Below are 121869 nucleotides of genomic sequence, written 5' to 3'. Positions count from 1 at the left end.
AAATATGAAGTGGTAATAATAATAGTAGTAGTAGTAGTAGTAGTAGTGGTTGAGAAATGGTATTAAGGCCCACTTTGTTATGGCCATGACGTTGTTCTGAGGGAGGACTTCAGTGTCTTGAATACTGAATTTTTAAAGGAGAATTTGAACAAACAGTCCACTTCAGTTAAACCTTGACTAAATAACCCTTGTGTTGTCTTCCCGTCAACCATGCAACTTTTTGTTTTTCTGGGTTGAAATTTTAAATTCAAACTTTTTTTCTTTCAACGTTTTGGTCAATTATTTTTTGACGTTTTTGTCACTTTTCTTTACAAGTTCTTTGTCACTTTTTCCAATGTTTTTGTTGATTTTTTTTTCAACATTCTTTTATCGGTTATACTTCAAATGCTATCAAATTGAATAAAACAGCCAAATTCAATGAAAGTAGTGAACTGATCATTTATTTTACTTGTGAAGAGCGTTGCACGGAACCATCCACGTTATTTTTTGGTTGAGAGAAACCCAAATTTCTGATATAGAAAGTTGTTGAAAATGGGTCAGACTTGACCCAAGGACAACAGGAGGGTTAAGCACTGCATGGCAGCAGCTGTTGGTGGCCGTGTTGGATGATGTTTGACCAACAGCTGGTACTAATAACATGGCCTAATTCCAGCTGTCTTTATATAGTAAAAGCTTTGGAATGTTACACTTGACACCAAGTTCCTTTCACCATTTAGATTGTGTGATAGGAGGACATAAACTGGGCCTTGTTTCTGTGTACTCTGCGGGTTACTTACCGCACATAGAGTCTCTTACAGACTACGTGGAAACAAACTTCAATCACGAGAGGAGTGAACATGTATTGCAGGAGTTTGTGTTGATTGACATTCTCTATATGTTCATTTGTTGCAGTTATTCCCTCGTTACATTTACCCACAGCCCTGAATCCCCTCAAGTTAATATCTATCAGTGTTGTTTGTATATCCTGCATATCTGAACCCAAAGTGCAATGGATTTACTTTAATGGAAATATCCTTATGCATAATTTATTAACATTTTCAAAAAAAATCTGCACCTTTGTCAGTTTTAGAAACTTTTAATAAAGTGTTAGAACCATGCTTGGCCATAGAGGATTGTAAAGATGGACCCATAGGAGGGTTGCAAAAGATTCAGATCTGGCCAGTTACAACAACCGTCACTACGTTTACATGCACATAATATTCCGTTTTTTGCCCTAATTCCGAAAAAGACGATATTCCGACTAAGCTGTTTACACGGCTAATGAAAGTGAGCATTCCACTAATATTCCTGTTTACATGTAGCCGTGCAAAACAGGATTTTTTCTGTTTTCCAGCAGCAGTGGACTTGTTTGACCGTGTGAACACAGCGTCCCCCTTTCTTTCCTTCAACCACCTTCTTGAAAAGGTTGTTGTAGCGATGTGTGAGCATACCCAAAAACCTGTTGATATCCAAGTCTTTGATAATGTTTAAAAGTAGCTGTGTTTCTCCTTCTTATCGGGTCTCCAGCCCTGCAAACTGTTGGCTGGTTGGTTTGTGTACAGTAACCATAGCAACACACAGAGCTGACCATAAGCCTGTGGTGAAAACTCCGATTGAGACGCATATTCCAAATGCGCTGTATACATGTCAAAAGAATGCCTCTAAAACCCAAATATATAAAATACCATACCGGAATATCCCACGTCTTAATCCGAAAATGCTATATTTGGAAAAAAGCCTTATTCGGAATATCCAACCAGAATATGCTGTTTACATGACCTGTATCAAATTTGTAATATTGTCATATTTGGAATAATAATGGAAAATTGGTGTAAACGTACTGATTGTTACCAGAGACGTAATCTCGCATTGCCAGACCTAGCTCCACAGCGTGCACATACATTCCTGGATAGGAGAAGAAAAAAAAAAAAAAAACACTCTGGGTTGTTTGCGTTTCTTTAAACCAATCACAATCGTCTTGGGCAGCGCTAAGTTCCAAACGCAGCGATGGTGGCTCCAGTGTTACCAACTTAGCAACTTTGTCGCTAGATTTAGCGACTTTTCAGACCCCCTTAGCGACTTTTTTTCAAAAAAAAAAAATCGACTAGAGACAAATCTGACAAATCTGACAAATCTTCTACCTGCCTGTGCCAGTGCACAGGCAGGTAGAAGGGGAGAAGGGACAGGGCGTGCGGGGGCCGGTGTAGGTTGGAGAGACAGCGGGACACGACGGGAGAAAGACTCCGCTGAGCTGGCCTGGCCCTCGGCAAGCCAGCCTTCTTTGAGAATTCTTTATCCCTCCCTTTGTAGAATTTCTTTTATTTACTTCAAAGATAGGCTACCTAAGTAATAATTATAAAGTAAAATAAATTCCTGCATTGAAATTGTGATTATTTGGCTAAAGATTTCTATTTACCTTGCTGACACAACCACTAAGCTTTATGCAAATGATTGCGTAATGACGTCACAAATATGCAAATGAGCGTATGAGCTATATAGCTACTTTCATTGGAAAAGAGTTGGCAACACTGGGTGGCTCTGCTAAATGGTTTCGTGATGGAACTTGTTTCGGTAGAACATTTGCACCACGCTGAAGAAAACGCCATATACAATAAAGTTAACTGTTGACACAATACAGTAACGTGAAATATTTCAATTAGCTGATACATGGTTAAACCTCATTTGCTCTTACCAGTGTATTGCTGTACTTCGTCCACAGCAATCAGTCTCAAAACGTCCCAGTTACAGACTAAAGGCTTTAAAACATATTCTTTGTAAATCTTTACAATCATTCCCTGAAAGATCCAAGCAGGCCTGCCTTGTTGCACCATCTAAATTTTCTTTAAAACTTGACATTTTCAGCGTGTAGCTTGCGAGCTAGTTTTTTGTTGTTTTAGGAAATGAAAACAGAGTTTTGCAAAGTGCCGGATACTCGGGCGATTATCCGTTAAATGAACTGTCGTTGAGCCAGACTACCAGATACCTGGATCATCCACCCCCCCCCCTCAACATGTTTTTGTGTCTCTGTCCATTTGTGTTAAATTAAAATTGTCCATTTCTACATTGTCTTTCAGAGAGAAGAGGCTCACAATTCTCCAACTCTGAGCACAGACAACTGAAGTGCTTAGTTACTTCTCACAGGATTCTGTTTGAATGTTTCCACATTTGATTAAAAAAATAATTATAGAAATAAACCATCACACCAGAATGGCAAAGCCTTTGATCTACACAAATCCTGTTCAGGTGCAAAAGCTGACGGAGCAAAGACACAGGCACAGCAGAGAGTTAGGCATCGTTTATTCCAAAATAGAACGCTCTAAGGCAAAACAGACCGCTTCATAAAAAGCAAGACAGACGCAAGTGAGGAACCAAGATGTCAGCGAGGACCCCCCCAGAGTCACTACACCCTCCGGCTGCATGAAATCAACCATTTCAAGCCTCAGCTTTACAAGAGGGATATGAACCGACAGACAATTGTTGTACAGTACAATATTACACATATTCAAACTAGAGGCACCCCAATTTGTGAAGTAATATCAACATATTGATAAAGAGATTTCAAATCTTTCACTACATGTGTGTGGTGGCAGGGGGACCGACAGGCTGCAGATCTTAGTCCCAGTCCTTCAGGCAGCCAATAAACAACAAGCACAACTTTTCAACTGCTCTTTTGTTTTCAACGCAGTAGCATGTACGTGTACATAAATAAAAAGTTGAACTCCTGCAGAAAGTCCACTGCTCAGTGTTGATGATGGGAGATCAGATCTCACTGTGGTTACTCAAGACCCCTGTGATTGTGTGATTAGCATAGTGTTCTGGATTGTGCATTTCATAAAGTACGCTACTACTGTGAACTGATTCAAAGACATAATGTATGGTATACACAATGAGGGTAAAACTGGAGCTGGCTTTAAAAAAAAACTAAAAATATCTGAGCACTGCACTGTGAGAGATAACTCTTCAGGTAACTGGGACGATGCAGTACACAAAGTCAAATTATTTACAGTGCTTTACAGAACCACACGGGTTCTGCACTTTAGTGTCCATTTGACCAATTTCGCTAAGGGTCAGACTTTCTTTTTGTGCTTCTTGGCAAGAATTATTTAGAAAAGTACTCAAGTAAGGCCTTGTTAGTATTGTGAGTTTAAAACCAATTTAAATAGCAATTTTTTTGCATTAGCATTCAATTCCTTTTTCTGTTTTTTAGAAAACTTCAAAGAACCCTGGAAAACAGAGTCGCTAGCTTTAATTATGAATCTGTACATAAATATTCCTTACAAAACAGGAGAACACAAAAATGAAACAAAAAAACACTAGTTTCATATGTTTGTATATAAAAATAAGCATCTCTCCTTTTTTTTTTTTCTCCTCTCTCTCTCCTCTTGGGCTCTGCTTGGCCGTGTGAGAGCTGCCGAGTCAGTCGCAAGAGTGCACACATCTACTCAAAACACAAGCATGCAAAAAGTGAAGACAAACTCTTACAGATACAACTTTAAACTGTTGGCATCCAAAATGAGAATTGAACTGGGGACGGGGGAGGGGAGGGGGGGGGGGGGACAGGGGCCCAAAAAAAGAAATCATAAGTCAGTCAACATTTATTAACGGTAGCATACAAACTTCGCTTTGAGTGTTTAACACTTCTTTTTTTTTTTTTTTTTCTTTCGGTTTGTTTGATTTCATCTTTTGGAGCTTAAATATACAAAAGTGCACTCGCATACATCAACTAAATAATTAAAAAAAAACGGTTTCTGAAATGAAACTCCTGATGTACACACACACAGCATAAACCGCCGTTCAGCAGGGTGGAGGGTTGGAAGAGTACAGGACCCATATGTCCTGGAGTTTTGTGCTCTATGTAAACCTAATGTGTCGGTCTGTTTGTACTGTGATTCATTGTGTATTTGAAAACACACTTTTTATATGTAGACCTATTTACGCATGTCTTGTGTGCACAGTGCCTTGCAAAAGTATTCAACCCCCTTGGCGTCCTCCTATATTGTTGCATCACAACCTGTAATTTAAATGGACTGTATGTAATGGACCGACACAAAACAAAAGCCAAAATTGGTTAAGTGAAATAATAAACCCCTAAATACGATCTGGTGCTACCAATTACCTTCAGACGTCACATAATTAGTTCAAGAGAGTCCACCTGTGTGCAATCCACGTGTCACATGATCTGTCACATGATCGGCATGTTCTGAAAGAGCCCGCAACAGCACCAAGCAAGGGGCACCATGAAGACAAGGGAGCTTTCCCAACAACAGGTCAGGAACTAAGCTCTGGAGCTGCACAGATCAGGTTTGGGTTTATCTAAAAAAAAAAAAAAAAAAAAAATATCCAAAACTTTCAACATCCCATGGAGCACCATTAAATCAATCATTACAACATAAAAAGAATATGGCAGCGCAACAAATCTGCCAAGAGAGGACAGCCCACCAAACTCACAGAGCAGGCTAGGATGGCATTAATCAGAGAAGCAACAGAGAGACCAAAGATGAGCCTGAAGGACTCTACACTCTATGGAGGAGTCCCCCTCCACTCAAACATCTGTTTTCTTATGTCCATGCCCTCTAAAATGTCTGACCTTGACTATCATGACTTGTATCCACGGATATATTATATTTATATATTATTTATGTATTATATTAAGTGGATACCAGATCCCCAAATGGCACCTATTCAGTTTAATGAAGCTGCTCAGTGGCGCATACACCAAAAAAAGTTCAAAGTTTCCAGGTTTACTTCCGTGATATGCGGCCCACTAAATATGCGCAGTAGTGTTTCTCCCTCTGACATCGCAGGTTTTTAAAAATCACCTTTTCCGGATCTCGGGAGGTTTTCAAATATAAAAAGTCCATGAATTAGCGGTGTAAGTCATTGCGATGCTGCTACTGGCCACTGGACAAAACGGGCTCCAAGGCAGAGCGCTCTTCCTGGAGGCCTGCTTGTATCTGTGCAAACTTTGTCACCAGAGAGGTGTTTTCACATTCCTCTCCTGAATGGGGAGATGCTTGTGCAATTCCCTGAAATCTGAGACTCAAACCTACCCCGTGCAAACTAGATTAGGTACGTCACTAATCCGTGAACCAATCTCTATCTAATACGCAAAAGCCAGCCAAGACAGTCACTACAGAGAGCAAAAACACAGTGTCATCGTAGCTGTCTGCCACTGACAGTTATAAGCTAACAGACATAAACAAACAAAAGATGCTAACTACACTTAACCATTCTGATACATCTTCTAGTCACCGATTTTAGTGCACAACAGACTCTTCATTGGAGTCTGACTGAGGTTGAGTTCAGACAGAACGCCGAAACTATTCGCCTCGGCCACGCAGCGTCCTGTCTGAACCGGAAGTTGTTCTGGCCCTAACCTAGCCCGTTCAGCTGACAAATTAACGTGACACTTCAGGGTTAAGGACGTCTCATCCCTCTAAAAACTGGTTTCCTCTCTCCTCCCGTGATTTCCTTGCGTCTCTCCTGTGCTTCCTCGGTGGGACGGACTAAGACACGAGGTAGGGAGGCAAGTGGAGGAGCCGGGGATCCAATTTAAGAGAAGTGAGCTGCACCTACATTCTGAAAGAGGTGATTCCAGCCCCTTTGACTTTTTATGTGAAAACCATGTTGAAGAAAATATTAATCATGGCAGATTGTTCTTACATACTTTAAACATGTCTGGAGGGGGGCCTTTGTCTCCAACAGGCCTTTTGGCAAGTTTTTTCTTCTTCTTTTCATTTTTACCAATTTTTACTACTTTCTGTAGGTCCGTTACATGTAATCCAAATTAAAAATGTTTAAATTACAGGCTGCAATGCAAACAAAATAGGGGAAAACGTCAAAAAAAGAAAAACGGGGGATGAATACTTTTGCAAGGCAGTGTATGTGTAGAACAGAGTGTGAGGGAGTGTGTCCTCTACTGCAATGAGTCGCTGTTGTCCAGGCCCAGCCCGGCCATGTCTGCATCATCGTCCTCATCTCCGCTATCCCCCGACTCGTCTTCACTGTGGCCTCCCATCATCACCTGCTGTACCGCCAGTGTGGCGCCGTCTGACGTCAGGCTCTGCAGACCCTCCATGTTCATCGTCACCATTGTGCCTGAGAACGAGAGGAAAGAATTACTGATAAAATAGCCTATAACTAGTGCACATTGTTGTGGCTGCTGTCTGGCTCAGTGTGCTCATCTGATTTACAGAGCAGATATACTATTCCATTTCAGTTGCACTTTAAAGCCACAAGAAGCTCAATCTTTCAATATTAATAAGGCCGGCTACACAATGGCTGCGTGGCGTGAGCGTGTCAGCTGCGTGGCGTGTCCATTTATATTTCGGCTCCCGTGTTAACAGGTTAGAGCTTACACACTGCCTGCGTGACACCCGAAAACGCGTGCATGCTAAAAATAGGACCGACGCCTATTTTTTTTTTTTCACGCGACACGCAAGCGTGTTGGAAGCGTTTCCAGGCAAAATAGAATAGGAAAAGATGTTTATATGTCATTTAGACTGACATGTTGATGTTTGAAAGTCTCTAGGTTTTGATATAAATGCAGATATAAATGTAACTTAAAAAATCGATTTTCTAATATTGCACCTGTCAATACAAACAAAATATTCTGTAGCCTATTTTGCCGTCAATACTGCCGATGTTGTCTTTGCTGTAATCAGATCAGTCTATATTTATGTTTAACATGGTATTTCATTTCATCAATGGGAAACACCCATGTGTACAGACAAGGCTAGCAGCAGCAGCGCCGCGTCAGACACGTTTCTGGTGTGCAAAGACATAGGAAAATCCACGCAGCCGCCACGCAACAGAAACGTCACACTCACGCCACGCAGCCAGTGTGCAGGAGGCCTAAGTCATTGAACCAGAGTTAGCCTGCAGCTAACTTGCATCTGTTGTTCCTGGGCAGGTATCAGAAAAAAAACAACCACCACAAAACAGCAAATACATAAAAATCCATTGGTGCGAGAGACAGGATCAGTATAATAAACACAATAAATATAGGGCAATCATTGGTGGTGACACGTTTGTACTTACTTTAGCTAAAGCTGGAGACTGGTTTTAAACACCGCCAAGCTTCTTGAGTCTCTAATGTTTGTAGGTATTGAATTCCAGCTCCCCACTACTGTAACAGTGAGGATCTCGTCTTCAACTCTAACAAAACTGTCATCAAAACAGTTCAGTACTTCCCTTCTGTTGCTTTCATTGCATCATCTTATTTCCTGCTGTAACACTCTGTTTTTCCTGTGTGACTGACAGGTTCAATCATTAGTGTAGTTATTGTTGGTACTTGTCAACCTTTGTGTAGACCTGAGTGTAGAATATGGGACTTATTAAAATGACAAAGAAGAAGGCTAATTCATCTGTATTTTTACACACATTTCACCAGGACTATATATGTAACAATTACTACAAAGTTTTTGCACACGGGTGTGTTGGATCATAAACTTTGACTTTCAATTTGACAAAGTCTAACACAACGACATACTATGTTTACAGCTGTAGTTTGAGGCAGACAGCTTGTTGGCATCTCTAAATTAATCCCTCTCTCTTTCTCAAATACACAAACACACTCAGGGCCCTATCCTGCACCCGACGCAGCGCAAAGCCTGACGCAAGTGACTTTGCTAGTTTAAGACCGACCCAGTTGTCAATTTCCCGTCCAGCGCCCGCGTCGTTTAAATAGCAAATGCACCTGCGCCCATCTGGCCCATGGCTGGTCTTACATGGAGGTGTGTTCAGGTGCATTCTGGGCATATTGCTATCTTGAGGCAGCGGGAAGTAATCCAAAAACCAAAAACCTGGTCTAAAGTCAATAACTCATTTCATCGTTATTTTAACAGCGCATTAGTAAAATGCTCCTAGGTTTATGCACAGCGTGCACACACTATGCTTGTTACACACACAGGGACGCACAGCAGCACACACACATGCAGAAGATTACAGATAAAAATGATGAGAGATGAGATGACAGGCGCTTCACGCCGTGCACTTAGATTGTTGAAATAGGGCCCTCAGTAAAATACATGTCTTGTTATACCTCTTATTGGGATTGTGTTTTGGTGTAGAAGACACACAGGATAAAGACTATTTCATTATTATTTAATTTAAGTTTCTATTGAACTTGTATACAAACTGTACGTAGAAAACACTGCTGCGTACCGTCTGGCATGGTAACTTGCTGCTGGGTGCCTCCCCCTGTGGCGATGGAGTCAGGCCAGAAGCGCTGCAGTGGCCGGTTCTGAGGTGTCTTCTTCTTGGATTTTGGCGTCTCAGAGGAGCTGGCGTCCAGCATGGGCTGCAGGATCCGCCTCCGTGCATTTATAAACCTGGAGACACACAAGACAACCCAGATCTGTGACGGCACTGGGCGAAACGTGTGCTTTTGTAGTTTCTTACAGGTGTAGCAGACCTTTTACACCTCTAGTCCTGACAGGCTGTGATGAAATCATTATCTACCATTAGGACTGGACGGGATGTCTGACGCCAATCTGTTAGCCGAAACAGCTCAATTTTAACTTTCAACTTACAGAAGGATTGGGCAAAATACGACTTGCATTTTCTTCAGAATCAAATGTAGCAAGTAGAAGCAGAAACTGTTCATCACAGCCTTTAAAAGACAGCAGGTGAACTTCCATCTCTCCAGAAGTGTGGGCAGACAATCAGCTGACTGACCAGTTAAAGGTTTCCCACAGTGGGTAGAAAAGGGAATGACATGATGAACGTCCCTGGCCGGACATTACGTTGAGATGGTGCATTTTAAGTGGCGCTGGATTGTGCCTTTGTGGGCCACACTCACCAGTTGTTGACCTGCAGAAGTGTCAGGTTTGTCTGAGTGGCAATCTGTTTCTTTTCATCTTCTGTTGGATACGGGTGCTACAGGAGAGAACAGGGGGGAAGAAATGCATTAGTGTTTTGTTAAGAATTGAAGAGTTACACGGGCAAAGATTTCATTCACACTACACCGCTCCTCTGCTCTCTTCACTGGTTACCAGTTGCTGCCCGCATCAAGACACTAGCACTTGCATACAGGGCCACCAACGGATCAGACCCAGCTTACATCCAGGACATGGTCAAACCATATACCCCAATCAGCCCACTCCGCTCTCCATCAGCCAACCTGCTTGCTGCCCCCTCACAACGAGGGACAACTAATCACTCAACAAAATCCTGACTGTTTGCTGTCCTGGCTCCTAAATGGTGGAATGAGCTCCCTATTAACATCAGGACGGCCGAAAGCCTACGCATCTTCAGCTGACGGCTAAACACATCTCTTCTGACTACACCTCGGACTTTTTTTTTTTAAATGTATTCTTAAAGCTGCGCTTTCATATGTCTCTCTGTAGTTTTTCTTATTTAAAGCTAATGTACTTGCACCTACTACTTGTTGTCTGGAGTTTGCACCTTCAGGGTTGAAAGCACTTAATTGGAAGTCACTTTGGATAAAAGCATCAGCTAAATGACATTAATTCACACCAGACTTACCCCGATGTGTTGGAAGAGCCACGAGCGCATGACATTGGTGGCGTGTTTGGGTAGAACGCCACGTTTGTTCTTGGTTGAGTTGTCGTCGTGATTAAAGAGGTTTAAGTCCTGGTGAAACTGCAGCTGGAGCTGAGCAGACAAGACATTCATTTAGCCACCTTTCTGTTTGTTTTGGTCACCAGTAACACATTGTTCTGCTCACATTTTAACCCTTTTCCACACAATTTCAAATTTTATAACTGTGAATGAATTGCCAACAATTCAATTTTGGGAACCACTGATTTAGAATAAACACCAGAATCAGAGTCAAAGAGAGATGTACAACCTGATTGTTTTGGACGCGTATTGTCCCGGGAGAAAGAGCCTGTGTTACCACCTGGCCCTGAGGAGTGACGACTGTAACAGGCTGGTACACCGTGCCACCTGGAATTAAAAAAAAATAAAAAACACACACACACCTTAATATAATCTGCTGGGCTGTCGAGTGCAGGCTGCAAAGAAAGCTCTAATGAAAGTGCCCCACTGGTACATGACATCATGTCAACGGCAGTCAGCCAGTATAGTACCTGAGGGAGGGGTTGTATGCCATGGTGACATACCTGCAACCATCTGGCTGGGGTTGACGGCTGTTACCGTAACGTTCCCTTGCTGCAGGGCCGATGCTGGCACCACAATTTGACCCTGGGGACTGATGGTCCCTGAGATAGAGCTGGGGGTCTGCAGAACATAGAGCATGCAACACAGAGTGGACCAAAGTCATTTGTTTTCCATGTTGATGGCTCTAATTTTAAAGCACATTGATTTTGAACTTGCTAATACTGTGTAGCAGGTTAGGGCAATAAAATATGTTGAAATACATAAATGCAAAGAATCAAAATTGTCATTGAAGACAATAACAAATCCAGCTGTGTGAGATAGTTGATTCTTGGACCCAAATGTGTTTAATGGTGATTAGGGATGCACCGAATCCAGATTTTTGGTTGGTTGAGATTCTGCCGAATCCAAAAACCGAATCCTACTCCCATCCTCAGTCCATTAACACAGTAAACACATTAATGAAGTAGACAACGTCCACAGCAATGTATTTTTCATTCGGTGTAGGGCTAGCAAAGCTGGTAATGGTCGTATGGTTAACACCAGTTTTTTAGCTGTGACTGTCCTTCCTTTGCCGTACCTGAAGTTGCTGCATTTTGGCTGCCGTCTGTAGATTCCTTCATGCACAACTCATATTCTTTCGGATGTTTCGTACCAGATGTTGTAACAGCGGTGATGTTGTGTATAGGTTAGGGTCCTCGCCATCACGAGACAAATCTAGTCTTGTAAACTGAACATGTAGCTGGACTTGAATGGCCTTCTTTTGACTGAAAGTACTGCCAAACTACACTTTTTCTGCTCGTCAGTTCCATTTCCACTTTCTCACACCCTACCGCATTGAATGCTCCACCTAAGTAAACACCTTCCCGTAATCAACGGCGGCGTCATCACGTCGACCAGCATAGCGCACGTAGTGCAAGCGTAGGGTTCGGTTCGGCAGAAACTGAACCCCGTCAAAAAGCCCAATATTCGGCCGAATCCGAAGCCGAATCCTGGATTCGGTGCATCCCTAGTGGTGATGTGTACTGTCCACCTACAGTCCATACCGGAGTCTTGGTAGGTGAAAAGCCCTGGACCTGTCCTTGTACGGGGGAGTACGGGCTCCCTGGGTCTCCACTCAGCAGAGTCTCGCTGTTCATCTTAGTCTTGAGGCAGGCGATGTAGCGGCTGCAGAAGTCCTTACACAGGTCACTCACCTTCTCCAGCTCCAGCAGGTGGATCCGCAGCACCTGGATGGCTTTCACCATCTAGGGGTCAGAAGGAAATTAAAAAAAAAAAAAAAGTTTGTTGCGGTCGACAGAGAAGCAGTCTTCTCAAGCTGAATGTTTGTCCATTTGTGTCTCCTCCAAAAGATCTGATGTTGAGGAGACTTAACCTAGAAAACCAGTCTTACTTTAGTTCCTGCCTACTTCTGTCTTACTTAATTTTATACTTTTCATTCCTCTTTGGTGTACTGTTGCTTGCATGTGTTTTCCATTTTATCCCCGTATTTTACTTGTCTTGTTTTCATACCTCCCGGTAAAGCGCATTATTACAGGGTTTCTGCAGGGTTCACCAGGGTACATTTAAGACATTTTAATACCACATAGGATCAAATGTAATGCCAACTTCACAGCCACGTAATGCAAAAAACGTGTGGATTTTAAGCCTGAGAAAAGAAGTAACGTTACCTGAATTTAAAAACATTTTATTATAATACTCACATTTAAGCAATATTTGCGATTTAACATTAGTATTTGCACGACGTGATGCGGCAGTAAGCGTCACTCAAGTGCTGAACTGAATTATTAGGTAAGAGGCGACAGCAGTGGACGGGACTGCATCTCGCTGTGCTGCTGAGGTTAAAAGTCTCTGAATAGTGACTGAGTGAGTCGGGGGGTTGCATTTTGTATTTCTTTGTGAAATACCTCATGTCCCTCTGTTTTGGTTGTGTCAAATACCTAAAGACCTAAAACTGTTTTTCAGTCATGTGCTTGTGTTATCAGTCTAAACTATAAACCTTCACTTGATGTAAATGGGAGCTGAGGGTCCAACAGGTCCTCAAACTACAGCGGGAAATTACCACCAGTCAAATCGGATTATTTTATAACTCCCCAGCAAATTTAATGTTGTCGGTGTCAGGCCAAAACTGTGCGCATTTTAAAAAAAAATAATAATTTTACAGTATTGTGACTTCTCTTGCATTCAACACACGTTTTAAGAAGTCGTTTTATTCTGTTTCTTTTTTGGAACCGTTTATGCTGCCAACTACATCCAAATGCACTCTTAAGTATGGAGTTCTCCGTTGAAATACTTAGGGCAAATTATGGGCCAGAGTAGTGTGTAACGGTGAAAAAAAAACCTCCTTCACCAAAATGAAAATCAGCAACCAGAAATCTAATCATTTCTACCCCTGACATGCAGAGGTATCTCACCAAGTTGTCGAGTTCAGGGTCCTCGCTGAAGAAGGGTTTGCCCTCCTTCTCCTGACAGCGGACAAAGTTCTCAATGTCCACGTCGAAGCTCGCCGAGGTGATACAATCAGAGCTCAGCGTGGACTGTTCACACTTCTCAAACAGCAGGGCCAGGAGGGGGAACAGGGGATGCCTGTCTCACACGCACACACGAAAAGTTGCTAAATTCCATTTCAAAGAACACATTATACTTCTTCCCAATAAGAGAACATGGCTTCCAACATGCAAAAACAAACACAAACAAAAGGCATTAAGTGTATATGAAGTGAAGGTAACCTGCTGTATTAACTGACTGTTAGATTACTCACACTTAATAATAGTCGTGTGTGGCGTGTTTGATTAGACTGTAAGTGGGCAGTGTGAACATAAACATAAATGCATCAGAATTTTTTTTTTTTTTAACAACTTTCACATTTCAAATGCCAGAGAGAACTATTTCAGTCACATGAACAAAAGGGAAGGACTTGTCAAGAAAAACCATGTGATCTTTCTAGTGATAGTTTAGTACTAAGTTAAGAAAGGGAACGAGAAGAAGACAGATGTAGGAATAGACGGGTGTTCTGGTTTTTCCACAGTAACAAAAACACACGCAGAATTCGCTCTACCGATATATGGATGCTTTGTCCGCGTCCATGGGTGTCTGTGGCTCTGTGGGTGCCGGGCTGGGCGCCTCTGCCAACGTCCCCTCTAAAAACTTCTGCTCGGAATCGTCGCCTACCTTTATCACATTCACACCTTGCATCTGTGGGAAAAGAGAAAACAAAAGGACGTGACAAGAAGACAGCAACAGAGTGACAGAAGCTGAAAAGGGGACCGAAACTGACAGAAGAGGTGAAGAGAAAGGCGGAGAATGAGAGACATAAAGACATCATGTGAAGACCAAGAGGAGCTGGAGGGCAAAGCTTAACACAGAGCCTTGCTTCAATATGAACTCTTTACAAAGTCATGAGGACGTGGTCTAAAAAAACACTTTCAAAAACTATGCATTTTTACTACAAGACCATTGTTTTTATTATCTATTTTAAGAATGAAGACTTCTTTACTGTGACCAACACCAAAAAAGAAAGAAGGAAGTATTGATCGTGTCATGAGTTGTTAGTCCAGTATCAGCCACTGCCAATCACCTGCACTCTGTGATTAGAGTTTATTTTGATGCACTTGAGTACTTCTGACCTAAAATTGACTCATGCATCTCCTGTGGACAGATGCAATTACAGTGTCTGCATTCGTTCATGCCCTCAAGTCTCTTTGACATTGCTCTGTGAGCACACTATTGCTAGACTACATCCAGTCAGTGCTGTGTTCAAATTGCAATGCAGACCTTAACAAAACGTATCCGGTGAAACTAGGAATATAATCCGGAACCTGTGTGTTCACCCACACATAGCCTAATATAAATGCAAGAACAGATTAAAATGTGACTGTAGCCTCTGCAACACTCCACTCGAGGCACATTCATTGATTAGGAGCCAAGTTCTCTTCCTTTACTTTCACACCGTGCCTGCCTACCCAGGATCCCTTCCAGGAGCATAAATCCCATCCCCTAACCATGTGACTGAAACCAACAATGAATGAGATTGAGCACAAAAGTAGCTAAAAATAATCACTTGCTTGGGGTGGAACATTTCTCATTAGTCATAGATCGTTCTCAGCTCTCGACACCCCCAAATTTGGCACTTGAATAATGATGTTTTGTAAGCAATTTCCATAAACTCAAGCATACGAACACTAGACAGAAAAGGAGCTCTATACTGCATCAGTGTCTCTAATACAGTGATGTAGCCTATTAAGCATGCCGCCAACAGATTACTAAAACTGATGTAATAGCATTAACATTGCTTGTGTTCTAGTGTTACATGCATAAAGTGTTTCCCTTTGTTTGGCGATCCAGGCTGATTTATCACCACTAAAAATAACTGGAGGATCCATGGGCAGAATACTGAAGGTTGTAGCCTGAAAGATTTAGGTGTGTAAGTGCAGTTCAGCCAGTTGGAGCGTGTTATGTAGGCCTACAAGTCCAGACCAAATTTCACCATCTCACCCACCTGCTGCTCTCCCTTTGGGTACTTGTCTATGGAAACCGACTGGGCTGCCATCACGTTCACTGCAGTTGCTGCAAACACTGGGGCATTATAGAGAGCAGGGACAGGTGGCCAACCTACACAATACACAAAGTTCCAGTTAGACTACCTGTAAGAGATGCCTGAAGTGTAGGCAGGAAGACTTAATAATGTAGCCAAACCGTCATATTGTCAGAATGAAAGAGTATCGTTAGCTTTGTAAACCGGTGGGTGTGACAAGAAGCTTATTTTTATACTACAAATAATTGATATTGAACGTGAATGCTTATTAATGTTACCTTACGTTGGGTAAGCATTACACACTGACTTATGATAAAATATTTCCTCTAAAATAAGACAAACATGACAATAAAAATGCAGCCTTTGAAGGACATGTAATGAAAACAAAAATATCATGTAAAACTCAAATGTTTAATGTTCTGCGCTGATATATGCACACACGTCTGGGCAAAACAAGAAAAAGTGGGGCCATCCGCAGGAAAAATACACCGAGTAACGTTAACGTTGTATGAAGGGACTGCGTTGTGTAATTTATTTCAACAACGTTAACGTTATATCTCGTCAACGTCCATAAACACTTCTGTTCATACCGAGCTTAAAGAACAAAGAGGAGATTGATATACCGACCCTGAGGTGCGTTGTTATAGCCTAATAGTGAGCTTATGACCCTATTATGTTACCCTGCAACTGCTAACACACCCACCACGATAAACTTAACGTTAGCTTTTAGCCCTGTGTTAGCTGCCCACCGTTCGTGGCGGCAAGGGGAGATAAAAGTTTACGAAATCCTTTGGACTAACATAAGCTAACTATCCTTGAACTAACATAACGTTAGTGTTATTCCCAGACAAAGCAGCTCGGTGGGAGAAAGCATTGTATTTTTTCTCACAATATTTATTAGCTAGCCTGTAACGTTAAAGCTACATTGGAGTTAGCTCGCGAACCCAATCTAAGGTTAACCCAAAAGAGCAACTGTCTGGCCGAGCTACTGCTAACGTTAGTAAGGTAACGTTAGCAAGGTAACGTTAGCTAACTGTTAACTTAAAAAAATGTTTCTCATGCTGGTACGATGAGGCCAAATGTGTAGCGCCATATTTAGCAAGGGGGGATCACTGCCAAAAAAACAAGCTAACCTAGCTAGCCAGGTACAAAAAAAGACTCCGCTGCGGATTAATACGAAGCGAGTCCTTTGCCCATATAACAAAACAGCTCCAAGAGCGTTAGCATTTTTGAATTAACATTTTAAATGAATATGCATTTCTTGCCAGCTCTATATAGTAATTCGTCTGCAATGATATTAAGAAGTAGTTGCTGCACACCAGGCAAGCCCCGGTTGATCCTCAAATCCTTCCCACATCAGTCAATCAATCAAGCGGGGACAGCTGCCCTCTCCTTCCCCTCCCCTCAGCGCTAACATTACAACTGTCGGGCCTCGTTTCTAGCTCTCGCCTTTTGCTTTTCCACAATCCTCCTCTGCCCCAAAAACGCCGACATATTTTTTACCCCCCCTCCCGTGTATACAGATTTTTTTTTATTCCCGGAGCTCTGCCGCTTCTGCTTCCCTTCAAAAAACACCCTCCGCTGCTCTGACTAGGTCCGCGCTCCTCGCCCCGGGGCATTTTTGCGTGCGGCCCAGATTGTTTGATTGATAGGGAACGGAAAAAGAGGGATTTTGAGTGACAGCTTACCTGAGTGCCAATCTTCGTCACACTGACAAGCGGCTGCAGCAATCGGGACCCGCAGTTGTCGCGTTGCGTCATCGCGTAAGGGCACGCAGGGGCGCTCGGCTCATGAATATTTACGAGGTGGGCGGAGACATGACGTCCTGCTGCCTGTCCCTCGCCCTCCTGGGTTTTTGCCTGGCAAACGCTATTCACTGCCCCATTTACATGACACATTTCCTATGTACTGTATATCTCCACCTTTACACTCCGTTATGCCTATTATCTTATTAAATACACATTAATACACAAACAGAACAATATATGTGGATTGTTTACCTCTTAAAGAATGCATATAGCTATGATAATTAGGACATTATGTGCAAGCAGGCAGGCTAAGGGAGTGTGGAAAATTGTATAATTAAAATAGAAACGCCGATAAACCACTTGCACACTCAGCTCTATTCAAATGACCCGCCTAAGGCAGAAAAGCAGCATAAAAGAAGCTTTTGATCTGTGCCTTTCCCTTATGATTATTCCTTTATATAAGACAAAACACAATCATGCCAGACAGAAACAGACTTCATTTCTCATTTGTTTACTTTAATAATATAACATTTAACAGCAGAATGTCATGCTGATCTGACAGGTGAGGGGGATAATCATCATAAAAAGGTACAACACCATCTCCATTATCTTTCAGCAACATTAACAGTTTGCAGCCAGGCCAACTCTTCTAGTGTCTGATGGAGGAGGGCTGCGGGAGACGGAACTTGGCCATCTCTACATCCAGGTCTGCAAATGTGAAAGGGGTGTAGTTGTGGTGCTGGTAGTTTTTATAAGTGCTGTTGTCAAAAGGCTCATCGGGCTCTGGAGGTACCGCTGCTGGAGCCTCTGCACAAGGAGGGAAAGAAACAAAAAAGGCATGTAAGTAAGCTGCGTAAAAAAATCTTCCAGCATTTCATGCATTACAACAAACGTAGCACAAGGTTAGCCAAAGGCAAAACTGGGTCCTTGCTCACTGTTACTGATTTTCAGGCAACAAAAGCTGTAATTACGACTTGGTCTAGGAATTTCTAATAAGCCATAAAAGGAGAATAAAAATGTGGCTTACTTTGTAAATATCTTAAAAGATTTTTAAGCAACAGCCCATTTACATATTCACACATGCTGACAAAGGTGGTTTATTGTGGGGCATTTCCTATGGCGGTAGGCCTCATTACCCCCAACAGTGTGGAGACACACTGGTGTGAAAAGCCTCAAGGATCGTGTTTGTGAGGGGAAAGTATGTGAAGGTTAACATGCTCGCAGACAATAGAGACAGCTCCTGCTAGAAACAAAGATACTGGCAGAGGCATGCATGAAATGGATTTTTAAAAAGGGCACAAAGTCAAAATCAAAGTGTGTGTTGCTTTTGATTAAACAGGTGCATAATGTTCTTTAATGTACTTATACATCTAAAATCAATCTGGAAAACCCCTGAGCATGCTGTGACAATAAGGTTATAAACATGTGAGGCAGTGAAAAAACATTCACAATCACAGAGACATCAATTGAGGACACATTTTCATATTTTCATTAATCAAAACCATGCTTATCCCACAGGCTTCCAGGTATAGAACAGATGCACAAAGTTTAAAAAAAAGAAGAGGAATTTAACAAGTGGTAAAATGATTGACCAGTGAGGACGATGTTGACCAGGAAGCAGAATTACCCAGTTGGTCAGAGAAGTGTTGGGGCAAAAAAGTGTAACAAAGGGCTGTAGTTACAGGAATGTATTTGTAATTCGGATCTTAATCATTGGTAAGCACTGGTTGGTAGCTGCTAATCACTTGGACATATAATACTCATATGACTATGATCGAAGGATTTTTTTCAAAACACCTCAGTAACTGTGTAATCCTGCTTCCTGAAATACTTCCTCTGACTCCAACCACTCCCAGCTTCTACTCGTCCAGCTGCTGTCAGGGACAGGAGGCCTTTGAACACATCTTCACTGTAACCCTAACACAGTACGACCATGTGCACTCTAACATTACTGTTAGCAATAGCATTACCCGGCACAATGAATCCAAACAATGGCATTATTTATCACCTGTAACCTTAACATTAAAACCTGTAACCCATATTTCATACAAACGGAGACATTATGAACGACAACAAATGAGTCAAAGTATGCAAAATATCAAAAGGAGTAAAATAGGAGAGAAATATTCTTGGCATAAAGATGGATTTAGTAACTGCGTGGAAGCGTGTGTGTGTGTGTGGGGGGTTAAAATAAAGACAGGTGGTAGATTCTTGAGTCACTAAAAGTGGGGAAGAAGGCAGAAACATGAGCAGAATTAGTGTCACAGTATGCAACAAGCAACATCTCCTTGATTATACGTTGACAGCAACAGCGTAGTTGTAAGGCAGGGTCAAAGACAAACTTAAGTTAGCAGAATGCAAGCAAAGGAAATGTTGAAGAAATAAAAAAATGCAGAAAATGCTTAGGGAAATTAAATACATCACAAAGCCCTGGTTAAAGTACATGTACACTACATCTACCACATGCAAAACAAACTCAAAATCAAGGCAATGGGATGTTAGATGTCGTAGTGATGGAACAGAAGCTAAACATAAGGATATTTAAAAATAATCCAGGGATGATATTAAAAAGCTGTGAAAGCAACAGCAACTACTGTATGTGAGGGAGTTGACACCTGGTTAACTAACAGTACACAGACTGTGTTATGAAAAAGATAGAGAGAAAAGTATGGTCATCTGTATGGGCTCAAAGATCCACAAATAGGAGAGGGAGAGGTAGAGATTTGAGTAATATTGTGGTGAAGTGTGTACCCTCAGATGGTTCAACTGGGGACTCTGCCTGCAGCTCCTCTCCTGCAGCTTCAGCTACGACTGGAGCAGGGTCCACCAGCTCCTCGGTGCTCTCCACAGGGGCCGACACTTCAGCTGCAGCCTCAGCAGCCACGGCAGTGGGGGCAGCTTCAGCTTCTACAGGCTCTGCAGCAGCTTCTACAGGGGCAGCTTCAGCTTCTACAGGCTCTGCAGCAGCTTCTACAGGGGCAGCTTCAGCTTCTACAGGCTCTGCAGCAGCTTCTACAGGGGCAGCTTCAGCCTCAGCAGCCACTTCAGTGGGGGCAGCTTCAGCTACGACTGGAGCAGGGTCCACCAGCTCCTCGGTGCTCTCCAGAGGGGCCGAAACTTCAGCTGCAGCCTCAGCAGCCACTTCAGTGGGGGCAGCTTCAGCTATGACTGGAGCAGGGTCCACCAGCTCCTCGGTGCTCTCCACAGGGGCCAAAACTTCAGCTGCAGCCTCAGCAGCCACGTCAGTGGGGGCAGCTTTTACAGGCTCTGCAGCAGCTTCTACAGGGGCAGCTTCAGTAGTTTCTGAGGGGGCTTCGGCAGCTTGGGCAGAGGCAGGCTCTGTGGTTTCTACGGGAGCATCAGCTGGGGCTTTTTCTTGAGTTGCAGCCTCGATCACAACTTCAGCTGGAGTTTCTACTTGCGCGTCGGGGATGGCAGGAGGTGCAACGTCTTCTATTACTTCGGGAGCAGGTTCCACCGCAGCTTCAGCCGGAACCTCTGGGCTGGTCACGGTGTCTTTGGTGGCAGTGGCGATCTCAGGGGCAGGGTCTACTAACTCCTCAGAGCTAACACTGGGAGCCTCGGCGATGGCTTGAACTGCTTCTGTGGGCGCTGCTGCTGCTGCTGGAGAGGCCTCCTCTACTGGAACTTCCTTCTTAGCTTCATTGGTGTCTTGTTTCACTTCTGATGCAACCTCTTGGACTTCTTTCACAGTGGAGTCTGACACCTCTGGTGGCGAGGTCTTGGTTTCAGTCTTCACTTGTGACTTCTCGTCCTCAGAGTCAGAGTCCGAGTCCGAGTCCGAATCCGAATCGCTGGACGATGAGGAGGATGATCCGTCAGCTGCTGGATCACCAGGCTCAGAGGAGGCTGCGGCGGCTGGGACTGCGTCCTCTGTGGCGGAGGCTGCGACTGGAGTGTCGTCTGGTGCGGAGGTTTTACCGCTTGCATCAACCAGGGGCTCAGCAGGTAGGGGGGCTGCGTCAACCACAAGCGGAGCGGTGTCAGGCATAACCTGAGCGACATCTGGGTCAGCAACAGCTGGTTCACTGGCGGCAGTGACAGATGCTGCAGCTACAATTGTTTCTGCGGTGGCAGCGGGGCTGGCCACTGGTTCAGTTACACCTAGAGACTGTACTGGGAAAGCTCCAGGCTCAGAAAGTTTAACTGGGAAGGCAACTGCTGTCTTGTAGGCTAGCAAGGTTGCTCTGTCATCTGGAGCCTCTGCTGCTGAGGAAAATGGTAAATGGGACAAGAGTAGTTAAATAATAACCAACACGTGGCCGGGTTGGCTCAGTGGGTAGAGCAGGCGCACATATACTGAGAGGTTTATGCCTTGACGCAGAGGTCCAGGGTTTGAATCCGACCTGTGAAGATTTCCTGCATGTTTTCCCCTCTCTCTCCCCCCTTTCTCACCTAGCTGTCCTGTCCATTAAAAGGCGGAAAAGCCCAAAAACAATCTCATAAATAATAACAAACACTTACAGTAAATTTGCACGACTTCCAAAGGGAATCAAAGTTCCCTAAAACCCATGAAATTGCAATGATGTTAATTGATGTATTATCCTTGAAATGTCTTAGACTGTATTCATCTCAACTAACCCTAGACTAATACAGTTTAAAGGACAATTCCAGCACAAAATGAACCTAGGTGTTAATAACCATTGACATATATAGAATGGACCAACAGATCCCGTGTCTCTGGACGGAGACCAGTGAAGGATATTAGAAGCACTTTTCCGGTGAGCGCTGAGCGTTACTGAGCAGCCTCCAACTGAGAGAGACGACGTAAATGTGACGTGAGCAACGTGTCTGAAAGTTGGAAGTCTTCTGGTAGCTGTGCCAAGAGAAATCTCAATCATTCCCAATCTAGCAGAGACGGAGAGCGTAGGTATATGTAAGGAGATAGCATAGGCACAGGCTAATTATTGATCACTAAAATGATAGTTAACATTAGTAATTAAACTTAAACAACTAATGGAAGTCCAAACTTCCTGAGAGCTTCTCCTGTACTATACGGTAATTCCTTTACTATGTGACAGTAAGTCTCTTGGTTATGACACAAACGTTAGCCTATTTTTATAAAAACGTCTGCTACGGAGCCATAACGTGAGGTACAAGGTAATGGAGCATTTTATACATTGTCGTGTTTCTTTAGAAATAAACAATGGACAAATAGAGTCTTTAAACTCTTCAGATGTAAAGTTATTCGCTGTCAAAATGACGTCAAAATGAATGGCAGTCAATGGAATGCTAACGGGAGGTGATGGCTTGTTAGCATCAAAAGGGCGCCATAGGAGCTACGCGTTCCGAGGAGAAGCTTACCCCCTTGGTAATAACATATGTGTACCGAGTCGACCGTTCTCTGGGATATGTTTTCATGCTAATCGAATGTGTCTCTAGCTTGAAACAAGCTACCGCAAACCGCTGATTAGCTTACAACACTAGTAGTCGGGGTAACCGCTATTTCTATACCACTCACAAAGCTCAAAATAGCACCACACTTCCACGGTAGCATAATGAGGGTCCCTACATGTAAACCGAAGCATTGAGAACTTTTTAGTTAGACAGTTTATTAAAAAGATAGTTTAGAAAGATAGTACCGTTCATGTATACATACAGGCGTCATCTTGGAAAACAGTCACGATCAGTCGAATCACGAACGCCATGCTTGAGCTATGTTACTGGTTACTGGTTGCACGGCGTTCGATGTGGTCCTGACTGTTTTCCCAAGATGGTGTCCGTATGTAAACATGAACACGATTTACCCTCTGCCCCGAAGGCTAGCGTTAGAAGCTAATCACCGGTTTGCGGTAGCTTGTTTCAAGCTAGAGACACATTCGATTAGCATGAAAACATGTCCCAGAGAACGGTTGACTCGGTACACATACCGTACGTTATTAACCCCTAGGTTCATTTTGCGACGGAATTGTCCTTTAATAACTAATAGAACATTGTGCTGCCAGGTCTTGGTGAGGACCCTGGCAGCAGAGTTTTGGACATGCTGGAGCCTGTCTAGGGTTTTGCTGGGGACCCCAGACAGGACTCCATTGCAGTAGTCCAAATGGGATACCTTATATTACTTGCGGACCCAGCAGGGAAACGTGTATTCTACAAAACTGGAAATCATCCATCACAAAGGCAATGGTTAAATGAATGAATATCCTATAGTACACCCGGAAAGATCTTGTGTAGTGTGAGGATGAAACCAGCTTCCCTGCTTCTCTTTCTCGTGGTTAACTGTTATTGAAAAAAAGGCTATTTTGAGGGGGAAAAAAAAGATCGATTTGCTGTAATTTTCCAATTAGAAAAAATAGTTTACAGCGTCACAATATTCATTTATCAAAATACATAAACTACAGGGTTTCCCCAGTGTATTGTAAGCCTGGTGGCCCACTGGGCCTAAGTTACCCCCACCAGGCCTAAGCCAGTGGGAATTATTGTTTTAAGTTGTTTTTTAAACTAAAGTTACAGTGGGGCGGCTCGGTTGGAAACTTAGAGATCATATATTTTAAAATCTCCAGTTAACTTTTAGCACTGACTTTATGTAGTGCCCTGTGGAATCTGGTCAAATAGCGTTTTAAATTCTCAATTTCGCCCATTATTACAGAAACTATTGGGTTCTACATCACCGCTGCCATCAGTCTGGGACTGGCCCCAGCCGGGCCCTCGTCGGAAAAAAAAAGACACTTGCCACCGGGCTTAGCAACTTTACTTGGGGACCCTGAACTACTGTTTATACTGTACACTATTTATATTCACAATAAACACAAGCAATAACAAACTTAATTGTAACATTGAATTATTCTGGATGGAATGGATGACTGGCAGAGAAAGCACATTTTAGAACTTATATTAAGGCACATTTGATGTACTGTAAGAAAACATTAGTTACAATTGCAATCAGCCTAACTAAATCATAAACCATACTAGAGATGTTCCTAGGCTCCGATACTGCCTAAAACGCTGGTATCGGTAAGTACTGGAGTTAATGCACCAATCCGATACCACGTAATACCTAAAGAAAATCTACGTTAAAGTAGTTTATTTATGTTCTTTTTCCGTTATAACTGACTGTCAAACTGGAGAATAAAAGAAAGTTCTGTGGCGTTCATGTTTAACCTGAGCCAGACCGACAAAGATAGAAATCATATCACATCCATACAGGGATAGTAGTATACAGTTGTTAAAACATAAGAAAATATATGACACACTGGTATCGGATCGGTACTTGGTATCGGCCGATACGCAAGTTCAGGTATCAGAATCGGGAAGCAAAAAATGGTATCGGGCCATCTCTAAACCATACACACACCTATAGTACGTAAAAGAAAAAAATGGGTAAAACATTAACACAATAGCAACCATACAGCAAAACGTTAAACCCTAAATTTCAAACTTTATAAAGTGAAAATAATCAAATGGCCTTACTCTTGCCTGCAGCCTTTGTCTTTTTCGCTGGCTTTGCGGGCTCTTTAGCCTGAGTGCAGAGGGAAGCGGCCGAGGGACTCCTCAGGACGCCCCAGCTCTCCAACTGGAGACACTGCAGAAGAGCACAGACAACTTTCGGGATGAGTGCCAAACATGCAATCGCATTCAACATGGAAAAATGCCGCAAAAACAGAACAAGGACTGTGGATGTTGCCCCCTTTCACTAACGTTGAAGTCAGCTCATATAATGTTGCCCTGAGATCATCCTACATTATCATACGGAGGTTTTTATTTAATAGGTGTAGGAGTCACGTAATGTGCTGGATCCAGGTGTTAGCTGTGTTGGTTTCACCAACAGTCACAGCATTTTACTGCAATTTACTGGGGCTCTTCTTTTGTATTTTGTTGTACAATTCCAGTTAAATTTAAGGTAATATTGAATGCTTTTGCGACACCGACGTTTGAATGATAGCCTATTGTATACAGTTGTCAACATTACATGTTTACTTCTTTATATCCAGGGTGCTATCATGTTAATATATCTTCCTTTATTGGATGACAACAAGGTATTGTTCCAAAAGGAGTAAGAATGTACTTAAGTTATTATATGTCAGTTGGGTAAGAATATCCGGCTAAATGAATGCAACGTCTTGATGTATTGATCAGTGAGGGGCAATGTTGTAAATAAATGCTTGTGGCTATATTGTGTTGTAAATGATTTTGAATGGACCTTTTTCACAGCAGACATGCTGACTTGTCATAGTAGGAAAAGCACAGCTGAAATTGATAACCTTAACGATGGCTCAATTCCATCAAGTGTCCCAGTAAGATATTTCAGTGAGTCAGCATGCACAATACCAGGACCTCTCCTAAGTGGAATGCAGCCATCATTAATGGTTAGAATACACCTGTGCTGTTCCTACTTTGACATGTCAACATGTCTGCCGGGGGAAAAAATGTCTTTAAATGTCATTAAGTAACCATATTTGTTAGGTATTTAATTTGCAAGGTTAGCCAAAAACAGACATCCCTGACTGGCTATTTGAACCATAAACTTACTAAAACATGGCTAAATCGCGATGTATTAGCTATATCACCAGCTAGAAGTATCGCACACTGCTATAAAATAGTCACAACTACTTCAAGTTACAAATTCAATGATATAAACAAAACTAAATGAAATGAAAAGAAAATGCGTATATGCTAATTGTAGTGCTCGGTGTTCTGACATTTGTTATCGTCATGCAGTGCTCAGTTAGTTAGCCACATCACTCTGTACACAGTGAAGCAGCTAACGTGAACTCCATTTTCGCAGACTTCACCATGGTCGTGTGAAGCTCTGAGATTGGCCATTCCCAACCCGAAGGTTTTGGTTTGCGCATTAAATTGATAATGTGTTATGTTGTAAATGGTTATAAAATAGTTATGGTTAAATGTAGTAGCCCAGAGGTAACGTTACGACAGATATAGCCTAAGGTAAAGAACTCCCGTCTATGCCCCCTTTATCAGTGGTGGAATCCATAGAACACGTCTCGGGGTCAGTTCGAAGGAGACAGCCGCATAGAGTCGAGTATTTCACCGCCACTGTCTCGGATAAAACTGTCACTGAGCTCTACTACGGTGGGGTATGCAAATAGAGTATATGTTTAACGTTTGGAAGGCAATTCAATTACTATTACCTTGAGGGAACCCAGTCGCCCTAACCGCAGCAAGGAGGTCGCCATTTCGTGTTCCCAGTGTTATGCTCCGGCTGGAAACTGTGAGGTAAACACAACGGTTCCACAAAGTATAAATACTGGTATGAACAAAAACCAAAGGTCCCTGTCAGTTTAAGGACTGTATTATGAGAATAGGTGTCCCTTATATTAATGATCTGACAATGTCATCACTGAAGAGAAATCATATTTCAAAGATTAAATAAACAAATCCAACAATGTACTTTTGAACTTCTTATAGTTCTTTTGGTGGTTCTGTTTACCGTAGGGGTTTAGCTCAGTGGTTACTTCGACTCCTCAGAGACGCTTAGCTCGACCGGTCTCCGGGCCGAGGGTTCAAACCACGGGCGCTGTCCTTTGCTTTTCTCACTTTTCAATCATTGATTTATTATAGCCCATGTGTCCATTGGTCTGATCCCGGGTTTTAGGTGACTAATTTAAGCGACAGAGCTGACATTATGCTGACCTGTAGAAATCTTTTTTTTTAACAGAAGGGATGGGACTTTATAGCCTATCAGAGATCTTTAACAGGGGGTCCGGGATTTATAAAATCATGTCAACGATTATTAGTATTCTATGGCCAAAAAAAATATGTATAAAGGCTTTAGGCCGCCCTTTACGTTATTGCAGGCCAGGTTTAATGCAACTTAATTGTATAGCCTACAATAAAGGGGGTCCCTGATCCGTCTCTCCAGGGGTCCTATATAATCAAGTAAATCGACAAGTCTCACTTGTTTTTTTAAAAACTGAAAACATTTAAAGTATTTTTTAAAAGCAACACATTTGCGAGTAACCTTAAAAAACGACATTTGTGAATATCATATTCAGGCTACTTATATTAAAAATATAATTGCACAAATATTCAACGTCATTGTTGTGCATTAAAGTACCAAACACTCAAAAACAAGTATTATGTGCTTTAACAAACCACTCCTGGATTCTGTCCCAGAAAAGCTCCATACAATTACAATTATAGAAAGATGTTCTAGAGTTTTAGCTATGACAAAATGTTACTACATTAAAAATCACTCTCAATAACACATTACATGGATCATTCTCGTTAATTGTTTTGTAATGAACTCACTTTTCCCTTCAGATTTAGATTTAGGTTTATGTTTATCTCAGTGTCTCTCATTTTAACAACTTCTTTTGCCAACGTATCCACCTTTTCATAAAGAAGGGTGTTATTGCATATTACATTCTAATATACAATAGGTTTAGAGGAAACCTACTGTGCTCAGGAGTCCCCTGAAGAGTCTCTGACACAATCTTGACTGTACTTCCTCATTCTCAGCTTTATTAGGTCTACATGTTTCCTGTTATGACGGCAACGGTTTAGCTCAGTGGTTACTTCTTCTCAAATGTTGACTTCTAACTCCACGACCTCCGGGTCAGGTGTTCGAACCACGGGCGCTGTCCGCTGCTTTTTTTTTTTTTCTCTTCACCATAGGTATATTTTATGCTCACGTCTTGAAACCGTATGTCATGGCCTTTGAAAGCCTACTTTCTTTTTTATTTAATGTAAGTGTAATATAGGTTTAATGAACTAGTGTATCAATTTGTGGAAATAAAATGCCAACTGCTGGTAGAGTGATATTCAACATAAAAATGTTCCATTGTAATGTAGATGTCCCACTTTCCTTAGTCTTTATCAACGACTTCATTTACGGGATTGGTGCCGCCGGAAGGTTCCGCCGGATGTCACTCATTTTCGTCCAGATGTCAAGTGGTTTTGATTATTAAAGTCAACCCAGGTTTTTCCCAAACTAGTGAACGCGTTCAAATAAAAGTGGCGGTGTTCGGCACTTGTTTTTGTTCACCTTTTTTTAAAAGCAACACAATTGAGAGTAACCTTAAAAAAAACGACATTTGTGAAAAACATGGAGGCTAATTAAATGGATCATTCTCGTTAATTGTTTTGTAATGAACTTCCTTCATTTTTTGGCAACCTCTTCCCTCCTATTTCCTCTCTTGTTTAAAGTACTGCCCACTAGTAAAGAATAAAGATGTCTCCCTGTATTTTCTGCTCCCTGACATCACTTTTCCCTTCAGATTTAGGTTTATGTTTATCTCAATGTCTCTCATTTGAACAACTTATTTTGCCAACGTATCCACCTTTTCATAAAGAAGGGTGTTATTGCATATTACATTCTAATATACAATAGGTTTAGAGGAAACCTACTGTGCTCAGGAGTCCCCTGACATTACACTTGTACTCCCTGTTGTATGCTACAAATCGTTAAATTCACTAGATGGCGCACTTAATTCACTTGGATCATCCACAATGAACGCAGCATTACCCGACACATATCATCTTTAATAACACATTTCCTACTTTTATTGCAAGTAGTCTATTATATTGAAAGTAATCCAGAAGACAGTATAACAGAGAAACATTGTATATACATCTTAAAGTATATCAACTCGCGGGTTTTATTTGGATTGTTGTAGCCTACACTTCAGTCTTGACTGTACTTCCTCATTCTCAGCTTTATTAGGTCTACATGGTTCCCTTATGGACGGCAGCGGTTTAGCTCAGTGGTTACTTCTATCGAATGGCTGATAACTAGCTCTACCGACCTCCGGGTCAGGGGTTCGAACTACGGGCGCCGTCCGCTGTTTTTTTCCTTTTCACTCTTCACCCGGTACACCCTCCCCCCCCACCCCTAGGTATACCCCCCATACGTCCTGGAACCACATATTATGGCCCTTGAAAACCTGATAAATTAAGCACTAAACTCACTTTTAAAGTGTGATTTATTTGGCCTACTTTATTTTTTATTTAATTTTAAGTGTAATGCAAGTTTAATGTAAGTTTATCAGTTTGTGGAAATAAAATGCCAACTGCTGATAGAGTGATATTCAACATAAAAATGTTCTATTGTAATGTAGATGTCCCACTTTCCCTAGTCTTTATCGAGGACGTTTCATTTACAGAATTGTTCCGGTGCCGCTGGAGGTTCCGTCAGATGTCCCTCATCTTCGTCCGGATGTCCCTCATCTTCGTCCGGATGTCCCTCATCTTCGTCCGGATGTCCCTCACCTTCCGCTTTCTTCATGTTGGCATTGTAAACTCCGGTCGATCTGGAGAACGTCCTCCGAGCTAGAACCGACAATCAATTTCTATTTATCTTTCAGTCCTTCCAGAAAAATGCGGAGTTGTTTTGTGATTGTTGCGGGCAAAAATCCTTGATTATGCAGCATGTTTTCTTAAAAAATGCGATGGAATATGCGGGATATTTATGCAATTTTATGCTAATTTTATGATGAAATTGCAGGAACTTGCAAAAACTGCGGTTTCTTCATGGCTTCATCGCGGGGTTTGCAGCTTTTCGATGATGTTCACGTCGCGTAATTACGTCACTTCGTAACTTCACTTCATAATGTTCCCATGGCAACAGGGGAAAATGGCTGCTTGTGTGAAGTAAACGCAACATTTTTCAACTTTCTGCTAAGATATATGTGACTTGTTTGCAACTAAAATGCGGGGATTATGAAATCATGCAAGCCCCGCATATTTTGCGCGGAAATCGGCAATTTATGCGGCGAAAGTGCGGCGTATTTGAAAAAATGCGGCCCCCGCATAAATATGCGGACTTTGGCTGATTATGCATTGAATTATGCAATCACATAATCACGTTTTTCTGGAGGGACTGATCTTTTTTCGAGTAAAATTCTCATCACACACTCAATAGCAATTTTAATTCCAGAGCTCGCCTCCCTACTTACACATGTTCCACAAAAACAAATTCCTGAGGCTATTTTACAGAGACACCGTACGTGCGTCCGGCACATTTTCCTCGTATCCCAGAATGCTGTGTAGACTAGCCAGACCATCCTCTGCGACGCTGCGGAGATAGGTCTGGCAATGCGGGACTATACTTTCCCTGACAGTGACAGAAAGAGGCATGCATATGACATATGAACTGGAATTTATTGTTTTTATTCACATTCAGCTCAGCCATGGATCAATCTGCACAAAGCTTATTTCACAGCTCTAAGTTCACTTTGTCTGCCAAAATGTACATCTAATGCGTTAGCTTCCATTCCCTTAAAATATCCAGCTACTGAAACAGCTCTACTCTCACATACAAACGCTAGAGACAACGGTTTGTTGTAACTTTGACATTAAGCAGACACAGATGTACGGGGAAAAGGCGACGTTAGAAAAAAGGTTAACTGAAAAGTGCTGAGGTTCACTTCTGGGAAACTTCATCCAACTTGGGCTCTGAAAACACAAAGTACAGATATTAACTCAGTGCATGTTTGATTATGTACTCACAATTACATTTCCTTGTCTATTAGGCTACCTTTGCTGGTCTTGATGTCAGAATATTCAGATTTAACATTTTCTGAAACCTGATTAAAGCATCCAGGCAACAAGACCTCACACAGTTATCAGTGAAACACCACAAAAGGATTCCAATCAAAAGGGGGGAGCATAAAGTACATTTCCTGGAAGTCTACCTATTAGATATAAAAGTGCTCATATTATACTTTTTGGCTTTTTCCCTTTCCTTTATTGTGTTATATATCTTTTTTGTGCATGTTATAGGTTTACAAAGTGAAAAAGCCCAAAGTCCCCCCCAAAGGGACTTACCATCTCCAACAGAAAACACTGTTCACAAACTGCTCCAAACAGCTCTATTGTAGTCCAGCCTTTACTTCAGAGACAAACGTGGTCACTTTGGAACACACGTTATAATGCTCACCTAGCTGCTAGCAGGGCACGCCCTCATACTCTGCTTCTGACTGGCTAGTAGTCCTTACCTAGGTACTGCTCATGTGCGACTCCCAACAAAGATGGAACAGAAGTGAGAGGTCTCACTCTGTAGCTAAAACAGAGAGCTCAACACACAGGGTGAAAAGAGGAGCTGCAGCAATGAGCAGTACAACAAAAATATGGTGTTTCTGAAAATTAAACAATGTAAACCTATTCTGGTACAACTTCTAAATACAATTATGAACCAAAAATGAGCATAATATGAGCACTTTAATATTTCTTGTGAACCAAATGGTGGTGATGGTGGTGTTACAAGACACTAACCTTTGGGGGCCATGAATACAATAAATTGCAGTAGCTGTGAGCTACGTCCACACACACACACTTGTTTTAACTCCAGTAGCAGAGCTAATCTCCGTTCATATTAACACGTCTGACAACACATATCACATGACCATTCACACACACTGGGCATGTGCGTGCCGGTGTAAAACAAAGTTCTCCGTTTTAGGGGCTCGGAAACCCCGCAGTAGAGTGGACGTGAGGTGTAAACATAGAAAAGATATTCGTTTTTAAACCAAAATGCAGTAGTGTCAATGTAGCTTCAGACAGTACAGTATCCATTTGAGGCAAGCAGATTGTCCAATGAAAGTGAAGTGAAAAGAAAAGAATAAAGCTGTGGCCATAGTGCTGAAACATGGCGGCAAATAAAGATTTAGCAGATCACTGTAGGTAAACATTGATCAAGAAAATATATTTTGTTGTTGCCGTTTGGTTCACAATCCTTTAGTATAAAAAGAGCTGTTAACAGCAGGCTCTTCACAGCCTAGTTGTAATGGTTAACCAGTAGCTGATTAACTTAACTCACCTGTGAATTTGAACTCTGGAAAAGATGCGAGGTCTCCACCACCATAGAGTCTCTGAAGCTTTGCTACCTCCTCTGCCAAGGCCTTTTCGTACTCTGAACCTGCATCCACTAGCCGCCCAGAAGCCCTGTAGGAGGAGGACAACAAGCTGTTATCAGCCAAGCTCCATTTCATCTGCTCCCAGATTAAATGCATTTTAGCGATATGACATTCTCAGTCGAATCATCCGTGCAAATCAGCACAATCAGACTTTTCAGTACTTTTGTTTTTTTAATGGAACCCCCACAAGGCAAACGTATCGAAATAGAATCATGTTTCAGTTATTTTAGTTTATTTTTTAGTAAAATAGTTGTTTACAAGTCTTAGCAAAGGGGAAACTTGCATCCGTCATTTCTCTCGTACACTGGGTGGAGTTGCCAGCCATATACAGTAGGTGAGCTTTCCAGCACAGGTGGAGGTGATTGAGACTGAATAGGCATACCGTTTTGGAACCGTGTCGTGTAGACACGTTGCTTGTTTGGAAAAATAAATGATAAATCGCAAGCAAAAGAGCGTGGTAATTATTGTCTAGTCTAGCAATCCCTTGGCGACGTTGAGTGGCAAAAGTCACAGTAACAATCCTGTTGCAAATAAATTGCATCTAACCTTTAAAAAGACTCCATTTATATTATTTGGGCTTTGGAAGGTCTGCATCTAAAGCCCGATATATCTTATTCCTGAGTTATGCGACACCCGTGATTCTCTTTCAGTGATTTCTCTCATAGTTCCGCTTATAGTCGAGTAGGCGTTCCTTAAGGTGGCCCGGCCAGGACACATAAGTAGGCCTCCAGAGTGCGACCAAAAATCTGTCAAGTGCGACGTAACAATTTTAATGGTCGCAGCTGTGTGGGGTGAACCATAAGGTAACTTCCATTGCACACTTTAGCTGCTGTCCAGCTAATCCTGTGCTTGTTTGAACACACAGCCAAAGCCCATCTACGGAGAGCCTGTTCAGCCCCATTGTACCGAATTTGGATGCAGTTCCACCAGAGTTCCACTGGGGGTGATCGCAGGCAAGTGCAAAATGAATGGGACCCTATGGAGCTAGATGGCGAAATTTGTCTCTTTCGCCTGATTGTCGTTGAGAAATCTCAGATTTGATTGTAGTTTTTGCAAGTTCAACATGGATTATAGGTCGAAAGTTGAATGAACGAGTACTTATGTCCTTTTGATTTGTTACAGGTTGAGTCGTTGTTGCCCATAACACGCTAGCATTCTGCTAATGAATGCTGATTGGTCAGTGAAGGACCGATTACGATCGGAGATCCCGCTTGACGGCATCCGAAGAGAAGCCAGAATGTCAGAGTGAATATTTCGGCGTGGTCTTTAAAACATTAGCAAACCTCTTTCCAGCACGTTCTGTATTGACAGGGAGAGTCTAACCTGTCAGCTGTGTTGTCGTGTATTGACAGGGAGAGCCTTACCTGTCAGCTGTGTTGTCGATGCTTCGAAAGAACAAAGGAAGTGACTCAGAGCTTGCCGTAAAGCAGTATCTCTGGCCGTATATGTGTATGATGTCATTGACATTTTAAAAAGGCTCTTTAGAACAAAAAAGCCACTTTAAAAAAAAAATCTAACACTCAGCAGTGTGTATTTTCTTAGCCTCCCCTTTCGAATGCAACATTAAAATTACTAGACAAAAAATGATATCCAGAGGAAAGTGGATTTTGAGGGGTATAGCTCCATAGAGTCCCATTCATTCTGCACTGGCCTGTGAGCGCCCCCTAATGGACACAGAGTGGAACTCCAACCAGTTCAGAGGCCGGAAGTAACAAGAGAGCGGAACTTCTTCCCTTACTAGAAATTCTTTGACACAGCTAAGCCAATGACAGAGTAACAGTAACACACAAACTGGGATGGAATTCTAACGTGCTTGGTGGAGGTAGTGAGACTTACTGGCTTTTTGTGGAGTACTCGCGTATGGAGTCCAAGAAGAGCTTCTGAATTGGGTCCATTTGAGCTGAGAGTCACAGGGGGGAAAAAATAAAACTCAAATAAATTTCTCTTTAAAAAGACATAAACTCCTAAACCAGGATCATGCATTTGGATAGCATCTGCCCATTTGGTTAAAACAAATAAAGAAGAACCAATCCAATTTTAACCGTAACCCTCGTGCACAGAACAGCACCTGGGGATGGTAGACGGACAGGAAAGAACGTGTGAGAGGTCAGGTCAGTTGACAGGTTAAAAGGCTGCTGTGACAGGTCATGCTAGGCAACACATGTATAGCACTGCTGGGAGGTATGGGTTGCCAACAGTCTAGTAGTCAAGCAGAAATTCCGTGCAACCTCATCAAGTGCTTTTACCGTGAAAGAAAGTTTACATTTACACATTATCCATTAACAAAATACACCTAACAATAGGATCCCACATGAAGAGATTGATTACATTTTACTTTTAACATGAGACTCCCAAATAAGTGTGAAAAGTGTAAGGAACGCAAGAAAAGGAGGAGAGAAGGTTATAAATAAATAAGGTGACAGATGCAATCTTCTCCTTCACCAGTGGAAACAGTACCTTTAACATTATCTTTAGTTTTTTTATCCAACACCCAATACAAAATCAAGCAGAACAGCTCCATAAAACCACAACATAAAACACATGATAGAAAAAAAGACTTTCTATCATGTTGGAACATGTTAGGAAAGAAGAGTGGGATCTTAAAACCAAAGAAAGCATCGGTTGTTTGGACAGGAATAAAGAGAAAAATCAGTTAAAAAAAAAAGGTGTCAAGAACATATCACAGTGACTTATGAAGGAAGGTGGAAAGAAATTCTAGAAAAACTAAAGAAATGAGTGCAATGAGCAGGCAGACATTAGTAAATGAAAGACAAAAACTTGGAAAGTAATAAACCATGCCAAAATGCTGTGCAGTTAAGGACATGCATCATATGCAAGATGGATGCAAGAAGGAGCACAAACACGTTAGCAATGAGTTGAACTACAGCTACGTGAAAGATGACTCTGGCCACGTGAGGCAGGGTGTAATATGACATGAAGAAGGGGAAACTATTGTTGTAGGGTTATGGGCTAAACATGGATCATTTAGGGACTATCAGGAACAACCTGCGCAAGGCTAGAACAAAAAGAAGTGTCTTTGTGATTTCAAGTATCTTTACGGTTTATCCTTACGCTCATCACAAACAACTACTGTAAATTCAAAGAAAAATGGTGATGAAAATGACTGCTGGTAGACTGCAGGGTCCACAGAGGAAAAAGAGAAGGATTGTGGGGGAGGAGGTTGTGGTGTGTACCCTCAATTGGTTCAACTGGTTCAGCTGGGATGTCAGCCTGCAGCTCCTCTCCCGCAGCTTCAGCTACGACTGGAGCAGGGTCCACCAGCTCCTCGGTGCTCTCCACAGGGGCCGACACTTCAGCTGCAGCCTCAGCAGCTACGGCAGTGGGGGCAGCTTCAGCTTCTACAGGCTCTGCAGCAGCTTCTACAGGGGCAGCTTCAGCTTCTACAGGCTCTGCAGCAGCTTCTACAGGGGCAGCTTCAGCTTCTACAGGCTCTGCAGCAGCTTCTACAGGGGCAGCTTCAGGGGCAGCTTCCAAAACTGGTGCAGCTTCTGCAGCAGGGGCTTCTTGAGGAGCTTCTACAGGAACTTCGGCAGCAGGTTCGACAAGAGGTTCTGCTGGAGCAGCTTCGGGGGTTGCTGCAGCTTCAACAGGAGCTTCACCGACTGCGGCGGCAGCTTCAGCTGCAGGGGCAGCGGCTTCAGCGGGAGCTTCCGCAGCAGCAGCTTCAGCTATAGACGCTGCTGCGTCGGCAACTGCTTCTGCGACAGCCTCGACAACAGGTGCAGCCTCAACGACTGCTTCTGCGACAGCCTCGACCACAGGTGCAGCTTCAGGGACAGCCTCAACGACTGCTTCTGCGACAGCCTCGACCACAGGTGCAGCTTCTGCGACAGCCTCGACCACAGGTGCAGCTTCTGGGACTGCTTCAGCAACAGCCCCAACAACGGGGACAGCTTCAGGCACAGCCTCAACCACAGCTTCAGGCACAGCCTCAACCACAGGTGCAGCTTCTGGGACTGCTTCAGCAACAGCCTCAACAACGGGGACAGCTTCAGGCACAGCCTCAACCACAGGTGCAGCTTCTGCGATAGCCTCAACCACAGGTGCAGCTTCTGGGACTGCTTCAGCAACAGCCTCAACAACGGGGGCGGCTTCTGCGACAGCTTCAACCACAGCTTCAGGCACAGCTTCAGGCACAGCCTCCACCACAGCTTCAGGCACAGCCTCCACCACAGGTGTGGCTTCAACTACTGAGGCAGATTCAGAGACTGCTTCGACCGCAGGTGTAGCAGCTTCTACCACAGGGCTGGTTGCAACAGCCTCAGGTGCAGCAGCAGAGGGCGCAGGCTCTGCGGCCGGTTTAGCTGCAGCTTCTGCTGCTGCAGCGGCTACTGCTGGAGACACGTCTTTCTTTGGAACCTCATATGACTTGTGCTGGACAAGTTTCTCTATATCGAAATATGTTTTGGCCTGGTCTTTGTCTAGAACAAAAGGTGGAGGGCAAGCAGATAAGATGCATTATTTTCTTCAAACATATGTCTATGGTTAAAGAACAAGATTTCACTATAAACCCACATTTAACAAAATGCCAACATGTTATCCTTTTTTTGTACAAAGATATACTGGAAGGTTTTATATGTACCAGTTTACAGGAAAACTAAGAAACAGAAGCATATCACCAGCCTGCGAGTTAGCCAAAGGAATACAGCAAAAAGTTTCAAGAAAACTATTAAAACAGAAAAGAACAATTGTAACCTCGACCACAACAGCTTTATATTGAGAGAATTCAAAATGTCCTACACACATAAGTGATGATCTTCTAAACCTGTGGAAGGAAATCCAGAAGTGGACATAGGATTCTAGATAGCGAAGAAGACCCATGCCCTTTTTGACCGTGTGTTCTTGGGTATAATTAAACTGTTTGATTGGTTTGTTAAAGGGACAATATGCTGTATTTCGCATGTGTATCATCACTTCCTGGCACTACTAATTAAATACTGAACTGAAAAGGACAATTTGTTTCAGATTATCTAATACCAATGGTTTCCACCACCTGAGCACACAACAAGCAAACCCCATCCTCACAAATCTGCCACTATTATATTCAAAAGTTTGCAAAAGCAGCTGGTAGCTGCAGGTTAAATAGACGTTTATTTACACAACTGCTCTCTTCCGCTGCAGCCATGGCTAAGCAGCTGCTGCATGTTTTTACCGTGACATGAGCCATGTAGGCTGGAATCTCCCTTCTGACCTTTCCGGTTACATTTGCCCCAGCAGTGCGCCAACCTACAGTATATAATGTCAAAGACAAAAAGGTGAAAACCACCTTTATACTGAACAATGTTGTTCTGATCTGTTATATAACTACCACTTACTTAGAAATACTTAATGTAATAATACAATATATCTGGGTCTAACCTTGAAAACTATTGCGTAATGACATCATACAGTCAAATATAGGGCTGAAACGGTTTTCGTATTTGGGCCGAACCGTCACGGTACAGGGGTCAAGGTCCGGTGCACGCTGCTGCACGCAGAAAACACGGTAAGTAGATTGATACTGATGGCCTGACGTCATTAAATCAGAAACGGAGGACCAAATGATTGTAGCCGTCTGTGGGCACACAGAGCTCTGTAGTAGCTCATTATTTGTACAGAGACCGGAAGTTGTGTCGGTTGTTGTGTCGACGGAGCAGCTACAATGTTAGCATAGCCCTGATCAAAGCAAACTCCATTTCAGAAAACAAGCATTTTAAAAGTGGTTTGCTTGTCCTCTTGCTGAATGAATGATCCTACTACAGTGTCATCTGCAGACAACACCATGCCTATTAATTGCCAGTAGGGGGCAGGTAAGAATAGGCAAAAAGATACCATGAAAAGATTGATGGCACTAGATTCATCTTTTCAGAGGTTTATGGCTTTGGGAATCAGTTCTTTCAAACAAACAAAATGGGGTAAAAGCATTAGTAATTGGCAGTAATGTGCAGTCGCCTAAGGTTTTTGTACTGTTGCGGTAAATAACTTCAAACTACAGGTTTGACCTACATCAAAAGTGAACGGAGCGAGCTTTATTCAAGAGCCGATAAAGGCTGCGCCACATGTGACAGTAAGCCGTTACTCTCTGAAACCTACCTGGCTTGTTCTTTTTTGACGACTTCTTGGAACCGCCAGATTTTGAGCTAAAGGCTACAGCTGCAGGTGCTCTACTCAGAGTACTCCAGCTCTCAGCCTGCAAACACTGACACACACACACACACACACACACACACACGACATTACATTCAGTTATTTCTTTACCTTCAGAAACTAAGTGTGACTAAGCATTTTAAAAAAAGCGCAATTTAAGCAAGTTCAACATGCCCAGGATATCTTTTTGTTTCTAGCTTCACTAAGCCTAATAATGGCAACCACACTAAGAGGTCACAAGACAGTAGTCATGACTATTAATCAACCCAGGTTTTCCCAAACTGGCCATGAACGCGTTCAAATAAAAAAACAGCGGTGTAGCATATGACCAATCGCAAACATGGACTACTGCCAGCAGAGCGAAGAGCAAACTGTAATATAATATTAGACAAATACAAAAGACGTTTAACACCTAATCCAGGCCAAAAGCAAGACAGTTGCAGCTGCCAAATGCAGGGGAAAATTGTTGACTGTGTGAATGTGTAAATCAACAAGTGGGAAGAGGTTCACAATGGAAATACGTTGATAACAACGTAAATATTGATAATAACATGATTATGTATACAACCTTAAAGCAGGTTTAACTTATCCCTCAGATATGAGGACCTCTAGCGGCATTAAGATGATGTCTACAGGACACCTCAGCTGGGTTTAAGACAGTATTAGATTTTGTTCCAGACGACACAAACCGGTCTTAAACTGCTGCTAAGCTAATAACAGAGCAGCAGCACCTGGTATCTCTGTTGGATCTCTGTTTAAATATAGTCTGTAATCCATTCTCATTGGTCCAAGAGGGACTGTGCACTTTTGACTATGCTTTCGGGTGGAAATAATGTACACATTTTTGCAAAGTCTTGAGGCTTCTCATTGATTCCCACCATCATATCATCACATGAAAAGTCCAAGATCTTTGTCCGTCTTTGGCAGTCCACTTGGCTGATGTTACACATACATACATCAGGAATAATGGAGGGCATGCTGAGAAAGCAAGCCAGGCTCTGTTCATGTAGCTAGAATAGTTCCCGATAGATCCATACAAGCATTACACTTCTATTCTAGCTACATGTCTTACTCTTAATATTAACTATAAGGTTACACTAGAACACACTTCTCCCTTTTTTGGGGGCTGTGATCTGGATGTCGCTGACTCCGTACGGTATCGGTGATGTTTTATGAACCATAACATTTGGTTTTAAGTAGTTTTACAGTTTTTTTTTTACGATCGCTATGACAATTTTTTCAAAACTTGTAACAACTTTCCTAAACTCTTAACACAGTTAGCACAACATCTGTCTGTGAAGGCTATACAATTAACACATTTCTTGTTGCTTTGACACAAAATGCATACAGTTAACACAAATTTAAAATGCTTGAACTTCTTTTACACACAAGCTCAACCAAGCAATGGATTTTTACTGACCAATTTACAAATGCTTTCACTCTGTATGTCAGAACAGATAACATCATGTTCTAAACCTAACTTATAGGCTAAAGTGAAAGTGAACAGCTGTTCATATTGTAAATTGAAACACAAATATATCCCCTGCATTTTGTTCCATTGCTACTGAGAAACAGCTGATTGAAGTTATGCAAATAGATCAATCACAGCTGATTGACACCTAGGAAACACACTCAGGTGTTGAGGTTCTTTCAATCGCATGATCATATGGTAGTACAGTAAAAGGACATATTTGAACAATATAGATGAACACAAAGAAAGGAAGAAAATGCCTGCACGAGGGAGAGGAAGACGAGTACTAGGACAATTCTGTCTCTGTCTTCTTTTTTTCATAGACCGTACATTCTATAAAGCTACTCTGAGATGGGTCATTCATTTTCGGTATTGAATTTCTGCAGCAAATGAACCAAATGCATGCATTTACTAAACTCAACAAAACAAAAATGTAGAGAGGCTTCAAGAGAAACTGCAGTGTCAATCTATGATCAATACAATATACTATTGTCTATTATTAGTGTATAAGGGCAGACCTGACACATATCAAATAATGTAGTTTCTGTAATTCCATCTGATGTTAGTGTTTTTATGACATTGTGCAGTGATTGACTAAATGTTCCTGTTGGACATGTCTTAGTGTTTTGGAAGAATTATTTGATTTTGCATGATTGCATATTGACATAGTACATTGTGTTAGTGAATTATTGTATTTTGAAAATCAGTGTTGGGGTTTAGTTTACAATGTGTGATTTTGAGAATGAAATTAACTGTTTTGCCAATTGTGTGTTGTAGGTGTGTGGTGTGTTAAGAGTTTAGTAAAGCTGTTGAAAGAATTGAAAAAAAAAAAATTGTCATAGCGATCGTATAAAACTGTAAGAAGGGGCTTATTCCACACTGTCAGTGTGAACGGAATCTTAAGCTCTTAAAAAGTCCCTATTTTTCTTTATTGGATTTTTTCCCTTTTTGAGTATAATAGGGACTCTTTAATGGACTAGACAGTATATGATATTTACATTTAGCAAATCATCAATTATACAGCTGCGCCATTCCAGCAAATGACAGACATTGTGAATTATTTATTCTTTTAAAGTATCTGTTGAAACTTTGGGTTGTTGCTTACAATTTTATAGGGCTGCAACTAACGATTATTTTCATAGTTGATTAATCTGTCGATTATTTTCTCGATTAATCGATTAGTTGTTTGATCTATAAAAATGTCAAAACATGGTGAAAAATGTGGATCAGTGTTTCCCAAAGCCTAAGATGACGTCCTCAAATGTCTTGTTTTGTCCAAAACTCAAAAGATATTCAGTTTACTGTCACAAAGGAGAGAAGAAACTAGAAGATATTCACATTTAACAAGATGGAATCAGAGAAATCTTTTTTTTTTAATAAAAAAATGACTCAAACGATTAATCGATTATCAAAATAGTTGGCGATTAATTTAATAGTTGACAACTAATCGATTCATCGTTGCACCTCTACAATTTTAAATAAAGTTCTGTGGGATTAAACGGTCTGACTGAACAGCGGGAGTTGTGTCATTGGTATGTCAGTGGGGTGTAAAAACGTATGTCCAGTAGCCTACCATTTTTATGCAAGGTCACTTTCCAGTGGAAATCACTGACCCTATACTAGTGAATGCTCACTATAACCTTGCACAAAGATGTCTATGCTCATACAACCAATCTTCGAATGACAATTAACCACAACTCCCATGCCAAGACAGTGTCACCGTCAGAGTTGAGTAGAGCTTCAGCTGCCAGGCCTGTGTGTCTGGTTTAAGCCTGCTCCATTGAGGCGTGCAGTCAGCTAACTAACAGTGTGCAATTACTGGTTGAACTTTGTGCTTGAAGGTTTCATAAATCACAGGTTTAAAAAAAAATGCATAGCCTACTTTTATTTTGAAAACCACACATTTAAAAGCAGCACGGGGCATACCAAAACATCAAAGTCTACTGACCGACTTTGTCCGAGAATGGCACGAAAAATGAAATACAACGTTCATGTTGTTAACGCTAGAAATGATGTTACCTTGACACAGCCCAGTCGTCCTATCCTCAGCAAAGAAGCCGCCATCATTCCGTACAGCCTGCCTGTGAGGAGCATAATATTAAACAAGGCTAATAAAGACGTCAACATATCTTCATCGTGTAACCTGAGTTTGTTGCATTAGCAAGAAAACAACCACAATAAAAAAAATAGCGTCGATAAACTCTTCAACCTTGTCTCAGTGAGATAAAAAGCAGCCTGGGGTGCAATTAACGTTAACTGTTAACAAATAATGGTATTGGCTGTTACCTTTTGATAAAAAATATTTTATGCTTCTTTTCTGGTGGTCAGTGCTCCAGAAGTAGCTCACAGCAGCAGCATGGACATGGACCAGTCTTTCACCTTTTATGTAACACATGAATGTGAGAGACGCCCCCTTCCTGACAAAAGCCCTGTATGTGTTGACCGTTGTGAATTTGTCTGTTTATTTTTACAGTCTGTGATTATCTTATATGTGGTTACATTTCTGCCATTGCCCATTTTGTTTTGTTATATCTGTGTGGACGTTGTTGCACTGCTGCTCACTTGTATACTTTTCATCCTAAATCTGATATTTTCAAGTGATTTAGCGTCATGAATGGCAGTTATAGTAATATGCTAGTTTCTTTTTATATAATATATGGAATTCTGTATGTATGTATTTTCTATAGGAAACCCTTTCTCCACCAACAGGCACATCAGCGGCTCTCCTGTGTACATTCTGTACTTTTTTGAGGGGGGGGGCGTGTGTTGTGTGTGGCTGGTGTCGTAATTTGTACGCGACAAAATACGAATTGCCCGCCCTGCTCTCCCTCTGATTGGCTAGTACTCGTTGCCTTCGTTGGATGGTTGGTTGCATAGATATACGTATACGGTTGGTTTGTTAGGTTTAGCCATGAGGAGTGATTGGTTAGAGTTAGGTAAGAATTGCAGGAATAGCCAATCAAAGCCAGAGTGGGGCGGGTTATGCCTTTGCCATCCAAGGAAATCGCCACCGCGTGGGCCACCGTCGCATGTACACACAACAGCCATGACTGCTGTCGGTTTCTGTGGAGAGTGGTTTATTTTCACCTGCGACAAGAAACTCGTAGCAATTCACACCAAACAGGCCAGGTTTGAATGACTTTCCACGTTTTCTTAATCATTTATTTTATATGATTTGCCTGTGCCTCAGGTTATCTTTGCTGGCTAGCACATGTTAGCTAGCTGGCAGACGTTGGTCATCCTAAATACACATGTTTGGAAAGACTGGGGAAGCATGGGGAATGTCTAGGTTAATTTCCAGGTTTTATAAGTTATGAAATTGCACATACGTTTGGAAACGTGTGTGAAGGTTTGGCACTTACCTTATCTTATCATCATTATCATCTCATGCTTGATGCCGTGTTTAATAAAGTAATATTATCATTGTAAGTTGCACAGGGTAGAAAGAGTAGGGTATTTCTAATATCATCCTCCTGCAAAAGTACGGTCTTTAGATTTCAGTATAAGTTGATAAAGATTACTTGTATTGACAGCCAGTATGAAGGGCTGTATACTTTTTCAGACCTTTTCAGCACAATACTTCAGTCAATACCTTACCTAGAGAAATATAAACATTAGGTTTTACAAACCCTTTTTTTTAATTTACAAAAGAAGCCAGTTCTTAAATGTGAAATGTTGTCTAAACACAAGTAGCTGTGCAAGAACTTTGTCTAAATGAAATACAGCTTCAAATTGGCAAAGTTATGATTGAAATCACGGATCTGAATTAGTGCTATTGATTGATTTGTTGATGGCAGGAAAGTAAACTGTAACTATTTTGATAACTGATTAGGCATTTAAGTCCTTTTTCAATCGCAGTCACCAAACGTTCTCTTGAAGTTTTTCCTTAATAATCTACTAAATGAAAATAGAATGATCTGTTTCAAGTTATACAAGCCAGGAACTAAATCTACACCAACAGGGGAGAAGCAGTGGAAGCCTGTTAGTAGTGTCCTGAGGAGTGTCCCACTGTCTGACTGACTGGGACAGTCATGGGAGTCACAGGAGGACAGTGGCTGGGAGTCACAGGACAGTGTCTGACTGTCCCGGGAGAGTCAGACACTGTCCTGTACACTGTCCTGTGACTCCCATGACTGTCCTGGGACAGTCAGACACTGTCCTGTACACTGTCCTGTGACTCCCATGACTGTCCCGGGACAGTCAGACACTGTCCTGTATACTGTCCTGTGACTCCCAGACACTGTCCTGTGACTCCCATGACTTTACCGGGACAGCCAGACACTGTCCTGTACACTGTTCTGTGACTCCCAGTGTCTGACTGTCCCGGGACCCTCCTCAGGACACTACTAACAGGACAGGACAGTTTTTGCTGCAACAGGGACCTCAATTGGAATAAGTGATTACTTTTCATGTCATTGAAAGATACAGGTAAACTGTACAGAGCTCATATCAAACTAAATGACATTATGAAACTGGCATTGTGCAGGAACTAATCCAAACTGAAAACATTAGCTCTTGTGTGCTTTGTTGCAGAGAATCGTTTGTGTTTGACTGCGGCACTGCTGAGAAGAAGCCAAAGAATGCGAAGGAGGATAACAACAGGTAAGAACCATAGACTGTATAATATTAATGGACAAAGCATCCGGTTCGGCGAAGTGCTGTAAATGCGGAAGTGCCTTAAACCTGCATTCTATCTGAATTCCTGCAGGGGGAGACTCCTTAAACCTGCATTCTATCTGAATTCCAGCAGGGGGAGACTCCTTAAACCTGCTTTCTATCTGAATTCCAGCAGGGGGAGACTCCTTAAACCTGCTTTCTATCTGAATTCCTGCAGGGGGAGACACGTGCGGTAGCAAAAGGAGGTCGGTTTCTGTAGAAGTCTATGAGAAAGTGACCCACTTCACACTTGATTTATTACCTCAGTAAACATTTTAATAATGAGTTTTAAGTCTTCTGCAATACAGAATGATGTTCATTTTTTGAATTATGATCTTGTTGATTTTAAAATCGGCGATAAAGCAGGGGGTGTTTTAGGGCGTGGCTATGATGTGATTGCCAGTGAAAGTGTGTAATGTAACAGAGTGTAAGGGCTCTTCCCTCACTCCTCCCTCTCGTCTAAAATCGTCACATCCTCCACCAGGATGGTTGCGCCCAGCACTCATAGCAGATCTCCACAAACCAATGGGTGACGTCACACATGCTCTGTCCATTAATATTATACAGTCTATGGTAAGAACAAGCACGTGACTCATGGTTGTCAAGTAATAGGTGACCTAATGGATTGTTGGTGAGAAGCTATGTGAGGTTACCTCTGATAAATTAAGTCTTCATTTTAACATTCATTTTTGGAGCATTTACGCATCTAAAAACATGCCTCACTGTTGCGCATCAATAAACAAAAAGAAAGGCACGTGCTTAAAAATTGGAAAGCTTAATAGAGTAGACTTGTCGTTTTGTAATTTAAACAGCTGTTTTAACAGCTGTAGCTTGTCTCCTCTGTCATCAGTGATGGCGGTGCCTCAGAGGAAACAGGAAGTGACAAAGTCCTTGCCTTCACCGTGTCGCCATCTGGAAAGCTGGTGGCACTGACTGATGACAGCAAGAGACTGGTCCTGTTTCGCTGTGAGCCCTCATGGCAGTGTATCAGCATCAGGTACAACTCCAACTCTCTGTGTGTGTGTGTGTGTGTGTGTGTGTGTGTGTGTGTGTGTGTGTGTGTGTGTTGTGTGTGGTTTTGGATGAACAGGTAAACAGGCATTTTCCACTAACCTCGCGATCGACGAGAACTACAGCTGTAACCCGGACAACTGAATGTAATGTGTCGTGTGTGTTTGTGTCCCAGGTGGGTAGTGAGGAGGTGCACCTCCCTGATGTTCAGCCAGGCAGAGGACAAGCTGCTGGCGACTGACAAATCAGGAGATGTGTACTCCTTCTCAGTGGTGGAGCCGCAGAGGGACGGAGAGCTGAAGATGGGCCACCTGTCCATGTTGCTAGCTTTAGTAAGTGTTAAAAGATTCACATTCACATTTTATATTGCTGCAGCTCCTCTTTTCACCCTGTGTGTTGAGCTCTCTGTTTTAGCTACAGAGTGAGACCTCTCACTTCTGTTCAATCTTTGTTGGGAGTCGCACATGCTCAGTACCTAGGTAAGGACTACTAGCCAGTCAGAAGCAGAGTATGAGGGCGTGCCCTGACAGTACCTAGGTAAGGACTACTAGCCAGTCAGAAGCAGAGTATGAGGGCGTGCCCTGACAGTAGCTAGGTAAGGACTACTAGCCAGTCAGAAGCAGAGTATGAGGGCGTGCCCTGACAGTAGCTAGGTAAGGACTATTAGCCAGTCAGAAGCAGAGTATGAGGGCGTGCCCTGCTAGCAGCTAGGTGATCATTATAACGTGTGTTCCAAAGTGACCACGTTTGTCTCTGAAGTAAAGGCTGGACTACAATAGAGCTGTTTGGAGCAGTTTGTGAACAGTGTTTTCTGTTGGAGATGGTAACTCCCTTTGGGGTGGACTTTGGGCTTTTTCACTTTGTAAACCTATAACATGCACAAGAAAGATACAAAACACGAGAAAGGAAAGGGAAAAGCCAAAAAGCATAATATGAGCACTTTCAAAACAAACGTCTGTACGCCGTGTTGTCCGACCACGTCTGAAGTCCAGAGTGAGTATAGCTGTTCTGATCAGCCACACTTGAAGGCAGGGTAAAAAGCCTGCCGTCATAGGCCTCTTTCAGACACGGAACACGTCACATTGCTGCCTTCATGAAGCTGTTAAATATAATGGCTTTTTGTTATTCAGATATATGGCTGCACGCTTACGCAATACGTGGCACCCAGTGAGAAAAAGAGAGTGCAGAGATGTTATAAGGAGGAAGATGGTTCTGTGTGTTTCTGTTACAACAGTGCACAGGAATTTAATGACAGGACGTTAAGTTAGGACTCTGGTTTAATTCTTATTTCCTCCCATGCTTTATGTAAAGCATTTTGAGGGATATTATTTTTTTATCCATGCAGTTGTAATGCTTTTCTTTGTGTGCATAAGTTACAATAAAGTGGTTTGAGAAGGCGGACACATTTTTCACATTTTTCTGTCTTGTGCATGTCAAACCTAGTGATGCTCTAGTCTTTACGTTTATCTGACTGCTTTCAGTTCAGTCTTCTGCTCTGTTGAAGGGGATAAGGAAACGTAACACTTCTTGTAAGATTGACATCGTGGCTTTTCTGTAAAATCCATTTTGGTTCAGAATGACCTGCTAATGGTATCTTCCGTTTTAAAAATCTGCTTTATGTGAAGTCAAATACCAAAAAAACAACACAAAGGGTTGAATGCTCAGGTATTACATGGCCAACATGGAGTACGATCCAACCTAATATCATTAAACAGTACTCGGCGAATGTGCTGTTAAAGAGTTGTATTTGGTGATTTAGTGTTTGTTAATGTAGTAACTGTACTGTTTTATCCTGACCCACTTAGGCTACGTTCACACCGCAAGTCTAAGGGCGTTTTCACACATTCATTTGGTCCGGACTTACGGACTTTTCAGTTTGATCCGAACCAAAATTCCAGGTGTGAAACCTTCCCCGGACCACGGTCCGGATCAAAAGACCAAATTTTGGTCCGATAAAAAGAGGTGGTCTCGGTCCGGACCAAACTGGTCCGGTTCGTTTATAGTGTGAAAGCAGGCTCTCCTTGTTACAAGACCGGGGAATAGCTCGGTGCTTAGCCTGTAGCCTAGGTGAGAGAGAGTTACGGTGAATGTGCTCAGAGCAGACAGTTGTCGGCTATCAGAGCTGAGAATACATCAGCAGTTTATTTGTTAAGTGGTAGTAAATGTACAGTGTAGGTTTCCGTTTGTCTCTGAATAAATGCTCCAGAAAGAAAGTTCCTGTGTCTTGCTTCTCAACATCACAACAAAACAAAAAGAGCCACGGCAGTAGAGGAGAGCAGCAGTCAGTAGGAGAGAGCAGCGGTCAGTAGGAGAGAGCAGCGGTCAGTAGGAGAGAGCAGCAGGCAGTAGGAGAGAGCAGCAGTCAGTAGGAGAGAGCAGCAGTCAATAGGAGAGATCAGCAGTCAGTAGGGGAGAGCAGCAGTCAGTAGGAGAGAGCAGCGGTCAGTAGGGGAGAGCAGCAGTCAGTAGGAGAGAGCAGCAGTCAGTAGGAGAGATCAGCAGTCAGTAGGGGAGAGCAGCAGTCAGTAGGAGAGAGCAGCAGTAGAGGAGAGCAGCAGTCAGTAGGAGAGAGCAGCAGTCAGTAGGAGAGCAGCAGTCAGTAGGAGAGAGAGCAGTCAGTAGGAGAGAGCAGCAGTCAGTAGGAGAGAGCAGCGGTCAGTAGGAGAGAGCAGCAGTCAGTAGGAGAGAGCAGCAGTCAGTAGGGGAGAGCAGCAGTCAGTAGGAGAGATCAGCAGAGCAGTCAGTAGGAGAGAGCAGCAGTCAGTAGGGGAGAGCAGCAGTCAGTAGGGGAGAGCAGCAGTCAGTAGGAGAGATCAGCAGAGCAGCAGTCAGTAGGAGAGAGCAGCAGTCAGTAGGAGAGAGCAGCGGTCAGTAGGAGAGAGCAGCGGTCAGTAGGAGAGAGCAGCGGTCAGTAGGAGAGAGCAGCAGTCAGTAGGAGAGAGCAGCAGTCAGTAGGAGAGAGCAGCAGAGCAGTCAGTAGGAGAGAGCAGCAGTCAGTAGGGGAGAGCAGCAGTCAGTAGGAGAGATCAGCAGTCGGTAGGAGAGAGCAGCAGTCAGTAGGGGAGAGCAGCAGTCAGTAGGAGAGAGTAGCAGTCGGTAGGAGAGAGCAGCAGTCAGTAGGGGAGAGCAGCAGTCAGTAGGAGAGAGCAGCAGTCGGTAGGAGAGAGCAGCAGTCAGTAGGAGAGAGTAGCAGTCGGTAGGAGAGAGCAGCAGTCAGTAGGGGAGAGCAGCAGTCAGTAGGAGAGATCAGCAGTCGGTAGGAGAGAGCAGCAGTCAGTAGGAGAGAGCAGCAGTCAGTAGGAGAGAGCAGCAGTCAGTAGGAGAGAGCAGCAGTCAGTTGAAAAAACTCCGACACAGAGAGAGGATACGAGAGAAGCCCGTCTACACAGAGACACAGCTCACGTATGTGATGACGGCAGGACGTAGTTTTGTCACGTAGAGATCTTTAGTGTGCTTGCATAACTGCAGTGTGAAACCAAAACTTACCGGATCAAATGTATACAATGTAACAAAAACAGGAACCTTGGTCTGGACCTTGGTTCGGACTTTCAGATGTGAAAACGCCCTTAATGCTTAATTCAGATTTTTTGCTCAGATCCAATTTTATTGTTTGGCTGTTCACATGACCTTTTTAAAACGTGGCCTATATCAGATTCCAATGTGGTTTCGAACTGACCCGCATGCGCAAAAGAACAATAACAATGACATCAGAGTGAGAACAGAGAACTTTAGTGCAGCACGCTGCTGCACTAAAGTTAGGGAGGTTATGGAGGAAGGAAGCATTTTGGCTTTTATTTCAAAATGTTTGTGTAATGGCAGCCGTAACATTAATGAGCATACACTAATTAGGTCTAACACCTCACTCTCCCTACATTGACTTTCTCCATCACTGTTCTCCATTGTGTAGGCCTGGTCAAGTTTTTAATGTTACTGTCTGTGTCTAGGGCTAACTCCCGCCGGCGCATAATTGTGACACATATCGATGTAGATTGACGTAAAAGTCGCATCAAATCCGCCTTGGTTGTTCACACTGCGGCCGCGTTGAAAAATATCAGACCTGGGTCTGATTCAGGACCACATATATGGAAGTGGTCTAAATCGGATTTGAAAAAATCAGATCTGGGCAAGATTTGAGTGTTCACACTACTTCTGAAGAAGTCTGACCTGGTCACTTGACCCCAAAAAAAAAAATCAGATTTGGGCCACTTTTGCCTGCAGTCTGAACGTAGCCTTATTGATGTACCATTGTCTCAGAGTGAGTTGTTGACTGAATGATTGCCCCCTACTGCTGTCTTTCAGAGCATGTCGCCGGACGACAAGTACATCATCACAGCCGACCGCGACGAGAAGATTAGAGTAAGCCACCTGAGGTCTCCGTACAACATCCAGTCCTTCTGCCTGGGACATCAACAGTGAGTAACTCAACCTAAAGGGGACAAATCCCTCTGTGTGTGTGTGTGTGTGTGTGTGTGTGTGTGTGTGTGTGTGTGTGTGTGTGTGAGATTTAGTAAAGTGTGATTTGATCAAAACTGTTCCTGTTATTTTTTTTTTGGTCCTGCTTTCTCTCAGGTTTGTCAGTGCTCTGCTGGTCCCATCAGGTCATCCAGACTGGCTGCTGTCTGGATCAGGGGTACGTGCGCATTTCACAAAGTTACTGATGCATGCACACAGGCCCCTTGTCACTATTATGTGGGTCATATTCTCCATTTTAGTCTATAGTCCGTTAAGATTCAGGTGGAGATGTCTCTTGGATTTCCACCTGCTGGATGATTTCAAGCTACAACTGTTGTGGTTCTTAAGTCCACCACCTAGGATTTTCCAATCAGCTGTGAAAGAGCATGTAGCTGTTACTTTGTCACTAAATCTAATCCAAAAAATGCAACAAAGAATCAACAGACTTTGGAAAAGCTCTGCATATTATTCAGTGTTGGCAAACTTTTGTGCTTAGCGCCGTTTGTGCCTCTGAATGCATGTTTTTCTTTTCTTTTCAAGAGCCTTAAAAGCTCTTCAAATCTTCAAACAATTACATTTTGGAGTATAGCTGGGATCGCTAGGTAGGAAGATAGAGTCCCCATGCAACCCATCGATATATTGTTCTAACTGGCTTTTTCATTATCCTGCAAGGTGTGTCTATTGAACGCATTTTGAAGTTCCCAACTCAAAATATTGTCTCATTGTCCATTTGGTGGCCATCTTTACGCCATTCTGAAAATTGAAAATCAACAGACACTTTTTAACGAGAGATCCTATGGAGACAATTTAACCAGTTTTTTAACCAGGGTTATTGTCTTGATTTTAACATGTTTTGGTATATTAAAACTTGAAAAAAAGTCTGTATAATTTACAATCAACATCTTGCAGAATATCTGTCTACATAATTTATATACCAAACTACACCATCCAGGCAAACTCTCCAATCAACTAAAATTGACAGTGATGGGGGAGAAATAACAAAATATCAACTAAATAAGTCAGAATAATAAGGAAAATGTTCCTCTACCAGTTTAATGTTGCGTGACAGAACAAGATACAGTGGTAAGCACTGTTATTTTTTTTCATGGTGCTACTGTATATTTAGTCATCATCTTTAGGAAGCTCTTCATAGGCAATCCAGTGTTTCCTACACATCTATGGCGACCCACCACAATATCAACATTTGCTGCCACATATTGATTATCCATTTTTGGAGCTGCACACCCCTCTCTCTCTCTCTCTCTCTCTCTCTCTCTCTCTCTCTCACTCACTCTCTCTTGCTCTCTCTCTCTCTCTCTCTCTCTCTCTCTCTCTCTCTCTCTCTCTCTCTCTCTCTCTCTCTCTCTCTCACAAACACATTGGATGCGTTCGTAAATAGTCACTTCGAGCAGCAAAGCGCACTCTTGCAAAAGCTGGACCATTCGTTAATTCGGAGTGCTGTTGGCATTAAAATTTGTATTTTCATATAGCAAAGATCTACTGTACATTGAAACTTTTGACAGCATAATATCAAAGCTGACCCAGAGGCTCCATCAGGGAAAATTAAGTGAAACCAATGTGCAGTTGAGTTTCAGTGTAATGTGTGTGTGTGTGTGTGTGTGTGTGTGTGTGTGTGTGTGTGTGTTGTGTTTGTCAGGACGGGACCATGAAGCTGTGGGAGTATGAGTCCGGCCGTAAGCTGCAGAGCTGGGACCTTAAAGAGCTTGCAGAGACACCGAGCTCTGAAGGTGACAAACAGAAGGTAACCACGGCAACCACGGCATGTTTTACCCTACAACAATAAGGCTGTAGCATGCCCTCATGACTTTGGTGATCCCTTGACTTTCCATCTAGTTCCACAGTGAGGTTGACATTTGAGTGAAATGTCTCGACGGTTATTGTTGGATTGCCACGAAATGTGATACACAAATGGATGTTCCCTTCAGGAGAAATTCAATACATATTTGGTGATCCCCTGACACTGGTTTAGGACCAAAGCTGTATTTTGTGTTTCATGCTAATTAGCAAAGGTTAGCATGTTAAACTAAGATGCGTTAGCATTTAGCTCAATAAATGCCTAAGTGCCTAATCTGACAGAGCTGCTAACATGGCTGTAGACTCTCTGTTGTTAGTATGAAACTCCTGTTTGTGTTATTATGTGACAGTGTTTCCTTGCTGAGCCGTTGCAGAGGGATAGTAAAATGGGACGGACACACACACACACACACACACACACACACACACACACACACACACACACACACACACACACACACATATTGTAACTCTAAGCTTGTTTGTCTGTGTATGTATGGCCATGTGGACAGATACAACATTAGCTTCAGCTGGACTTCTAGTGGAGAAGATGAGCTCATACCTCTATATGGAAGAAAGTGTCCTTTTTATAACTAGAGCATGACTTATTTAGCATATCATCTACAGACTCCAAGGTTTTATTTCAGACATGGAGGCAATTTATATCTGACCTTATATATTTTTCCAGTTTTTGCCCAGCGCTCCATTATAATCAAGTATATCTTAGCCAAAATTGCATTTTTGTTGTAAAAAAGATGCAATTTGCTGCCAGCTTCCTCAGCCTCAACTCACGGTTCCCCCTGAAATCCTCGAAAGTTTGTGAATTTGAGGGGAAAAGACATGCCTTAATTTCTTTTGAAAATAGACATACATGTAAATAGACTTTTAAAATGAATAGATTTTGTGAAAGAATAAGCCTTCTCTTTTCTTTTGATATTTTGTTTGCTTAAAGGGTAACTTCGATTTGTCTTCAACCTGGACCCTATTTCCTATGTTTTTGTGTGTAAGTGACTGACGGGAACAAGAATCTTTGAAATTGGTCCAATATTAAGCAAGAATGCTGTCACCAGCAGCCGCACACAGGGCTGCAATGTAGTTCTATAGGACAAATCTGCATCGTCAATTTCGTCCACAAAATGTTCAGTTTTTGCCGCTGACGGACTCAGATTATTATTCTAAGTGTCTGACATTTTGGAAAGGATCCCTACAGAGATAGACCTTTTTTTAAAGAGTAACATTTTTCTTTATTTAACCAAAAACAGCTCCAAAATAGCTATCGCTTAATTCACCAGACTCCATTTAAAAAAACAACAACATACTTTTAGCGTGTATAGAGCCAACATATTTTCACATGTAAATCAGTAAACTGTGTTTATTTCAACCAAAACCAGACTGAGTGGCGATGGTTGGAAAAGTGAAAAGACGACCCAAAACGGCTTTTCATAGTTTTATTTTGTGTCTGTCGACTTTGAATGAAGTGTATTTTACGATAATAAAATGATTGTTTAATTACATGGAGTCTGTTGGGTTTAGTGATAGCAATTTTGCGGATGTTTTTATGTTAAAAAAAAAAAAAAAGGCTCTTTAACAGAAAGGTCGACCTCCTTATATTTTTATGTAATCTGAGTCTGTCAGTGGCAAAACAAGCACTTTTGTGGACGTAAATTGAAGGTGCGCAATTGCCCTTTAACTTACATTGTAGCTTGTTTCGCTGACTGCCGACTGCAGCGATCTCGCTGGATACTGGACCTGTGAAAACACACACACACCCAGAACTGTCCACTGGCGATTGAATCGCTCAGATCGGATTTTAATACCAAGTCAGAACAGGCCCTGAGTCCCTCTCAGTCTGCTTCACTTCCACTTTGTAAACTCTGACCCAGGTAAGCCACACCCACCCCAGCCTGGCGGAAAATAGAAACCAACATTAGTAAACAGTCAGGCTTATGCTGTGAAGAATTATATATATTTATTGAGATAAGGTCTACTGGAAGCCCTGCAATGAAGGTGCTAAGGTTGTACTGTGGTTAGTGAGTTGTCTTCTTTAGTTGGGAAGTTTACAAAAATGCTAGCTTGTGTTAAAGATAAAAGCATCATGAGTTGAGGCAGGCCACTTTGCTATCAAATGGCTTCTCATCATATTCTGGTCCCCTATGGCTTGGCTGTTGAACCTAACCCTTCAAAACGGCAGTCCTCAAACCAATGGGTGACTTCACCTCTGCTCCACTATATTTACAGTCAATGATCCAGTGCCAACATGGAGGCCTGTGTGAGAAGAAAATAACTAAAAGAAGGAAAAGTATGAATGTGTGTTTTGGTAGAAGTCCATTCAAGCCTTCAGACCCCAAAGGTTTGGTCTTTTCACATTGCTTTGTTTTGTCAACTTGGGACACTGCTGCTTTTCATCACTGCAGTATAGCATTTACACGATCAAACTGCTTTATTGTTATAATGTCCTTTTTTGGACAGTTTGTGTCCAGCTATACTGCCACAATATTGCTTTTTGTCCTTAAAAGGATCATTCATACTGTTATTTGTTACTACGAGCGATACTTTTCACATTAAACATAGTTATTTGAGGGCGCCTGGTTAGCTCACCTGGTAGAGCAGGCGCCCATATATAGAGGTTCACTCCTCGAAGCAACGGCCGCAGGTTCGACTCTGACCTGTGGCCCTTTGCTGCATGTCATTCCCCCCTCTCTCTCCCCTTTCATGTCTTCAGCTGTCCTATATAGGTGAAGGCCTAAAATGCCCAAAAAGTAATCTTAAGTTTCAGTCAGTAAAATCTAAGTCAGTGCTTTAACTTAGTAATTTCCAGTACAAGGACACGTCCCCTATTTTGTAAGAAGATCAATGAGAAACCTGTCATGACTCCACCACTCTCTGTCTTTGTTTTATTTTCCCAGAAGCCAACTGTGTGCCGCATCGCCAGCTCTCCTGATGCTCGCCATGTAGCCGTGCAGTGTGAGAGGTGAGTGTGGGAATCAATCAAGTGACTCTGCAGGTAGAGGGAACAGACGGGACACAAGTCTCAGCTGTTGTCGCAGGACTCTGTTGTTTCCTGTTGACATGATTAGCTTTGTATGAAGTGCAAAGGAGAGTTTAAATGAGATGGAACAGCATGGAACTGGTGGCTGGATGTTATATTGTGAATGTGTGACCTGATCCAAGTGCAAACAAATCATTCTTCATAAAAACATTCCTCCAAAGCCAATCTACTGTATATAACCAATGTTATTTTGTGTCCAATAAACGGAGGTTTTATACGGATCCCTTAAATTAGTTCTAATAAATACATGAATAAACAACTCTGTGAAATGCCACACTCATATAAACACAAGCACAATAGCCGTCACTAACCTACCTTTCAGTCTTTCAGCCCGAATCGGCTCCCCGGCCCGCTGGCAGTCACTGCTCACTGCTGTGGTGTGGGCTTTGGGCTCTCTGTCGCCGTGAAGCGGCATTCTTCTACTTTTTGAGTTTATTTTTTCACGATTTTAAAAACCTACTTTTATATACTTGGCCTTTTTTCTAATCATTCAGATGTGGGCAGGTGGTTAATAACACATTTTCCTGTGGTGTGACTGGCTCGGAACACATATTTATTAGGGATCGACCGATACTGGTTTTCAAGGCCAATACCAATACTGATTATTAGTAGTTTGTGAAACCGATAACCAATATTTGGAATTTTACATTTTTTTTGTAATTTTGGAATGTTACAAACTCCTAGTCTGGAAATCTAGACGCACCCTAGGCTAGCGGCAGCAAATGTAATTTGCAGCCAGGGTCAGTCTAGCAACTCTCCGTTGGCTTGCGAGCTGGAAAAACCAAACTCTAGTCAGGCCAATCACATTGTGTATAGAGTCGGTGGGCGGGCTTATGGCTGCTGCTGCTGGGAGCAGCGGTCTTTGGAATCGGCTTTGGCTGCGACTCTGAAAGACTTGGAGTTAAGCTTTTCTTTGAGAAAAGAAGAAAGAACGGCACTGAAGTGAAACCGAAGCAGGGAAAGACACAGAACTGTAGCCGAGCCAAAGTAGACCACTTTTTAGTTCATTAACTTAATCGATTGTCAGGAAAAAACACGGCCCTATTATCGGCCCTGGTCCCTAATATTTATTGCTGCTTCACCAGGACTTTGACATGACAGTGACACACCTTGGCTGGCTAAAGCTATTTTTGCTTCTGATCTTTAAATGTATTTTTGGACCTATGGAGGCACAAGGTCACTGTGGAGCTGCATAGTATATACTGCACATGTAGGTGACACCTAAAGTAGGTCAGAGGAGAAGAGGAGCACCGAGTGAAGCCATCCCTTTTTAAATGTTCCACATTCAGAATTGGTCTCTTAAAAGGGACGGATCAAGCCCGGGATCAGCTGACTGATTCAACAGTTTGATGTTTCCTGTGTGTCCTCTAGAGTGTCCACAGTTCAGTTCTTTACTCTGGACCAGGAGGGTGACGACAAGCTGGTGCCACACAGCAGGCTCTCCCTCCCCCACTGTCCCCTCGACGTGACCTTTGACCCGGAGGGCCGCCTCTGGGTGCTGATGGACTCCAGCGATGCACCGCTCCAAGTTTACACACACAAACAAGACTCCTGGGAGGTACAGTGTGATACATTCAGACACATTTAGGTCCTGATCGTAGCTTTTAGGTTTTCATACACAAACACATACACCTGAGAAGACTTGTTGAAAAGTGATTAGACTCTATATATTAGCTACTTTTGCACTGAAATCGTGGATTTATCATGCAAACAGTAGTTTTCTCACACCTCTTTGACAAACATTAAGGCCTGAGCACGGGATCAAGCCATTTTCACTGTGACCACTTCCATGTTCACTCCTTCATGCAGTTTTGTGTCAGACTGCACATTACACTGCATCATAACCATAGAAATAAAATGGATTTTATACATTTATTAAAATGATGATTGCATTATATTGAATGAATTACACTTGTGCGTAACTTGTGCATAACAAAAAAGACCAAAGAAAATCCTTGAATCAGAGCAGAGCAGCAACTGTGCTCTGATTGGTCGGCTCAGGACCTCTGACCTCACACAACTCCCCCACCTGTTTGGCACATCTGGCCAATAAAGGGTATTGCCAGCATTAGCGTACCTGCAGAGCCCCGACAGATGTCAGCAGTCCCACCATTTTGAACTAGAGTAGCATACAGCACTCAGAACCCTGTAACTAACTCATCACTGGCTGTTGGGCTACTGCACTTAAGCTGTTCTCTAAGTAAGAGATACACTAGAACCACGCAGACACCAGTGCACATGTATAAACCCTGAGGAACTTAGATGACACGTGGTTTACAGCAGGACACCATACACTTGTGGTTGCCATGGTATCCATTATCTGCTATGTTTTTTTTATGTAACTGTCCACTCTCCTGCTGCATCTAGTGTGATGCTGAGAGCCCGGAACTGAACCGAGTGACTGAAGCCTTCAAGCCCCACTGGGAGACACTTGAGGGTGAGTCATCACACACACACACACGCACACACGCACAGACACCCCAGAAACATCGTCACATACAACTGCAATACAATGTAGGGAAATTCAATCCCTGCATTTAACCCATCCTAAGCATTAGGAGCAGCGGACACGTACACACACAGCCTTTGTGACCTTTAAGAAATTGACAACACCAAAGGCCAAGTGTCATTGCCCCCTGAAGTGGTGAAATTCCCGGCCTGGATCGTACACAGATGTCATAGCACGTCGTTACTGCAGCTGCACAGTAGTTAAAGGGGCTGCATCAAATACCTTTTGTCACGGCCCTCAGCGTCTAAAACAGATGCACCAGGCCCTCCCATGTACACTAGTAGTAGGAGTAAAAAGTATGCTGCATTCAAACTACTGCCAAAAGTCCCATTTAATTCATCACTACCCCTCTCTGGGTATGTATAACAATTGTCACGGTGCACACATAGACTGTAAAAACCGTGGACGTAGCATCCGTGACGTCACCCGTTGGTTTGTGGACTGCTGTTTTAAAGCCTCGAGTTTGGTTATAGGGGGCGTCGGCCATCTTGTTTTTTTGCAACCAAATGTGACGATTTTTGACGACCGAGTGGAGCTGAGGAAGAGCCAGTAGAAATGGCGCTGCGCTAAACGCTAAAGAGGCGAGTCATCCAGTGGAGATTTACCGCAGGTTAACACGGACCTTCGTTTACTGCCGCCATCTATCTGCATGGACAGAAAATCGGCGATTGAGACCATAAACTCATTATGAAAATGTTTATTGGGGTAATAAATCAAGGCAGAAGTAGAGAGGTCATTTCCCCATCACTTCTATAGAAGTGGACTTGTTTTTGCAACCAGTGGAGTCGCCCCCTGCTGGAAATGAGATAGAATGCAGCCTTAAGGAGCTTCTGCATTGGCTTCACTTTTCAGACCTCGTAGGCTTCGTCCATTATTTTTACAGTCTTTGGATGCACGGCATGATAACACAGTGTTTCCTGCTTCCATCTTCCAAAGTCGATTCAGATGAGGTCAACATATGAGCCGAGGAATCAAAGAGATATGCTTATGTCCCCACCTCTCCTATTTCTCACATGCATGGGATTCTCTTCTCATAGACAATTAAAAGAGTTTAGCTGTGCTTCCCGTCAACAACCTTTTGCTTTCACTACAGCCTCCACAAGGACTGACAACCGCTTTGAACATCTGTACAAGGTGAGCTTTGACAACGTGACGGCGTACCTGCAGAAGAAGCAGCAGAGAGTGGAGGAGCAGCAGCTGAAGAGAGGAATGGCACAGAAAGCAAACGGCAACAAGAAGGCCAAGAAGGAGACGTCAGGAGCTGTCCCTCGCTCCTCTACCTGAATGGACACTTTGAAAAGAGAGCTATTATTTCCTTTATGTTTGATGCATCTGACTTGAATGTGTTTATTTGATGAAGCCCGTGAAAGGGGTGTGCTTTACTGCATGACCGGTTTGGATGGATTTTTATGTTTGGCTCAAATTTCTGGCAGATTTTTCAAAATAAACGTTGCAGCTAACATTGAACTGTGCCTTCTGTTTCCGCCGCCATCGCTGACTGAAACATCCATCCATCCGTCTTCGTCCGCTTATCCGGTATCGGGTCGCGGGGGTAGCAGCTCCAGCAGGGGACCCCAAACTTCCCTTTCCCGAGCCACATGACTGAAACATTCCTTTTGTTAAACCACACGCCTCTCCTCACATTGCCCACTGCTATTCACTCTGTACTTGTTACTCCCTGTGCATTGCACCACCTTTTTTAACCTATTTCTGTCTCGCATTGCCAGACCTGAGAGTTTAAAATTCCAAAGAAAGCTGAAGGTAACGGACATCTGGCGGAATTTCCAGCGGCACCGGAGCAATCCCTGAAGTGGAACGTCGTGGATATAGACTAACCCTATTTATGTCTCATGCACAGAATTGCTAGCCTGGAAATCCAGACCCAAATCTGAAAGATTAAGGGTCTGGCATTGAGTAATGAAACTGGCCCATCTCTGTGAACAATACACAGGGTGACGTATCCAGAGCCCCATACGCTTAGCTACCAGCGGAGCTAACTGGTAGATTAAACTCTTAGCTACCAGAGGAGCTAACTGGTAGATTAAACTCTTAGCTACCAGCGGAGCTAACTGGTAGATTAAACTGTCGTCATCTGTTTAGCTCGCCTCTGGCCCGCCTATATCAGATACACCGATGTGATTGGTGCAGCTCAGCTACAAGGGCATAGTTAATGAGCATCATTACTGAATGCCAGAGTGACTCGCTGAGCAAATTCAAATTGTGCTCTCGCGAGAACTCTGGATTTCCAGGGTGCAGAATTGATGCAGCATGCCTGGATTTGAAGAATGTCTTTGATTTGCATGAGAGCCACAGAACGCGTGAGCAGCGACCTGTTTGTGAGAGGCAGCACGTGGTGAAGTAGCTGCGTTGGAAAAGGCAGACAAAAAGTAGAGTGGAAACCATGTTTTTTCACAGCAGGAAGCACAGGTGGCGCTAACAACATCACCGATGGTTTCGTCACATCGATGTCATTAATCCTTGCCAGTATGTCAACATGCACAATGCAAGTGCTCTGAAACTGAATCAACTAAATGGAATGCAAACATAAATAATATTTGTTGCAGCTGTGTTTGACCAGAGCCATGTCCCAAATCCTATTCCAACTACACACGTTAGTATGTTGTTAGTTCAGCTAGCCACACCGTAGCTTCTACCACACATACAGAAACACAGATACACAGGAATAAAAACCCAGAGCAGTGAATGATAGTCAGATTTGTAACTCAGCAAAATGAGTGGAAATGTTCCAATGAAACGTGCATAACTATGTGTACCAATATCTTTTATGTTGTTGACCAAACGTCCAACTCTAGATCAATTTAGTAGCTGTTCTGGCAGATGGAGTTTGCTTCTTGTCCATGTTCACAATCTGGACGAGAAGTGCCGGATAAAACATTCACACTAGCCTTTTCATACTGAAGTAGCTACAGTAGATTACCAAGGATACCTTAGCAAACACAGTATGTGGACACCTGAAGATTACACCTACATGTAACGCCCACATAGGCGCCGATACCGTGGGTGCTCCGGAGCTCGAGCAGCCACGGAAAATACTGAGCACCCACGTGTGCCAGACTGCCAGTAGGCTACATTCATTTAAAATTAAACATTGCAGTTGGTGCTAAGTGGAGCGTCTGTCATACTGTGATTGGTTATGTCGGTGACATTGATTCTTATTTTCCCACGAAGCTGATCGCGGTTACGTGTCAGTTAAACTTTTCATCTCCAATCCTATCTGTTTTTGTGAGAAGTGGCGCTGTCCTGAGATGAAGCCTACTTTACAGCTTAATTATCGAGTTAATAGGCGTGTGTGTTTGTGTCGGCCGCTGTCCATTTCCTAAGGTTCTGAAATGCAAACATGTTTTGACTACTTTTTTTTTTTTAAAGGGCGCGCGCCCTTGAGCACCCACTGAGGAAAACATAAATCCTATGAACACCCATATGTACTGTATGTACTGGTATCTACCCATAAAGTGTTAGCGAAGAGTTTCCTATTCTCACATCCAGCAGACACAGAGCATAATTAGCATTCATTTGGAGTTGTGTTTGTGTCCACCTGATGAAAGTGAGTCCAATAGTCTCTCTCTTTTAGCTCTGTTTTTCCGAGGGAAATATCTGTCTCTTTAGCTCCTGAATGCTCCGCTATGTTCACCAACGAGTCTCTCACTGTGTCTGTCTGCAGCAGGTAGAGTACAGTGGGTTGTACAGAGATTTTTTTTACAAAAAAAGTGAGGTTAAGAGCCAAAACATTACACTTGTGTGTCGTAAAACCAAAACAATGAGCTGAAAGATGCTGACGAGTGGAGCTGCAGGCGGAGATAACTCTCTATAAGTTCATCACTATGACTGATCCATGGCACACTACACATATTCCTTTGAACCATTGTCAACTTAAAAGTATGAGTGCAGCTATAAAGCACTTTAATTCCAGTGAATAGTGTGCTTATTCCTGAACAAATCTGCAATAAATCAAATTACCACAAACTAAGAATCAAAAATGGATTTATTGCCAGGTAAGTAGCACTTACTAGGAATTTGCTTTGGTTGATGGTGCAAACATTAAAAACAATAATATAAAAAAAAACTAAGTGAGTGTATAGGGCTCTAGGGCAGTTGCCGAATTTGTTGATTTGGTAATTAAGCCTTGTGATTCGGTCATAATTAAGGAGTATAGAAAATGTTTGGATGCCTGAACCTATTTCCAAGAGGCTTAGTATTAGAACGTATTTGGTTCAAAAATGAATAATAAGCAGAGACATCAGTTCACACAGGATTTTGTAATTAAAGTAATCCTTTTATTTTTTTTTGTAGGAAAGAACACGGGTCACTAAAAATCTGTACAATTTGTAAAAAACAACACATTTCAAATAAAAAAAAAACAATGTAGATATGTATCTAATCTGTGCTGTACAAATGTTGACATTTCCTGAAAGGCTTTGGATTGTCCATCAGTAGTTTGTAACGCTGTCTCAGAGCTGCTTCTCATGTCCACTCCATCACATTTCTGTGACAGACTGGAAATCCACTTTATTTCCCCCCCCCAGATCACACATCCCGCCGGTCCTCCGTTTACTTTACGTCACACTACTCCACTCTCGTGCTCTACGCTCACTGGTGCTGAAACAGACAGATTTATAAAGAAAAAACTGTCCAAGTTGATAAACCTGGCCATACACTTACACAAACATTTCAACAAGTTCTGTTGCAAGTTCCTACCTTCATAAAACCTCTTACTTCTTCTTCCCTCCCATGGTTAAGCTCTCACTTTTGTTTTTCTGCACCTGGAGGGAACATTACTAGTTATTGGTCACAATCTGCACCAAGGACAAAGTCAATGCATCCACACACTTCTAGAAATCCTCCAACCTCATTCATGGCGTCATCAATCTGTTTGAGTTCTTCGTATCGGTCTCTTGACTCTCTGAGTGGCTGCACCATCGCCTCCTCAATCTGTGGGAACAGCTAGTACACACAAACACACACACACACACACACTAAGGGTGAGTATCATCACAGCAAACACCTCATTACTTTGTGTTTATATAACCAACTGTCTCTAAGCAGCGGCGTGTGTGTTTAAAGCTATAGTGCGTAGATTCTGAGTCATGACAACAACACTGTCGGAACACCCACACGACGCAAGCCTTCGGTGATCACGCACCACCCCCACCCCTCCTCCACGCAGTTGCTAACACGGACAATTAAAAAAACACGATGGACTCTTCAGAAGAGGTCATTATCTTGTGATTTTTATGTCCATCGTCTCCAAAGCTGAACGCTGCTGTTGTCCTTTCTCAGCGGTGACGTAAAACGCATCACTGGATCTTCTGCACGCAAAAGTCGCTGCACTACGCCATTTTGTAAACACAGCCATACTGAGAAATACAGAGGGAGTTTTGAGTAGCTTGATTAGCTTTGTATCAACTCATTTGGCAATGGCTTAAATGTAATAGATGTTCATTCATGTAAAATAGTCGTGCACAATAGCTTCAAAGTAACATGAAGACTGGTTCCATGTGATGGTTTCCTGTCTAAAATGATCAACAGTGAGCAGTAAGTTGATATTTGTCACATGTATGTATCTGCATCACTTGCAGCTGTAGAATCGAACACATTTCCATTTTACATGTAAAATGCACTTTTACACTTTGTTCCATTATGGAAATTTTTGAGGGCAGTTTATACATTTCACGCTCAGAACTCAGAGACGCCAATAAATGGTGGACAGTAAATATACTTAATTGACAGAAAAAAAAACCCAAGATTCTCAGCAACAAAGTTGAAATAATGAATTGCCGGTTCAAACCAGATCATAAGAGTGTTAAATTATCCGGAACACTCACATGCTGGGGAACCGATTAACACCGAAGATATCATCAAAAGAACGTATTCAAATGCTGCTTCACGTTGGGGATATATACCTCCAGAACCAGTGGCACCTCCCTCTTTGCAGCTCTGTTACTTTGCCCTTTCATTACCACTGTGCTGCATATTCACCTTCATCACAGTCTCAAACATGGGGATGAGGACGAACTTGATGAAGCCAATCTGAGCCGTCGGCTTGGTGACCTTTTCTCTGTCCATGAACGGAGCCACAGGAAGCCCTTCAGCCTTCTCCCTGTCGCTCTGAGCAGCGCACAACAAACACACACACACACACACACACACAAAAAAGGACCATTTTAAACAACAGGAGGGACAAATGGCTTTTGCTGACTCACTTTGCCCATTCATGACGCTACACGTGACTTATGCAGCTTTTATCTCCTGTAACAGATTACAGCAGATAGTTAGTCTCATTATGGCTAACATGATGGAGTCTGACCATAACCAGAAAAATAGAAAATAAGGTTACACTTTACTTGAAGGTATCTACATAAGAGTGACATGACACTGTCATGAACACATGACACTGTTATGACACATGAACCCTAACCCTAACTCTAACCCTAACTAAAAACCGAATGACACTTAATGACAGAAGCGTTATGTCAAACACATTTATGACTTGTTTATAATGTGTATGACACGTTCACGACAGTGTCATGTCACTCTTATGTAGATACCTTCAAGTAAAGTGTAACCGAAAATAATGACCCTGCCTAAAAGAACTACAAACTAGGGCTGCACAATATATTGGTTTTTTTTTTATCGTCATCGCAGTATCAACTGGCACAAAAGCCACATCGCAAAAGGCTGCGACATATCGTGAAAAACACTCCAAGATTTTTAGTTGAAAGAAAATATCAGTAGAAATTCAATCCAATGTCCAATTTGTTCAATAAAAGATGATGTTTTTTTTTTTATTGGTGTTAAATTCAGCAAGCAATTTGTTGTATTTTAGCAGAATACTGAAAGCAGCAGAAAGGCAGAAATGAGTAATATCTGTTTATTTATTGCATGAAATATCAGGTAATTATCGCGATATTCAGCAACGTTATCGCAAATCGCATATTTTCCTCATATTGTGCAGCCCTACTACAAACACAAAAACGATTTTACTCTGTTGGGAGTTTTGGTCTTCATAATATTTGTATCATGGCTCAGTATTTTCTCCACATTGATAGCCCCACCTGCATGAAGTACTCCTCCAGCAGGCAGTCGACCCAGGGCTCAGCCACCTCCATGGGCCGCACCTCGTTGGAGATGTCGCAGCACTTGATGAGCACCATCTTCAGCTGCACAGAGCACAGGGTCAGAGGTTAGTATATTACCATGCAAAGGAACATTTCAACGTTTTGAATACATTCATCTTGGAGTCATACTATTACAAAGGAAAAGAAGCAATATTTATATGAACAAATTATTTATTTAGTAGTGATAAGTAGCCTAATGTTTTATTTGTTATGTGTCTTTGCATCTTATTATTACTTAAAAGGTAACTACCATTTTTTCCAACCTGGACCCTATTTTCCTATGTTTTGTGTCTAAGTGACTGATGGGAACAACAATCTGTGACATTGGTCCAGTATTAAGTGAGATGGCTGCAGTCGGCACAAGCTACAATGTAAGTTAATAGGACAATTGTCCAGCTTGTATTTACCTTCACAAAAGGCTCAGATTAATATTCTAAGTGTCTGACAACATTATGGAAAGGATTTCTTCAGAGACAGACCTTTAAAACCTCATTGAGGCCTTTATGTTTAACCAGAAACAGCTCTGAAGTTGCAAACGCTGACTCCACCAGACTCCATTTAAAAAAGCAACATTTTTAGCGTGTATAGAGCCAACATATTTTCCCATGTAAATCAGTAAACTATGTGTTTATTTCAACCAGAAATAGAGTTGTGATGGTTGGGAAAGTGGAAAGACGACCCAGAATCGCTTTTCATAGTTTTATTTTGTTTCTGTCGACTTTGAATGAAGTGTATTTTACGATGCTAAAATTACTGTTGTCTGGTGGTCTGGTGGGTTTAGCGAACGCAATTTCGCAGAAGTTTTTTTTATGTTTAAAAAAAGGATCTTACTCTTTAACAGAAAGGTCGACCTCCTTAGAAATCTTTTCCATAATGTTGTCAGACACTTAGAATATTAATCTGAGCCTTTTGTAAAGGTAAATACAAGCTGCACAATTGCATAAATAATTTATGTTTAGGCTACTAATCATTTTTAGTAATGACTACTAATGTAAACTTGATTTGTCTACTGCATCTACTTACCGCTCTGTGTTAATACAACTTGACCTGTTAAGTTTAACCTTGTGTAAAAACACAAATTTCAAGTCAAGTCATTTGAGATAACAGTGTATAACCTCATGAAATGAAACAGAACTAAAAGGCCACAATGTCTTTTTTTTTTGGTCAAGACTAGGGCTGGGCAATATATCGATATTATATCGACATCAATATATAAGGCTAGATATCGTCTTCAATTTTGGATTTTGCAATATTGTAATATGGTAAGTGTTGTCTTTTCATATTTTTAAAGGCTGCATTACAGTAAAGTGATGTCATTTTCTGAACTTACCATACTTACTATCTGTTTTATTATTTGCCTTCACCCACTTAGTCATTATATCCACATTACTGATGATTATATATCAAAACTCTCATTGTGTAAATATTTTCTGAAAGCAACAATAGTCAACACTACAATATTGATGCAATATTGACCTTGAGGTATTCAGTCAAAAATATTGTGATATTTGATTTTTTCCATATCACCCAGCTGTAGTCCAGACTAACTGAACTGAACTGCAGGGGTCTACTCCAGAAAGCAGGTTTAACAAACTCTGAGCCTTAAGGCTCAAATATACTCCCGAACGGGCGCGTACATGGCACGCACAGCTGCAGACACCACGGACACACAGTAGCTTTGTGTATACCATACTACTGTATATATACTATTTACACTATAAAACGTGTAAACAGCGTTGGAGGCAGAGACCCGTTCATTCCTATAAAAGTTGCTCAGTGGCAGATGAAGCCATCATGAAATAATGACCTGGATGATCACAGAGCAGCGCACTCAAGACCTCCGCTGGCCGAGCCGGCTCCTTCCATAAGTGAAGTAGTCAAAGTAAAAAAGTCACAGCCATCCACCCTGACTTCCTACCACACACACATACTTCATGTACAATTCATCACAATGTACATCCTTACATTCATATACCCTCATACACATTCTCATGTTTTCTCAAGTCAATTTTGGCCTAGGCAGCTTCTCATTAATTGTAAATCTTAGACATCTATTTAGATCTCGGCTCAGCAGCATTCAGTGGATTTATTTCGGCTACGTCAACACATGTAATCAATTTAAACACACTCACTGACATTCTGTTAAAACACGTTGTGACTACGCAGATTTTTAAAAACTACATTCTGCAGCTGCACCACGATCCTGCGTGCTCAGAAATATAAACATATAATCTCCAATGTTATAGGGGTTATGTTCCATCAGTGCGACCAATCACATAATGACTGATACAGATAATTATTTATTGATCCTACGTGTCTAAAGCTTTGTACTGATTTTTACTGTTTAAACTGATTGTGTGCAATGGAACTGCTCTAACCAACTGACAGCTGTCTGTGCACAGAGTCCCAGTGGTTTATAAAAAGGACATGCAGAGGTGTAATTCTGAGCTGAGGGTGACTGGATGCTGTGTCATATTTGGATGTGTGGGCAAAAACTGCTGTTCAAAGAAACTGACTGACAGCGCATAAAAGCATAACTCTAGAAAGTCCTGAGTAACAAACTAATATCCAATTAGGATTTTGATTGTGATAAACAATAAACCTCCACTTATTAATGCACTTTGATACGGACTGAACCAATTAGGAAATAAAACAGCATCTGGCTCCGACAGAGAGAAACTCAAGGTTTGTTGAAGCGAGCAGGTTAGGTCTTACAGAGTAACAGACCCCGAGTTTAAGTTACCTCTCCTTCTGGAACTGAAAACCCAGAGTTTCCCTCTTAACAAACTCTGAGTTTTCACTAGGGATGCACCGAATCCAGATTTTTGGGGTTCGGCCAACTACTGAATCCACTGGTTAAGATTCTGCCGAATCCGAAACCGAATACCGAATCCTACTCACATCCTCAGTCTATTAACACAGTAAACACATTAATGAAGTAAACAACGTCCACAGCCTCTACCATAGTTAAATGTAACAACTTAATGTTGAATTCACACGCCCTTTTCACATCGTAGGAAAGCACATCGCTATCGCCAGATTAAAATTTTCCCTAACCAGTGTATGATGAAGGCATGTTGGGTGGGTGAAATTAGAAAGCTAACGTTAGCTAACGAGCAGCAGCCAGCCGTTCCCTCTGTAGGGAGACTCATTTGCCGAGAGAACCGCTGACAGCCCGGGAGAGGTTAACGCCAGTTTTTTAGCTGTGACTGTCCTTCCTTTGCCGTACTTGAAGTTGCTGCATTTTGGCTGCTGTCTGTAGATTCCTTCATGCACAACTTGTATTCTTTCAGATGTTTCATACCAAATGTTGTAACAGCTGTGATGTTGTGTAGTGTTTAGGGTCCTCGCCACCACGAGACAAATCAGCATTGTAAATTGAACATGTAGCTGGACTTGAATGGCCTTCTTTTGACTGAAAGTTCTGCCAAACAACATTTTCTCTGCTCACAAGTTCCATTTTCTCTTTCTCACAGCCTACTGCATTGAACGCTCCACCTACGTAAACACCTTCCCGTAATCAACGGTGCCGTCATTACGTCGGCCAGCGTAGCGCACGTAGTGCAAGCGTAGGGTTCGGTTCGGTGGAAAAGAATTTTACGGTTCGGCAGAAACAGAACCCCGTCAAAAAGCCCAATATTTGGCTGAAGCCGAATCCTGGATTCGGTGCATCCCTAGTTTTCACTAAAGCCAACTCTGGAATACAGCCCCTGTGTGAGAGGCTTCCTAAGACTTGTTTATAAATCAAAGTGTTCTTACACAGGTGGCATGTTCCTCATCTGCGTAGTCAAAGCTGTCGACTTTCTGCTTGAAGGAGTCCAGGATCTCACCGTGTCGTGCCATGTCTGTAGCCAGGATCAGTGTGATGGTTCCCTAAAACACAGCAAAAGGGAAACTCATCAATACACACACATACACCACATACACAGACACAGACACAGACACAGACACAGACACACACACACACACACACACACACACACGTTTTCCCCTGAGCAGCGTGGACAGTGCTGGATTTTCTGTTGATGTAGTTTGAGTTATATAGTTGGCACTCACAGAAATAAAAATGAATCCATTTTATTACTATGGTGGCACTCTTTACTTGTCCTTTCAGATTCCCCTTCCCACTTTAGTTTTTCCCTAAATCAGCTTTACACTTTCTACTACTAAATCATCTTAGTGTACACTGTCTGAAAGTATCAAGTCTTTGTCTTTTTCATGGCACCATTCCACAACACGCTGTGTCCATACACCCTTACTACACTTGATATAACATTAATCAGTATAGCCCAGTCCATACTGGACTTTTGAGGCCAATACTGATATTGATATTTGGGAATTTAGGAATACTGATAACAATAATCAATATTACTTTTAGTTTTTTTTAAGTAGCATTTTAGGCCTTAATTAGATAGGACAGTTTTAGACATGAAAGGGGAGAGAGAGGGGGAATGACATGCAGCAAAGGGCCGCAGGTCGGAATCAAACTCTCGACAGCTGCGTCGAGGACTAAGCCTCTGTATATGGGCGCACGCTCTACCAGGTGAGCTACCCAGGCGCCCAAACAAACAATGTTTAAAACAGATCCCCTACCTGTCGTATCTGTTTGAAGGCCTCAGGGTCAAAGTTGGAGAAGATGTTGCAGTCGGGCTGAGATAAGATCTGGAAGGCCACAGCACAGTGGTGGTTCTCCAGAGGGGAGATGTCGTTGTAGCGAACTGACAGCTCTGTTCTGGCATTGATCTGGTACCTGGAAGAGAGAGAGAGAGAGAGAGAGCGAGAGAGAGAGAGAATGGGTAGATCGAAAAAGATGCAAGCTATAAGATGTACTTTGAAAGTATTTCTCATGTCACAGAAACCACTGAGTCTGTGGTTTGGATGTTATTATCATACAATCTGTGACGTGTTGGTGTTTTTGTTCCAGTGCTCTCATCCCTGGCTTTCTGCAGCTTTGTGCGCCGCTGTTGCCTGGAAAAGGCAGCAGTGTCTGTGTCGCCAGGGACCACCGGTAATAACCTTTTTGGTTCATTAAATGGACCTGAATTCACGATTATGTAGGATATCACTACAGACATTCCTGTAATCTTATGCTGCATTGTCTGCAGTATTAGTGTATTATGTATCATTATCAGCTGGAGCGTGTAGAGCGTGCTTGATTGATTGCTTGTGACTGTTTACAGAACGTTACTGTTCAGCGGTGTGGATGCTCACATCGTTATAATTATGGTTATACAGTAGTTATAGTTATGGTTATAGTTATTGTTCTTGGTGTGGACCGCCATTAAGTCTGGTCTTAATCCATATTTTTCCTAAATGCCAGCTAATCCCATTAAAAGACCAAAACCGTGTGTGTTTGTCCTTCTCTCAATACTTTCTACCTTATGTCTCTGGTTACTATGCTGAAGACATACAGCTTTGGGTGTGTGTGTGCGTGTGTGCGTGCGTGCGTGTGTTTGTGTCTTACGTGTTGTTGAATCCGGGGTGATCAAGATCGTGACACACAGCAGCTGTCATGAGAATCAAAACGTCGACCTGAGTGAACTTCTCCTAAAAAATGAACACAGAAATCCAGACGTCTGTATATTTATCATCCATATGTGCAATAATATCTTCCCCCCTCAAATTGCCACATAGACTCTATGTGTGTGTGTGTGCGTGTGTGTGTGTGTGTGTGTGTGTGTGTGTCTGTCATCCCTAACAACAGAGGGAGACTCTGAGAAGAATAAGCTCCTCTTTTCCTTTTTTCTTTTCTTTCTTATTTCTTTTTTTTTCAGACAGGCGTCTCCCCTTCACTACACCCCCGCCCTCCTCCTCATCCTCTCATTCTTTCTCGCCTGAGCTTTCCCAATCCCCTGATGTCTTCTCTCCACAGCTCAGCTTGTTCCCTCCAGCTGTCCCATCACAACTGCAGCATGACTGCATGTATCGCTTTTAAATACATGCATTCAAATCTGACTTGACTTGAACTCTTTAAAGGAAAAGTCCACCCTAAACAAATAAGGAGCTTCAGATGATAATAAAGTGACGATGATGCAACAAAGCAATACAGCGGTGCATCTCATAACACAACCATTCTGCAGGCAGCCATGGCACTGAAGCTGCTTATGGAATATCTTTAAGTACAAACAGAGGATTCAGAAGTTTGGGGCTTGACTTAAAACACAAGGTGATCAGAGAGCAGGCTCTTTTAAAAGCATTAGCGCTGCAGTGAGAATCAAACCCCAAATCACACTTTATCCAGTCTATGAGCCTTCATACACATTCTGCTCAGCAGAAATAAGACTAGTGTGAAAATATAAAGTATTACCCCAGCAGGGAATACCATTACTTAACTGTATTTCCACAGTACATAAGCAGAAGTCAAATTAAGAACAACATATCTATTTATAGGACAGTGTTGGTTGTGGATGGAGAGATTGGAATCTTACAGGAGAATTGACTGAGTTCATCAAATCTACAAATAAATCTTACCAAAAGGTAATATAATTACTTAAAAAGGACTGCTAAAAAAATACTAAACTTTTGGGAAATATGCTTATTCACACTGTTGTTTTTTTCCCATTTCCACTCTTTACACTAACCTAAGCAGGTGGATCTTTTTATCTAACGCTTGGCCAGAAATCGACTAAATAATAATAATAATACATTTTATTCATATAGTGCTTTTCAAAGTACTCAAATACACTTTACAGTAAAACCATGGTAAGTACCATACAAGCAGGTGAAGCAATAAAACAACACAACACATAAAACAAGCCCTTTAAACAAGTTAAATGATCAAACCAGCAGCTAGGACACCAAGCGTATTTTCCTAAATGTCTAACTATTCCTTACGAGGGCTACTCCAATGGTTTAGTATTACATTTCCGTGAAGTTAGAGGACATTACACACTTTATACAACTGTTTTCACAGGCTGGGTGGGACTCCTCGTGATGAGTAAGTTCAACTTTGCCATAGAAACTTGGTGGTGAATGCCCCTTTAAGTCCCAGGTCTTTATGAGCAATGTACAAAGTCCAGATGCTGACTATTAAAACGTCATAACATTAAATACAACATCTGGATCTTTCAATGCTGTGTTACAGTGTGTTTTACTAACTGGGACCAACGTATAGGGGCGCAGGGTAGCTCACCTGGTAGAGCGTCAGCCCCATGTACAGAGGCTCAGTCCTTGTAGCAGCGGCCGCAAGTTCAATTCCAACCTGTGAACCTTTGCTGCATGTCACTCCCCCTCTCTATCCCCCTTAGCTGTCCTATGTAACAAACGCCTAAAATGCCAAAATATATATATATATATATATATATATATATATATATATATATATATATATATATATAAAGGGTGTATGGTCATGCAAGGCCTTCATCAGTAGTTTCTATTAATGCCTGATTTTACCAGGTCAAAACCTGAAACTTTGCTTTCAAGTCTCAAGTCAAGTCCTTATTGACGCGAGCCTCGAGTCTCACAGCAGTCAAGTCTCTAAGAAGCAGATTACCTGTAGGTTGCAGAGGCAGATCATGCTGTACATCATCTGGGTGACGCAGAAACAGTGGCGGAAGTTGTGGAAGGGGTTATTCTTGTAGTTGTCATGAATACAAAGCTACATAGAGAGAGATACAGACAAACAGACAGGAGGTTTGAGATCTTTGAGCTTAAGGGCATCAAACGGAAGAATAAGAATAAATTTCATTTGTATAGCCCTTTTATAGGTACTCAAAGGCACTTTACATGGTAATAAAACAAAAAAAAACAGAAACAGTGAAAAGCAATAACAGTATATGTTATTTTATATATAAAAACAACTACAACAATAAAAATGACGACGTGGGAGATCAGCAAAGAGCAGAAAGTATTTCGAGACATTGTTCTGTTCGGGAAAAGGCCCATTCAATGGGGATGTTGTTGGTTGGTGTCTATGTGAATATGCACATGTACTGGGTCCAAGTCTCACCAGCCATCTCTTGAGTGTGATAGGGTTGATGCTGAAGTCTTTGACCAAGCCCAGGTCATGGTACATATGTTCCAGACAGCTGAGCATCTGGAAGAACAAAGGGACGTATCAGTGATATCAGTCTGTATACAGTGAGAAATGGAGATATGATGAGATAAGTTGTTTTGTCTTATTTAATCCTTTGACCTTTACAGTAAATAAAACATTATTTATGAACTCTGAACCTTATACCATAAGGGCCAAACCCTGTTTGATACTGTAGTTTAGTTTCTTTAGTTGATAATATAATACAGTGCCTGACAAAAGTCTTGTCGCTTATCTAAGTTGTAGGAACAACAAATAATAACTTGACTTGTAGTTGATCAATTGGAATCAGAAATGGCTTATATGAAAGGCAAAGGCTTCTGGATTATGCTTATTATACCAAAATAAAGTTTTGTATCATTCATTGAGTTTTATCATTGAATTAGGACAGAAAGGTCAGATTTGGCTTGGACAAAAGTCTTGTCGCATACAAAAATACCATAATGTACGGTAGAAATTATACTTTATTGTGAATACACAAACATGCTACAATAACATCAGAGCATACGTAAAGTCATGGTGCCTTGGGAAAAAGAAAATGAGCTTGGAGGACTACATCCATACGTCTCGGCAATGACTCAAATAACGTATTGATGAAGTCATCTGGAATAGCAAAGAAAGCAGTCTTGCAGGACTCCCAGAGTTCTTCAAGATTCGTTGGTTTCATCTTCCAAGTCTCCTCCTTCATCTTACCCCAGACATGCTCAATAATGTTCATGTCTGGTGACTGGGCTGGCCAATCCTGGAGCACCTTGACCTTCTTCGCTTTCAGGAACTTTGATGTGGAGGCTGAAGTATGACAAGGAGCGCCATCCTGCTGAAGAATTTGCCCTCTCTTGTGGTTTGGAATGTAATGGGCAGCAATAATTTGTTGATACTTCAGGCTGTTGATGTTGCCATCCACTCTGCAGATCTCTCGCACACCCCCATACTGCATGTAACCCCAAACCATGATTTTTCCTCCACCAAACTTGACTGTTTCCTGGGTGAATCTTGGGTCCATGCGGGTTCCAACAGGTCTTCTGTAGTATTTGCAGCAATTGGGATGCAGTTCAATGGATGATTCATCAGAAAAATCAACCTTCTGCCACTTTTCCATTGTCCATCCTTTCACCAAGCTGTGGGCCTTTGCAAATGCAACACACTTTATTAGTTGTCTTCTGTTTAATGCTGGTTTGTGAGCACTAATTCGGTCATGGAGACCACTGCGTGAGAGAATTCGACAAACTGTTGTTATAGATACAGGGGTTTCTGGTGGCCAGCCCAGAAAAAGGGCTGGCCCTGGACTGTCGAAGCAACGGTCCTCTCGAACAGTTGTCTTACGGGGTCTGCCTGACCTGGACTTGTCATGAACTTCACCAGTTTCTTCAAATCTTTTTCTTATCCTTTCCACTTGACGTTTGGATACATTGAAGATGTCTGCCACCTCAGCAGCAGACTTGGTCTTCAGGCTCTTGATGATCAGCACTTTGGTCTGTGGTTGAATCTTTGGCATGTTGTGAGAGGTCAGGTTGCACTTCACATGAAGGTCTGGTGTGCTGGAGTTCTTTTTATACACACCCAGGAATGTGTTAATTACAGTATTTGTCACAGGTGAAACTCTAATCTGTGATTGGTGGAATCATATAAAGACACGACAAGACTTTTGTCCAAGCCAAATCTGACCTTTCTGTCCTAATTCAATGATAAAACTCAATGAATGATACAAAACTTTATTTTGGTATAATAAGCATAATCCAGAAGCCTTTGTCTTTCATATAAACCATTTCTGATTCCAATTGATCAACTATAAGTCAAGTTATTATTTGTTGTTCCTACAACTTAGATAAGCGACAAGACTTTTGTCAGGCACTGTAGATCCAAGTCAGATTTAGGTTTGGGATAGTCTGCATCAACAAATCGGTGCCACCGGATGTTCAGCTGGATGTCCCTCACCTTCAGCTTCCTTCAGAACCTCTGAGCTAGCAAGCTACATGCTAAAAATGGCACATTTTGAAGAAAATTAAGATTGTACAACAAGGCAGCCCTGCTTGGCTCTTTCGGGGAATGATTGTAAAGATTTAAAAAGAATATGTTTAAGCCATTTCCTCTCTAACTGGGATGTTTTGGGAGCGATTGGCAGGGGTTTGTGTGGACAAAGTACACACGGCGATACACTGGTATCTGGTATCACTGGTATGGTTTAACCATGTATCAGCTAATTTAAATAGCTCACGTTACTGTATTGTGTGAACAGTTAACTTCATTTAATGTAGCGTTTTCTTTTGCGGGGTGCAAATGTTCCACCAAAGAGCCACCGTCGCCCAAGACGATTGTGATTGGTTTAAAGAAATGCAAACAACCCAGAGCGGTTCCTATCCCATAATGTATGGGTGGTGTGGCCAGACCTTATCCCATAGCGATGGTAATGCGAGACTAGGTTTAGGATAAGCAAAAATATTAAGGCCATAATCTTAAATCCGGATGTCCTCTTGACCTAATTCAATTGGCCTAATGCTTTCCTTTGGAGGTTTCCCAACCACATTCAACTGGTGGAGTGTATCCTCTAGCAATGTCACTGTCACTAGCATAATGCATCTGGATTTCCGACCCAACTGTCGGTGGCGGTGTTGCATTGTGGGCGCTATTTTATGAGGTGCACCTGTGTTACACAAGTCAAAATGTCAGCCATTAGAAAAGTTGGTCTCTATCTCCAACTTTTGTTCTGTCAGTTTAGGCAAGGTAATGTCAGGCAGCTAACACTTTAAAAACCTTTTTTACCTCCTACTTTAAGCAAAGGCTTTTGGCCCTTAATGACATTATAATATGGAACAATTAGGAAATTATAAAAAAGAATATTCACTGATTGATAATTTATAACTTCCTCATCAGTTGATTCATCAGTAACAGTTATTAAACTGCCTTTGATTGAAAAACATAAACAGTGGATTAATCAGGGGATGAGTCTCACCTCATTAGGTTCCCACTGCCAAGCATCGAAAGTAGGCAATCTAAGAGCTTCTACTGTCTCCTTAGAGAGATGGTACTACACACACACACACACACACACACACACACACACACACACACACACACACACACACACACACACACCACACACACACACACAAAGGGCAGCGGGACAGGAAGGGAGACAGGAGGCACATGGAGAGAAGAGTAGAGAGGGGAATTGTAGGTGAGACGGGTTCAGCAAGCTGGTCAGTCTTACCTCGTTGTCCTCCCATAGCCAGACGTCGAAGGCAGGTTTTTTGAGGGCGTCTATGGTCTGTTGTGACAGCATGTACTGCAGGCAACAGAGCTGGCATTTAACCCTGTCTGCCTTCACCTGGCTCAGGGTCACACCTTTACACACCACTATACACACCTACTGTAATGTTCAGGCATATAACCTAATATCATCCCCACTATTTAACTTTATTTGCTAAATTCTTGCTGGACTGTTTAGTTATTGAATATGCAACAAATATGACTAGCAGCCATACTGAAGGAAGCTCTAGCTGTCAACAGGTGAATGTTTCTAAAATACAACTTCTGCCAATGTGCAAACATTTTATGGATTCACTGGTGTCCGGAGTGGAGATGAGATGATGATTATCTCACAGTGACCTATCGTACTGCACTGACTGTTTTCTGGGAACAGACCTAGACTAAACCTGATAAACATCGATAAAACTGGCCAATAACATTTTCACAAGTGTCACATGGACCCACTTGTTTGAGACTAAACATTTGTTCTATCTGGTTCCTGGAACCACAATAGAGGCGTGGTATTTCTTAGAACACCTGCCATCAGCAGACTCACCTGGCTAACAAAAACATAGTGGACTGAACAGTGTTGGGTAGAGACTTTCTAGGAAGAGCTTACCTTTGGGTAGGAGGGCACGTCTCTGCGAGGAGTCAGCTTCTTATTGTCTTCCAGGAAGTTACTGAAAACAATTAAAAAAAAAATTAGGCATTAACTATTGATTATTTTCATTATGGAGTAATCTGTAGATTTATTTTTTGATTAATCGATTTGCATTTTGATGGAACTAGAGAATGTTTGGTATGGAACCCCAAAGTGTTCAACATTAAATAAATAAAACATATATTTATATAAATAAATAATGATATGATTGAATTGTGTAAAATACATACATGAAACAATCATTTGAGAAATATTTAAGAAATTATCAAAACTCAACTCATTTTCATAATAACAGTACACAGACACAGAAGCTAACTCATTTGATTTATTTAGCTTATTAAAGCTAACTGTGGGTAACTTTTTTTTTAATCACAGAAGGCTTGTATCACGTAAATGTGCCAACAGTTTTGTTGTCATTACTTAGAATTCCTTATGGGGAAGACAGAAACTACGCACTATAGCTTTAAGTCTGCACATGCTAACTAACTAGAGTGGGTTGTGAGCTTCATATATTGTTCAGTATTAACATGAAGAGACAGCAGCACCTAATATTTAGATTCACCTTTGAATATATATATATATATGAGATATACATCCCTGTCAAGAGCAAAAAGAAAAACAGTCTTTCTCTATGGTTGCTCAAGCCAACAGCTAGCACTGCTAATAGTGCGTTCCATTTACCTCGGAACTCGGAAGCCGAAGCTGGGAATGACATCACACCCATGTTGAATGCGTTCCATTTACCAGTCAGATTTTCATTGTTTTCATTAGCTCTAGCCAGGTTAGCCATTGTTAGCAATGCCAGTTATCAACGCATTACGCTGTTTTTTGTGCATTCAAACAGTGTAACGACATTGTTCAGAGATGCGTGTACGAATGATTTAGTGAGACACAAATAACACAGACGTGTTTATAACTGTATGTTACTACAGCTTTCACAACTGTTGATGCATGGAGCAGCCATGTTGGATTTTGAGCTCGGGGTACTCATGGTTGCCCGAGTTCCGAGCTCGGAAATCCGAGGTCAGGGGGCGTGTTTCCAGCTTTGACCTCGGAAAATCTGAGTTCAGAGTACAAATGGAACGCACTATAACACTGGCTCTTCACTTTGATGCTGAGTAATAATCCAAGCTCACAAACTGGCCTATCTAGTTAGCATGCCTTGTTGGCTTAAAAGCTAAAGCGGTTTTGTTACTGTGCCTTTGTACTGGATTTATTCAGTAAGCAGCCTCTAGAATTACTTTGGCATTGTTGTTGCTCTAGCTAACAGGAGCTAACTGGCTAACTTTGGTAGCAGTTGTTAAGCTTGCTAGCTCTAGCTTAAGAGCGAGGGGGACTGTGATTGGCAAAAGGTTGAGAGGGTGGTACTGTTGACAGTGACAGTATAAAATAAAATGTGTTACCTTGAAAAGTCCCATTATCAAAAAAAAGTGTCATTGGGAAAACAAATACAAATGTCTCTCCTGAAGGAAAAATGACGTCCAATAAAATTCAGTTATTGTGAAAATGAATGAGCAAATAACATTTCACAATAATGAGTTCAGTTGTTAGTTTATTTATATATTTTACACAATTTTTGATTATGATTATTATTATTATTTACTTATTTAATATTGAACATTTTGGGGGTACATAGTTTAGAAGAACTCTTGCTAATAATTTACTTAAATTGCTGCAACTGCTCTTGGGGGAATTGTTGGGTCTCTGTAAATTATAGAGCGTGGTCTAAACCTACTCTATCTGTAAAGTGTCCGGAGATTATGAGTGTTATGATTTGAGACTATAAATAAAATTGAATTTAAGTTAATTTTAATTTGATTATGAATATCAAAATAGCGGTTGATACATTTTCTGCACTTTTCAGCACTAATAACAATAACAACTACTATTCTTCCTATTACTGCACTAATGCTGACATAAAGCAATACCAGCTGGTCTGCATATTAGCATTTACAGTGAGCTAAGGTTAATAGTAAAGCACATCTCCAGACAGGACTCTGCTATTCAACAGAAGGATGGGCTGTCCCATGACCCCCTCTGTGTTGGTTAGATTGAAAAGACCAGGGAGATTCAGTGATTATTGAGCAGATAATTGCTTCTGTTGTTGCCATCACCTGTTGTTTCTGGATGCCATCTCTTGGCGGAGCTTCTTGATGTCGTTGCGACATTTCTCAATCTCCACCACCTTCATCCCCTCCACTGTAGACAGACAGAGTCATTTAGAGTTATGTTTTTAAACCCCACTAGTCCTATTAAAGTTCATATTTTTTAAACCCTTAACCTCTTGATACCGTTTGTAGCTGCAAACATATAACATTACCCAGAGCATCTTTGGGTCATAAAGCTAAATTAACAATTACATTATTTTATTTGTTTAACCCTTGTGTTGTCTTCCCGTCTACCTGCAGCTTTGTTTTTTTCTGGGTCGAAATTTCAACATTTTGTTGTTCTTTTTCTACACTTTTCTCGACGTTTTTGTTGATTTTATTCCAATTTGTTTTGTCACTTTTTATAATTTTTTTTGTCACTTTTTTGCCATTTTTAATTATATTTTTTTCAATTTTTTAACAATTTTTTTTGTTGCTTTTTCCAATGTTTTTTCACTTTTTTTTCCAATTCTTGGTCACTTTTTTTCCCCAATTTTTTGTCACCTTTGCCGATATTTTTGATGTTTTTTTTGGTCAGTTTTTCAGATTTTTTTGGTCACTTTTTTCAGCGTTTAAAAAAAGAAATGTTTGTGTAGCTTTTTCCAACATTTGTCAACATTCTTTTGTCATAGTTCTGATATAGAAAGTTTTTGTAAACGGACAACAGGAGGCTTAATTGGCCTCTTTTGGGGTTTGGAGCAACATGGTCAGGTCTCTACTGTGGCTTCTTTTTTGGCATTCAATGTTTTGTATATTTAAAAAAGGTTTTAACTAACCCAAGTCCCAGGTGATGATTGGGATTATGTGAGGCCTAAACTGTCCCCCAATCTATCAGAGCAGAGAAGATTAGCTAATTAGAGATCTAACAAAAACATTTTGCCATACAGGTATGCTGTCAGTCACGTGTTGCTTTACTGCACTTTAAGGGCTTGAAAATGGCAGTAACCCCAAAATCTACAGTAGGTCGGGCTGGAGCATTAGTTCTGCAGGCTGGATGTTTAAGTCTATCAGTGCCCCAGCAGATATATGATGGCAAGTTTATGCTAAAACCATACTGATAGGCCCATGTACTTCATTTAAATGAGTTGACAGACTAAGAGAAAGCAGAATGAGGTTGGAGAGAGACGGGGGTTGGTGTAGGAGGTGGATCCTGAGAGAGGGAAACAGATCCTGCAGCTGTACATTGTGAAAGCAGCAAAGCCCACTCACTGAGCCTGCAGCAGTCTCTATGAAGTCCACCAGCATTAATATTAACAGCTGTCTGTCATCTGGTTGTATGTACCTCAGCAGACTGCAGCTGATATCACAACTCTTTGGACTCTCACATATCTTTATCTGACTCTGCGTCCTCCTCTGTCTGCCTCCTTCATTAATCCACCTCTGTTTTGCTGAATCAGAAAAGGGCGCCTCCAACAACACTCCAGCTGTCATTAGCATAGGTGACCATGGCGACCAAAGTCATCAGAGGATGGAGATCTGTGTGGGCACCATGCTGTTTCCATAGCGACCAGGTATCCAGGCAATTGGCATGCTTGTGTGAAGTGGCTGTGCGTCAGATCTGAAACTACTACTACACAAAACCAGTCAGGGAGAGTGGGCACTGAAAGTGGGTTCACGAAACTCGCAAACATATGCTGGAAGTTTGTCCTGCAGGGTTCTCAAGTCAGAATTTTGGAAGATCCAAGTTTAAGCCAAAAGTGGGAATTTGAATTGAATTAAATTGGCTACAACCCCAGGAAGTAGAATTTGATGTGAATTTAATTTGCTGGAAATATATCTTCTAATAATAATATATTCTAATAATATTCTTTTTTTCTAATCAGACTTATGTGATAAGACGTTACACATCTAAGTTGATTAAATATGGATTTTGGATCAATCCAATGTTGCCATAAATTAGAGCAGTCCTTTTAGTGTTTTGCAACACTGCTCACAATGGCTGTAAACACTCACAGACAAATATTAAAGGATAGCTTCAGATTTATGTCTCTCTAATTTAAGAAAAGTCAAGAGACTCAGTTGTCTATGACAAAATTATGAACTGCTCCATGACGCCGTGTAAATCTAACTAAATCAGTATTTCTAGGAAGTGAGAACGCCTGTGACAAGGACAATCTCCTGTTGTGTGCTACATGTGTGAAAGGAAAACTCTGGACAATGTCGGGACCTAGTTCCTCCAGAATGAGTCCAGAGTTTGTATGTGAAAACAGCTATAAAAAAAACCTGTTAAACATTGAACCCATCCTAAGTATTTTGAGCAGTGGACAGCTATACATACAGCATCCGGGGAGCAACATGGGGGGTTCAGTGTCTTGCTCAGGGACACTTTGACATTTGGCTGGAGGAGCCTGGGATTGAGCCACTAATCTTGTGGTTGAGAGGTGACCACTCTACCTCTGATACACAGCCATCTCCATGTAGCCCCCATAGTGTTATGTCTCTTTAATTTGCAATGAACACAATGAATACCCACATGATAAACCACATCAGTCCTCATTAGGGATGTCCCAATACCAGATATTTAGTAGCCAATACCAATATCAGTGTAATTCCACAATTCTCGATACCCAATTCAATACCACGGTCAAAAACAAAGCAAGAAATCCCATGTATACTCTTTTATACAATGCATTTCAGGATAAGGATAACAAGGATAACACTTAGTGGGGGTTAATTTTTGAATTTCAAAATGTTAAATTTCAACTTTTTGGTGTGGAGTGGAGGGGTTTCAATTAATCAATTTTATTTGAGGGGAGGGGGGGGAGGAAGAGAGCGTGATTTACATGTAATCTGGAGAGAACGTCAGTTTTCTGGACCCAAAGTCCATTACAACAAAGCCTGGCATTACCACACAGCTAGCATACGGTAATGTCTTCCATGAGTTCCCTTGGAACTCCCAAATATTAAGTGAAGTCTGTTTCTCTCTGCCCTCGTTTTTTTCACATAGAACTGGGCTGGTTAAAGTTAACTTACGTTATGCAGAGGTCTGCTGGAACAAACTAACGTTAGCTAATGTCAGCTATCATAGCTAACAATGGGCTCTATGTGAAAAACAACTGCAGAGAGAAACAGATTTATTTGCGGTTTGGGACTTCCAGGTGAACTCGTAAAAGCAGTTGCCGTAGATGCACGGTAAAGCTAACGTTACTGCGGTCAAAGATGCTGTTTGCCGCGGTCAAGCCTTCAGTGTGCACCATGGTGTGTTCGGAGATGAGGCTCTATTCACTGTTCTTCTGTGTTGGTAGCCGATCATCTTCAGCATTTAACGGCAGACTAGCAGTGTGTCTCAATTCAGATACTTTTGTGAGTACACTTTGACTAGTCCGGATTGTGATGTGACAAGACATAACACCATTGATGTTTCCTGTGTGACCTCATTGTGTGTAGGTGTGTAGTATGGTGTGCAAGAAGCACCTACACACTTGTGCGTTGGTGTTTCTACATGTGTGTGGCTGTGTGTACTGTAGTGCATAATGCATCGCCCATGACCCTTATTTCCCAAGCATTCACAAACACAAGATGACGTGCCACCACACACACCTTATTGTGTTACAGCCACACCATAGCTGGCAGCCTTTTTGGCAGACATCTCCTTCTGTTCCTGACTACATGTGTTTCGCAACGTGCTGTGACCGCAATTCCATAATAGCCCCCTAGGCGCTGACCCTTTCAGTCACCATGACAACATGACCTGAGTTTGCTTTGGTCACCATGGTGATTTCCCCAAATCTATTGTAGGCAGCTTTCTTCTAAAGTAATGGTGAACTGATCAACAGGTGTAGGCTTAGCACAGAACTGAGTTGACTAAAATGGTGTTCAATTTGTACCTTTGAACTGAATTTGTATTAAGTAGAATACAGGAAAAAGGGGGCATTTTACTTAATTATTAATTATTAGGTTGATGAAAAGCATTTGAAATGTCTGAAAGCCCTTACAGTTTTAAAAATGCTGAAAAAGACATACATGTGTTCATTCTAATCATGAGACAGACAGAATACTGAAAGGAGGAGCAGCCAAAGGATCTATTTGCTCAGTGGACGTTAGTAGTATATAAATGGAGGACAGTGGACAATGAGTTTGATAACAAGTGTCTACTCACAAAATCTCTGTAATAGAAAGAGGTCAGATGGTCATTTGTACCCAGTTGGTCTGAATCAGTTTGAATCTGGCACCCATCTCACCGAACCAGCCTGTTCTACAGAAGAACAGGAGTCAGGTTGAACAGAGCGTGTTTCCCATGTACTTTATGTTAACAGAGCTCCACCACATTAATATAGCAGCAAACAAATATTTGCTATGTAAAGATAGGAGGAGTGATGGTGTACCTCATCTGTGTACACACCATGGTGCCCGCTGACGGTTTGACGCAGCATAGAGCATCTTTGACCACAGTAACTTTACCCTACATCTAAGGCAACTGCTTTCACAAGTTCACCTGGAACTTCCAAACCACTAGTAAGTCTGTTTCTCTCTGCAGTTGTTTTTCACATAGAGCCTAACGTTAGCTATGATAGCTATGATAGCTATCATAGCTAACGTTAGCGTTTGTTCCCGCAGACCTCTGCATAGCGTAAGTTAAAAGTTAACTTCAACCCAGTTCTATCTAAAAAAAAAAAAAAAAACAAGGACAGAGAGAAACAGACTTCACTTAACATTTGGGAGTTTCAGGTGAAGTCATGGAAGACATTACCGTATTTGTTGTAGTGGGCTGTGGGTCCAGAAGAGGAGAGAAGATGTTCTCCCCAGATGACATAAAGGAGTGTATGTTAAGGTATATGGGATTCATGCTAGGTATCGAGGATCATGGAATTACACTGGTATTGACTACTAAATTTCTGGTATTGTGACATCACTAATCCGGACTGATGTGGTTTATCATGTGGGTATTCATTGTGTTTATTGCGAATTAAAGAGAGACAACACTATAGCCGTTTTAACATACAAACTTCGGACTTTGCCCGAGGAACTAGGTCCCGACATTGTCAGGTGTTTCCCTTTCACACATGCAGCACGACAGGAGATTGTCCGTGTCAGAGGCGTTCTCACTTCCTGAAAAAACTGATTTAGACAAAGGATGGCGCTGGGTAGAGCGTGCAGCAGACAGGACATCATGGAGTCGTTTATAATTTGGTCATAAACAACCAAATCTCTTGTCGTTCCTTGAATGTGTCTGATGATTTCAGCATCGGCCCTTACCGACAGAAGTTCCCAAGTCTGAGTGTGTAAATGTATCCACAAATAGTGTCCTCAAAAACTCCACAACGGAATGCAAAAAAGTAGTGTCCATGGAATGTGCACTACTTTCTGATATCAATCCCACAAAGCATGTGCTGCATTTTATAGATGTGAACATGTAAACTTGTAATAAGTCCAAAGTGTGTATACAGGTGTGTACAAAGTTATTATGCTCTGCGGTACAAAACACAAATTTGCAGCAGAAGAGCAAATGCGTCAAAGCAGTTTTCCAGTTCAGCAGTGGTGCAAACATGGAACAATTACACAAATCTTAGAGTCTGGCTGCTGATTTTGTTGCTTGTGAAAAACACTGACTCGATGCACAACTTGCATTTCAACTTGACCTTTATCTTTAATTACAGCCTTTCTAGGAAGGATGTAATGATTGCAAGACAAATGTTCCTGTAAGTAATTGCTATAGCAGCTTGCCTGTTCTGAGACCTATATTATAAAAAACATGAAGGTAGGACAGCGCAGCAAGCCTGGCTATCACCAAACCTTTATTGATTGTATTTTATAGCTGGCTTTCATCTTGATACAATTGACACAGCTATACCCAGTGCCAAGATGCCAGCAGACACACTTCCTCCTCCTAGTTAATGAAATGCAAAAATCCTAGAAACTGATTATGTTCAGCTGAAGATGAAAGGACATCGGTGCATGACCCCGGGGTGAATGTTGTATAAGACGGCACATTCCTTTCTGCTTTAAACAGGTTCAAATGTGGTCAATGTTCAGTACATACTAATAACAGCACAAGATCAATACAAGATCAAAAGCCTTTAGAGGTGGGTTAGCAGACCACATAATGCATGTGGCTTCAACTTATCTAATCACAGCCTCATAAACTGTGGAGGAACACAAGTTAACACAGTTATCTCTATATGAATGTACATTAATCAGTCTAAACACGAGTGTACAGTGCTTATGTATAATGTTAAGTAATGTTATGGTTCGTGCATGCACTTGTTTGAGACTATTTCATTCAGTGCGTTTACATGCACAGCATTAATGTATGGTCTTACTCTGGTTAAGTGAATAAAACTGAGAACTGAGCCCTCTAGCGAGCAAGCTAGTTAACAGCCAGCCGGCTGGCCACTCAATTAGTAAAATTTAACAACTTGTCACAGCGTAGGAAAGCACAGTGATCTCGCCAGATGAGTGACAACTTTAAAAGGCACATTTTCTGTCTAAAGGCATGTTGGGTGGAATTAGCAAGCTAGCTAACTAACGTTAACATTATCTAACGGTCGCAGTGGGCTGTTCGGTCCCTCCACTTCTTTGCCATGGCACAGCGTTGACAGCCCCAGAGATGGACAATCTGTTTAGCCATCTCAGCGGGGAGTGCAGCAGGCTCTGTGCTGCCAGTGCTGATCGGGCAAAGCTGTCTTGTATCATCAATGGTTTGTAGGCCTACATATTTGAGCCTTATTGGGGCGACAGCACGTCTTGCAGACGGACTAAGCCCAGGCAGCCCGTTCACAAAGCTCTACGGACAGGCAGAGAGCTTGCGATCTGCAACTATAGGTTCGGTGTCCTAAAACTGCCGTCAGTCAGACCCAAACTCAGATGAGGAGTCTGTGGTGCACTAAAATCGGTGACTAGCAGACGTATCAGAGTAGTTAAGTGTAGTTAGCATCTTCTATTTGTTTATGTTTGTTAGCTTGTAACTAGTCTCGCTTTGCCAGACCATCCACACGCTGCGAAGCAGAGGAGGGTCTGGCTACTCCACACAGCATTTCGGGATGGGAGAAAAACGCTCTGGTTTATTGGCATTTCTTTAAACCAATCACAATCGTCATGGGCGGCGCTAAGCTCCGCACAGAGCCGCTGCAAAATATGTGAGAGAAAAATCAGATTGGACAGATAGTCTAGCTAGCTGTCTGGATTTACCCTGCAGAGCTCTGAGGAGCAGTTAACAATAGTCCTCACAAATCCACCGAATTTAAAATTCCAACACAAAGAAAGCGGAAGGAAATGGAAAATGTGACTCTACCAAGCCACGGCCAAGCTGACTAATAGTGCGTTCCATTTACCTCGGAACTCGGAATGACCTCACACCCGTGTTGAATGCGTTCCATTTACCAGTCAGATTTTTATTGTTTTCATTAGCACTAGCCAGGTTAGCCATTGTTAGCAATGCCAGTTTATAACAACGCATAACATATCCACAGATAGAATATGTACAGTACTGCGTGTACGAATGATTTAATGGGACACAAATAACACAGAAGTGCTTATAACTGTAAATTACAACAGCTTTCACAACTGTTGGATTGCATGGAGCAGCCATGTTGGATTTGTTTTGATCAAGGTACTCGGTGGTTGCCCAAGTTCCGAGCTCGGAAATCCGAGGTCAGGGGGGCGTGTTTCCGACTTTGACCTCGGAAAATCAGACTTCCGAGTACAAATGGAACGCACTATAATCACAGTTGTGATTCGCCGCAACATGAAGTTATATTTCTGGGGAGGTGCATGTCAGGCTACGGCGTGGGGTACAGCGTAGCATACCTACGGCCTAGTTTCAACACAGAATCATTTGATGCTGATGCATTTTGCCTTCATCCAGAACATGTAAATGTTTAATCAGTAAGCCCTTATGTCATGTCTCAAAAACTGCCATGCTGTTCTATACAAAGAATAAATATGACTATCACTATAGTATAGTGTTTTAGTTATTGTTTTAGTTTAGTGTAACTGTTTTAGTTATTTAAATAATGTTCGCAATTCAAAATGAAACTACAGTTTATATGCAAATTATATCATACCGTCGCTAAAACGAAGAAGTATCTCCGTACCTTATTTGGCAAAATGTGCAATATATTTATTTTTAGGCAAAACATGTGGAACATGTACGGAAATTATGATGAGTTTCCATTCATAACATAGCACTTGTTCATCACTTCAGCCAGCCAGGTTATTTGTAACTGACTAAGCAACGGGACTACTGGAATATTTTATAGGTTCTACCTTGGACATAACAATTATCAATTTATTTTTTTACAATTTATTACAATTTATTTATTTTATTATTATCAATCAGAGAACTTTTGAAAGACTCGACTGAAAAAGAAAAAGTTAAAAATGTAATTTTCTTCCTCGGAAAGTGATAATTCAAACCCATCCATTAATCTTTAAAAGCCCCTTTAAAAAATGATATGTAAGGTCAATGGCAACCCTGAGATGAGAACTATTAGTATGTTAAAATTCAAAAAAACTCCTACTGTGATAAGTGTTCACTTTTGTCTGGAGAATGTGTCCCTTGTTTGTTAGCATGGCAGTGGATGACAGAGGTGTGTAAATATGACAGTGGGGTGGTGGGAACAGACTTACACTCTACTCTCTTCTCCAACATGGCAAGACGGTTGGTGACCTCGGTCTTCAGCTCGTTGATCTTGAACGCCCTGCAGACACAGATGGGAGAGACAGAGAAGAATAAATGAGTTGAGAAAGAGTAGGGATCTGTAACAGAGACTTTGCCTCCATGGCAACAATAAACCTGTGTGTATATTTACACTTTTCTGCTGCAGGTGGATAATTACAGCTGCATTTAATAAAGTATTAACTGCTTAATATAATACTTCCATCCATCTCTGCACTGCTCTACGGTAGCGTTTGCATTTTAACCTGTATATTGAACATATCTGCAAAACCTACAAACCAAACATACTGTAATATACAACAGAACTGCAGTGGTTGGTAGATGAATTCATTATAGTCTATCAGCTGAAAGTCAACAACTAACTGTTTTAGGTAATTTATGAATTAGAAGTTAAAAGTATTTGTAGGTTTCAGGATATCCAATCTATATCTCAAACTGAATTCATTCTGTTGTTGTTTTTATTGTTGTTCACGTGCAATAAGAAATTGGAAAAAAAAGAAAGAATCACTTGATTAGTCAATAATAGGGATGTAACAATGCATAGTGAATCGTTTAAAAATCAATATAAATGTGTGAAGATTACAACTGGTTGAGATAAAAAAAAAAAAAAATAGTTATGTAATCTACCTTTGATTTCACTTGTTTGACTTCAGATGTCAATACGTCTTCTTAGTTTATGTATTTGAAGAGTTTTTTTTCTATGTATTTATGTGGGATTTGCTTTTAAAATCTTTTACTATTAATTCTGTATTTCATTTTTTGTTATTTAGGATAAAATACAATCTCAGTGTCACTTTTGATAAGAGGAAACATCTGTTGTTTCGCACAGTTTATAGAAATTAAGGAATATTTTTTTTTTTCAACACGGCAGTCAATCTGTGGCTGCACTGTATTTGACACACGATTAGCAACAGCAGTCTAATGGCCCACTGCATTGTTCCCTTTGCACCAGTGGACTCCTGTGTCCTGTCCTGTGCACATCTGCCCCTACAGTATGCACAGTCTCACTCTGAGATACACCCAGTAAAACTCCCCGTACATGATGCGTGATTGGAGAAAAGCAAACATGACACGAGAGCTGAAGCAGAGAAGGAGCAGTGAAATGATGTCTGGAGTCAGTGGGGAAGAACAGTGAGAAGTGAAACGACAAAGCCAGAGGCAGATCAGAATGAATTGATTAAAAAAGGACAGCAGCACCACAAAAAAAAGTTGCATAAATGAAACGGTACATTATCATCAAGCTACAAAACATGGTTGTTTTAGGTCTGTCTTAAGTTTTGGAGATGCGGGGTTTTCACTCATAATAATTCATTAGCAACCTGATTAAAAGACTAATAAATCCAAAAGAGAGTAATAGAAGCTAGACATTTACAGTAATGAATATATTCATATATATCTACAAAACTGAGAAAATATGCACATGTAATATCTTCACAATAGTTGCTGCAGTATAACGAGTTAACAGAGACAATCTGATACCGTGTGAACATATTCAGCCAGCTGCTTACCTTGAAAACTGCTCTGCTACTTGCGTCAGTACATTCTGAAAGAGTTCCTCTTTATCTGAGGAGAGAGCAAGCGTAGAGCTGTGTTACATATACACACACCCACCCACCCGCACACACACGCACACGCACACACACACACACACACACACACACACACACACACACACACACATACAGAGTCTAGGGTAAACAGCTTGAATCCACTGAGGCAGAATATGTAATTATAAATACAACAACAGCTAGAAGAATTGTGCATCAACAGTCCTGTTAAATACACACACACACACACACACACACACACACACACAAACACACACACACACACTCACACACACAAATTCCTACTGAGATTATGTAAGTCAATCAGAGAGCTTCAGATTGCCAAAGCAACAGATGGCAGAGCCAGAAGAGTGAGAAGAGAAAAGATGCCCCTTCCCTCTGGTCTCACCATCAGTGACCAACAGGACTGGCTGACAGCTTGATGTGTTAACAAGCCACTTCTGATTCCTCTTCCCATACACTGGCCCTGTTCACACTTGGCATTCCCATGCGTCGGGGGTTCTTCGATCACAAGTGGACAGCTCTAAGTACGTCAGTTCACACCTACCATTAGAAATCGTCTCGACAGAACACTTGCGATCGGATCTCACATCCCCGCTCTTTGTGATAACAGAATGTACAGACAAACAAAGCCCTGCTATTGGCTTAAAGTTGTACTGTTGCGGGCAAAGTTCAACACCACAGGCCAATAAACTAACAGCTATGAGAAATTGTAAAAAAAATAAAAAAAATATTGACAGCCAGAAGTTTGTACATCGTGTCACTCACATTCCATGTTTCACGCGAGGGTCACAGGTCAGTGCTGACTATTGACAAAAATTCCTCTCTGTGATTAATTACGTCGGTTCAGCTAGAGTGACTAAGCAGACTGGATCACCACTCTCAGACAACACATATAACATGCTAAATTATTTCAGTTAACAAGCTTGTTTGAAATTGTCCCAAAAATAACATGTTTAATGAGTCAATATTAGGATGTTCTAACGTTATCTGAGGTGGGTTTGAGCCTAGTAGGTAGATGCTGACTTAGTCTCGCATTGTCAGACCTATCTCCACAGCACCATGGAGCAAGGTCTTGCTTCACCACAGATATTTTCTGGGATAGGAGAAATAAACACTCGGGGTTGTTCGCATTTCTTTAAACCAATCACAGTCACGGGAGAAACACTACTGCGCATAATCAGTGGGCCGCATTCCACGGAAGTAAGCCCGGAAGCTTAAAGGTGCCCTGCCACACAAAACCGTTTTTCCTTGTATTTTTTTAAATATGTTAGGTCCATATGTGTTTGTGTTATGTGGTGAATGTGAAAATGAACTGCTACCTCTTCTGTCAGCTCTAGCCACTGAACAGAAATAAGTGGAGAAATCAGGCCAATTACAAAAGCTGGTCAGTCTGACGTGGTGTTGCCTGAGCTCATTACTATTCATGAGCTCGCCCAGTTGCGCTGGGTAAAGGATGCCGACAGCCAGGCTCTCATTGGCTAGCTGTTAGCCAATCAAATTCAAACAGCTTAGCTCGTTGAATATTAATGAGAACTGGCACAAATCGAGCTGAGTTTTCCTGCAGGCTTTCTATACCAAACTAGAATGGCTTGAAACAAGGTAACCAAGGCATTTTTTTCCCCACAAAAACTGTTACAGAGTCCATGGTAGAACTTCAGACATTACCACAAAGTAATGAAATACGTGTGGCAGGGCACCTTTAAAAACTTTTTTGGCGGATGCGCCACTGAGCAACTCTAACAAATGAACGGGGCTCTGCCGTGAATGCTGTATCCAGGTCTTATAATACATCCATGGTGTGTAGTCCCTGAAACTCACCAGCAAGCTGTCCTCCAGTCGTAGGCACCACTCGGTACAGTGACCTGCAACACAACAGGACACGCACGGGTTAGTTTGAGAGCAGAGGGGAGGTGTGAAGCTGAAATCAATTTTACAAGGAGGTTTACGCTCAGATGGTGTTTGTCAAATACAATTTTTTTTCAGATTTTACCCTGAGATAAGATAGCAAACATGCACACAACTGTACACACACACAGAGACCTATTAAAGTGTTGTCCCTTATCAGTGTGTGCCTGTGTATGTGTGTAAGTGCACGTGTCTTTAACCTTGAGACTGGAGCGTATCAAGTGTTTTGTCTAACGAGACCAGGGCAATTCTCATCATTTACGCTAAAGGGCCATCCTGTTACATTCCATTGATTTGGTTTCAGATTGCATGTTTTGAGTTAACACTGGGAGAAATTGCTGGACAGTCCACCTTTTCTGCTCTGGTTGAACATTTGGATAACACTTGACTGCTGTAGCTTCTGTTTCTGCAGGTCATTGTGACAAACCAAACAGCAGCTTTGGAAAATTCCATTCCAAAAATGAAACTGTCATCTTTGGACACGATACATGAATCAAAGGTGCAGTTACTGCATTAAAACCTAAAGATTTCAATAGACAAAAACACACCTGTTTTACAATGAAGGACTAAACGTGCTGATGTTGTCCTCCTGTGGTAAACATGATCATGTCATGTGCTGTTTATTGAAGTAGCTTCTAGAGATGATTCATGATCTCTAGGTGCTAAACACTGCACTTTAAAAAAAATGTATGTAGCCAACACTATAAACACTTTATATTTGAAAATGAATGCTACGGTATGTTTGACGCACAGACGTCTGTCGTTAACCTCTCCAGTTCTGGTATCTTATTCCGGCATGCAAGTTGTTTTTGAACGTGAGAAATTGATCAGCATAACATGCGTCAGCCACCTGGTGCAACAACTGTTCTTCGTCTAACAGATTAGCTGAGCAGCTAAAGGCTTACAATGAAAACAGGTTATGTTATTTTATGTTACTGTTACTTTATGTGATGTTACTGTACGTTAAGTCATGTTAGTGTATGTTATATTATGTTACTGTATTTCATTACATGGCTTGGTTGAATACTTGATTCTGATTGGTCAATCACAGCATTTCACGGTCTGTTATTTGCTGAACAGTTGCTTAGTATAACCGACTGTTGCCATGGTAGGAGTCTGATCATAGACTCTGGCCGCCTATTTTTAAATCAATATTTGTGCTCATATGAAGCTTACAGCGCTGATCAGCGAGAAAGGGAGAGAGAGTGGAGGAAATGGGGTTCTCTAACAGCGCTAATGGCAACAGTGTTAGTTAGAGGGTTGGGTACCGAAACCCAGTTCCGCTATGGAACCGGTTCCTACGCAACCAGTAGAAATCGGACCGTATTAGAACGCAAATTTCGGTTCCTCATTTCGGTTCCACTTAATGTATCGACTGAAATATTTTCCCTCTGTCACTCCGAAACGGACGTAAAAATATCACACTTTCTCTGTAGTCTACCGTTAGCTAGCTACCGTAAATGTAGGCTACTTTTAAAATGCCATATTTTCCCTCTGGGCTCACCAAAACGGATGTAAAATACTATACTTATTATATATTTAAGTACTTTAAAACGTTAATATATTGTTAAATTTAAATAATTTTAAATAATAAAAGAGTCTTTCTTTGATGTAATTTTTCAGTTTTTTAAGTACCGGTTCGGCATCGGAATGGTAAAAATCCAAACGATACCCAACTCTAGTTAGTTAACTCCATAGTAAGCTCCCTCACCGGGGCGACCTGGCTTCCCCCGGAGAGCCGTGCTCAAGGGTAAAGTTAACAGTCCCAACCGGGAAGCAGGCCTTATCAGCAGGTAACCTCTGTATGAGTAGCCGGGTAATAATGTAGAGCGAGCTGGTCATTATTGTGAATTAAACCTGCATCACCCTGTCTGGGTTCTGTTTCGCATTATGAAGGGCTCGCTCTACATTATCCCTTACTTATGTTATGTTACCGTATGTTATATTAAGTTACTGTATGGTATGTTATGTTATATTATGTTACTGTTATGTTAGGATGGCAAGAACGGAGTGTAGAAAGGAGAGCTCAGCACCACACGTCTTGTATTACACTCTGTAACTTTTAATAATCCTTTAACCCTATTACAAAATACTATCCATATCTGTTCACTAGGCGGCAGTGACGTAACACAACACAAGTCTAATAACACTATTTCCCCCTTTCTGTGTACTCTACTGTACTGTACAGTCAAATAACTATCTTTTGTTTTACTTCACATTCTTACATTTCCTCTCAATTCCTTTTGTTAGATTATCAAATCTTATCAGATCTATCAAATCTCAAGTCATTTTTACTATTAGCTTCTTTCATTAAGCAAACAATCGATATAACATTTTCAACAGAAGAGACTTTCTCCTAATGTTTTTCCTGTTCAGCTGATTATTACTGTAACTCAACTTTTTATGAATTCTATTCAGCTAAACTAGTATCTAATATCTTTCAGGTATCTCGGAGGGTTTCTCTCTCCAGCTGGTTTACATCTTTCAGCCTGACGACTCTGTGGCTGAGAATGAAAAAAAAAAAAGATGTAGCAGCTGATATCGCGTCACCACAGCTCACAAGCAAGCTGGCGATGATGCGTTCACGGGCCTCACCACCAGGTCAGCTCTTACCATCGCGGCCTCCCACGGGCCATTCCTCCTTTCATGGGGGGGTCTGGCGACGGAGAGGGCCAAAATAGGATGTCACTGCTTTCTAGCTGACGCCCTCCGTCTGCCAGCTCGTCTCCTAACAGTTTTACGGCGAGTGGCGGAGCAACTGTGGTGGATCAGTGTGGTTGCGTCAGTGTTATGTCGGGACAGGGCGTTTATACATCAGGCTCCACCCACTGTACCTATGGAGACTCCTATGCCGTCGCTAAAGAGGGTGTAGGATGTGAGACAGCCTTTTATGTTGTGCTGCTACACGGTTCGCAAAATGCCGAATCCCACTATGGCCACGCCAAGATCCGCCCTATGAAGCAGCTCGATTGATTGGGGTTAGGCATTTGACCTCGAGTAGTTAAGGTTAGGATAGCCAATTGGCTGTCAGGGGATAGGACCTGTACAAATGGGGTTACATTACCTTGCGTAAGCATGGACACCTGGCCAATAAATGCTATTTAAGGGCAGGTCTTGGCCATAGTGGGATTCGTAATATCGCGCACGGTTTTAGGTAGGCCCATCCTGATTGGCCGGCTACATTTATGCAAAGTTCAGTGGGCGAACGCATGCTCGGGATTGGAGAGGAGTATTACCCATAGAGTCCAGTAGAGGGCTCCGCCTGTGCTTATAGAACTAAGGTTATAACAGCATAACCTTTGTTTCCAGATGTGTCAACTGCAGCATCTGAGCAAGAATGAAACGAGATGAATGAGGACAGAAACATTAACATAAATATTCCCAAGGAAGTCCTGTTCACATTTTTTCACTTCACCATCAACGGAAATGTTCAGTTTAATGTGAAATGGTACAGAGTTTGCGTTGCTATGGACGCAGTGTTCCAACTGTAGAGACAAAACGGACAATTTTCTTGAGTGGTAGCAATAAAATCGTTTTTAAATCAATACAATCATTTTTAAATCAATATTTTGAGTCAAATTATTTATGTATTTGGTATGTAGCCGTGTAATAAGCTGAAAAATGTAGAGAGAGACAGTCATTATAATAAATACAATGAATACAACCCCTTACAAGCCTCTTGCATCACCCTGTCGGGGTTGTAATCGCTATAATGACCGGCTCGCTCTACATTATCCCCTATGTTATGTCACGTTACTGTAAGTTATATTAAGTAGCTGTGTGCCATGTTATGTTATATGATGTTACTGTATGTTATGTTATAATATATTTATGTTCCTGTATGTTATGTTACTGTAGGCTATGTAATACTATGTTACTGTATGACATGTTATGTTTTTGTAGGTTACTGTATGTTATGGTATGTTATGCTATGTTATGTTATGTCACAGTATGGAATGTTATGTTGCTTGTTTTATATATATATATATATATATATATATATATATATATATATATATATATATATATATATATATTCTAAATATGTATCCATTCTGTACTGCTAAATCTTACGAATTTCATTTCAATCTGATATCAAATTGAATTGGCATGACAAGCAGAACAACTATACTTTTGAAATGTATATCACATTTTAAGTGACACAATTCATGTTCTGATTACTCAAGGTGTATCCAAAGCTCTTTCATGACATAACTTAGTTGCAAGATGATGAGGGTGTAATGTAAATTAATTTGCTTTAGAAGGAGAACCAGGCCTCTCTTTATAGAAATAAGCTGCTCTTACGTCAGAATAATACTTTCTGTCTTAACAAAGTCATTATTTTTTGGGTTACTTATTGCAAAACTATTACTTATTTAATATAGGCTATCACATATTGTTTATTCAATTTAAAATCCTACTACTAAAACATGATGTATTTATCTTTCTGTCCAGTGTGGGTCTACATTAGTGCCTCTGCTGCTGTGCAAATACATCAGCTAACTGTGACAAGCTGCACTTCTCAAAGTTAAGCGCATGGTAGATGTTTAGTGTTAAATGGTATTTGTAGACATGTGTCATCTTCCCCAGGTCTTGCACATTCTGTATCTTCTGTGGAACTGTTAGAAACATGCAGGAGAATCAAAGTTTCTATTCCTGGTTCTCTGCTCTATCTTGCTTTTGACACTGCTGACAGTGGTATCAGACACACGTGACACCCTACAATATATAAATACACTCATCCATAAACCACAGCAGGAAATCAGATATGAGCACATTGCCAGGAATTCTCTCTGTGGGAAACTTACATGAGCTAAATCTTTTTGAGAATACAGTTTGTTGATGGCTGAATTTGAGGAAAAAAACATTTGCATGAGCAGCAATGAAATGTTGGAAGGAACTGTCCTGTTCACATCCTTGGAAGTAAGTACTCAGAAGGAAGCATTCCTAAAAGCACAATGCAGAGAATTACTGGAATTGTTGGGTCTTTCTAAATTACAGAGTGTGGTCTAGACCTACTCTATCTGTAAAGTGTCTCGAGATAACTCTTGTTATGATTTGATACTGTTAGTAAAATTGAATTGAATTGTGCTCAACAGTGAGCGCCCATTTTTTGAACGGCTCTGGTTCCGGAAGTGATTTGACTCTATTGACAATTCATTAAATTCTTATATAAAGACTTGTAAGCCTTGGACCAAGCCAACCAGCTTTGAGATGAATCTGCCCTTAAAACATTTGATTTCATATAGACTTCTGTATGCAGGAACATACACCATTATTACACAATCTCCTAGCTCGTGGTCAGTCTACCTTGGATGTTTTTTTTTTTACAACATTACAACATTGCGGCTGATAATCAAAATCCTTATGGAGAAAAAGAATGGGATTTATTTTAACTTCCGGAACCACACTGTTGAACTCTATACACAGAATGTAGACCTCCACCACAGGATAACTACTGGAAGGGATGGGCCAATCAAATGTTGGCAGCATTAGTGCTTTACTGACTGGCTGGCTTTTTACCTCTGTTATTCTGATTTCTTGTGAATTAAAGGGCTCAGTTAAATAAGCTAATGCAAACCTACAAATCACATTTCATGACAGCTCATTGTAGCAATATGCTAACAGCCAAGAAGGAAGGCGCAGGGGACACTGGGATTTACAGTCAATCAGCGAAAGTCTTTCAATCAAACAGCCAGCTGTTGGACTGAACAAATGTTCTGTCGAACAATCAATTTATCAATAAAGACATCAGTGGGATGCAGGGTTTCTTATACCTCTCTGTGTTGTGTGGCATGGTGGGGTCAATGGACACCATGGCTCCGGATGAATCCAGCAGGGACAGATTAGTGTTTCTGCATGAAGACAAAACACACGGACATTTTACTGCAAGTCACATGTAAGGCTGCGTGATTGTAGGCAATCTTTTTTTCTACGTTTCTCTTAAAGCAACACTAGAGAACTTTTCCTGCTTCGGTCCCCCTACAGGTTGGAAGCAGAATTGTCCCATTATGTCTCAATCGAACAACAGATCCGCTACTCGATCTGGCAAACTTGCATAGTGCGGTTATGGCCGATAGAGGGCCGCAAAACGAATGCAGAAGTGGCGTTCACCCTGTTACGAGTTGATGAACCACTGAAACAATTTTGGAAACATTATTTTAAGTTACAAAAAGTTCTCTAGTGTTGCTCTACATAATCTCCCCGTATACATACCATTTGTCTCATAAAATCTAAAAAGGATGGACATATTATTGGGCCTAATGCTGGCACTGCTAATGAGTAAAAGGGTGGTGAAGAAATTTAGGAGAACCAAAAGGTCCAGTTTCAATCTTCTGTGAGAGCAAAACATCCATCCACATGTGTCTTTAAGCAGATCACTGAGCAAGAAATCTTCAGAGAGCCGGGTAAGAGGGCAGGCGTGTGGAACACAAACACACCGACACATCACCGGCACTGTGTTACCATGAACTACAGGAGCGCAGGGGGTTCCCTACTGAAAATAATCCAGTTCAAGTCTAAATCGATTTTCATTTTTAACCATCGTCGTAAACCATGAATTCAAATGAATTCATGAAATCAATGTATCGCCCAGCTCTACTTGCAGTTGACTTCTGATGCTGGATGCTGGATACTAAACCCGCCTACACGCGGCCAGCGGTGTAAATACTCTGCGTCGGCTCTGCCGTTGTTTTCCTATGGGGAGAGCAGCTGTGCTGCTGGGTTTGGAGCATCAAACACTTCATTCCCTGCATTCTGGTGAATTTATATGCAACAATTTGTGCCTTTTTCTGCATCAATTTATGGTGCAAATGCTGTTATTTATGTAAAGGAAATTATTATTTAATTATTCTCATAATTATGAATTACCCTCCTGTATTGTTAAAAACTTTCTGCATATTCAAAACATCACACGTGTTTCGGGATGTTTTTTTTAGGAATCATGTACATCTCAACAACAAATCGATTAGAGAATGAAACCTTGATAACCCTATTAGCCCCAAAGTTTAAATCTGCATTACACACATGACAGTCAAAATCACAAGAAATCACCTCTTTGGTTCTCACATAAGGGACTAGGCTGCTCTTACAGGTCCCACGCTGTGTCTGTGCATGTGTGTACTTCTGAAAAGGAACATTCTCAGATCTGTATGACTCATGTAAATATGGTAAGCACACACACTAACTACAATATATGCTGTAGAAATGTTTGAAACTAATTGCCAATATGAAATAAATGACAAAAATGAAAGTAGATCGATATGACACCATGTGAAAATGTGAAAGCACTGGTAAAAAGTACTATTACTGGAGTTACTGTCTTTGAACTATACAACTAACATTGCTATTATTGCCAAATTATAGTACCCTGACGTGCACCTCTCGAAAAATGTAACTAGTACTACCGCAGAACCATAAATCAAGCTTAATACAACATCATACATGTTTCGAATGGTTCGACCTAGAGGGCTATACGCTGGTGAGGATGGACCGCAACCTGAACTCCGGGAAAAGGAAAGGTGGAGGTGTGTGTGTGTGTGTTTATCAACAATAAATATTGTAATCCTGGTCATATTACGATGAAGCATCAGATCTGCACGAAGGACATTGAACTTCTAGCGCTCTGCCTAAGGCCTTATCACCTGCCTAGGGAAATACACCAAATCAGACTGTTTGTTGTGTATATTGCGCCCTCCGCCGATACATCGGCCGCTGCCACTACGATTCAGGAACTTGTAGCTAAAGCGGAGGAGGCCTCCAACGCAGCCAATTTTGTGATGGGTGACTTCAATTTATGCAGTCTAAAGGAACATTTACCTACGTACCAACAATATGTCACCTGTTCTACGCGTAATGAAGCTTGCCTAGACCATTGCTATGGAAACATCCAGGATGCTTTTTATTCTAAGGCTTTGCCTGGTTTAGAGAACTCGGACCATAATATGATTAAGCTGATGCCTTCCTATGTGTCCCGACTACGGCGTGAGAAAGCGAAAAAGGTCGAGGTCAAATGCTGGTCTGCTGCTGCGACTGAGGCTCTTCAGGACTGCCTGGAGCGCACAGACTGGAATGTAGTTACTGACGGGACTGACAATGTCAATGACGCAGCGTTTGCTATTTCGGGGTATGTACAATTCTGTGAGGACACAATCATCCCCCGAAAGACTATTAAGATGTTTCCAAATAACAAGCCCTGGGTCACTCCAGAGTTAAAGCAACTCCTTAATGAGAATAAACACCTGTTTAAATCAGGAGGAAGTAGAGAAGAGAAAAGGATAGTGCAGAAAAAGATTAAAAGCAAGATCAATGACTGTAAAGCAGCATACAAACATAAGTTAGAAAGCTTTTTCAAAAATGATGTTAGGAGAGCCTGGCAGGGAGTCCAATCTATTACAGGATACAAGCCCAAGAAGCACCCTATGGTAACAGAGAATGACTTTAACATGGCAAATCAATTAAACGATTTTTACTGTAGATTTGACACACATGATTTTAAAGCAGAACAGAATGAGGCCATCACAGCAGTAAGAGACATGAAGGGTGTGGATATTGACATCTCTATGGATGATGTCAAATCTTATTTTAGACGTGTAAATCCCCGTAAAACTTGTGGACCTGATGGTATCAGCTGCAGGACACTAAAGGTGTGTGCTGATCAGCTGGCATAGCCCTTCCACAGGTTGTTTCAGCTGTCACTAGATACTGGTGTTGTTCCCAGTTTATGGAAAAAATCCCTAATAGTGCCTGTGCCTAAAAACAATAGACCTAAGGAACTCAATGACCTGCGCCCTGTTGCCCTTATATCTATCTATAGTTATGAAATGTTTTGAAAAAATAATTTTAAAACAACTTCTCCATGAGGTTTCACCTCTTTTAGACCAAAATCAATTCGCTTATCGGGCAGAGAGAGGTGTTGAGGACGTGCTGCTATCTTTGATTAACAGCACTCAGGAGCACCTTGAGTATGCTAAGAGCCTGGTCAAGATTGTGTTCATTGACTTCAGCAGCACTTTTAATACAATCCAACCCCACCTTCTGGTGAGAGAATTGGTGCATTTGGGAGTAAATCCCCAATTGATCTCATGGATTTATGACTTCTTGACAGACCGCAGTCAGCAAGTCAGATTTAACTCATGTATATCATCCTCAAAAACTATAAACACAGGGGCACCACAAGGGTGCGTTCTGTCACCTATTTTATATACATTGTACACCAATAACTGTCAAGCCTCCTCTTCAGCCCACACTTATTTTAAATACGCTGACGACACAGCACTGGTTGGTTTTTTAAAATCTGACATTTCTTCTGTGAATGAATTCCAGAGGGAATTACAGGGTTTTACTCAGTGGTGTTCTGATAATTTCCTTGAAATAAATATGAAGAAAACAAAAGAGATGGTCATAGATTTTAACAAAAATAGAATTACAGCCCCCCCCTCTAAGATCAATGGTGAACTAGTAGAGAGAGTCTCAACCTACAAATATTTGGGAGTTGAAATTGACTCTAAGGGCGTTTTCACACATACCTCATTTGGTCCGGACTTTTGGACTTTTCAGTTTGATCCGAACCAAAATTACAGGTGTGAAACCTCCCCCGGACCACGGTCCGGATCAAAAGACCAAATTTTGGTCCGACCAAAAGAGGTGGTCTCGGTCCGGACCAAACTGAAGCATGGTCCGGTTGTATAGTGTGAAAGCATTTTTTGGATGGTTCGGACTTTCGGACCAAATACAAGGAGCTCTGGCAGGCTCTCCTTGTGTTACAAGACCGGGGAATAGCTCCTTTAAGGAATAGCTCGGTGCTTAGTGTGTAGGCTACATGAGAGAGTAACGGTGAATGCGCTCAGAGCAGACAGCTGTCGGCTATCAGAGCAGAGAATACATCAGCAGTTTACTTGTTAAGTGGTAGTAAATGTACAGTGTAGGTTTCCGTTTGTCTCTGAATAAATTCCCCAGAAAGTTCCAGTGTCTCGCTTCTCAACATCACAACAAAACAAAAAGAGCCGCGGCAGTAGAGGAGAGCAGCAGTCAGATGAAAAAACTCTGACACAGTGAGAAGATACGAGAGGACGGGGAAGCCCGTCTACAAACCAATCAATTATAAGTATCTGGAGACGCAGCTCATGTATGTGATGACGACAGGACGTAGTTTTGTCACGTAGAGATCTTTAGTGCGCTTGCATAACTGCAGTGTGAAACCAAAACTTACCGGATCAAATGTATACAATGTAACAAAAACATGAACCTTGGTCTGGACCTTGGTTCGGACTTTCATGTGTGAAAACGCCCTAAATTAACTTTTAATGTATGTGCACTGAATAAAACTAAGAGTAAAAACAAAAGTATCCTCCAGAGTGTTCTGTCTTTTGGCCTTATCTGTGTGTTTAGTAACATGCATGTTAAGGACCAAAAGAGATTGCAGCGATTGATCAAGATGGCCAGTAGGATCATCGGAATTGACCAGGTGTCGGCAGCTCAGTTGTACAATGAGCTTATCTTAAAAAAGACTGACCAAATCCTTAATGACCCTACTCACCCTCTTCACCATAAATTTATGAGAAGCAATAGGTCAACTGGTAGAATTTTACAACAGAGAATTAGAACAGAAAGGTACAATAAATCATTTGTGCCTACAGCGATCAGACTGTATAATGACCAAGCACATCACAGGCACTTTAATTCCGCACTGGCACTTTAACTGGATGGTAGATCTTAATTTTTCTTATTATTTTTAAAATGTTTAGCTACCTGATGATAATTTTATAGTTTTTTTTTTCTTTTTGTATCGTAAATGTCAGACGTCGGATTGTCTTTGTCTTTTTTGTAGTATTGTTTATTTTTTTTGTATTGTTATTGTTGATTTCTGTCATTGTAATTTCTGTAGTATTGTTATTCTCTTCTCTATACATGCTTATTGGCTTGTCTGTGGTGTCTATATGTTTAGAGAATATGTTGTGACAAGGACACGTAATGAATGACCACATGAATTTCCCCTTGTGGGATAATAAAGTTTACCTTGACCTTGACCTTAGTGTGCCAGTATCAAAATCAGTTTTCCCTTAACATTTCTTTCACCTAGGTCCTTGTCTTTTCATAGTCATAGTTAATATTTAATAATAAACTATTGCACTGTTCAATCCCTGCACTGTTCACTTTTGTACTACCACCATTGCACACACTCTACCATAGCAACTTATCATGGTCATTGCATCACATGGTCAGTCCATACAGTGTGTATGTGTGTGTGTGACATTACGTAGTGTGTTGTTGTCTTTGTAGATGCTGATCTGAAGTCAGTTTAATAGGATTTGGGTATACGCAAATACATTGTTTAATTTAATTGATGGGTTTTAAATTCATAAATATTGTTCACATGCAAAATATGTCTACTTTACCCAACCCATGGACAAAAAAAATCCTCCTGCGGAATCATACGGAAACCGTGGACCTGGCAACCCAGCAGAAGCCACAGCAACACAAACGTGCTCTGCAAGGTTAAAATGGTATGGTCCAATATAGTTGTGTGTGAAATTGTTGGGAAACATATACTTACAGGTAAGAAGGATATGTTGTAAGACCCCTAAAATGGTTATTTTAAACCTCTTTTGGGGAGTGGGTTGTCTTTCATATTTTTTGCGGGGGACAAATCTACCTCTTCTAAATATTGGGGGGGGGGACATTTACTCAGCTCTGTTCAAGGTGGAGCCATAGATGGTGGAAGTAGGGGAGCACCCCATATTGACAGCTTCCCATTACAGAAATTGTCAGAAATGAAAAGCCCTCCTCCACACAGTTGCTAGTAGCCAAGAAGGACGTGGAGGATTAAAAAACATGATGAAGAAGAGGTCATTATCTTCACTCGAGTTTCTGCGCGCAAAACTCGCCAGACGACACCATTTTGTAAACATAGCCATACTGAGAAATACAGAGAGAGTTTTGTGGAGCTTAATTACCTTTGTATCAACTCATTTGGCAATGGGTTAAATGTAACGGATGTTCATTATTATAAAATAGTTGTGCACTATAGCGTTAAATATGAACAGCTATTTATAGACTGTGCGGGCTAAAACACACAAGAAGCCGAATTCTTCTAATTTCCTACATGCTTACAATCGGGGAGGCAAACTCATTAAAATATGCAATAATTAAAATCAGTGTGTATGCTGGAATAGTGGCATTAGAATGTGGCAGAGGCCACCAAATTTGGACTTTTATGGCCAAACATTTTCTTTATGTAATGAGCAATAAAACAGGAAATATACTTGCATAATTCACAGAAAAAAACAAAAGCCTTTTCTTCCTTAGGTGGACCAAAAAATAAATTCTGTACTGACTGTCTGACTGTTCTTTATAACTAATGGTATTGTAGCTGGTTATAACTGTACACAGAGATTTTTGACTTTTGATTCAATTGTTCTATATTCAAGGCCATACACGTAGTTAGTATGTGTTCCCATGCAGTAAGTTTGTAATATTGATGAGTTTGCATCAAGAGTCTGGTAAATAGACACAAACACTCCTCACCTCCAAAATAATTTCCTCACTCAGGCTTAAATAGTTTAAATACATTTGTCTTCAGAGGACTGTGCATAAAAGGGCCCCATCATCTAAAGGCGTTGACACACCGAGCCGATAATCGGCCGTCGGACAGCCTGGCGAGGTCAGTGACTCCAGTCTGTTTGGTGTGTTCTGTACCGTCGTCAGTCTGAGGAGCCGTCGGCCTTCATTTGGGCCGATTTGACATGTTGAATCGGAAGGTGGGCAGTCTGACTCAATGACCAATCTGATTGGTGGAGAGCTAACCCGGAAATGACGAGCGGGATGAGCGCGATGAACGGCCTCTCAAAATCTGACGAAAATCTTTTAAACTGACCTTTGTCGATCTGAAATGAAGACAGATTCAGCAACTGCACGGCCTATTTCTCTCTTAAAATGTTTTCAGAAACACATTTCGGTGAACTATTTTCGTAAAATACGAGATCGTATTCCAAATGAGCCGCCATTATGGCCAATCAGCTGCCGGTTTTCATTTTTTGGGCGACAATACAGATTAGCGCCGCCTGCTGTTATGGGGACGTATTACGTCTCGATCATGCGCAGAACGTACGCTCAAGTTGGTGTCGCTTCGATGTGTTCCGAGGCACTTTTTTTGACCAACTCGGGGAGACTGATCAGTCCTTTTCTGCCAACGGTCGGCCGTCGGGTTGGTGTGTCAGAGCCTTTACCCTCAATCCCAGGAGGACTAACAAACACTATGGGGAAGCTAATGGGGACACAAATGAATAAAGATGAAATTCCTATTAGTGTTGCACTTGTAAAAAGCATATAATGAATGCAAGAGTAAGCAAATGTCAGCGTCTTTCCAAAGCAGCTCCTAAACTGTACAGGATAACTGGATTTATTGTGAAAATAAATCAACATTTTTCTGTCATCATGCATTTCTAGAGCTATTAGAAGCTCAACTTGATCGGTCATATTGTGTTTCCAGATGTTTCTTTTTCAATTTTTCAACTGTTTGCAACTGTGGATGCCTTTAAAGATGCACCTTAAGATCCACTTTTATTCTCTGGCTTTTCATTGTGTATCTTTTCTTTTATCTGATTTCATGGATTTTAATTTGTTTCAACATGTTTCTTTTTAAATCCTGTTATATATTTTCACCACATCTATGTGTATATTTATGTTTTATGCTATATATACATATGTTTTTTTGTCATCTTTGTGAAGTATTTTGGTGCAAACCTTGTTTGCTTTTTAAAGTGCTATATAAATGAAATAAAGTTGAAAATTTGCAACTATACCACTTCATCTCCCTGCTTGTAAATGAAGGATTATCCAGATTACACACCATTATAAATCATCACTAAACAGGAGTCATGCCTACCTGAACTCTAAAACAAACAGCAGAGGAGTATCTGGCTGTAATCTGCACTAAAGATATGACTTGGTTAATAGCTACAGCGTGAAAATATTATTAAATATATAGCTGCACTGTAAACAGCAGGTACTAAATATTGTATTAATCACATGCATCGCTGGTGTCAGAGGGTATTACAGTAAATGTCAAGTCAAACAGGAACAGTGTTTTGTGTGTGTGTGTGTGTGTGTGTGTGTGTGTGTGTGTGTGTGTGTTACCTTGGCACACCCAGGGCTGTACAGAACAGCTCCTTAATGTCCCGCGGGGTGCAGAATCTACTGAACACCACCTGAGGGAGAACAACACACAATCCCAAATGATAAGGGCAGGATTTATAAGCCATGACCACATTTAAATCCACACGAGCCTGGGAAATTGCACTCTGTTGTTAGAACACACATTACACACAGGCCTGAAATACGTACCTATACATGCACAAATAATGACTTAATAACCAGCTTCAAATTAGCTATCTATGTCTAAACTTATTTTTGCTTATTATTACACTGCATGCTAACCTGCCAACATTAGAATGCAAATTTAACGTTAGGATGTTATTACCGGTAGTGGTAACTAATGTATTCTAATACATTATATGTATATAAAATGTAGTATTCAGCTCACAGCCCAGCTGAGGCTAAGTACAGATAAAGATGATAAAGTAAAGCTGAAGATGACAGAATACATCTTAAGCCCCATGATTCTTTGACTACATGATTATTTCTAGAATGGAGGACAGCAGATTTTACATTTTAACATGCACTTGTCTGTGCAGCATGCAAGGGATTTTATTCTCCTTAATTGGAAATACCAATCAATCAATCAATCAAGCAATGAATCAACTAATCAATCAATCAATCAATCATCAAGAGGTTTTGCTTCTCTGCGGTTTTCTTTTCTAATTACACATAGAGCTAATCTCTAGTGTGTGTGTGTGTGTGTGTGTGTGTGCGCGCAAGCTTATTTTCTTTTTAGTTTACTATAAAAACCTATGGTAAACCAAAACGAAAATAAGCAGTGAAAAATATTTTTTGTAAACTGAAACAAAATAAAAACTAAAACCTTCAAGGATAACTAAAAGTTAATTAACTGAAACTACATTGCCAGGTTAAACAAAAAAACTAATACAAAAAAAAGATGAGAGTAAATCATTTCAGACGGACTAAACGGACTTGACATTGACATTCCAGGAGATGGCGCTGTCCCACACTTGCTTCACTAAATATATAAAAGCTGAAACTAAACCTTTCTGAAAAACTACAATTAAACTAAAAATGAAATTGAAAATAAAAAACTCTTATAACCTTGATGCCAGCTGCATGCTCGCCTCTTGCTCTCTGTTTAAACACAACTGACAAATGTGTGGTACATTACAAAAACACACAAAAAAACAACAACCATAAACAGTACAAAGCAGTGAGAGGCTATTTCTAAAAAAATATATAGTGGATGGGCAGGTTTTGATATTTCATCATGTAAAAATCGGAGGAATTGAAACTCTAGAGAACAGCAGGGAGAGGGGCAGGAAGCAGGGAACGCATGTTTGATCATTAATCAGAATCATATCATTTATATCATCTATAATATCTTCTATTATTCTGTCTTCTATGACATTTATAATAGATTATTAGTTTGTTTTCTTGCAAGATTTGCTTGCAGCTCGCAAACAAGACGCCAAAAATAATGACTCCAGATGGGATCCGCTCACAGAGCTCTGCAGCACGGCACATGCTGTGTGAACAGCACAATTGCTTTAGGCCTCCTGCACACTGGCTGCATGGCGTGAGCGTGGCGTTTCTGTTGTGTGTCAGCTGCGTATATAATAATACGTAATAATAGCGTGTGTACTTCATGTTTAACATAAATATATACTGATTTCACAGACATCGGCAGTATTGACGGCAAAATAGGCTACAGAATATTTCGTTCTGTATTTGTTATGGGTTTGGTGTATTTTGTCTTGTTTTGGTAGGTTTTTCTGTCTTGTCTCCTTGTGATTTTCGGTCTTGTCTTGTTTTATGTTCTGTTTCCTGTTTTATTTTGATAGTCTGGTTTTCTGTCTTGTCTTGTCTGGTTTTACTTCATGTCTTGTGTTTTCCCGCTCTTGTGATTGCCTGATGTTTTCCACCTGTTTCCCAGCCCTTGTGTCACCTGCCTCTTGTTACCTCGTTACCCTGTGTATTTAGTCTTTGTCTTTCCTCTGTACAGTGTCAGATCATTGTATGTGTTTGAGTCTGTTTGTGGCCGTGCCCTGCCACCCTGTGTGTGTTCATGTCCTTCCCTGCGTCCTTTTGTGAGTTTTTCTGCGTTATTTTGTTCCTGTGGTTTTTCCAGCCTCTGTGCTGTGTTTTTTAGTTGCAATAAATTCCTGAACTCAAGCCATCTCCTGCCTGCTCTCTGTGTTTGGGTCCTTTTTCCCCTGCTCAGCACAACAGTATTGACAGGTGCAATATTTGAAAATCGATAATTATTATTTTTTAAATTATGTAAGTCATGTAACCAGAGATCAGACCTGTCAGTGTGGTTTGAGCTATTGTATGAGGCGGTGTAAGCGTCCCATCAAGGAACCAGGAAACATCTCTGCCACGAACGTTTTAAAACACTAGGAGGGTAAAAAATGAAACAAGCCCTGAACTAGAGGGCTGCATTGGGATTGGGTCCCGCCGGGTCCCGCGTAACCCAACGCAAATCTCGCGGGAGCGGGCGGTTTAAACTTTGCTGCGGGCGGCTAAAAATACACTGCGGGATCGGGATGTAGCCTGGAACCCCCCCACGCCAGCAGAAACCATAGATATACATATATACTGACACCAGCGTGTCTGAGCCTCCCAGGACGGGGGAGCTCCGAGCCAAGGCTCCGTCCACCCTCATCCTCGGGTCCTTCCTTCCCCCTCTCTCCCTCTCCTTCTGCTCCTTCCTCCCCGTCTAACAGCAGCAAGCACCTGCCTTCTTTGCCTTCATCTTCTCCCTATTAACCTATAAAATGACGTGTTTTCTCATGCGGGACGGGAGAAGACACAACATCAATGCATCTCTATTATTGTGCCGGCATAAATTCTCAGAGTTTTGCGGGTGCGGGCGGGAGTGGACGTACACATTGCAGGAGCGGGCGGGAGTGGAACACACACGTTGCGGGTGCGGGCGGTAATGGTCAGAAATTCGCCGGGAGCGGGCTGAAGAAAACAGTCCCGCGCAGGGCTCTACCCATAGACTGTATATAAGAATGGACCAACAGATCCCGTTGCTCTGGACGGAGACCAGTGAAGCCGTTAGAAGCACTTTTCCGGTGAGCGCTGAGCGTTACTGCGCAGCCTCCAACTGAGAGAGACGACGTAAATGTGCCGTGAGCAACCTGTCTGAAAGTTGGAAGTCTTCTGGTAGCTGTGCCAAGAGAAATCTCAATCATTCCCAATCTAGCAGAGACGGAGAGCGTAGGTATATGTAAGGAGATAACATAGGCACAGGCTAATTATTGATCACTAAAATGATAGTTAACATTAGTAATTACACTTAAACAACTAATGTGAGACGAAACTGCCTGAGAGCTTCTCCTGTACTATACGGTAATTCCTCTACTATGAGACAGTAAGTCTCGTGGTTATGACACAATCGTTAGCCTATTTTTATAAAAACGTCTGCTACGGAGCCATAACGTGAGGTACAAGGTAATGGAGCCTTTTATACATTGTCGTGTTTCTTTAGAAATAAACAATGGACAAATAGAGTCTTTAAACTCTTCAGATGTAAAGTTATTCGCTGTCAAAGTGACGCCAAAATGAATGGCAGTCAATGGGATGCTAACGGGGGGTGATCGCTTTGTAGCATTAAAATGGCGCCATAGGAGGTTCGCGGTCCACGGAGAAGCTTACCCCCTTGGCTCTACCCTGAACTGCCCGGGAGTTGAATGTTTCCTCTCTATGTCTCGCTCGTCTCTTTTCTTTCTCTCTCTCCTGTGAAATAAAGCTGCCTTCAAGTGTGGTCGGAAACGTCGAGATCTATAAATGCTCTGGCGAATCGCCGGATCACTTTTTTTGGTGTGAATGCCCACTAACGGGCGGAATAAGGAAGCGGGGCGCTACAAACACTCCCTCGTTCACTCATTCACTCATACTTTTAAATTATCATCAGTCATCACTGTCAGATGTGGTGTTGTAACTTTATGTAGAGCACTGCATTGTAGGATTGCTAGCAGAAAGTATTCATGCCAAAGACACTATATCTTTCATTCCATAGGGGGAAAGTTTTGAGGCACTAACGTTATATAGTAAATACATTTTACACTTGCAAATATTAAAAATAGTGCACTAAAAATTCTTCTAGTCTTTAGTCTTGTTTATTTTTATGTGCAAAATATGTAATGTGGGACAGTGTTCCCCAACCACCGGTCATTTGGTACCGAGCCACACACAACAACAAAAAAATAACATTATTTCTGTTTGATTGATAATCAGAGTCCGAAAGATGTTTTATTTTGAAAAATGACCGGCTTCTCTCCCGTCTGTCACGCGTCTCTTCCTCTTGACACATGTCACGTGATATTTACCGCTCGATGAAGCCCACAAATTTGCTAAAAAATAAGTAAACAAACATCTTTGCAGAGCTTTTTGGCTCAGGGGAAAAATCCCGTGGAGGAGGAGACAGAAGAGGAGCACACAACTTCAAAGAAAAAGAAATTTCACAGACAATACCAGGAGTCCTACTTAAAATACGGATTTATCACAACATGTGATTCTCATGTGCCAAGCCCGCTCTGCATAATATGTGGCGACAAGCTAGCAAATGAGGCAATGAAGCCTTCAAAACGTATTCGGCACATGGAGAACAAGCACTCCGATTTTCTGCCGTGACAGCAGTCAAAACAAAATCACGGAATAAACGGGACATAAGGAACACACTTCGGGTGTCACCGTCTCCCGTTACCCCCAGATGGAACTGTTTGGTTGCACAGAAATAAGCGTAGGGCTCCCACTGATACAGCATTAAAGTAAATTGTGTTTTTCATGCATTTTACATTTGTATTCATATTATATACATTATTAGATATTTGTTTTCATGCTGGTCGTATCATTTTATTGTGTCGTGTTTATCCGCCACACCGTAAAGACTGGTCCGTGAAAATATGTCTTACATGAAACCGGTCCGTGGGGCAAAAAAGGTTGGGGACCGTTGATGTAGGACATTTCCGCATGGCAGAATACTTTTGTTGAACACAACAAATTTAATTTGGAGTACATTTTGAAACAGCTACTTTCTTCTTTTTACAACATGTTTTTCTAATTTTAGCGTCAGCAGACTAACAGTCCCCCTGCAGCAGGATATCACGGTTCTCCTTCTTCCTCTGACTACAGTTATGTGGAGCAATCAACCACTGGGGGAAACCTCTTGAGTCTGAACGTGCAGGCTTCCCAAGCTCAAGGCTCTTCTTTTGATTAAAGAATGTGCATGTTGCAGCACAGCAGCAGTAAATATTTCAACTTTTTCATCCCTTCTGCTCCCACACCTTAATAAACAAGGCCAAGCACTGTCACTGAACATGACAAATGATTTGTGTCACTCCGCATCATACACAGAGGGAAGACCCACATACACAAAGGAGCTATTTGCGTGTGATGTGTAGCATCTATGACCAACGAACAGCCAAATCACAGCAAGAGATGACACCGGGAGGCCTGGCACTGTTAGGGGAGCCAAGGGGTGGGTGGGGGGGGGGGCTGGTTTAATGAGTGCTGTCCAGAGGGCCAACCGAGAGATGATTGTGGAGGAGGAGAGTATGGTGGGCCGACAGGGGCAAACGCACTGCAACTTAATGAAACACACGCAAATAGACAAAAAACAATCAAATTAAGAAAACATCTTCATTAATTTGACAACACATGCACAGCTTTTAGCAAACGCGCTGCAAATACACACAACACATCCAATTACACAAACGTGCTGCAAATATAGAAATGATGCAAAAAGAAAAGCACACAAACCCCTAAAACAAATGCAACAAAAAAAACGCTGCATCCAGATTACACAACGGAAGTGGAACAGCTTGACTCTTGACTCCAGAGAGAGAGAGAGAGAGAGAGAGAGAGAGAGAGAGAGAGACGGGGCACGTTCAATCTCAGAACGGTGCAACTGCTTGATGATCATATACTGTAAATATTAAGTCTATGTCTGAGATATGTTTTCTCTCGTTTGGTGGGTGTGTCTCTAGTTCATTGGCTCAGGTCACAGGTGATACCCAATCAGCAGAGACGTGTCTGTAAATTTGTGGTAATAAAAAGGCAGAGTGCTCTCTCCCCGTGGGGTCGAAAATCAAGCTGTTCCACTTAGCGCTCCCCCTAGAGGCCTGGAGAACTTCCTTTGTGTAAACTGGATGCAGCGTTTTTCTGGGTTTGTGTGCTTTTCTTTTTGCATCGTTTGTGTATTTGCAGCGTGTTTGTGTATTTGGTTGTGTTGTGTGTATGTGCAGCGTGTTTGCTAAATGCTGCGCATGTGTTGTCAAATGAATGAAGATGTTTTCTTAATTTGCTTGTGTTTTGTCTAGTTGCATGTGTTTCATAAAGCTGCAGTTCGTTTGCCCCTGTCGGCCACCATAGGAGAGAGGTCAAAGTGCACTTGAGCGGTCTGGCAGTGGCAGCCTGTCACAGGTGGAAGAGACAGGGACAGGTGGAGGGCAGCGGACACACAGCAGTACTTCAGAAACAGCACATCTACAGCTTCTTCTTATTCCTGCTCTGAAACACAATGGAAAAGACGACTTTTTATTACTGCACGATTACAGGTAATTCAGTCCTGGACTCATATTTCCTCATATAGGATTTGGAATTGTCATGGTTGTAAAAGCCACAACAAATCTGTCACTGTCTCCTCTAACTTTTGCTAAGCATTACTAACGATTATTTTCATTGCTGATGATTCTGTCGATTTTGTTCTTGATTCATTAATTAGTTGTTTGGTCTATAAAAGGTCAGAAAATTGTGAAAAATGTCCATTGGTGTTTCCCAAAAGCCCAAGTTGACGTCGTCAAATGTCTTGTGTCCACAACTCAGTTTACTGTCACAAAGGAGAGAAGAAATCAGAAAATATTCACATTTAACAAGCTGACATCAGAGAATTTGTACTCAAACCGATTAATCGATTATCATAATCATAATAGTTGACAACAAATTGACTAATTGATTAATCTTTGCAGCTCTAAGCATTATGGGTATGAATGCAGAACAGATACTGTCCCCATCAGATATCAACATCCTTCCTCTGCTACCCATAAACCCTTGTCTTTGGGGGACTTTTCTGGTCCCAGTTCTCATTTTAAGATAACTAGTACAGTGCCCGTTGAAAATGTGCCTGTTTGGAACGGGCTGATTGCTTGGCCTGTGGTATTGCTGCTTGTAGAATTCTCCAAAACTAAATTGTACCCCAAAATGACTTACAGAAGGACCCCAAACCACTTAATATGCAACTCAACTGTATAGCTACTACTGACTTACAGTGTAGGCTACTTCTACATCAGAGGAAGACATTGTACTACTGTATTTACCTGACAGAGAACGTGGCAAATTTAGAATTTAATCACAAAATATCACAATGAAAATGTAGAGTAATCAGACAGTAGACTCATGGACTCATGGCAGTGTGCTACCCATCCGACCTGTTATGAAAGCTAATCAGCACCTATCTGCATTAATCCCCACCAGAACTGGACTGTGTATGTGTGTGTGTGAGAGAGAGAGAGTAAAGAGAGTAAATATCTAATTGGCTTTTTACCGAAATATTGTACGTCAGACCACATTTACACTCTGCACATCCTTATTAAAAACTACACCAAAATTAAAAATGGGAAAATATTTGCATGTTTTATAGACTTTAAAAAAGCATTTGATTCAATATGGCATGATGGGCTTTTTTATAAACTTATTGAAAGCAGTATAGGGGGTAAAGTTTATGCGATATTAAATCACTGCACGCGGAAAATAAAAATTGGCTCCAAAAGAACAGAATTCTTTAAACAAGGGCGTGGAATGAGACAGGAATGCAGTTTGAGTCCAACACTGTTTAACATTTACATCAATGAACTAGCAGCCATGTTGGAACAATCTGCAGCCCCAGGTCTCACACTTCATGATACCAACATCAAGTTCCTGCTCTATGCCGATGATCTGGTTCTGTTGTCCCCAACAGAAGAGGGTTTACAACAGAGCCCGTCCTAGAGCAGTACTGTCAGAAATGGGCACTGACAGTCAATCTGAAAAAGACCAGTGTTATGGTATTTCAGAGGAGAGCCAGAGTTACAACTTCACTCTGGGCAACACCAGACTAGAACAAAAGGGTTCCTATAATTACTTAGGGGTTGAAATTAGAGCATCGGGGAGTTTCAACCTGGCCATAAACACACTATGTAATAAAGCTCAGAGAGCTTTGTATGCAATCAAATGCAAATTTGGAAAAACAAAAGCTACAATTTTTTGATAACACCAATCATGCTTTATGGAGGCTAAGTCTGGGGCCCGATTTTGAAACCAGAATTTAAAAACTGGGATAAAACTCCCACTGAAAAATTATAATTGGAATTTTGTAAAATGATTCTAAAAGTTCGCCCAAACACCCGAAACAATGCATGCAGAATAGAACTCTGTATATTCCCTCTGAAAATTCAAATCCAAAAAATCACATACATTTTGGCAGCATTTAAATCAAGCTGATAAAAATTCCAATGCATACAAAGCTCTCCTACGCAAACCAGCAGTGTTCAGATGTCCACCCTCTGGACCAGCTGGCACAGAGGTACACGGAGCTAAACACCACAGTCAGTAGTAGACAGACAGGTAGAGAGAGAGACAGGTACACTGAGCTAAACACCACAGTCAGTAGTAGACAGACAGGTAAAGAGAGAGACAGGTACACTGAGCCTCAGAGCCACCACAGACACAATCCTCAGTCTTCAATCAAAAGATTTGAAACTAAATTAAAAGACGAATATACAGAACAATGGCGAAATGAAAATAAAATACAACACAAATTCCTCTGTTATCAATCCCTGAACAGAGATATCCAATTGGCCGAATATCTCAAAACAAAAAATCCAAAAGAAAAACAAATTTTAACAAAATACAGAGTCAGTGACCATGAGCTGGAAATTGAAAGAGTTCGACGGCTAGCATGCATGGCTAGCAGCTAAATATGTCTTCTCCTGCCACAATACAAAGCAAAATAAGTAGAGAATTGTATATATTATCATTTTTATTTTTCTATTCTTTTTTTTCGGTTTTCTTTTTTTATATTATTGTTTCAACGTACCCTTTGAGGGACATGCACAGAATTTGTTTAGTATCTGCAATTATATCATAATTATCCTGTTCACTTGTATTGTTATAGCAGATGTATTTACTCCTTGTTGTTGTTTATATGTATTATGATATATGTATTGTATGTATGATTGTTCCTATGCTTTGGCAACACAGATGTATTTTTTGTTGTCATGCCAATAAAGCAGCATGAGATTGAGAGAGAGAGAGAGAGAGAGAGAGAGAACATTGTAGTGTTGTCTTTTTCGTCAACGATATTGCATGATATCACCACAGTTTAATGACGGCAGTGTTGTCTCGTCTCTCGTGTGATGTCCATGTAAGCAATCCGCTGTTGCTCCGGGAAAGCGAAGAAAAGTCTGGTTTACGTTATATCCAGTAATCATGTTAACGCAGAACAGTCAAAGTCAGAGACATTGAACCCCCCCCCCCCGATGCTGTACAGAGCGTCGTCAACATTTAAAAAAAAAATAGCTGCAGTCAACCTAGGGGAAAGACTGTGAAATACATTAAAGTATTCGGTGTTGTGTCGAAGTTTGTTCCCCCGTCGAGTACTTTGTTGTGATTGTGGTAATCTATTGGCTGTAATAAATATATCGGCCAGGTTTTTGTGAGGGAGATATTCGTTATAGGCGTAACGTTACAGGTAACTTGGTAACAGACGTACGATTTGATTTTTTTAAACGGCGTTCTTAATGTAATAAGTTATGTGGTGAAAGTTAGAGGCAACAGTTGCGATGTTCCTGTATGCTATCCTGCTGTAAAGCGTTCTGCGTGACCCCCCGCCCTCCCCCCACTGCTGTAAAGCGTTCTGCGTGACCTCCCGCCCTTCCCCCACTGCTGTAAAGCGTTCTGCGTGTGGCGTCTGCCTGTGACGTGCAGGTTACCTTCCCCCCAAAGACAGACACACACACACACACACACACACACACACACACACAGAGGCGTCCCACTTTATTAAATAGATGCAGTATAGGCATATTTAATTTGACTGCCAATGATTTATTTATTTATATTTGAACATGTGCTCCTAGTTGCTAATCAAACCTGCCTAATGCTGCGGTGTAATAACGGTGCTTCCCTTTGCTGTCCTCCTGCATCAAGTATGCATGCATTTGAATTGTCATCATTTACTGTCCATTTCAGGAAAAAAAAAACAACGCCGAACTTCACTGATAAAGAACAGAAGGAAGAGAGATAATAACTGCTAATTTGGCCCTCTCTTTTAAAGAAAAACAACGTGAGCTTAAAAGGAACCACAGACGTAAATTTACCTAATGACAAGCAAAGCCTCCGCTGAATGTAAATGAGTGTGCAGCAGTAAAGTGTCCTGTGGATGACAGCAACTCTAATGCTCTTTTACTAATGAAAAAAGCTGAACGTGTTCTTTTTGGCCATACAGCTGCACTTTGAGTCTGTGTTTTTGCACTACATTAATTCATGTGATTAGTTAAATACTCCTTAGGATGTCTAAAAGCAGGATGTCATTAGTATGACAAATTCATGTTCTTGTTTTAAGATGCTGCGACTGATTTCAATAACAAACCCCACTTTATCATAATGTGTCCCCTGCTGCTGCTGCTGCTGAATGCACCCAGGATGATGATCCCACACCATAAACCAGACCCATCCACTGTTATGCAAAAACATAAAAAAGAGATATTCAAACCTGGTCATCGCGCAAACAGGACACTCTAACCAGAATCTGATTAGCCTGAATAAGGACTTGAGATAACAAAAGGGAAACACAGAACACAGAAAACAATGGTTTTTCAGGGGAAAAGGCACAAAGTAGTGATAACATAGCTTTGTAATAAGCTGCAGTTCACCCAGCGTGTGTATGAAGAGAGCTGAATATGCAACAGATTTGTAATTTAAAACACATAGAAGAAAAGGATATGGGATGAATACGCATTCAATTTCGGGCTTTAACTAACCATTATTTTCATTGTCGATTATTTTCTCGATTATTTGGTCTATAAAATGTCAGAAAACGGTGAAAAATGTCGATCAATGATTGCCAAAGCAAGATGACGTCCTCAAATGTCTTGTTTTGTCCCCAACTTAAAGATATTCAGTTTACTGTCACAGAGGAGAGACTAAATTAGAACATATTCACATTTAACAAGCTGGAATCAGAGAACTCTGAGAGCTGAAACTAATCTAATATTAAAACCTAAATCCAAATCTAAGTGGTCGTGTCTGTGTTACACAGCTGTGTACGGGGACTCGTCTAACATTTCCAGCCTAGCAACAGGTGACCACCGATCTTCTGAACAAACAGCTCAATATTACCGACGGTCAATACAGAAGATTTGGCTGGTGGTGAGCCATCAAATACAAACACAGCTGCAGGATATATACACACACACACACACACACACACACAGACCAGAACATTGAGAAATGTCACCATTCAAAAAAACAAAGACGCCCTGAGTGAAAATTGAGATGTTGTCTCTATTTATCTGTAGCTGATAGCACTGAACACTGCTGTCAATAAAAATGTTAAATAGTAAATGTAATCTAATTGTAATGTAATGTCATTTAATCTTTCTCCTATTCCATTTCTGTTCCACTACACACTCAACATTTCCCTACCTCATGCTTGAAACACATTAAGCTGTATTAACCCTTTTAAACAAGAGCAAATCCTCCCACCCTGTTGCATGATGCAAGTGTCTGCATGAGGAAATGTCATGGTTTTGTGCAGCACACACATACAGTATATACACTCTGTGTGAACTCTATAAAAAAGACAATAAATGCAAAGTGCCGGTGAGACATAAACCTCATTATATGGCCTTTTATGAGCTGCTGTTCCTTCTTCATTGGTTTGCCAATGTAAACAGAGCTGTGGCTGTGCTCTCTGCCTTCTCCGTTAACAATAATGGGACAAATAGTCTGAAATTTACACTTCCCTTCACTATCTATGAGTAATAATGAGCAACAGCGCATGGAGTGTGTTGGATTGGATTGGATTTTTGACTGTTTTTTTGTTGTTGCTTTTTCTCATTGAAACTGAGGTAGTAATGGTGTCTCCTATTAGGGCAGTGATTCATGTTTTAGCAGAATCGGAATGGTTCACATCGCAATCAATCTGGATGTCCTGGTGGGATTTTGGTTGTTGTGGTTGAGGCTGACAATGATTTAGGTTTTCCTTTGTGACCCTGAGCAGGATAAAAAGACTGGATGGATGGATGGATGGATGGATAGATGGATAAATGAAAGGATGAATGAAGTCAGTTCAAAGGTCTCCAATGGCGAAAACTTAGTAAAGGGAAAGAAATGCAATTTTGCATGTTTTGGTTCAGATTTCCTTTCTGTTTTGGTCTTAAGCTAACATGGGACAAACTCTTGAGGATCAGACCTTTAGGGGGGCTCAGGCCCTAATGAGAATGTGACACGGATACAGTGCCTTGTTAGTGTTAAACAGTGTTGACTGGGTTACTACTGCTGTACACAGGGAACATACTACTATTACTGCTGTACACAGGGAACATACTACTATTACTGCTGTACACAGGGAACATACTACTACTGTACACAGGGAACACACTACTACAACTACTGTACACAGGGAACACACTACTACTACTGCTATACACAGGGAACACACTACTACAACTGCTATACACAGGGAACATACTACTACTACTGCTATACACAGAGAACATACTACTACTACTGCTATACACAGAGAACACACTACTACAACTGCTATACACAGGGAACATACTACTACTACTGCTGTACACAGGGAACACACTACTACAACTGCTATACACAGGGAACATACTACTACTACTGCTATACACAGGGAACATACTACTACTACTGCTGTACACAGGGAACACACTACTACAACTGCTATACACAGGGAACATACTACTACTACTGCTGTACACAGAGAACATACTACTACAACTGCTATACACAGGGAACATACTACTACTACTGCTATACACAGAGAACATACTACTACAACTGCTATACACAGGGAACATACTACTACTACTGCTGTACACAGGGAACACACTACTACAACTGCTATACACAGGGAACATACTACTACTACTGCTGCTGTACACAGGGAACATACTACTACTACTGCTGTACACAGGGAACATACTACTACGACTGCTGTACACAGGGAACATACTACTACTACTGCTGTACACAGGGAACATAGTACTACTACTGCTCTACACAGGGAACACACTACTACTACTGCTGTACACAGGGGACATACTACTACTACTGCTGTACACAGGGAACATACTACTACTACTACTGCTGTACACAGGGAACATACTACTACTACTGCTGTACACAGGGAACATACCACTACCACTGCTGTACACAGGGAACATACTACTACTACTGCTGTACACAGGGAACATACTACTACTACTACTGGATTACAGATGCATAGCATTGGCGACAGCGACACAGGATATTGAACCTGTTTCAAGCCCTTTGAATAGAATAGAAAGGGTCTAAAATTGCCCATGCTCTTGATTAAGTTTAGTTCAGATTAATTGTCACATAATACTGCTGTCAGTTGATCAGTGTTCCCCAGTCGTACATATCTGCAGGACTCTAAACTGCAGCCAGTGACACAGAGGCCATCAGGAGCTGGCACAGGTGTAGTTGGCATACATTTGGTCTCATTACAGCAACATTTCTGTGTGTTTCATTCAATATTTGCAAGATTTATTATAAAACCATTACCATCCAACACAAAGACAGGCTCTGAGGTGTGGAAACAATAGCTGTAAGGCTGGTAAGTGATTGACTTGAAAGTTCCAGTCTGGGAATCTCGTGCATGTTGTTGGATGAATAGGTTGCATGCCTGAGTGTATTCAGAGAGCAGAGCCTGGGTTACTCTTCAACCTCACAGCTCTGCAGTCTCACACTCAGTCACACACAGTCTTATTTAACATCCAAACTAACCTGTGAGATTATTCTGCCTGCTCCATGGACTGTAAATAGTCACCAATTCACACACACACTCAGCAATTTATTTACACACACACACACACACACACACACACAGAGGATAATGGTGGTTACAGTGGATAGTAATGATTCATACACATCATCATAACTATGGTCTCTCTACTTAAGCACACTATTTTTAGCCAATGAAGTGTTCAGTATCATTACATTCTCTGTGATAAACAGACATGACATTTAGACTGAAGGCCGTACCACCAATTTACCTTACAGTAAATCATACACAGCACGTAGCACTTAAAGCAGACCTGATGCTCCCTGTGGGGATCACCTTAATCAAGCAAGCATCAAATCTCTCTGTGGCATCAAATCTCTAGGGCTGTCCTCGACTAAAGAAATTCTTAGTCGACTAACACTTATATGATTTTGTCGATTAATCGATTAGTTGATGTAATCGACAGAGTTGTGCTCTTTGAGAGGTGGTTAAGACTAGAAAAGCACAATATAAATGTAGTTAATGAACCATCTGTAAAACTGACTTTCTCCACAATTAATCCTGCAAAAGCACCACTTTAAATCTTGTGTTTACCAGAAATGTGCTCATAAGTTTCTTGGAAATGAGTAATTAAGCATGAATAAGCATAAAAAATGACTCATCAACTAAAGAAATCTTAGTCGACTAAGACCAAAACGACCGATTAGTCGACTAATCGACTAAGAGGTGTCAGCCCTACAAATCTCAATGTTACAATAAGGCTATAATAATGTTTTTCTAAGGGTTTTATGAACCAAGGATACAGTTCTCTTTCAGTTAGTTGAGACAGGTAGTCCATGAACGATAACTGACCTACTACAGCTAATTACTGCTAACCAAAAAAACAAAAAACTCACCACATCCCATTTCTATAAAATCCATATATGGATTTGCATGGGGTCCACTTTGAATTTATAACAAATTCACAATATTTAATGACATTTATGACATTTGTTTATTCCCCTAAAACATCCCAGTAACATTTATATACTCTGTACTCCGCATTACAATTTGTATCATTAAACTACTTTAGATTTTATTTTCCTATAGCCTACAGATATTACTGTAAATATTTAGTGATCACATCACAATATTTAAAGTCCTTTGACCTACAGGCTACCACACTTGTAATATTACTGTAACAACTGTTGTATAGGCCTAGTTATGATAATATACTATGGCATTATCATGCTTTTTTACCTCCTGTTGTCACTAGACTTCTTATTGAACTCAACGATGGGCAATATTAAATTAATATATAATGAATAACTAAATAAAATATATAAATAACCTACAATGCCAATAATAGCAATGGTGATATTGATAATTAGAAATAAAAACAATAATAATATAAATTAAACAATTAATAACCATTAAATATAGGCTAGTTGTTTTGTCATTATAGTAATGAGCTACTGTTATTTTAAAATTACTAAAGTTCCGTTTTGAAACATTGATTAGGCCTATGTCACTTTCCATGTTTGTATTTTGTTTATATAATCCCATAGCCCCAGCTTCTTCTTATAAAATAACATGTATTTAATACTGGCCGTTTTGGAGTTCCATAACTAATTAAGCGGTGGTTTCTATGAAGGTTGTTGCAAACAGTGTTGACATATAGCATACAGTAGCCTATATGTATCCTACCTTCTGAATCCTACCGTCCACGTCCAGGTAAATGACGCGGTAGGAGGACGAAGCGGAGCCCATGGTCCCCTCACCTCTCCCCGGCGTCGGTGCGTCGCTGTGCGGGTTCTGCTCCGGGCTCCGTGTCACCGGTCCCACTCGCACCGCCGTTACTAAAGCGAGGGTGGTGAAAGTGGAGTCAGCGGTCAAACAACATCCCACCAGCCTGTCAGTCTGTCAGAAACACCGATACAAACTCTCTCTCCTTTTCTAACTCTTTCTCCCGGTTTCTCTCCGCTCTGTCACTTCGCTATCATCTCATAAAGCCTGTCCACGCGCGTCCCCGCCTCTCTCATTCGTTACAGACCTCCTGGGTCTGCGCGCGCTCATCTACAGGCACGCTCTCGCGCTCTCTCTCTCTCTCTCTCTCTCTCTCACACACACACGCACGCACGCACGCACACACACACACACACACACACACACACACACACAGAGTTGTACAGGTAGATTACACAGATACTACTAGGTTGTGTTTGTTTTGAGTGCAATGCTTGGGGGAGATATCCATTTCCACCAATCAGAGGCAACTTTGAGTAATGTCACTCATGCTGGATTGCTTGGCTTGGTTGCACACCAATGACTGAGTCACTCAGATGTATGTTAATTTTAAAGGGAGAAAAAAAACCATATGTGTTTTTGATTTGTATGTTTCTTCAGAGTAACAGTAATGGTACAGTGTAAGACAGTGTAGTGGTATGAAAAGTCCCTCTTTCTGCTCGCTTGAAACAGACCTAATGGAAGATAAACACCAGCCAAAGGAATTAGTTGTGGAAAAACCTAACATCCCAAATGTGTTGTATTAATCATGAATACATCCATTTGTTACAACTGACTACCCTTTTATAAAGGATGCCTTAGAAAGTGGTATCCACATGTCTGCATTTCTCTTAGCTACATTCTCTTTTCCTTTTTGTTTATTTGGATTTGGAGCTCATTTTTTAGTTTCTGCGTTTGTATGTGTTCTGTCCTTGGCCTTACACACATACTGTACACTCACGCAGCCACAAATAGTGTGGAAAAGTGGAACAGTGGGGATGACGGCACTTCTTGTTGACGTTCAAAGTATTTTCAAACAAAACGAGACTAGCTCGCCCCTCCTTCCTCCTCATTTTTTTTTATTTTTTTATTTATTTCTTTTTTGTATATGTTATGAAATGTTTTAATGTTGTTTTTGACTAAATGTAGTGTTGGACCCCAGGAAGACTAGCTGGTCGTCAAGGCGTCAGCTAATGGGGATCCTTAATAAACTAAACTAAACTAAACTAAACTAAATCCCGTCCCCTCCCCCTCCCTTCCGTGCTTCCGTGCACTAACCCCCCCAACCCCCACCCCCAAATCCTTCTTGTCGGTTATTGGCTGGAAGACTGT

General features: G+C 41.4%; 5 protein-coding genes across 16 annotated transcripts; 1 reads left to right on the top strand and 4 right to left on the bottom strand.

Moving 5' to 3' along the window:
- Positions 1-5708: 5708 nt before the first annotated feature.
- Positions 5709-17414, bottom strand: pknox1.1 (pbx/knotted 1 homeobox 1.1). Of its 5 annotated transcripts, none has more exons than XM_031289741.2 (11): positions 17284-17414; positions 15560-15672; positions 14120-14256; positions 13476-13647; positions 12099-12308; positions 11067-11184; positions 10793-10890; positions 10468-10596; positions 9782-9858; positions 9145-9311; positions 5709-7077 (listed from the first exon to the last, which is right to left on the bottom strand). In XM_031289741.2, exons 2-11 carry the CDS (start codon positions 15608-15610, stop codon positions 6896-6898), a joined length of 1341 nt encoding a protein of 446 aa, XP_031145601.1. In that variant the 5' UTR covers positions 15611-15672; positions 17284-17414; the 3' UTR covers positions 5709-6895. The 5 variants fall into 5 exon arrangements, with proteins under 5 accessions (XP_031145601.1, XP_031145602.1, XP_031145598.1 ...); XM_031289742.2 differs by having other exon boundaries at positions 12108-12308; positions 17284-17413; XM_031289738.2 differs by having other exon boundaries at positions 11034-11184; positions 17284-17412.
- A 424-nt stretch (positions 17415-17838) lies between these two features.
- ndufv3 (NADH:ubiquinone oxidoreductase subunit V3) lies at positions 17839-26531 on the bottom strand. Of its 3 annotated transcripts, XM_036003811.1 has the most exons (5): positions 26454-26531; positions 24775-24886; positions 20474-21573; positions 20095-20374; positions 17839-18150 (listed from the first exon to the last, which is right to left on the bottom strand). In XM_036003811.1, exons 1-5 carry the CDS (start codon positions 26496-26498, stop codon positions 17993-17995), a joined length of 1695 nt encoding a protein of 564 aa, XP_035859704.1. In that variant the 5' UTR covers positions 26499-26531; the 3' UTR covers positions 17839-17992. The 3 variants fall into 3 exon arrangements, with proteins under 3 accessions (XP_035859704.1, XP_035859702.1, XP_035859703.1); XM_036003809.1 differs by having other exon boundaries at positions 20095-21573; XM_036003810.1 differs by having other exon boundaries at positions 20095-21570.
- A 3880-nt stretch (positions 26532-30411) lies between these two features.
- Positions 30412-42240, bottom strand: si:ch211-140m22.7 (uncharacterized protein LOC570370 homolog). 2 transcript variants are annotated; one of them, XM_036003812.1, is made up of 9 exons: positions 42082-42240; positions 41815-41876; positions 38271-38376; positions 36345-36619; positions 35556-36308; positions 35372-35504; positions 34014-34077; positions 32081-32205; positions 30412-30717 (listed from the first exon to the last, which is right to left on the bottom strand). In XM_036003812.1, exons 1-9 carry the CDS (start codon positions 42188-42190, stop codon positions 30686-30688), a joined length of 1659 nt encoding a protein of 552 aa, XP_035859705.1. In that variant the 5' UTR covers positions 42191-42240; the 3' UTR covers positions 30412-30685. The 2 variants fall into 2 exon arrangements, with proteins under 2 accessions (XP_035859705.1, XP_031145577.1); XM_031289717.2 differs by having other exon boundaries at positions 35372-36308.
- A 453-nt stretch (positions 42241-42693) lies between these two features.
- wdr4 (WD repeat domain 4) lies at positions 42694-58754 on the top strand. Of its 3 annotated transcripts, none has more exons than XM_036004565.1 (11): positions 42694-42924; positions 44329-44391; positions 45299-45448; positions 45638-45794; positions 49762-49874; positions 50032-50092; positions 51572-51676; positions 54636-54700; positions 56150-56336; positions 57146-57215; positions 58381-58754. In XM_036004565.1, the coding sequence occupies exons 1-11, from the start codon at positions 42707-42709 to the stop codon at positions 58569-58571; spliced, it is 1380 nt and encodes a 459-aa protein (XP_035860458.1). In that variant the 5' UTR covers positions 42694-42706; the 3' UTR covers positions 58572-58754. The 3 variants fall into 3 exon arrangements, with proteins under 3 accessions (XP_035860458.1, XP_031145539.2, XP_031145541.1); XM_031289679.2 differs by having other exon boundaries at positions 44329-44397; positions 45302-45448; XM_031289681.2 differs by having other exon boundaries at positions 42777-42924; positions 44332-44397; positions 45302-45448.
- A 2791-nt stretch (positions 58755-61545) lies between these two features.
- On the bottom strand, positions 61546-120762 carry pde9a (phosphodiesterase 9A). Of its 3 annotated transcripts, none has more exons than XR_004103413.2 (19): positions 120460-120761; positions 104742-104812; positions 96383-96460; positions 90519-90562; positions 88638-88692; positions 87081-87151; positions 78480-78564; positions 76324-76384; positions 75409-75483; positions 72375-72461; positions 71919-72023; positions 69888-69970; positions 69017-69173; positions 68183-68296; positions 64361-64465; positions 63285-63413; positions 62154-62249; positions 62004-62083; positions 61546-61904 (listed from the first exon to the last, which is right to left on the bottom strand). XR_004103413.2 is itself a non-coding variant. In XM_031289674.2 (19 exons), the coding sequence occupies exons 1-18, from the start codon at positions 120520-120522 to the stop codon at positions 62018-62020; spliced, it is 1530 nt and encodes a 509-aa protein (XP_031145534.1). In that variant the 5' UTR covers positions 120523-120762; the 3' UTR covers positions 61546-61904; positions 62004-62017. The 3 variants fall into 3 exon arrangements, 2 of the variants coding, with proteins under 2 accessions (XP_031145534.1, XP_031145533.1); XM_031289674.2 differs by lacking the exon at positions 75409-75483 and adding an exon at positions 75667-75741 and having other exon boundaries at positions 62004-62068; positions 120460-120762; XM_031289673.2 differs by having other exon boundaries at positions 62004-62068; positions 120460-120759.
- Between the last annotated feature and the right edge of the window lie 1107 nt (positions 120763-121869).

The sequence above is a fragment of the Sander lucioperca genome, chromosome 8 (assembly GCF_008315115.2).
Source record: "Sander lucioperca isolate FBNREF2018 chromosome 8, SLUC_FBN_1.2, whole genome shotgun sequence".
Lineage (NCBI taxonomy): Eukaryota > Metazoa > Chordata > Actinopteri > Perciformes > Percidae > Sander > Sander lucioperca.
This window is presented reverse-complemented; position numbering and strand designations above follow the sequence as displayed.

What these genes read in the sequence shown, in the direction of transcription:
- pknox1.1 (XM_031289738.2), bottom strand. Translation starts at nt 15,610, where the DNA reads ATGGCAGCCCAGTCGGTTTCCATAGACAAGTACCCAAAGGGAGAGCAG. An exon ending in GACAAAGCATCCATATATCG is followed by an intron (nt 13,648 to 14,119) that starts GTAGAGCGAATT and finishes CGTGTGAGACAG; the next exon opens with GCATCCCCTGTTCCCCCTCC. An exon ending in GCATACAACCCCTCCCTCAG is followed by an intron (nt 10,891 to 11,033) that starts GTACTATACTGG and finishes TTTTAATTCCAG; the next exon opens with GTGGCACGGTGTACCAGCCT.
- ndufv3 (XM_036003809.1), bottom strand. Translation starts at nt 26,498, where the DNA reads ATGGCGACCTCCTTGCTGCGGTTAGGGCGACTGGGTTCCCTCAAG. An exon ending in GGCGACTGGGTTCCCTCAAG is followed by an intron (nt 24,887 to 26,453) that starts GTAATAGTAATT and finishes GCTCTTCTGCAG; the next exon opens with TGTCTCCAGTTGGAGAGCTG. An exon ending in CCCAGTTGAACCATCTGAGG is followed by an intron (nt 18,151 to 20,094) that starts GTACACACTTCA and finishes CTCCTTGTGCAG; the next exon opens with AGGCTCCAGCAGCGGTACCT.
- si:ch211-140m22.7 (XM_031289717.2), bottom strand. Translation starts at nt 42,190, where the DNA reads ATGTGTTACATAAAAGGTGAAAGACTGGTCCATGTCCATGCTGCTGCT. An exon ending in GACGACTGGGCTGTGTCAAG is followed by an intron (nt 38,377 to 41,814) that starts GTAACATCATTT and finishes TGTGTGTGTCAG; the next exon opens with TGTTTGCAGGCTGAGAGCTG. An exon ending in AGGCTGTGCCTGAAGCTGTG is followed by an intron (nt 36,309 to 36,344) that starts GTGGAGGCTGTG and finishes CCTGAAGCTGTG; the next exon opens with GTTGAAGCTGTCGCAGAAGC.
- wdr4 (XM_031289679.2), top strand. Translation starts at nt 42,707, where the DNA reads ATGAGGAGTGATTGGTTAGAGTTAGGTAAGAATTGCAGGAATAGCCAA. An exon ending in TGGCAGTGTATCAGCATCAG is followed by an intron (nt 45,449 to 45,637) that starts GTACAACTCCAA and finishes TTTGTGTCCCAG; the next exon opens with GTGGGTAGTGAGGAGGTGCA. An exon ending in GTAGCCGTGCAGTGTGAGAG is followed by an intron (nt 54,701 to 56,149) that starts GTGAGTGTGGGA and finishes TGTGTCCTCTAG; the next exon opens with AGTGTCCACAGTTCAGTTCT.
- pde9a (XM_031289674.2), bottom strand. Translation starts at nt 120,522, where the DNA reads ATGGGCTCCGCTTCGTCCTCCTACCGCGTCATTTACCTGGACGTGGAC. An exon ending in CACCCCGGATTCAACAACAC is followed by an intron (nt 69,174 to 69,887) that starts GTAAGACACAAA and finishes TCTCTCTTCCAG; the next exon opens with GTACCAGATCAATGCCAGAA. An exon ending in ATGAGGAACATGCCACCTGT is followed by an intron (nt 64,466 to 68,182) that starts GTAAGAACACTT and finishes TGCTCTGTGCAG; the next exon opens with CTGAAGATGGTGCTCATCAA.